This window comes from Ovis canadensis, chromosome 9 (genome assembly GCF_042477335.2).
Source record: "Ovis canadensis isolate MfBH-ARS-UI-01 breed Bighorn chromosome 9, ARS-UI_OviCan_v2, whole genome shotgun sequence".
Taxonomy (NCBI): domain Eukaryota; kingdom Metazoa; phylum Chordata; class Mammalia; order Artiodactyla; family Bovidae; genus Ovis; species Ovis canadensis.
The window spans coordinates 31,067,014-31,187,492 of record NC_091253.1 but is presented as its reverse complement, the minus strand read 5'-3'; the positions used below and the strand labels follow the sequence as shown (position 1 = coordinate 31,187,492).

Below are 120,479 nucleotides of genomic sequence, written 5' to 3'. Positions count from 1 at the left end.
AAGCATAATGAACGCCTGGAGCAGAGACAGGACTCAGAAAATGTGGGGCTGCCCTCTTGCCTTTCTGTAGACTTTGTCTTTTGGTACCCATTCTACAGATTGAGAAGCTGAGGTTCTAAGAAATCAGGTTTATCCTATAAGTTACAAGGCTAATGAGTCACAGAAAGGGTGGGAGTCTTAAGCTAGCAAAATCTGAGGTCCAGAGGTCCAGCAGGCCATGGGGAGAGCTAAGCTGTGTGACAATGTGATATCATTTAAAGCTTTTTAGCCAGTCCACACTTGCTGGGGTTTTGACCTTTTCCGACTGCGTCCAGCCTTTTCCTCTTGACCCAATTCTCTTGGCCAAGTGACAGAGATCTCAATGTCCTTATCTGGAGGGTGTGGACTTGATAATTCTCAATGCCAAGTCTTTTTTTTCCAGGCAAAGCTATATTGGGGCCACTACCGAAGCAGGGAGGGAAGCAAGAACAATCAACAGTTTCCCTTGCTTGCTGGCTCACTCCCTGAGGAGGGTTGAGCTGGTTCCTAAGATGGGGTGAGGGTAGGGGTGTGTCCTGGGGTCAGGCTGGAGAGGTGGTTTGCCCACCCCTTAGGAGGTGGTGTGTATGTGGTGGCAGGGGGCGGCGAGAGGTGGGTGGCGGGGAGTGGGGTGGTGGCATGCATAGCCACTTGCTTTTGCTTCTGTCTCTTCAAAAGTGGTAATTGTTTTTTTTTTTTTTTTTAGTGTCTTTGTATCTTTTGTCCAGAATTTGTCCCAACTAATCAATGCCAAGTCATTTTAAATCCTGACCTGGGTGTGTGTTTTCTCATACCATTTTCAGACACTCTGTGTTGACGATCTGGCCGAAGGCGATTCCACTGCGCCCTCTGGTGGCCAGTGTCTCTCAGTGTTCGGGTCCAGCTCTTGACCAAGGTCACCGTGGAATGTGGGCAGCTCCCAGGTCAGGGCAAACCAGGCTGTTGGGGGGTCCATCTCCAAATTACTTCATTTTGAAGCAGAGCAGACAGTTCCCTGTCCACACACTCTGGTGGGGATCTCAGCACCTTGCTTTTGGAGTCGTGGCTCTCCCCGCTCCTTCACTGGCAGGCGACTTCATCTCCTGGAATCTGTTTCCTTGTTAAATTCTCTTCTTCCAGAAACAGTGCCTCTTGGCAGGATTGCTGGCGGATTAAATGAGACTAACGTAGGCAAAGCCCTTAACCCACGTTGACAGCATGTGAAAGGGAGTTATAATCATCATTAAGAAGCTCCCATGTTTTCTGGCGTTGCTGTCTCCCTGGCATAAGACTGTGACCTTCCGATGTCAGGGAAACTGTCTTGCCCATCCCCAGCCCCCAGTGGCTCTTGGTACATATTTATCAAATGACATGTATATATAGATATATATATATATATATAATATTGGGCTTCCCAGGTGATGCTGTTGATAAAGAATCTGCCCACCAATGCAGGAGACATCAGATGTGGGTCTGATTCCTGAGTCGGGAAGAGCCCCTGGAGGAGAGCATGGCAACCCACTCCAGTATTCTTGCCTGGAGAATCCCATGGACAGAGGAACCTAGAGGGCTATGGTCCATATGGCTGCAGAGTCCTCCACAACTGCGTGACTAACACACACATACCTAACATCAGGAATCACGGTTCCCACTTTGCAGAAAAGTCCCTGTCTGAATCCAGGTCTTTGACAGCAAGGACCTGTGGACATCATGGTGGGGCGGAAGGCACCCTCAGGGCTCTCAAGTTTCTGCAGTAACAGGTTATACGTAGGCACCAGTACATCATGAGAAATGCTGGACTGGAAGAAACACAAGCTGGAATCAAGATTGCCGGGAGAAATATCAATAACCTCAGATATGTAGATGATACCACCCTTATGGCACAAAGTGAAGAGGAACTAAAAAGCCTCTTGATGAATGTGAAAGAGGAGAGTGAAAAAGTTGGCTTAAAGCTCAACATTCAGAAAACTAAGATCATGGCATCCGGTCCCATCACTCCATGGGAAATAGATGGGGAAACAGTGGAAACAGTGTCAGACTTTATTTTTTTGGGCTCCAAAATCACTGCAGATGGTGATTGCAGCCATGAAATTAAAAGACGCTTACTCCTTGGAAGAAAAGTTATGACCAACCTAGATAGTATATTCAAAAGCAGAGACATTACTTTGCCGACTAAGGTCCATCTAGTCAAGGCTATGGTTTTTCCTGTGGTCACGTATGGATGTGAGAGTTGGACTGTGAAGAAGGCTGAGAGCCTAAAAATTGATGCTTTTGAACTGTGGTGTTGGAGAAGACTCTTGAGAGTCCCTTGGACTGCAAGGAGATCCAACCAGTCCATTCTGAAGGAGATCAGCCCTGGGATTTCTTTGGAAGGAATGATGCTAAAGCTGAAACTCCAGTACTTTGGCCACCTCATGCGAAGAGTTGACTCATTGGAAAAGACTGTGATGCTGGGAGGGGTTGAGGGCAGGAGGAGAAGGGGACGACAGAGGATGAGATAGCTGGATGACATCACTGACTCAATGGATGTGAGTCTGAGTGAACTCCGGGAGTTGGTGATGGACAGGGAGGCCTGGTGTGCTGCAATTCATGGGGTCGCAAAGAGTTGGACATGACTGAGCGACTGAACTGAACTGAAGCACCGCTTCTCCAGGACTGGAGAAAGGATGCTCTGAATTGATGGTTATCAGGACCCCCTGCTGTGGTCTTCCACTTGCTAGGTGTGTGGCACCCAGGTGGACCGCCAGCCCTGCAAAGAAGCTGGCTTGTTCCCTGACTTGCGGGAAGTGCCTGGGGGCTCCTGAGGACCCCGCCATCCCCCCAGCCTGTGGCCGCTCCCGCCCAGCTCCCAGCAGCAGCTTCCAGGGTGAGGGCAACGTCTCTGTTGGCTTCGTAGATGGTTCTGGACTTCACGCACCCCCGCTCCCCCAACTCTCCTTTGCTGCGGGTGCCACCTGGGCCGTGGGTGCCAGATGGCGCCTTCCCCTTTTCCTGTCACTGGTACCCACCGTCCTGCTGCGGATGCTCCCCCATTCACGGCAGACAGCAAATCGATGATGTGTGTCTCTTAGCAACCTGCTCCCTTGGCTTGCAGGCTTCTGCCCTCCACGGTCCAGAGCCTGACAAGGCCCAGGTCTCTGATTCCAAGTGGCTGAGATCTTAGTGCTTCAGGCCCACCTTTCAGTCCTGGCCTCTGTGTTCATGGAGAGATTGCTTAAGGAGCCAGTAACAATCCTTTGCTCACTGTACTATGAGTCAAGCTGAACTGGAGCGTGTGGCTTTGAGTTGGAGCAAAACATGCAATTCCCTTATTTGTTTCATCCAGTCGAACTGACTTTTCCACCCCTGACTGCAGCATCCCGCCTGCAGCAGCCGTGAGAGCCGGTGAGGTGAGCCCTGCGGAGGTCTGGAGATGGGGGCAGGACTGAGGGAGGGACAAGCTTCCCCCGGATGCAGCGCGGATGTGGTTTTGCTGGGCTGCCTTCTCCCTCTGTCTCTTCTTTGTTGTTGTTGCTGTTATTCAGTCGCTAAGTCATGTTCGACTCTGCAACCCCATGGACTATAGCCTGCCAGGCTTTTCTGTTCATGAAATTTTCCAGGCAAGAGTACTGGAGTGGGTTGCCATTTCTTTATCCAGAGTATCTTCCAGATCCATGGATCGAACCCACATGTCCTGCATTGGCAGGCAGATTCTTTACCACTGAGACACCTTTGAAGGCATGTTTCTTCTTATAAAGGCACTAACCCCACTATGTGGCCCCACCCTCATGACCTCATATGAACCAAATCATCTCCCAGAGGCTTTGTTTCTGAATACCATCACATTGGGGTGAAGGCTTCAACATGTGGATTTGGGGCAAAGACAATTCAGGTCATACCAGGGGGACTGGAATTGAGCATAGCCAATCTCTGAATTCTCCCCTGTGCCCACAAATAAAAGTGTGGCAAGGTGCCCAGAGTCTCCGAGAAACAGGTTACCTGGAATTTGCCAATTCCAACGAGGACCTGGTGTTTCAGTTGAAGATGACCAAAGGGCCGTGACTCTGACACGCGGAAGGAACATCATTGTGTCCTCCGGGGCTCCAGAGTTTGGAGAGGCCCAGTGGTGCGTGTTAAAGGGAGAGGGTGAGAGGGGAAAACGCACCATCATCCTTGTCCCATGGACGGATGCTGTTGAGGGAGGGCTGCCAGTGCCTGAGCTCCAGCCGTGTTTGGTGGGTGCTGAGTCAGAACAAAGCAGAAGGAGAGGCCAGCCCTTCCCCAGTGGACTCAGAAGGACCCACGGACCAGTGCTCGGCTTTCTTCTCAAGCCCCTAGAGCACAGCTTCCTGTACCTCACACAATGTCCTGACTTAGGAAGGGACAGACTTTGGGGACTTGACTTTAGTGAGTGCTGGTGTGAACAAAACATCTTCCAAAGGCAATTGGAGGATGGGGCACCAGAGGGCCAGGGACACCTCCGCTTGGTGAGTGACACGGCAGACAGATGTGACAGGCACGTTCCAAGAAACCCACTCGCTCATGCACAAGGCCAGAGCAACGCCTGAGGCGAATTCCTAATCACGGGGGGCCATGAACAGTGACAATGAATAAGGAAGAGAAAGAAACAACGAGGGGGGGCGGTATGTAGGAAGCACTGATGCTCATACACTCTCTGCTGTTAATCCTTGTGTATATGGGCAGATCCTTACGATATAAAGTAAAAAGAAATTAGAAGCCCACCTTCTTTTTTGGTTGGCTTGTTTTTTTCCTACTTTCAAAATTTTTCACTGTTTTTTAAATGTTAAGATAACTTTTATGCAATTTTTAGAGGTACTTTCCATTTACAGTTATTACAAGATAGTATCACTCCAGTACTCTTGCCTGGAAAATCCCATGGATGGAGGAGCCTGGTGGACTGCAGTCCATGGGGTCATGAAGAGTCGGACATGACTGAGCGACTTCACTTTCATTTTTCACTTTTATTCATTGGAGAAGGAAATGGCAACCCACTCCAGCGTTCTTTCCTGGAGAATCCCAGGGATGGGGGAGCCTGGTGGGCTGCTGTCTATGATGTCGCACAGAGTTGGACACGGCTGAAGTGACTTAGCAGCAGCAGCAGCATCTATATTCCTCATGGTGAGCAATACATCCCTGAGCCTGTCTTCTTCACCCCGCATTTGCACCTCCCATTTTTCCACTTCTATATTGCACCCCCCCCCCCACCTGACTCCCCTGCACGTAGCCACTGGTTTCTTTTTTGTTATATTCCCTCGCTGACTGTATTTTTTAGGCTCCACTGTGAGGCCATACAGTATTTGTCTTTTTCTGTCTGACTTATTTTGCATAGCATCATGCCTTCCAAGTCCATCCATGTTGCTGAAAATGAGAAATTTTTGTCTTCTTTTCTTATTCCGTTAACCCTTTGTGAAACAGTCAAGCATGTGCTTGGAGCAGCCTGCGGGATGCTGCTGGGTGTATTTCGTCAGTGGGCCCACAGCCAAATCCTGGGGGACCGGCTTCTGTGGGAAGGGTCAGTGGTGCAGAGCAAGCTGGCTTTGGCTTGTACCCAGCGGGTGCCTGAAGGGTCCCAAAGAAATGCCTTTGCATCCTCGGGACCACCTATGGAGGATCCTGGCTGATTCTGTCCCCTGCTGGCAGCTCCCGCCTAGGACAAGGGAAGGTGAGTTCCCACCTGGCTGAGCTCATCCGGTGGGGCCTGACTTCGTGTGTCGCCACCTTGTGGCCGCGTGCCCACATTACAGCTCTATTGTGATAGAATGGTTGTGGGCGTGTTAGTAGCTCAGTCTTGTCCGCCTCTTTGCAACCCCATGAACCCCACCAGGGTCCTCTGTCCTTGCAATTCTCCAGGCAAGAATACGGGAGTGGGTAGGCATTCCCTCTGCAGAGCTCTAATGTGACACCAACCAGGAACAAACCTAGGGGAACATAGGTCTCTGATGGAAGGTCAGTAATTTTTTCAGTCAACAAATGATAAGATCAGGGCCCAGATATGATTTAATTCATTTAACTCTCAATGCATGTTTACAGCTTCCTGGGTGGCTCAGATGGTAAAGAATCTGTCTGCCATGCGGGAGACCTGGGTTCCATCCCTGGGTCTGGAAGATCCCTTGAAGAAGGGCATGGCAACCCACTCCAGTATTCTTGCCTGGAGAATCCCATGGACAGAGGACCCTGGTGGGCCACAGTCTGTAGGGTTGTAAACAGTCGGACACGCCTGAGTGACTATCACTTTCACTCACATGTTTACATGGATGGTACTTCAACACTCCCACTTTGTTTGGTCTCTAAGTCTTGTCCGACCCTTTGGTGACCCCCTGGTCACATGGAGCCTGAAGCCCGCCAGGTTCCTCTGTCCATGGAATTTCCCAGGCAAGAATACTGGAGTGGGTGACCATTTCCTCCACTGGGGGATCCTCCCAATCTAGGGATCAAACCCGAGTTTCCTGCATCTCTGGAACTGGCAGATTCTTTACAAGTAGCACCACCTGGGAAGCCCTGTCCCAACTTTATTCATAAGGAAATACACACAGAGAGGTTAAGCGACGTGCTCAAGTTCACATAGCTGATACGCAGTACCCTGAGCAGCCTGACTCCGGAGCGCCTGTGCTAATCTCTGCACCGTCCCGCCTCCTGAGCTGCCTTCAGGTCACCACAAACTTGTCAAGAGACTGGGGAGGTGTCACTGAAGAGAACAGGGAGCCCCAGATCTGGAGAGGGAAGGAAGTCTTGGCTTAAACATCACCTCTGCCCGCGACTGCCTGCTGCCATTCGCCAGCCCTGCAGGGTTGTTGAGAAAGTTCAAGATCGCCCCTAGGGAGGGAGTGTGCAAAGTGCTGTACCAACTGGGAGGTAGTATTATTGACACCTACTTTCCATTCTGTAGTCCCGTGATTGGATTGCTGGAATTATTCTAAAACCTGGGAGATTTGTGCCGACTCTGGATCGCACTTGTACTCATACATGGATGTGCCCATCTCTTCGGGAAGGAGGGACACGAACTCTGCCCACATCAGGCTACTTCATTCAGCAAATGCTCAGTGCACTGAGCGGGCATGTATCTCCTCCAGCCTCCTAGGATGCGTTTATTCTAGACCTCACACCCCGTCTGACAGCTCCTGCGGTGGTGCGCATTGGATAGATGAGACAGCTGAGGTTCAGAGGGCTTGGGTGACTGGCATTAGTCACACAGCAGGGAGAAGGCACAGTTGCATCTGAGCAGAGGCTAGCTCTTCATGTCCTGAGCCTCTGGGTACCTGGTCAGGATGAACACTAACCCCGGAGGTGTCTTTTAAGACTCAAAGCATCTCTTGCATGGAGACGTTGAGAGGCCGCAGCAAGACACGGCCCTTACAGAAAAACGACGGACACACCTGAACGATAAAATAGCTCTCTTTTATTCATTTTGATTTGGATCATTGGAAATATTCAACAATAAATTAAAAATAAAAAATAGAGCAGAGGCTGTGGAAAGCAGACTCTTGCCAACTTCATTCAAAAAAGCATCCAGATGAACACTCAGCTGCAAAGCACGGGAGCCAGGCAAGGAGGGGCGGACGAAGAAAGCAGACTTTAAAACACCACCAACCAACCCACCAACAGGACTGCAAAGAGGGGAAAAGTGCTCGGGGAACTTTGGCTTTGACACGAACTGGGTTAAGTGCTAGCGCGACGGTGCACCACGTCCATGCTACCGGGGCCCAGTGGGGGCTCCTGACACAGACCCGGGTTAAAGCTAGTGTCTGGACCAGGATATTGGGCGGGTGGGCAACGACGGCAGATCAGAAGCTGAGCAACAGGGTCAAGTTCAACATAAGTACAGATCTCTGATGGGCTGGGAGGGAAACAGGAGGCTGGAGGCAGGCTTGGAGGAAACGCGTTGCTTTGGGTAAGGACAGACTGTGTGATTCCACCTTGCCTGGTAGCTGTCCGTCACCCTCTTCTGTGCACAGGTGTCATGTACCCACCCACGGCCCCCCAGGGGGGCTCAAAACACAGTAGCCCAGACCCCACAAGAGGATGACCAGCCGATGGCCTGTGGCCAACCCTGCCACAAACCAGATGTCCCTGATGGATGCGGTGACAGCCCCCAGCTTTTTGGAGGGGTGAGAACAGTTGCAGGTCCTAATGGCGTGTGGCCGGAGCCCCAGCCATCTCTGGCTTCCCTGGAGAAAGCACTTCCGACCACAACCATGTGAGGGAGGGCGAGCTGTTCTCAGTCTTCCACTTTTTCTCTGGGTTCAGGCTGCCTTGAAGGCAACAGCTGAAGCAAACATCACAGTGCTCAGCGTTCTGTGACTCCATTCCACCCTGGACCCAGAGGCCCAGTTTGCATCGAGGTAGGTTTGCCCTCTCCCTGGCCCTTCTGGCCACAGCCGAGCCTTGGGGGGGCGGTCTCCTGTGAACCTGCCCCCAACTGCCACCCACCATAGCAATCACCTGCCCACCCCTCGTTGCCTGGCTTCTCCCTTTTATGTCCTATTTCCTTAGATCTGGCTTTTCCCACTAATCCCAGCTTAGGTGATTTTCTGGACAATACCTGATGAAGCTGGGGTTTCCAAATGCATCCATTCAAGAACTTTCGTCTCTGCCCCAGATCACTACCCTCTCGGCCTCCTTTCTTCTCCTTCCCGTGGGTGAGGCCGGGGGCTCCAGGAGATGTGGCTACAGGCGTAGATTTTGCTCCAGCACCAGAGAGCAGCTTCCTGGTTCCCTGGGGGAGCTAGAAGGCTAGGGTGTTTGTTGACATCTTTCTCTCTCATTAGCCTGGCTTCTTTAGCTTCAGGCTCAGCACTGATTGCTGCAGCAGGAATGCCTCTAATGCTTGCCCGGGGCTAGTCTCCAAGGAGCTCTGTCTGCGGAATGGGCAGAGCCCTGGGCTGGTATGCTGGGCCCCAAGGAGAGCCTCCCTTTGTGGGTGCTTCTCACTCTCTGGCTGGGGGCCAACCCCCCGTGGAAACATTCTTGTCCAGGTCTCAGCCACTCTTACCCCAGGTATGGGCCCCGCTGGTTTAAGGCAATGGTGTGTTAATCCTGGCCACAGTGGCTGGCTGGATTCACTTAGGTGGCCGTTGGTAAGCCCAGGAGACAGACACAAAGCCGTGTCTGCCCCAGCTGTGGGAAAAACGCGAAGCTATCTCCTCCACTGGAAGAAGGGAGTGAGAAGGCAGAGGTCACAGCTTGCCTCAGGCCCCCGTGGCGGCCTGAGAACGAAGCCGGGTGGTGAGAGGCTTGTAGTCAGAAGCTTACACTGACTACGGTTCTCAGAGGGGCTGGGGAAGCCCACCTCTAGGTGGCCTAATAGGGACCCAATAACAGCCTCTTTTAGCTCGAGATCTATTTCACAGTTGGTTCACTTGTGCAGTCCCTTCCCTTCTCTGGCCTTGCTTTGCTCATCTGCAAAAGGGGACCCGAGGACTGAAAGGCATGTCACAATGAACAGCCTGGTGGTGGGGAGAGACGGGGTGGAGGCCAGGCGGCAGCGATTCAGCCAACCCACACACCCAGCAGAGTTCCTCACGTCAAGGACTGCCATGACCTCTAGCCTCAGGATTTATGCTGGGAATCGTGACCTCACAGCAATTGACAAGCATTTGTCAGTCAAAAGGATCTTCGGTTTTGGAGGATTTTAACGCTGGAACATTTTTGTTTGTTTGCTTGCTTGCTTTTTTTTTTCTTTTTTTTGAAAAAAGACTTTCTGGATTCTGAATCTTTGAGAATCAAAGAAAAACTGGACCCTGTCCCCAGGCAAACCTTTAGGGGAAGAACCAGCAGGGTGTGTGACTTCTAGGGACACTTGTAAATGACCGATATCCGCTGTGGACCCTCCCTGTTGGCAGAGGGAGACGAGGAGGCGGAGAGCAGGGCTTGCAGAGGGCTGCGTGGCGTGGTGGGGCGGGACCCCTGGCCTCTGAGAGTGGCATCCTTCATCCTCCTCCAGCCCACGGTCACACCTTCTCAAGGCACCCATGGCCCTTCAGGGAATGCCCTCGACAGCAAGAAATTTCTCTTTTTTTGATCAAATGTCAGTGCGTGCATGCTAAGTCGCTTCAGTCACGTCCGACTCTTTGCAACCCTATGGACTGTAGCCTGCCAGGCCTCTCTGTCCATGGGGATTCTCTAGGCAAGAAGACTGGAGTGGGTTGCCATTTCCTCCTCCAGGGGAACCTTCCCAACCCAGGGATCAAACCCACATCTCTTACGTCTCCTTCATTTGCAGGCGGGTTCTTTACCACAAGCGCCACCTGGGTCTGAGTCTATTCCTACCTAGCCCCAAGGAGATTCTTAGCCTGAGACTGAATCTAAGCCCACAGTGAGGAAGACGAAAGTGGGGCTGGAAGAGAAGGAGATACATAGCATCCGGCAAACCTACCAACCCGACACCCCAGGGTCTGCCCACCAGCAAGCCCTCAAGCCCTAAACACCCCAGTACCCCACGTCTGAAGATTTCTACAAAACTGGCTCTGAGCGCCCACACCTCAGTTGCCTGCCGAAGCGAGCATAACCGAGTTACAAAGTGCAGACGATGTCAGTTGAATTTAAAAGACAAAACAATAAATAATTAGAAAGGCTGACGAGGAAGAAAGAGCAGCTGGGACATGAAGGATGAGGTATGACTTCTCGCCTCTGACGGTCACGTTTCTAGGATGTCCTCACACAGGTGGCCAGGGGGGATCTGACCCAGGGGGCAACTGCTGGCTGATGCCCCCTCTCCGCCACAAAGCTCTGGAAGGTTATGGGCACCAAATCCAATAGTCTATGAAAACAAGAATGTATGATCCATGGCTGACGGGCCTCTGGATGGAGCCTAGCTCCAACTGAGCATTCTTGCAGCTCAGACACTGGCTCCGGAAACTAGAACGCTCTCCCCAGCTACAGACCAAGGGGAGTGCGCTGCTGGGGTCTCTCCTTCCCCAAGTTGGGGCTTTTGCCACATTTCAGTCAATGCATGCGTTTCTCCCCCCAGTACCAAGGCACATGGAAGCACGCAGACCCGTGCTCAGCCGTCATGATAACCACAGAGATCAGTTACTCAAGGAAACGTCAGCTTGGGAAAAAGACATCTCCTGGGCATTTAGAGTCTCTGAAGACCTTCAGGGCAGGGACCCCTCCTGGCCACGGTTCAATGATCTTTGGGCAGAAAAGGGAGGTGGGGTGGCTCTCCTGGAGGTCATCTTCACCCAGAAACCTCCCAGCAAGAATCAGAGTGTTGGCCCCGGACCCCTCGGCAGCGTAGTCTCTGTGCTTCCCCCCGGGAGACCATCCTCTCCTCTAGAACATGGGACTCCTTGGATGGGGCCTCTCCAGAGTCTTCCCGCCTCCCCCAGCCCAGAAGAGCACTGGGGTGGCGGGGGGGAGCGGTTTCTCCCCTCCCGAGACTGGTTCTGAGACTTGCTCTGCAGCCCTGGCAGGGGTCGGCGACCTTGCTGAGTAGATGCTGCCAAATGTTGGGGTGCAAGAGGCTGTGAGGGGCACCCGGGCACACCCCTGAGGCTGGCCCTCGAAGTTCCTGGAGAAGAACAGCGCCAGTGAGAAGCTGGGGCCGGATGTGAAGTCGCACGTGGCACGCCTGTCCTCAGCCCTTCGCAGCGTCATCTGCCCTTGAAGATCCGGATTTTGTTGATGGACGCCAAGGTGGCCGTCACGTTGGACTCGAAGTCCCCATCATGCACCCCAGTCTTCCGGAAAGCCCCCGCCGACGGGTTGTTTTCCCAGTAGTGGTGCCAGTTCCCTTTGCTGTCCGCCCCGAAGCCGTACAAGTCCACCTGCCGGAGGCAAAGCAAAGGCGAGAGCCGGTCAATGGGGGAAACAGCCTCCAGGAGCCTCCAGGAGCCTCCAGGAGCCTCCAGGAGCCTCCAGGAGCCGGGAACTCCCGGGAGCTCGAGGTAGCAAAGGCAAATTGAGTCAAAGCCAAGTCCAAGGCCAGAAGGCATAATAATGGAAGCCTATTGCTTGTCTGTGCCTGCTGGGTCCACCTCCAGGGAGGTACAACCTCTTCTCCAAGGACTGAAGAGCAGAACTTCAAAGTCCAGCAGTCCGCCCCAGGCCCCAGTTCTGCCTCCGGCTGGTATAACCTGTGAATGCCAAACCACTTCTTTGAGCCTCACTTTCCTCATCTGGGAAACGGGGCCAAGAGTGACAACCGTGGAGAGGTGGGTATGATCCACCAAGAAAAGGTACCTATCCTTTTCTTCCCCTGGGCTGATATTCACCTGGTCCAGAGGTCCTCACTGTCTGGTGTGTGGGTAGGGGGTAGGCTTCTTACATGCGACAAGCATTTACTGAGCCTTTATTTTCTGTCAAGTGTGCATTAAACCCATCAGAGTTCAGGGGGATGCTGGAGAAATTAGGGATGAGGGAGTTAGGTCTCAGTCCTCGGAGCTGCTGCTGCTTCTTTTTTTTAATCAATATATAATCATATCTTTATCAACATGCCCTTGCCAGGATGAGTACTGTTTTAGAGGAAAAAAAAATTGTCTACTTAGACAAAAATATGTATTTTTGGTTATATGATTCCAGGATGTTTTCTCTTTCTCTAGCTTCTATGATCATATCACCATTTAATAAATTTAAACTAGGGTAAAAGACAAAATATATGAGAAAATTTTACTTATACATTATGCAATGTAAATCCTAACTTTTCTTCCCTCAAAACTCTCCATAAAAGTATTTTTAATTAATGTGCTTCTTGGAGAAACAAGTGTTAACACAAAATAATATATTTCATGATCAAATAAGGTAGGAAGTTTAATAAATGGTTATTTTTTTGCTTTTGTTCTGTTCGAAAATCAGCAGACTTATCCTGTAAAGGGTCAAATATTAAGTACTTTTTCATACCCTATCTTTTAGAAACAAATCACAGTCCTGCCCATATTCGAGAGGAGGTGATGACAAAAAGGTGTAACAGTCCCCTTGAGCTGCTAACTTATGACAGCCACCAACTGAGCCCTCAAGAGGGGCTGACGCCAGGGCTTCCCCACCGCCCCCTCCCCTGCCTCCCTGCACCGAGGAGGGCGCGGCGACTGGAGCAGGCAGAGAGCTTGTCCGACAAGGTGACCTTCTAACTGGGTCTTGGAAGATGAGTAGAAGATGACCAGGAAGGGTCTGGCATGCTAATTCGCTTTAGTCATGTCCGACTCTGATCCTACGGCTCCTAGCCCACCAGGCTTCTTTGTCAATAGGACTGTCCAGGCAAGAATCCTGGAGTGGGTTGCCATGCCCTCCTCCAGGGGTCCCAACCCAGGGATCGAACCCGTGTCTCTTACCTCTCCTTCACTGGCAGGTGGGTTCTTTAGCATTAGCATCACCTGGGAAGCCCAAGGGACTGGGGAAGAGGCTTTCAGGGGGAGGAATAGCCATGTGGGATGCAGCGTGGCAGACAGATTCCAGGGGTGGGGACCCGCCAGACCAGGAGACAGCTCTGTGCTGACTGCAGACTTTTCAGGAAATGCCAGCACGGCCCTGGCCACCCCAGGGCAGGAGGGAAGGGCACTCCTGAGGCAGAAGCCCATGTGCTCTGCGACCAGCAGACAGGAGGTGGGGGCTGCAGGGGGAGTCGAGAGGCAGATATGGTTTCTGGCAGGGACCCCAGGTTTCTGTGAAGGATGGGGGAGATGGTGACAGCGCACAGCTCCTACCTGCGATTTCCAGCTCTGAGCCATGCAGGGGCAAGGATGGACCGTAGGTGACAAGAAGGGACACTGGGGGGCCTGCCTAAACCCGGGCCAGGGAGGAAGTTGGGGGGACTGTGGTCCCCTCCTGTTTCACTGCCCACAGGCAGTGAGCACCCCAGATCGCCAATGGAAACATGGGCACAGCCTGGCAGACAGCTAGGCGAGTCCATGATGGGGAAAGGCTGCTGCTGCTGCTGCTGCTGCTGCTAAGTCACGTCAGTCGTGTCCGACTCTGCGCGACCCCATAGATGGCAGCCCACCAGTCTCCCCTGTCCCTGGGATTCTCCAGGCAAGAACACTGGAGTGGGGTGCCACTGCCTTCTCCGGATGGGGAAAGGCATACTTGGCAGAATCACTGGTTCTCAATCTTGGTGAGCAGAGGGACTCCTGGGTGCTGGGGGATCCCTTGGGTCCCTGGTCCCCAGCCAGCAGTTCCAGTGGAAGTGGGCTGTGGCCTGGGGGCTAGAATCTAGCTGCACAGATGATTCTAATGAGCAAACGAGATGGAAACCGAAGCCCCAGACAGCTCCCCCATTACAATCTGCTGCCTTATTCGGCCCCCAGGTCTGAGCTACCTGATGGGCCTGGCCCTGCCCAGGGAAGCTCCCACACCAGGAGAACATGGCTCCTTCCTGGAAGGTCCTATGGAGGAGACTGCAAGCCCCACCATGGGGACAGGACCTGAGCACCCAGAAAAGGCCTGGGGGTGGGGATGGAGGTCCTGACCGCAGGCGCTCTCGCGGCCCCCTGGGGAACACGAGGCAGCGGGGGATGGGGTGCGTCCTACCTCATCACAGACGTGCAGTGAGAAGATAACCGACAGGATGCCGGTGGACGGGTACCGCCCGTGGCCCTGCAGCCAGCTGTCGAAGACGTACTTGATGAAGGCCGGGTGGTAAATCAGGATCTGCGGAGGGAAGGATGCGGCCCAGGGTGAGGGGCTGGGGGAGGACCCCAGGCACGCGTCAGGTGGCGCACGCTGCTGCGTCCACGGGGGACAGCAGTGCCCAGAGCTCATATCCCTACACGGGGGGTTGGGAGGGGTATGATCTAGTGGACAATATGGACCCTAACCTAAATCATGAAAGGCTGGGCTGGAGGAAGCACAAGCCTGAATCAAGATTGCAGGGGAAAATATCAATAACCTCAGATATGAAGAAGACACCACCCTTATGGTAGAAAGTGAAGAAGAACTAAAAAGCCTCTTGATGGAGGTGAAAGAGGAGAGTGAAAAAGCTGCCTTAAAACTCAACATTCAAAAAACCAAGATCACGGCATCCGGTCCCATCACTTCATGGCAAAAAGATAGGGAAACAATGGAAACAATTACAGGCTTTATTTTTGAGGGGTTCCAAAGTCACTGTAGATGGTGACTGCAGGCATGAAATTAAAAGATACTTGCTCCTTGGAATAAAAGCTATGACAAACCTAGACCACATTTTATAAAACAGAGACATTACTTTGCCAACAAAGGTCCGTATAGTCAAAGCTATGTTTTTTCCATTAGTCACGTATGGATGTAAGAGTTGGACCATAAAGAAAGCTAAGCACCGAAGAATTGATGCTTTTGAACTCGAACTGTGTTGGAAAAGACTCTTGAGAGTCCCTTGGACTGCAGAAAGATCAAACCAGTCCATCCTAGAGGAAATCAGTCCTGAATATTCATTGGAAGGAATGCTACTGAAGCTGAAGCTCTAATACTTTGGCCACCTGATGCAAAGCACTGACTCATTGGAAAAGACCTTGATGCTGGGAAAGACTGAAGGCAGGAGGAGAAGGGGATGACGGAAGATGAGATGGTTGGATGGCATCACCAACTCAACAGACATGAGTTTGAGCAAGCTTGGGGAGTTGGTGATGGACAGGGAAGCCTGGAGTGCTACAGTCCATGGGGGTCGCAGAGTCAGACACGACTGAGTGACTGAGCTGAACTGAACCTAAATCACAGATGCACAGAGGATGCTGGAATAGAGGATGAGACCACAGAGAGAAAGAAAGCAGAGAAAGGTGAGGAAGGAATGGGTGAGAAGGCGGCATCTGAACAACAGTCAAGGAGGCCAGGAGCAGGACATGAGGCTGCAGGAGAAGGTTCCAAGGGAGCAGCATGGGCCGGGGACAAGGACACTGCTGGCACCCTGCAGGAAGACACCAAGCCACCTGTCTGGCCTGGCATGGGCCTGAATGACCTTCAGCCCCTAGAATGACCTCACATGCCAGCTGTCCCTCTCCTGTGTCACAGGTGGGGAAATCGAGGCTCAGAGACACTAAGTAACATGCTCAACGTCACACAGCCACCCCCGGGAGGACATCGGCACACAGCATCAGTGAACAAGCTGTGTGTCTCTGGGCAAGTTGCCTGGCCTCTCTGAACCTATCTCTTCATCTCCACACAACACTTCACTTCCACCATCCCTCTGCCCTTTGCCCACGTCTTACCCAACCCCACACCAGGGCCTACTGGGGAACACAGCGATACAGAGAGACAGGAGGTGAGGACTGGCTTTGAGATGCTCACACCATAGGGGCAGTGGCTCTCAAACAGCGTCAGCATCCTTGGGGGGCTTGTAAAAACCCAGAGCTTCTGATTCAGCGGATCTGGGGCAGCCCAAGGATCTGCACTGGTGACAAGGGCTGGTCCAGGGTCCAGGTTTAAGGGAAACTTTCCAGGGCTCCTCTCTCCGCTCTCTAAGTGGGGGCCCACCCACTGCCGCCAACCCTGGGGGCCCAGGGGCTCTCTGCAGCCAGATGTGGGCAGAGTGGGGAGATGGCTCTCTCTGTCATCAGGCGGAGCCTTGAAAGCGAGGCTGAGCTAGAGGGCAAGGCACCTGTGCTTTGACTCACCTTATTCTTTTTCACTTTGATCTTGGCGGGGACAGGAACGTAGGTACTGCAGGAGGAAAAGGCAGGTGGTTAGCATGGGGAGAGGGTCAGCTGCCTGGGCATCGGCTGGGGAGGAGAGGGCTGGAGATGCAGGTGGACCACGGGGAGAGGCGGGCGGACCACGGGGAGAGGCGGGCGGGCGGGCCACCGGGAGAGGCAGGGGGGCCACGGGGAGAAGCACTCTTCCACCAAGGGGCTCCACCTCCTGCAGTAGCCCATTATGGACACCAGAGGGCGATCGTGGCTAACTTGAGACGCTTCTGCGGAGGCCAAGCTGAGCCCTAGCTGATACAGCCCCTCCTCTGGCCAAGCCAGCTTCCCTCACTGCCCTGCACCCCGAATCCCTCGGGTTTCCTAACCAGGCCTCAGACAGGGAGGCTCTCAGCCATCTCGGCACTAAGCCCCTTTTCTTTCAGGCAGGAATGGGACCAAGTGCGAGCCTGGCCAAGCCTCCAGGTCTCCCTGGAGGACAGAGGTCATGAGGACTAGTGTGAGCTCAGCGAGACGCGTGCCAAGCGGCCGGAACAAATCAGATGTGAACTAACTCGCCGATGGTCCAGGCAGGACCGGTGACTCACACCAGAGCCTACATGCTCCTCACCCAGTCTGCCTAGCAGCCGCTTTGACAGTGTGAGAGGCGGGGGGAGGGGGTGCTGTCATAATAGGGGAGCAGCACAGAGATGAGAAAGCTCAGCAGGGTCCACCTCCTGGGGGACTCACAGGGCGATTGGGGAAGCAAGGGCAACCCACTCCAGTCTTCTTGCCTGGAGAATCCCCTGGACAGAGGAGCCTGGCGGGTTACAGACCACGGGGTCGCCGAGAGTAGGACACGACTGAGCAACTAACACTTTCACTTTTCACTTTGGGGAAGCAAACCCGAGAGGTCTATTGTGTTGTGGCTGGGGAGTCATGAGCAGGAGGAAGGCCAGAGCTCGGGGCATCGGGGTGATGGGAGGAGGGGTACAGGAAGAGCGGGAGGCAGCCTGGGAGCGGGGCTCTGCTGTCTAGGAGAGCCTGTCTCGGGAGGCGAGGTGCGCCAGCAGGACAGCACGAGTGTGGCTGTAGCGGGTGGAGCCCCCACCACGGCAGGGGGCTCAGAGGCCCTCACTCAGCAAGGAGGAGCAGTGACCCCCCCCCGCCGTGCAGACGCCTCAAGGGGACTTACTGGGAGATGGTGCCCGTGGTGGTGGCACTGATTACCCACTCCAGATCGACAGTCTTGAAGGGGACCAGGACCATGCTGACGTTCTCTGCCAGCTCCCTGAAGCTCTCCGGGTACACGAGGTGGTGGGTGGTCTTCCTCCCGACGTCGGCCTCAAACCCTGCAGTGGGGGCCTTGTTCATCCTGGGGGGAGGGGGGAGAGATGACAGGTATCATGTCACCATCAAAGGTGACTTAGAGGGTCAGCTTTAGCTCAGAGAGGCTGTGCTGTGTCTCAACTTCCTCATCTGTAGAATGGGCACAGGGAGGGCATAGGTCAGATGCTTTAGCTACTTTTTTCTCATGGATGATCTCAGGTGAGCCTAACCATCCCCACCACCAACAGCTGACTCTGTCCCGGTGCAGTGATGTACCTCATTGACCTTTAACGATAACTGGTATATGTATTTTATGGTCCTACTTTTATGGCCAAACTAATCTGAGCATAAAGAATTTATCCCAGAACATAAGAGCTACCCAGTGGCGGCCTTGAACTCAGGGCCTGTCAACCCTAAATCTGACTCTCTCCCCCTCACCATAGACATTCCCACTGGACACCAGTACACTGAGGCTCCCCGAGGCCAGGTGAGTGGTCTAAAGACATAAAGTCAGAGTCCACAGACATGGGGCACAGTTCTAGAAGGGATCTGAGGATGGCTGCCTGAGTTTCTCATGCTGGGCACTGGTGCCCCGGGTCTGGCACCTGGTGTTGGGGTGACGAGAAACCCAGGAGAGAGGTTGGCATCTTCCTGGAACATTCATTTTACTTGGAGACAGGGAAACCTATGTTTGCATTAGAAGCATAGGTTACATTACGGCCTGGATGGCCAAGCAGGGATGGACTGCAAAGATGAAACAAGAATCTCGTTAGTCTAGGCCTCCAGCCAGGCCGCTCCAGGCCGAGTTCCTGCCCACTGGGTGCTTCTCTCTGGGTTCAGAGAGGCCTTGCTGATTCATCCCCATCCTGCAATGCACATGGGGAAACTGAGGCCCTGGGGAAGTCTGGACTCCCCGACTGGAGTCCTGACCTCCTGACCCTGAGCCATGACGCCTGCTGCAGCTCCAGGGGCCCAGGTGGGGGCGGCGGGGTGGGCCAGGGGGTGAGGGGCCACGCTCACCTGAGCACAAAGTCGTGACTGTCTATCTGAGGCCCGTACCAGGACTCCCTCAGGTTGCCCGAGTTGCCCACGACGGCGCAGCGCCGGCAGCCCACGGAGCCCTTCTCCAGCAGGGGGTCCACATCCCTGGGCACCACCTGGAACAGCTCCCTGATGGTGTCGTTCAGGTTATTAGGCTGCTTCTCCCGCTGGAGCTTCTGTGGGCAGAGGACGCGGGACGCAAGTCAGCCAGGCTGGACTCCGAGCTCCTCGGGGCTGGTGACCTGGCTCCTCCCGAGGCTCCTGGAGACAGAGCTCCACCTCCCCCACAGGAGCCACTCAGGGAGACGGGAAGGCCAGAGATCACTCATTCAGTCTACAAATGCTTCCTGAGCACCTGCTATGCTTGGTGGATAAAGAATGTGCCTGAATGCAGGAGACCCAGGTTCAATCCCTGGAAGATCCCCTGGAGAAGGGCATGGCAACCCACTCCAGCAGTCTTGCCTGGAGAATCCCAAGGACAGAGGCTACAGTACATAGAGTCACAAAGAGCGGACACAACTGAGCGAATGACACTTTCACTGTCATGAATGTGGTGCAGCTCCGGCCTCTTGAGACCGGGTGGTATGAGTGAGGCACATGGAAGAAAGGTCAGGTGACCCTTCGCGCCTGCCTCCCCTGCCTCGGCTCTGCTCCCCATCCTACCACTCGGCAGCCTCAGCCCAGGACCACTGGGGTCTGTCCAGACCTAAGAATCAGCGCTTCGCGGGATGCATCAAGGAGCTATTGTCTGCTTAACAAATTATTTTCATGTCCACACCCAAGGTCAACTACCCTGGGAACTCCCTGACCCCCAGGCGTGGGCAAACATTGGGTTTATCCTCAGGGCGACCAGCCACCTGGTTGGCCCAGGGTTAAGGAGTTTCCCTGACTTTTAATAATCTGCCTGCCAATGCAGGATACATGGATTAGATCCCTGACCCAGGAAGATCCCCTGCAGGAGGAAATGGCAACCCACTCCAGCCTTCTTGCCGGGAGAATCCCACAGACAGAGGAGCCTGGCGGGCTACAGCCCACGGGGTCGGACACAGCTGAGCACTAGCACTGGGGGCTGGGCTCTCAGGGATGAACGTGGGGCGAGTGGGTACCTGTCTTGAGGCCCCCTCTGCCCACCCACGTCCGCCCACCACCTCTTGGGGAGCCTGGCCACACTGCACGGTGACCACACGCTGACACAGACCACTCCCCCATCAGAGTGAAACCTGGAGCGGTCTCCTAAGAAGCATCGCATCTCCCGCATCACCAGGTCACAGTGCTGTCAATTCAGCACAAGGAAGGAGGGTCTGAGTCCGCTGAGCACGTGTCCCGAATCCAAAGGGGAATCTGAAGCCAGGCTTTTATAAGCCCACCTTAATGTCTCTCCCCCAACACCACCCCTGTCTCAGAGCCCTGGAACCTCGACCTATGGAAAGCCCAGTCCCTGGGGCTGGGTTGGGGGAGGTGGCTGTGGGGTGAGTCCCACCTGTCTCACCAGCCTCAAAGACAGGGGAGGGGTTGCTGGAGAGAAAGGTGAGGTTAGCTGTTGCTCTGGCCACTGTCTAGGAAATCAGGGACCGGGGGATGGTGTGGGGAGGTCCCCGGGCACCTGGTCACCACCTGGGACGGGAGGAGCCAGCATCCACAACAGGAGGCACAGCGGGAGACCCGGAGGGTGCTGTGGGTAAGGCCACCTGGCATCTCCTCTAGCCTAAGACACGGCACATGCGTGCGGAGCCGTGCGCAATGACGTCAGGACCACGGGCACTGGCCTACTGTGAACATCACACAGGATGGTAATCATGAAAAGAAAAAGGGAAACTAGCAAATGCTGGTGAGGACCTGGAGGATCCGGAGCCCTCGGGCTTGCTGGGGGGAGCGTAAAATAGTGTAGCCGCAGTGGCAAACCGCTTGGCAGTTTCTCCGCGATTCCCTCGCCAAGTATTAAAAAGAGCTGATCAGGGGCCTCCCTGGTGATTCAGTGGTACGGACTCGGCGCTTGCACTGCTGAGGGTCCAGGTGCAATCCCTGGTCAGGGAATTTAAGGTCCCACAAGCCGCGACCAAGAAAAGGAGAAAGAAACCTGAAATCGGGGTCCTGAACGAGGTCACTTGTGTTCAGAGCGGCATTGCTCACAATAGACAGAAGGTGGAGACAACCCCAGGGTCCACTGACAACGAATGAATAAATGAAATGTGGAGCATCCATGCAATGGGACATCACTCAGTCATTAAAGAGAAAAAAGAAAGAAAAAGGACATTTCAATATCCAGTACCAAGGGGTGAATTTTCAAGCACACATGCTAAGTGTTATTTCACTGATTTACTTGCCAGACACAGAAGGACATATTTGTATGATTCCACTTACAGGAGATGAAGTCACCAGATTCATCAAGACAGAAAGTAGAATGGCGGTTGCCTGGGGGATGAGAGGGGCGGTATGGGGTTTCGCTGGGGTGATGAAAGTGCCAGGTGTGGGTAGTGGTGATGGTCACCCAACATCATGGATGCATTTACTGTCACTGAATTGCACACTTATAAAGAGTTAGGATGATAAACACGGTGTGTACGTGGTGATGGTTTAGTCACTCAGTTGTGTCCGACTCTTTGTGATCCCACGGACAGCAGCCCACCAGGCACCTCTGTCCATGGGATTCTCCAGGCAAGAATACTGGAGTGGGTTGCCATGCCCTCTTCCAGGGGATCTTCCCGACCCAGGGATCAAAGCCAAGTCTCTTGAGTCTCCTCCATTGGCAGGTGGATTCTTTACCACTGCCCATCTGGAGAGCCCATGTGATGTCTATTCTATCACAAGAAGACAAAAAGCACATCCAGATCAAACACTTGCTCCTATAGGACCTCCTGGGGCAGCTCCAGGCTCCTGAATACACGGTCACCTGGGGATCTCGCTAACATGCAAGATCTGGGCACCAGATTCGGCACTTCTTACAGGCTCTCAGGCGATGCTGCTGCTTGTGAAGTGGGGACCACACTCTGACAACCCCTGGGATTGAAGACCACAGCCAAGCTCCCCATCAGGAAGGGCCCGGACATCATGAGGATGCACCCAAGACCAGAGAGAGTCCTTGGGGAGCATGACGCTGCATGCTGGGTTAAGGAGCCATGTGGCATTCTTTAATCCAGCGCTCAGTAGTTAGTTACTGAGCGCCTCCTACGTGACACACATGCCTGCTTTGTCTCAAGGGACCCAGAGTTTGAAGGCTCAGAGCTGGCACCCGTGTTGGGAGGACAGCCTTTCGTTGTCCCATTCACCTATTAGTGACTCACTCCTTGATTCATTTTAAAAAGCTGTTGTTCAGTCACTCAGTCATGTGACCCCAAGGACTGCAGCATGCCAGGCTTCCCTGTCCTTCACCATCTCCCAGAGCCTGCTCAAACTCATGTCTATGCAGTCAGTGATGCCATCCAACCATCTTGTCCTCTATTGCTCCCTTCTCCTCCTCCTGCCCTCAATCTTTCCCAGCATCAGGGTCTTTTTCAATGAGTTGGCTCTTCTCATCAGATGGCCAAAGTATTGGAGTTTCAGCATCGGTCCTTCTAAGGAATGATCAGGGTTGATTTCCTTTAGGATTGACTGCTTTTAAAGAGTAAGTTTATTTTAAAAGGCAATCTCATATCTCTGCCACACGTGAAAGCCAAGAGTTACTTGGCAGAAGTAAAAAAGTAATTATCCAATATGATGAAAACAAAATCACCTTATTCACTTCCAGCTCCATCCTGTTGCTTGCCCAGGCAAGCCGCCCTGTCTTCACTATTAATAGAACTGAGACGGGCAGGTGTTAAAAGGCTGCATCACGAAACAAGGAGGCACATGTAACCCTTGCAACTTCAAAGATGGAAAGAGAATTAAAGCAGGGATGACTTCCTCCAACCCATGCCTGATGCGATGCTCTTAAAGGCCCTGCCCCTGTATCACCAGGAATCACACCCCCGGGCCCCAGCTCACACTCCAGGAATCTTGGCTCTGTTCCCGACCTTCATTGGCAGGAGAGAAAACTGAGGTCCAGAGATGGAAAGATTCAGGCCAGTGGGGGAGGGCAGAGCGGGTAGAACTGGGGGCAGCGGGGGATCTAGCTGTGTTTCTGGGGATGAGCACCCTAAAGCGTCCCCTCACTGGCCTGGGGAGCTGAGGCCAGTCACACCCTGCTGCATCCGTCCTCCCTGGGAAAGGACCTCCTGATTTCTCTGTCTTCTGGAAATGACAATGCAAAGTCCCAGAGGGCTGCTGACAAGCACACAGGAGAGAGTGGGGCAGAGGTTCAAAGTCGCCTCCTCCCCTTCTCCTGACTAGTTTCCAAGGACTGTAGTGTATTTCCCCGTCTGCAGTCAGGGCTCAACCAGGGCCTGCCAGCTGCTGGTAGGGCTCGTGTCCTAGGGCAGAGCCTGGAGGCAGAAACTGAGACAGCCAGCGTGACCTTGATATGAAGGACGTGGGGGATTTTGTGATCCCCAAGGCACCTGGGCTGTCAGCTTCCAGCCCCTAAAGCCTCCATCCCTGGTCCAGCCTCCCTGCCCTCGCTCCCATGTGGGTCTGGAGAGGCTGCAGTGGGCAAGAAGGCAGAAAACAACGGTGCCTGGGGGCAGACGGCACAGCCCCAGGCCTGGCTTTGTACTGACTGCCCGGTGACCTCAGTCAAGTCCTTCACCTCGACCTGGAGACAGGAGAAGAGGCAGCAGACCAGAGGGGAGGAGCAGTCTAGGCCCAGCCCCTCTGACTGACGCGTCCAGCACCTTCCGTGGGTGGCCCCCTGCCAGACCCCAGCCTGCAGGGCATTTTCTGCCAGGCCGGGCTCTGTGTTCAGCATCCTAGATCTGGATTAGTCCTGGATGCCTGGGGGCATTTAGGCAGTGCTATGGTGCCTCCCGGGAGCTCTCAGGATGGTTTTGATTCCAGTATTCTGTGTCTCTGCCTGGAGGGACAGAAGTGCTTGTCAGATGTGGTGTCCAGACTCTATTCAAAACATGTGGTCTGTGTGTTGTCAAGGAGCCCAGAAGCTCGAAAGGCCTGCTCCTTTCTGTTGATTTCTATTGGTGAGGCCTCTTCTCGCTTCTCCTCCTCCCCTGCAAAGTCCCTACCAAGTGGCTACCAGAGGCTAAACTCCAGCAAAGAAGGACTGCAGACAAGCACTGGGGTAGGGATTAAAATAAAATGGATAAGATGTTAAACAGCCATGTGAGAAAATATTCAGCCTTCGTACATGCTGAAAAAAATGCGAAGTCATTACCCCTTGCCCATTAAAGCAGCGCAAATAACTAAAAATGTTAAAACCTAATGTTTGCAGTGTTATAGCGAAACATAGTGAGGAGACTATTACGACTTCAATCTGAAACTCAGCAAGATGAAGTTCCTCAGAATCATTCTTGATATAATATAGGAAATTAAGAGCAAAAGTCAGGGACCCTGGGTGCCTACCACCCATCACTCAGTCTTGTGACTGTCCATTTTCCCTTCTCTCCCACCATCCCTAGAAAGGGAAAGCTCTTTTTTCCATCTAAATATATTGGCATCTACTAGATGCTCAATACATCTTGAATGACTGGGTACTTTTCACTCTCCTTCAATCCATTTTGCATTTGACAACCAGAGTGACTTTTCAAACAACTAGGTCAGACCATGGACCTCTCCTGATTAAAACTCTTGAAGTTTTCTGCTGCACTTAGACACAAATGCCACCCTCTTCGCTTTGGGTCTTGCCTGCTCCCAGACCTCCTCTAGAGGCAGCACCCCCCCGCTCACGGCCACACATAGCTCCTCTACTCACCTCCCCCACCCCCCAAGACACCAAGCTGATGCGGCCCCAGGGCTCTTGCACCTGCTGTCCCTGTGACCTACCGCACTTTCTCCTGATCCTTCCACAGCCTGTTTCCTCTCTGCCTTTAGTCTCCACTCAAGTCCTGGCTCCTCAGAGACCTTCCCATTGACCCCATTTGTAGAGGCTTCTGCCCCAAGCTCCTCCCTATCACAAACCCCTTTGTTCCTCCTCCGAGCACTTCTATCTGAGCCTATCTTGTTTGTTTGTTATCATCTCTCTCTGCCAGAATATAACTGCATGAGAGGAGGATTCTGTCTTTTTTGCTTCTCAGTAATAGTTAAATAGTGGCCTCTAAACAGATATGTCCAAGTCCTGACCCCTGGAACCTGTAAATGGGACTTTATTTGGAAAAACAATCTTTGCAGATGTAGTTTGGAATTCGAGATGAGGTCCTCTTGAATACAGAGTAGGCCCTAAGCTCAGTGACAGGTGTTCTTACAGAAGAAGGAAGACAGGTGCTTAAGACACAGAGAAGGGGTCTGTGTGAAGACGGAGGCAGAGACCGGAGGGATGTGTGTACAAGCCAAGGAATTTGCAGCGACCAGCGACCCTCAGAAGCAGGGAGAGAGGTGTGAGATGGAGTGTCTGAGAGCCTCTAGAAGAACCAACCCTGCTGATCTCAACCTTGATCTCAGACTCTGCCTCCAGAAACAAGATGGAACGCACGTCTATAGCTTCAAGCCACCTTCTACGTCACCGGTTTCCGGCAGACACCGGAAACGCATACAGAACCCTCGGCTCTGATTTACATAGAGTGGATTCTCAATGCATAGATGCTGAATGAATGAATGACTAATATTCCGAATCTCACCAAGCGCTTGGCAGGGCCCCAAGTGCACGCCAGGGACTGAGCGTATGGCCGTCAGGAGCCTCCACCCCGCCTCCCACGAGACCCACCCACAGCCCCGGTTCTCACCAGCCACCAGTTGTAGGTGTCTTCCTCCAGGAGCGCGTTCTTGGCCGTCAGCAGGGGCTGCATGGACCGGTTGAACCGCTCGTCGAACCAGGAGGAGACCCTGCGTTGCCCGATGCAGCGAGCACAGGTACAGGGCCTGTTGGAATACATGAGCTTCTTGAAGTTCTCCGAGAGCTCGTGGACCATCTGCTTGGGGAACCAGGTGGTGGCCAGCATGGTGTGAGAATAGCTCAGGAAGAAGGAGGTGAGGAAGATGAACAGGAGGAGGAGCGTGAGCACCTTGAGAGTTCTTTTCCTCATGGTCGCCTTTTCTGCCTTCCTGAGGGGGCGGGGCAGGGATGGGCTGGAGGAGACCAGGCCTAACTGGGGAAGAACTCCCAAGAAAGAGCCCAGAGATGGAGGCTCAGTCGCAGGGCAGGACAAGACAGGGACGGCCAGGGAGATTTAGAGCCTCCCGACGGCCACGTCTGCAGGCTGAGGGCCACCAGGCTGTGCCGGACATCACCCGCAATACTCAGAGGCTAAGTGGACCACTCGTGGTGGGTTGGCTCTGCTGGCGTGCAATTTGTTTTTTCAAGAAATAAAGTGGCCTGTTTCATCAGCAATCTTCAAACAGCCGATAACGTCTCTTGATGAAGCTTTAATCAAAACTTAATAACCGTGATTTCCTTTCCCATCCAAGGGGGTGGCGGGATAATTAATCCTTGTGACAGTCCAGGGTCCCTCGGAGGTGAAGACGTCGCAGGAAAGGCCGCGGGGTGGGACAGAGGGAAGCTGTTTCTGCCACCGCCCTCTGGAAAGGATGGTGCGTGACAATCCTTAATTAGAACTGGGTCTTGCCCATGCTGTCACCAGAGATGTGGTGGGGAAGCAGCTGGCTTGATGAAGGCACTGGGGGCTGTCTGTCATCTACACAGAGAAAGAGGAAGAAAACAGGATGAATGCCTAGTCCCTTCTTTTCTCTCTCCACTTCCTCCATTTCTGCTCTGTTGCGACACCACCGATATGGCAGGTGACAATTTTTTAACCTTTTGAGCTTCAGTGCGTCCATGTGTACAGTGGGATGTTAATGCCTATTGTGCAAGGTTGCCAAGAGACACGGAAGGTGTCCCCCCACATCTTCCCTGCAGCCAGAACCCAGTACATTGAAGCACTCAACCAAAGTTTGTGAAATGAGTTAATAATGCATGTACGGTGCTGGGCACACAGAGCTTGCTGGGCACACAGAGCTTGCTGAGCACAAGCTACTTTCTCTCTCCTTCACTCCCTCTTGGATTCTGAAGTTCAACAACAACCAAAATGCTACTCTTAGAGGGTAGCCCAGACTTCTACCTGGCCCAGGTTCAAGTACTGGTTTACCAGCTGAATGGTTTGGGACAATTTATTCAACCTTCCTGACCCTCAGTTTTCCCTTCTGTAAAATGGGACAATAATACCTCCACTTATGGGATGGGCCATGAAGATAAGACACAAGAGATTCAGGCTCGATCCCTGGGTCGGGAAGATCCTCTGGAGAAGGAAATGGCAACCGACTCCAGTATTCTTGCCTGGAAAATTCCATGGACAAGAGCAGCCTGGCAGGCTACAGTCCACAGGGTCACAAAGAGTCAGACATGACTGCACACACACACACACACACACACACTTTCCTTTGCCATTTTCTGTGTATGAATGGATATTCTTGGATGAGCCACTAAGAGCCAGAGAGGATGGTGCATTTATGCATATCTAATTCCTCAACTAACAAAGTATGTTGTCACCCAGATAGGGGTCTCCCAAGTTATCCAAAGAAGAAACTGAGATTCAAAGAGATTAAGTGGCTTTGCCCAAGGTCATGGGGAGAGGAAGAAGTGAGATCCGAGTCTGGATCCCAGACCTTCTGAGTCCATGCACCTGGAGGGGCTGGGGTACCAAGAACAGGGCAGGAGTGTGCCTTGGATGGACACCCTGTCCGTTAATTGGGCCCCAGATGACCATACTTGGAGGGATACAGAGAAAGCTGGGAGCCATTTATTCAGAGAAAGCACACCGGGACGCCTTAGAGACTCATAACACAAGTCCCCACACCTCCCTGGCTTTTGGGCTCCTGCACAGCACAGCTGTGGTCACACCTCTGCACTTGAACCTGACTCCCCTTGGTCCTTGCTGAGCATATGCCCCTGTCTCTATCCATCTGATCAATTACCTTCGCCATCCCAACGTGTAGGCTGTCAACCAGCTGGATTTCCGCCCCCCACCCCCGACCCCACACCCCCAGGGAAGTGACAGTGAAAGGAAGATTGATTACTTTCTGGTAGAAAGAATCTGGGGCAGTTCAAAAATCAGATTAAATCCACAGCGCTGTCCTGGAGATAGCGAGGGGACAAGACGTGTTGTTTCTACTGCTTCCTCGAGCCCTCAGCCCAGGGGGCAAGGTCTCCCCATTTGCCTTCTGCTCCACTTTGTACCTGTCATCACAGCGTGACTTGTATGGAGAACCTAGTGGTGTGCAAAGCCGTCCCTTCCAGCCATCCCCTGCTCCTCCGTCCAGCAACCAGCTCTGTCATCTGAGTCAGATTAACCTGCTTATCCTCAAGGGCGGGCTCTGATTTAACTTGGCAGGCAGAGGGTTCCCACCCCTCCTATTGCAGTAATTGGTCTAGGGATGGGCACTCAGCCTAATTCATCTGGAGCGAAATTCCTGACTTTTGCAGAGGAGGGGGGAAAGAGACGTTCTTCGGCTTTGGCCAGTTTGCTGCTTGGATGTGAGGTCTGGAGTTGTACCAGACACTTAGCTCCCTCACTGGAAAAGGCGATCGGTGTTAAGTCCCTACTTGATCATGGCTGCCACCCTCCCTGGGCCTTGACTTTTCAGTGACATCGGAGAATAAATCCCCTTTATTGTGTAAAGCAGACTGCTTGTAACTTGAAGCAACATGACTGATCCACAGGTCACAGTTGTTCTGGCCTCGGCACCCAGCCTGGCTGTCCCCACCATCCAGAAAATCCACCCCACCCTGCTCGGCTCCCTTGACTCTGGGAGGGAGGTCTGCCCACGCCTGGCCCGAGCGGGGGCCTCTCCTGTGCTGCATCCCGGCTCCTCTCTGCCTGTGCTGTGTGCTTGTCTGTCTCCTCCCTGAGCTGGGCGATCGTGAGGATGGACACTCAGTCCCACTCATTGTCCTGGCCCCGACATCGGGAACCCACAGGGTGTAAAGGGACGCAGACGTAGATGAAGGGAAAGAGCCACTGAGTCAGAGGAGAGAGCTGGCCCAAAAAGCACAGGCTGAGTCGGAAGACTGCGATTCTCACCAGGCTGCTCAACCCCATTCGCTGTGTGACCGTGAACAAGCGCCCGACCCTCTCTCAACCACCCCTTCAACTGGAAAACGGAGCTGACAACACAGATTCTGCCCACTTCTTGAGGCTATCAACCAAGGTGCGATCTATCCAACTGATTCACTCAATGCGTATTTGCCAGGGCACTGTGCTGTGCCAGGCTTTGGGCTGGGTGGCAGGGATCCATCATGAAAGATTCTAAAGTGGGAACTTCCCAGGTACCTGCAAGGCCCCAGCACCTTTGAGAGAGAGGATGCTGGTGTCCTGGGATCCAAGAGGGGCATGCATGTGGGTGGGGAAGAGGGTGAGCGAGATTCAGAAGCCAGGATCAAGACTGAGTGTCTCTGAGCAACATGGAGACTCACTGGAGGGTCTGACTCACAAGGTCTCATTACATTTGTCCTTGTAATGAGCAGAGCCCATGATGCTCTTATGAACTCTGTATCCTTATGCCAAGGGCATCAGTTCACTGAAACAGATAATTACTGAACCATGTTGATCAAATACAACTGTGAATGAGAAGCTAGGTCCCTTACAATGTCCCAGCTCCACGAGAGGTATTAACATTCTACCCTGATGCTGGAGGGAGGGGGCAGTGAGCGTTGGGACAGAGGGCAAGGCCCAGCTGCAGAGGCAGGGGGGACCGTGACACCCTCCTCCCATCCATTCATCTGGTACATCCTGGTAGCTGCATCTCCGAGGCCAGGGTGCTGGTTCTAAACCCACCTACCAGCAGACCCTTCCAGGCTGGTACCCTCAAAAGCCCTGGAACAAAACTGCCGTGGAAAAGTAGGAACAGCCCTCCCCCCGCCCTCCTCCCCTCCACCTTCTCCCCTGCCCCAGGGAAGAAACAAAGAATGCGTGACTGTCTGTTCTCTATTAAGTGAGGCAGCCTGCAACACACGGGGAACGCCAGCCAGAGCCCCTGAGATGGGACCGAGGCCAAGGCGCCAAGGGCCAAAGATCTCCCAGAGCCAAGTGCACAGCAAGGAAGGCTGGCTACGCCTCCCCTAACAAGGACAAGGAGAAGGAAGGGGAGGCGGACCCAGCTCCCAGTGCTGTCTGCAGAGACGCAGTCATGTCTCAGCCACGGACAGGAGTTCTAGGGGACGCACGGAGGAGGTGCACAGAAAAAGATGGATAATTTGGAACGGTGGCTCAGAGGGTAAAGTGTCTGCCTGCCATGCGGGAGGCCCAGAGTTGATCCCCGGGTTGGGAAAATCCCCTGGAGAAGGAAATGCAACCCTCTCCAGTATTCTTGGCTAGAGAATCCCAAGGACAGAGGAGCCTGGTGGGCTACAGTCTATAAGGTCGCGAAGAGTTGGACATGACTGATGAACTTCACTGGGGGATGCACAGAGGAGGTGTGTGTCACGGTCCTACAGGGTCACCCCTCAAAGTTGACACAAGTCAGTGCCCCTTCAAGAACTCAGAAAGGATTCCCTGAAGGAGGGTCCCTAATGAAGCTACCCTCCCCTCCTTTACCCCCAACAATAGGGAGATAGTGGTGATTACCAGCCACTAAGAGAAGAACTGCTTCCATTACTTGGCAAACCAAATGAATGGATAGATTGGGTTTGTGAATGTTTGGTTAATGCCTGCTAAACTTCCCGCTTGGGAAGATCCCCTGGAGGAGGGCATGGCAACCCACTCCAGTATTCTTGTCTGGAGAATCCCATGAGCCAAGGAGTCTGGTGGGCTTCAGTCCATGGGGTCACAAAGAGTCAGACTCAAGTGAGTGACTAAGTACAAACTACACGGCAGCTCTCACAAGGCTGCGATGTCATACTAGCTCTCTGCATAGCCTCCTGCCCTATGTTGGCTGGTGAAGTGACCAAGTGAACACTAGGTTTCTGGTAATATTCACACTTCTGATAAGGAGTGTCCTCCATGGGATTCTCAAGTCAACTGGGTGAAATAAGCCAAAGGAGCCACAGGATCCCGAAGTCAGACACAACTTAGACACAACATCAGACATGTTTCCCTGAAATGAGAAACCGAGGTTCAGAGAAGGCATGTGACTCGTCCAAGGTCATACAGCGAGATGCCAGCAAAGCCGGCACTTTGCTCCAGGCTCCTACCTCCTGCTGGGCTGTCCTCCTAAACACAGCTAACTGTTCTACTTCATCGGGACCTGCCCTCATGGCCCTCATTTCTTTTCTTGTCATTTCTGTGGGTTTCAAATCTGTCGTGTTTCTGACTTCCTGAGATGGATACTACCTTGTCCATCCTCTCTTCCGCTGTGTCCACTCCGTTTAAATTATATACTACATTTATTTCAGTTACTGTAGTTTTTTCAGTTTTAGAATTGCCACCTGAGCAATATTTTAAATAAGTTCCAGTCTTCAGGTGAAAATCTGCACCTTGTCGCCTGTCTGCCTGCAATGATCCATCACGGTTATTTTAAAACCATGCCTTGCCCTGGTGACATCTGGAGGAGATGAGGGGCTTTTTCTGTTGTCTGTTTTCTCTCCTTCTCTCTCTTTGGTCATTTGGTTCTGTCTCCCAGCATGCCTGGTTAACAGTGGACAGAGCGCAGGCCGGAAGTGTAGCAGCTGAGGACAAGGCGGGCCTTAGACAGGAAGGAGTCTGTTTGCCCCTGGAGGCGGGCAGAGCACAGACACACGCCCCCTGTCCCAGCTGGTGACCAGACAACCAGGCCGCACAGTCTTCATGACGACTAGTTTTTTGGCTTGCCCTTACTTATAAGGAATAGCCTTTCTTCTTTAAAGAAAAGTATCTTATTCCTTTATTTTTGGCTATGCTAGGTCTATGCTTTGTTTTGATAGGCTCTTCTCTAGCTGTGGGCTCCCCTGGCGGCTCAGACGGTGAGTCTGCCTGCAGTTCGGGAGACCTGGGTTTGATCCCTGGGTCAGGAAGATCCCCTGGAGAAGGCAATGGCAACCCACTCCAGTACTCTTGCCTGGAAAATCCCATGGACGGAGGAGCCTGGTGGGCTACAGTCCATGAGGTCGCAAAGAGAGACACGACTGAGCGACTTCACTCTCTCTCTTTCTCTAGCTGTGGCGAGCGGGTGCTACTCTCTGTCTGTGCTGCACGGCCTTCTCACTGCAGCGGCCACTCCTGCTGTGGGCTTCAGTGTTGCAGCTCCCAGGCTCCAGGGCACAGGCTCAGTAGCTGTGGCACGGGGGCTTCTCCCACGGAGAAGGAAACGGCAACCCACATCAGTATTCTCGCCTGGGAAATCCCTAAGGACAGAGGAGCCTAGTGGGCTACAGTCCACAGGGTCCCAAAGTCAGACACAACTTAGCTACTGACTACCATGCGTGGATATTTGAATTGCTTCCACCTTTAGTGGACTATTGAGCCACTTTATTGGTGGCTTAGTGGTAAAGAATCCGTCTGCCAGTGCAGGAGACCCAGGTTCAACCCCTGGGTTGGGAAGATCCCCTGGTGTAGGAAATGGAAACCTACTCCAGGATCCATGCCTGAAAAATTCCATGGACAGAGGAGTCTGGTGGGCTAAGTCTACGGGATCATGAAGAGTCAGACATGGCTGAGTGACTGAACACAGGGGCTTAGTTGCTCTACAGCCTGTGGGATCTTCCAGGACCAGGGATGCAACCAGAGTCTCCTGCACTGAGCCACAAGGAAGCCCAGGGCATAGTCCTTCTTAAAGGAAAGCTGGGAGGGCTATGAGTTTGGAGGCATGCCTCCTCCATGCACTCTCTCATTTCCAGTTTCTGTCTCCCCTATACTGTGAGACTGTCAAAAGCTCAGTCTAGCTTTTCAATCTCTCAGCTGCTGTGTTCAGCTTGTTTCCTTAGGCTCTGGTCCCATGCAACTTAAATTCTGCCAAATGCCTCAAAAGGAATAAAAAAGGTCCAGAATAATGGCACTCTTCCTGAGGTTTCTGTTGCTTTGCTTCTTGGCCTCTTCATTTCAGCTGACCTGGGAGTCCTGTACCCCATTTTCATTTCGTTTCATTATTACTATTTGTCACTCCTCACCTCTTGAGACTGCTCAACACTGAGCTGCTTCTCTCTGCTTGTCTTCTGGAGCCACTGGTCACTGGACACTTGGAATCCATCTGTTCTGGTTCTGTGCCAGTGGATCACAGCCAGTGGGTTGTTGGAATAAAAAAATGGCCCAGACATACTTGGGTTCAAATCCTAACTCTTCCTATTCCCAGTTAATTCTGTTCTCAGGGGTAAGGCACTGCAGCTCTCTGACACTTGGTTTCTGAATCCACAAAGTGGGACTGTGTACGTGCTCACTGATTTCAGTTATGTCTGACTCTTTGTGACCCCATGGGCTGTAGCCCGCCAGGCTCCTCAGTCCATGGAATTCTCTAGGCAAGAATACTGGAGTGGGCTGCCATGTCCTCCTCCAGGGCAATTTCCTCACACAGGGATCGAACCCGCATCTCCTGCACTGCAGGCAGATTCTTTACCCCTGAGCTACCGGGGAAGCCCACAGCGAGACTTGTAACGCCCGAAGACAGGGCTGCTGTGGGATAAAAGGATTTGCACAGAAGCGAGCAGCTTGGTTTGAGGGCACAGAGCAGTTCTCTTCCCTCCCTGAGTTTCAGGTTCCTCATTTGTAAAAAGTCCAACAGATTCCCTGGCTTGCCTTACTGGCAGGGTTATTGAAAAGACTGAGTGAAATCAGGCATGAAAGGACAAACTAGGGGAATGAGGAAAATGATGATTCCGACTCGCTTCATTAGCTGCTTCCATGCGTTGAGGGATGGGACAACCAGCCCTTCACTTCTTCCTGCTCTGCTGGCCAGGACCTCTGAGGATCTGCAGGGAGGAGGGTCCCAGAGCGATGCATGGGCGAGAGTGTAATGGGCATCTGTGGTCATTCACGGGGCCCTTCTCTCTTCAAAGGGTCAACTGTTGGAGCGTTAACCTGTGTGCAACGCGAGGGCTTTTAGGGTATCCTGATTCTTCCTGCTTGCACGGTCCCTGCCGGCTAGCATCTTCTGGGCTGGGGATTCTGTCTCTGCTCTCTCCTCTGCATCGTAGGGCTGGAAGGTTAGAGATGACACTTCCCAGCTTCCCCTGACCAGGGGGCTCTGCAATAATGGATAATCAGCATGGAGGTAGGCTTGTCCTCCTTCCTGTGGGGGCGGAAGCTGCTCTGTGGACCAACCTCTCTGTCTCCCTCCACCTTCCAGTTTGCAGGGCATCTCCACACTCTGAGCTGGCATCTTTTTTTTTTTTTTTTGAGAGTTACTTTTAAAATTTTATCTGATTTTTGGCCATGCTGGGTCTTCATTGCTGTGCTCCGGCTTTCTCTAGTTGTGGCGAGCAGGGGTTACGTTTTGTCATGGTGCACACATTTCCCCTTGTGTGGCTTCTCTTGTTGCAGAGCAGGGGCTCTAGGGAGCGGGCTCAGGAGTTCTGGTGCGTGGGCTTAGCTGCCCCTCGATATGTGGGATCCTCCTGGAGCAGGGACCGAACCCGTATTCCCTTCACTGGCAGGTGGATTCTTAACCACAGGACCACCAGGGAATCCCTGTGATGGCTTCTTGTGGCTTCCTGGCCTCTGGGCTCCAGCCTTCAGCATCAGGACTGATATACCTGAGGGCACGGCTCCCATCACCTTTCCAACGACTGTCTAAGCCCCAGATCCTCTGAACCAAATCCTTCTGAAGCTTCTGCCTCAGTGAAGTTTCATCATCACCTGGGATAAGGCGGTGCCCACCTCATGGGCTTCCCTTGTGGCTCAGCTGGTAGAGTCCGCCTGCAATGTGGGAGACCTGGGTTGGATCCCTGGGTTAAGAAGATCCCTTGGAAAAGGGAAAGGCTATCCACTCCAGTATTCTGGCCTGGGGAATCCCATGGACAGAGGAGCCTGGCGGGTTACAGGGTCCATGTGACCACGGGGTCACAGTCGGATGCGACTGAGCAACTTTCATTTCGCTTTACACTTCACACACGCCTCATGGGGCTGGGCTGAGAAAGGCTCCAATCAGTGCAGGCAGAGCTCAGGGGTCTGCGCCCAGCACACAGTGAGCACTCCTTGAATGCTGGGCTTGACTTCTGACATACTCCAGTGGCTTCTGGTTTCCCGCAAGGAGTGCCATCTAACACTCGCACCCGGCCCTCTCCTTTCTGCCCACTTCACTGAACAGACGTGGAGACTGAGCTTAGAAAGGGGAAGCGACGCATCCGACGACACACGGCAAAGTCCAGAGCCGAGAGGGGAGCAGGCGCCTGACTCTAAGACTGCCTGGGTCCTTAGAAGGAACCCGCTCTGTTCACGCAGCTGCCCTGGCGTGGCTGTTTCCACACCTGCCGGGGGCAGGAGGGTGGAGGGCGTCATGGGCTGGGATGGACAGGGAAAGGAGCCAGTAGGGGCTGAGGGGGCCGCATTAGGCACTGATTAATCCATCATCAGGGGACAGATGCTTATGGAGGCTGTCCCTTTGCAGACCCTGTTTACCCACAGTACTGGACAGTCACGGCTCTAGGGCTGGGTGCCAGCTCCATCTGTCAGAGGTGGGAACAGAGGCCCGCAGCTGTCAAGAGACAGAATCCTAAGGAGCTGGGGTACTGGGAGAGGGGGAGTGCAGCAGGTGGGGGCCCCGCCCTGAGTCCCCTGTGACGTCGGAGTTGAGGGAGACCGACAGTGACCACGCCACAGCGGTGACATGAGGATCTGCGTGCAGCCAGTTCGGGGCCTGGCAGAGGGCAGATGTGACCTCGCCTCTCCCAGCTTTTGCTTCCTCCCTGGTCAGCATCTCCCGGCCAGCCCCACCCTCTGAGTCACACACAAAGTTGGCAGCCAGGCTTGTGTGGCCCAGCCTGGACCTGGACTAGCTCTGTGTATGCCTCTCTCTCCCCTGGCTCAAGAAGGACCAGCATTTGGCTGCAGCCAGACCCAGATCGCTCCAGAACACATCATCAAGAGCCGCCCAGCTTGAGTGAGGTGAGGCCTGAGAGATGGCCTCAGGGAGAGGCAAACAGGCTGTGACGATAAGTAACACAGAAATCCTGCCTGACTTGCCCGCCTGCCAGCTGGCCATATAGAGTTCACACTTACGGCTGCAACATTGACCACAACTACATCATCAACTCCTGCCTGAGTCTCCAGGCTGTAGGTCTGCCACCAGATTTTGAATCTGCCAGCCCCGCGTTGCGTGTTGTTGTTGTTTTCCAGTCGCTAAGTCACGTCTGACTCTTTGCGACCCCACGGATTATAACCTGCCAGGCACCACTGTCCATGGGATTTCCCAGCAAGAATACTGGAGTGGGTTGCTACTTCCCTCTCCAGTGGATCTTCCCAACCCATGGATCAAACCCGCATCTCCTGCTTTGGCAGGCAGGTTCTTTACCACTGAGCCACCAGGGAACCCCATGCCCCCCGCCACTGCCCACTCACATGGCATGAGCCAATTCCTAAAATTTAATCTCTCAATATACACACACATCTATTGTATTGGATTTTTTCCTCTGGAGAACCATCTGTTACCCTTTGCTTCGTGTGATCGAAGAGAGAGCTGGGGATGAGTCGGGGGTCCCCTAAGAAAGTGGTAACGGCCAGAGGACCACAGGATGGGCCAGTAACTGGGCAGAGAGGACAGGGGCCTCCGGGCAAAGGAAGCTGCAGGTGCAAAGGCCTGTCAGGAAAGCAGGTGGGTTGGCAGGAACTGAGAGAGACAGTCAAGCTGAGCAGAAACCCAGAGAGGAAGATGCAAGATGGGGTAGGGGTGGGGGTGGGTCAGGCAAGGGCTGGAGCCACATACCAGGGGCCAGGGGAAGTCTCAGCAGGCTTTGCAGCAGAGGGGAGGTCAGGCTCTGGAGGGTCCCGACTTGCCAAAGTCTTCTGGGTTGGGGCGCCGCAGGGCACCTCCCACGTGCAGCACCGCCCCTGCCCGGCCGGCCCTAGGTTTCTGGAAGGGTCGAAGCTGTGTGGCCCGGCCTCCCGGGGGCTCGGGTGGTGAGCTGGGCACCTTGGCTTTCCTTTCCTCCACTCCTGGCACTCTGCTCTGTGCCCAGGGCTGCCCTGGGGCCTCCCCCGTGAGTTCCCATGCTGGTTGGCTCTGGGCCGTGCGGGCACAGACAGGAGACTGAAAGGAGGATGGGGGCTGAGGCCAGACGCTTACGGCTCTGGCCCCTCCCGACCCCCGTGGGGTAGCCAAGACCTGGCGGCCTCTGGCTCCTGTCAATGGCCCTCTTCATGCGATGGCTCTGTTTGTGGGTCTCAGTCCTCTTCAGCCCCAGGATGAGAAACACCCCATGGGTTTTCATCCCCAGGGGCCACACCACGCCCTTGAGAATCACGCTGGCATTCACCTGCCCTGGATGGCCCACTCTGAATGGACCCTGTACGTCCTGCAAAGATCATCCCCTGGAGGTGTGGTCCGCAGGAAGCCCCGCCCCCCTGGAGCCCCGCCCCTACCCTGTCTCTCCCCAGAGAAACAGCTGCTTCAAGAACAGCCGTGGCAGCTCGGAGGGCTTTTCAGGAAGTTGGCTCAGGCTCTTTCTGGAATCCTCCCAACGCTGCTCCCAACGTTGCCCGGGACTCACCCATCAAGAAGCCTCCCTGTCCTCCGGCCAATGAGACAGCCTTGGGCAGGGACAGCACTGGGGTGGGCGTCCCTGTGGGTGCCATGCAGGCTCCAGGCTCACCAGATTCCAGGTTCCACCAGGGGGCACCCTAACAAGCCCTGCCTCCAGGCTCCCGGGGTAACACCCACCAGCTTCTTCCCAACGCTGCCTCCTGCTGGATAACAGGTGAGTCACAGGCCCAGGCCCCTTTAACCCTTGACTGCTCTGGGTGGTGCCTGGGATTTGACCCCACCCACTCCCGAGGCCCTGTCTGTGAACGATTCACCGGCTGTCTCCCACTCGTCAACTCTCTGACTTCTGCTGGACTTAAATATCCAGGTATCAGACAGAATCCTCATTGTTTTTCTTGCGAACCAAGGCTTTTGAGCTGTGGTGTTAGAGAAGACTCAGTCCCTTAGACTGAAGGAAATCAAACCAGTCCATCCTAAAGGAAATCAACCCTGAATACTCATTGGAAGGACTGGTGCTGAAGCTGACGGTCCAGTACTTTTGCCACCTGATGCAAAAAAGCGGACTCATTGGAAGAGACCCCATGCTGGCAAAGATTGAAGGCAGGAGGAGAAGGGGTGACAGAGGATGAGATGGCTGGATGGCGTCACTGACTCAATGGGCAGGAGTTTGGGCAAGCTCTGGAGATGGGGAAGGACAGGGAAGCCTGGTGTGCTGCAGTCCATGGGGTCACAAAGAGTCGGACACGACTGAGCGACTGAACAACAACAAGGCTCATAGAACATCCCTAACCAGATCTGGTGGCCACGGGGAGTGACCTTCATCCTATCTCCCCGTCTATTCACGCAACCCACCCACCCAGCTGTGTCAATATCTGACGCTTTCTTTGCTGGACACCTGGCAAGGCACCTAGAGGCTCTCCAGGGTGGATACCCTTCAAAGACATGTGGCTTCTTAGGGACCAGCCTGGGTGTGAGCGAGACAGTCACAAGTTGTCTGCGGAAGGTAGTATTATCATCACCTCCTTGGTACAGGGCAGACCTACGGTCACATGACCATGGAGGAGCTCTTCAATGCCACCCTCCTGGCTTCTCACCTGGGCACGTGAGGACACCTGTAACACCTCACTGAGCACCACCACCTCTCTTCACTGGTAGATAGTGAAACCCGCCTGGGCAGCAGCCCATGAGGGGCCAGCATCACGAAGGAGGGAATCCCAAGGTCCCCAGGGATTTGGAAGTGGCAGGTTGGTAACAACCGAAGGGAGGAGGGACACAGCTTCTGTGGATGAGGTGGGCATGGAGCTGGACCTTGAACACAGCAGGGGCCCTGGGGCTGATGGAGGTGATCGGAGAAGTGGCGGAAACCAAGTGGCTTCCAAACAGTGAGTTGGTGGTGATGGGGGGCACAGTTCTGGAAAACGGGGTACCCTTAGGAGTGGCTGTGGTAGGCGGGGGCCCAGTGATGGAAGTCTTTAGGAATGCAGACTTTGGGATGAAGGCAATGGGGAGCCAGCGATGGTCTGTGAGCAGCAGAAGGCATCCACACAACCAGCACGTGGAGCCCGGACTGGACGGTGTGCACACCACGCCCCCTGGAGTCTGGAGAGCAGCCCTGCCTCCATCTTGGTGCGTTGGGAAGCCCGTTCTGGGGGGCTTCACTTTTCTCCATTCCTTCCTGCAATGACTTTGCCCATTTCCTGCACACCCAAGAAGTGCGGCAGGTCGAAGGAATCCTCTCTAGGACTTGTGAATTCTCCTCACCCTAGTACCTCTTGCTTGCTCCTGTGTTGGGGAGCTGGAGGACAAAGCAGAGGTTCCTGGACGCACCAGCTGGACTTCAGAGCAGGCAGTTTGGAGAAGCACCCGTGAGAAACACGATTAACCAGGATTAGGGTCATATGAGAAGGAGCTAGATCAATTTTCATGCTTTGAGCTGCACAAAAGGGAATTTAAATCCACAAATCTCCTTATGTGTGTAGACTGAGGGATGCTCAAATCGGAGTCCAAAGACATGCACACAATATCCAAAGTGTGTAACGTGGTCAGGAATCTCAGGAGTTGCCCTGTGTAAGCACCTCCAGGCAGACACCAGGTCCCAGAAGAAAGAGGGGTTTCCCTGATTTGGGTGGCGGAGAAGTCACGACAAAGGAAAGGCGATTCAGAAGGGTGAAGCCCCCACCACACCCTCATCTCGGGGGTCTGCCCTTGGTTCTAAAGAGCTGGGGGTTCCCTGACTTCCTCCCAGGCCCCCTGACTTCAAGGGGAGATCTGAATTCTAATGATTAACAAGGGGCATCCAATCAGCTCCTGAAGGGGGTTGAGGGGGTTGATCTCTGGTGACGCCCAGAATGGGGGTTCAGATTGCAGGATAAACCCAGCAGCCAAAGAGGCAAGGAGCCCAGCACCCACCTGTGTTCTGGGGTGGGCAGGAGCCCCAGAAAAGCACGTGTCTGGCACAAACCATCCCTGGAAGTCAAGGGTCGGAGGACTGTCATGGTGTCCAGTGGGGTGACTGGGATAGAACTGGCCCAGCTCCCCACCCCTGGCCAAGCCCCGTTTGGGAAGAGAGGAGGGGCTGCTCTGTGTATTCAACCCCGCAGCGCTTTGGGCCCAAGTCACCCATGTGGGGCCCCCTCCCAAGCCCTGAACTTGGGAAGGAGGGACACCTTGCCCCCTTGATGTAGGGCTGTGCAGCTGTCCACCGGGAGGACTGAGAGCAAAGTTGTCTGTGCAGATACGCAAGGATGGTGTCAGGGGCTGCAGCGAGCTCCTGGGGTGGCTGAGATCAGGCAGCTTGTGGGCAGCAGAGGCCCAGCGAGCCGGGCAAGAGCAGAGAGACCAGGAATGACCTGCGCACGTAGAGGGCGTGGCAGGCGTCCTCAGAGCCGGGAGCAGCAGGGAGGCTTGGAGCCACGGGAGAGGGGGACCCCCAAGTGAGTATTCCCCATTTGCTCCCACAGCTGGTGAGTCCCAGAGAAACCAGTGCTGGTGGGTGTGTCAGGGAAGGGGCAGGGGACCTGTCTCTAACATCCACAGCTGTGCGTCAGGCACCAAGCTGGGCGCCTCTCCCAGGCCGTGAGGGGGTGATGCTGCCTCTGTCAAGGTCAAGGCTGAGGGCTCTTGTTCAAGGGCACCTGGCCAGGGATGAGCCTGAGATGCAACCGAGGGTAAGAGCCTTCCTGAGGCTGCCGTGCCTGTGGGAGGCCCTGCCCTGCATCTTAATCCCCCTTGGGAGATGTGAGGGATGCCCACAGCCAGGTGGCCCTCTCCCGCCGCTGGAGTTTTGGCCCCTTGGCCTTGTATCTCACTCTCTGTAATTAATGAATGCCATCTACTAATAATAAGTGCTCATTGTCCAAGGCCTTATTTGACCAAAGGGGCTCAAGCAGTTAAAGCACACGATCATGGTCAGCCAGCGGGCAAGCAGGGGATGGAGACAGAGAACTCAGGCCAACTTCTGTTTCCTGTGAGAGAAGTAGAAAGAGGACAGAGGGCTGAAGTTCCAAAGCATGATTAGCTATGTGACGAGCCACCCTGACTACACTGATCCTTCGTGTGCAGAATCGGAACCGTAAAAACCCAAGCCTTGGAAATGAGACAGAGACGAGCTGTGACCTCCACAGGGGCCAGTAGCCTATCTGACTCCTCCTCTGTATAGAGCCTGTTAAGAGCAGACATTCCTTGTGCCCTGACTGTGTGCTGAGTGTACCTCTCAGGATTGGTCTAAGAGCTAGCTTTCTTCCTGTGAACTTACTGAACCTATTAATATGCCCATTTTACAGATAAGGAAAATGGAGGCTCAGGGAGGTTAAGCCATTTGGCCCAAGGCTGTACATGTGGAAAGAGGGACGCGAAAAGGTGATCTAGGATTCAAGAGCCTGAGCTCTGCACCTAAGCGTCTACCCCCCAGCCTGAGCTGCTCTCACAACTGGAGTGCTGGCTGGAGCCCAACACCCCTACCGTGGGTGCATTCATGCCGCCTGGAAGGTCACACACCCACTCAGCCCTACTCCCATTCCCACTCCTCCCTACAAAATGCTCACAGCTACTACCCGTCCTCTATGCAGTGGGGGAGGCAAGTCAAGCAGAAAGGCAGGAAAGAGTGAGCTACGCTGACCACCCCCTCCCGGATGGTGAATACTCCCCTTGTGGCCACAGGTGCTTGGGGACAAAGCCGTTCTGCTCCAGCTCCCCAGGCTGAGGGCGGGAGACTGGAGGGTCTGTCCTCGGTTGCCCATCAAAGAGCTTCCCACTTGGGGAGCGTGGCACTTTGAAACCCTCTCGTTCTGCCTAATTTGCTTTAAAGCACAGACTTCCTTTCATCTTTTCCTGAAATGCCATGGTGAGAAGCAGGCTTTAAAGAGGCTGGCTGCTGCCCTGGGGTCTCAGAGGCTGGCTGGGGTGGCGGGTCCAGGCCTGTCTTGGGGTCTGGTGGAGCGTACCTGACACCAGGCAGGGTCTCCATCCGAGAGTCCTAGCGCTTCTGTTCTGCCAGCTGGGAGACCTCACCCAGCCATGGGGCAATGCACATCCTTGTGTTTGAGTATCCTGAGCTGACACAGGGACCAGTGGAGTTTGTGGGAGGGACACTGGGGTAACTACAGCCCTCCCCAGATATACAGTACAGGGTAAGAGTGATGGATAACGAAATCAAGCCTGTTTTACGGCAAGACAAGAAAATTTTCCTCTGGAGAAAAATTTAAACACAAAGGTTATCTTTGTCCATGTGGGCCTGCTCCTTCCGTTATAGTGTGGATTGTGCGTCCCTATTAACCAGACCATCTTCCTAACCCGGGGATCGAATCCAGGTCTCCCGCATTGCAGGCAGATTCTTCACCATCTGAGCCACCAGGGAAGCCTGACTAACACTCATTTTAGTGTGTGTGTTCACATCTGTATTGACCAGATCTGCTTAAAAGATGGGAGGTCCTGATGGCTCAGGGGTGAAGAATCTGCCTGCCGTGCAGGAGACCTGAGTTCAACCCCTGGGGCGGGAAGATCCTCTGGAGAAGCAAACGGCAACCCACTCCAGGATTCTTGCCTGGAGAATCCCATGGATAGAGTCTGGCAGGCTACAGTCCATGGGGTTGAAAAGAGTCACACACGACTGAGCGACAACACTTTCACCTTCTTTCACTTCCTTAGAAGATTCCTCCTTCATCTCATCAAGGGCCACCACATTCCTCAGGAGATAACCTTTCTTCTTAATCTTGTGAGGGTTCATGAAGACCCATAACCCATTGCTTGCTTTGGATGTGTAGATCTGGATTGTGTAAACTGTCCATAACATGTCATCTGACGTAGAACTTTTTGTCTCTAAAACGTGTATAACTGTGCTCTGACTTCTAACATGAGGAATAGTCCTCCGAGCTTTCTGAAAGACTGTCTCCTGGGTTATGATCCTCCTGCCGTGCTAAGTCGCTTCAGTTGTGTTGAAGAAGAGTCAGTTCTTCACATCAGGTGGCCAAAGTATTGAAGTTTCAGCTTCAGCATCAGTCCTTCCAAAGAACACCCAGGACTGATCTCCTTTAGGACAGATTGGATGGATCTCCTTGCAGTCCAAGGGACTCTCAAGAGTCTTCTCCAACATCACAGTTCAAAAGCTTCAATTCTTCAGCTCTCAGCTTTCTTTATGGTCCAACTCACATCCATACATGACTACTGGAAAAACCATAGTTTTGACTAGATGGACCTTTGTCGGCAAAGTAATATCTCTGCTTTTCAATATGTTGTCTAGGTTGGTCCTAGCTTTTCTTCCAAGGAGCAAGCATCTTTTAATTTCATGGCTGCAGTTACCATCTGCAGTAATTTTGGAGCCCCCCAAAATAAAGTCTCTCACTATTTCCATTGTTTCCTATCTATTTGCCATGAAGTGATGGGACCAGATGCCATGATCTTAGTTTTTTGAATGTTGAGTTTTAAGCCAACATGTGATCCTCAGGTTGGCCCAAGTAAAATTTTCCATTTCTTTCTTAGATGGACTATTGATGATGCTTTTTTTTTTTTTTCCATCCACTGGGGCAAGATCTGAAGAGGCACTGCCTCAGCTGTTTTCTCTCTCGCTCTGTTCTTTTGCTCTCTGGGAACCTGACCCTTTTTACCTTCACGTCCTCCCTTCTCCCAGTGAATGAACAGCATCTTTATCAGGGAAGATCCTGGCAGATGAATTCTACATAAGTGTCTGCATGTGTGCTGTGAACTAGAGCTGAAACTCAAACAATTTCAATTTCAGTTAAGAAAGAAATAACCTAGAAGGCTGAATCATCAGGGTGAGTTTGCTTCCTCACATTAATGCAAATAATAAGCACATGGTCTTCTGATTCAACGTATATGCCTAGGTGCTTATTTCCTTCCTATTTTACAGGTAGATAACAGGTGTAGAGAATAAGTGCCTACTGATAAGCCATGACCTAGGAAATGGTACCAAGAACCTTCACTCCCTTTTGTTTCCTGAACTCAACCTCTGAAATTATTGACTAAGTTATGTTGCTGTTATTGTTCAGTCGCTAAGTTGTGTCCCACTCTCTTTGACCTCATGGACTGCAACATGCCAGACTCCTCTGTCCTTCATCATCTCCCAGACTTTGTTCAAATTCATGTCCATTGAGTTGGTGATGCCATCCAACCATCTCGTCCTCTGTCGTCTCCTCCTCCTGCCTTCAATCTTTCCCAACATCGGGGTCTTTTCCAAGGAGTCAGTTCTTCGCGTCAGGTGGCAGCCGAAGTACTGGAGTTTCAGCTTCAGCATCAGTCCTTCCAACGAATATTCAGGACTGATTTCCTATAGGACTGACTGGTTGGATCTCCTTGCAGTCCAAGGGACTCTCCAGAGTCTTCTCCAACACCACAATTTGAAAGCACCAATTCTTTGGTGCTCAATCTTCTTTATGATCCAACTCTCACATCCATACATGACTACTGGAAAAACCACAGCTTTGACTGTACAGAAGAACCCATCCTGAGATGAGGCTCCAGGCATGAAAGGAGTAGGGTCTCCCCCACTTCACAAGTCTCTTATCTCTGACCTAGGACTCCTTTGTGTTCTGCCAGTATCCCCAAAACACTAACAAGTTAGCTATTAGCTCATAAGTGGAATAAATCAAACCCCAGACCATACACCCATTAGCTTGTAAGTGGAATAAATCAAACCCCAGAGCTTACTTTCCATATCTTAAAGTATTTTACTATCGGCCCAAATCCCTTGTTGATGGAGTGGCTGTTTCCTGTCCCCTCCCGGCTGGTGAATTCCATGTCTCCAGTGCCACTTTCCCAGGAACTTCCCTGGTGCCCTCGCCCCTCCTTTTCCCCAGAATTCACATGAGGCTAGGATGCACTGGATGGAATGGAATGGACCAGAAGAAAATTTGCACTGATTAAAGGGGAGGCAGACATTAGCTTTAGTTAGTAAACAAAGGATGTGTTGCACCAGTGAATTTGGAGTAAACATTGTGGAAAACATAGAAAAGTGAAAGTTTCTGAATGTTCACATTTTTGTGACCTTGCGAGTGAACTCAGTCACAGACTCTCTAGAGTTCGACCAGATGTAGAAAACTGTCAGACTGAGCCTTAAGTGCTCTGAGTGCACAGGCTGTGTCTCTGGTGCCCTGGGCCCTGGCCCCTCACGGGGGCCTGTTATGGGCAGATGGACAGGTCATTAGCCCAGTGACGTGGATGGGCTTGCTGGTCGACCACCAGGCTGCCTGCTCCCTGCGGAGGAAGCAGGGAAGGCTGAGCCTCATGGTACAGGAACTTCTTGACCCTTTCTTATGAGAAACGTTCAACTAACCAGGCGGAACTGCTCTCTGATTATTCTTTTTCCAGCTGAATGAAATTCAGTTCATGGAAGACTTAATAAGTCCTTTTGGGCCCTGAAGAAACAGACATACTCCTCTGCTCCGGTAAATGAGTTTCTGGCTCTGCAGCCCCGGGTCTCAGATCAGGGGGAGGTGAGGACTATCTGAAGCTCCAATCTGAATGCCTGAGGCAGGACAGCCAAGGTCGTGCCCTCTTCACTGGGCACCTCTCCGCTGAGAGCTCCAGGTCTACAGAATCAAAGGGGCGCTGCTAGAAGGCTCTGTCCCTGGGCTGGGCTGCTGCCTGCCTTGGAGGCAAAGGCTTGTGGCATTTCAAGATCGCAGAGGATCACAGGGAGGATCAGGCCTCTCCACTTTTTCTTCCCCCCAGGTGCAGACACGAAGGCTCTAGGAGAGGATGTGACCTGTCCAAGGTGGTAAATGTGGTAGCAGCAGGGAGATTAGAAGCTGGTGTCCCTCACTCCCAAAGCATGTCCCTTCCGGCACACCCGGGCTGTGAGCTGCTCCGGAAGGAGCTAGACAAGCATCAGCACCAACAAGGACGCACAGGAAGCAAACGGAGCCCGGAGGGGACAGGGTCTGCTCAAGATCACAGCCCGCTAATGGCCAGGCCCCCGCCCCCACCCCCACCCCAGGCCTTGCTCCGTGCGCTGGAACCTCCTCTCCTACGCTCAGCTTGAGGTCAGCAGTGCAGCCCCAGCCTACTTTCTTGCTCTGTTCCTGTGATTTTGGGGTCCAGGTTCCTGCCCTGCTTGGAAAGATGAGCTTGAACTAGTGCACCACAGCATGCTGAAAACGCAGTCTTGGTTCAAACATGCATTATGAGAATAAATGCAAAGCAAGAAGGTGAAACTATTTCAAGTGTCACCCAAGAGCATTGTGCACTGTGCTTCGTAGCTCAGCGGTGTCGGACTCAGGGACTGCAGCCCACCAGGCTCCTCTGTCCATGGGGAGTCTCCAGGCAAGCATACTGGAGTGGCTTGCCAAGCCCTCCTCCAGGGGATCTTCCCCACCCAGGGGTTGAACTCCTGTCCCTGCATGGCAGGCGGATTCTTTACTGACTGAGGCACTAGAGAAGCCACCCAGGAGTGAACTGTGCAAAGAAGATGAAGGGATGAGACCAGCAATTTCTTGTTATAGTCACACCTTCCCTCGGCTCCAGTCAGTTCTGTCTGGTTTTTCTTACCATGCAACAGCTACTCCCTGCCACAGCCCTAGACACGTGGAGGTGACGGATGGAGGGAATAATGGTGATGATCAGGAGCTGTGTTGCTGGGAAGGTGGGAAGGCAAACACCCAGACCATCAGATGCCAAGGGTGCGAGGTACAGTAAGCACATGCCCTGCCCCAGGGCCTTTGCACATGCTCTTCCCTCCACCTAGACTATCTTAGGGTGGAGCCCGCAGGGCTCGCTCCCTCACTGCAAGCATGCTTCTGCCCAGCCGCTCTCCTTGGAGAGGCCTTTTCCGATCACCCTAAGACAGGATCGCTCTAGGGATCACTCCTGTCACTAGCCCTTTTGTTCAGCTGCATTTTCCCTCACAGCCTTAATCGCAGAAGGACACCCCATTGCATCCGAGTTCCTTCTTTGTCTATCTGTCTCCCCACCAACCAGGGGGGCAGAACTTCACCAGCGTCCCTCACTGCTGCGTCGATCTCGCTGAGAACCACACTGGGGCCTCAACCTGTCCGTGTGGACTGACAGCAGGGTGAGAGGTGGTCCAAGCTCAGGGAGCAGAGGTGCATTCTGGTGTGTGCACAGTGTGAGTGAGGGGTCTCGGTCACTTCCCAGCCTCGGTGTCCTCACACGGCGAATGGGACGATTCCAATGACAACTCAGTCGGCCTGACCCATGAAGGGGTGGGAGCAGGTGCCCTCTGATCCCTAGACCTTGTGTCTGGAGGTTTCCGGTCCTCGTTAAGCTCTGCTGGTCCCCGCCCAAGCAGATCGGCCATCCTCAGGGAGAGGAAGTCAGAGCCCAGCCTACACTTCCTTTGGTTTTTGCAAAAGCAGCAAACCCCAAAATACTACAAAACCGCACTGTGTATTTGTACGGCACTCAGCGGTGTGGTCTGCAGGTGTGAGAGCTGCCTGCTGAGTCCCTCTGTGGCTGGAATACGATGTAGGTACACTGCCTGTGCGGAGGCCCCTGGCCCACTGTGGGGCCCACGGCTCTGGTCTGAGCCTCTGACTGACCTCCCTGGAGTGGGGAGATGGCCTCTGTCGGTTACGGGAGGCTCATCCCTGAACCCATGTGTGCATCTGGCTCTGGGGCTGTCTTGATCAGGGTACAGCGTTGTTTTGATCATACGCCACATCTCCCTCAGTCCTCTGTCCCCATGGCTCTTCCTTGTCAACCCAGGAATCTGCAAGAGCATCATCAAAGGCTCACCAATGCCGCAGCTGAGAAACCACAGCCGGGGGTCAGTCTTAGCTGTACTTGGTCCATAACCCACTGTACAGATGGACAAACTGAGGCCCCCATGAAGAGGAGGGACTTAGTAAAGTCCACACTGGGTGATGTGGCAGAACCAGGCTTAGAACCAGCTTTCCAGACTTCCGGACAAGCACATCAATTGTGGTTTTCATGTTTTCTTTAAACAGAATCTCACCCAGGCAGAAACGAGCTACTGAAACGCAGCTTTTCTGGGTCACATGGCTCGGGGTGGGGGACCCCTGGCCCAGCTGCTGGGCCTCCTCATTACCACTAAGGGGGTTCAAAAACCAAAACCGTTAGTAGACCACACCCAAGGTCCACACTGGTGGCCTATGAACATCACACCCACTTCCTCTCCAACTCCAGGGTTTTTCTTTGAGGAGTTTGGAGACCAAATCAGGTAGTTTGCATAAGGCCATGCTACTAAATGGGGCTTGTTCATATTCAAAGGGTTCTCAAAGATGAGTTCCAGGAAATCTTCTGAAAAGGCAGAGACTGGTTTCAAGGATGAGAAAGAGGAGATGGAAGAGAAGAGAAGTGAGAAGCAGGAGGACCGACGCAAAGTGGGTGTAGTCAGAGCCAAGGTGAGGCTGCAGGGGGACGGCTGGGGGACAGCATCAGTACCCTGTGGGAGCCCATTCAGATGCGGGGGGAGGAACAGGGGGCTCCAGCCTGCACTCACCGCCCTGCCCTCCGTCCCACCATGGAATCCTACTTTTGGAATCACACAAAAAAGGACCCACTCATCTTCAAAACAGTCTATGGATACAGTCCGCACATAGGGTATCTGATCTTTACAATAAGGGGGTATAACACATTTCTTATTTGTATCTGTTGGAAATGTTGATGAACTTGTGTGTCTTAGACACTCAGTCCTGTCTGACCCTTTGTGACCCCATGGAAACTGTAGCTGCCTAGGTTCCTCTGTCCATGGGATTCTCCAGGCAAGAATACTGGAGATACTGATGTATTTGAACGTGGCAAAAAGTGGAAGTAGTTAACCAGGACAGTTCAGTGATTAGACACACACCCCACTACCTGAACACTGTACAACCAAGTAGGGTCAGAAAGGCTTGCCTTCTCAACGCCCTGTAGGCATGGAGAGCCTACTCTGTTCTGGATGCTGCAGGAAGCACAGGAAGAAATGAAAGTCACCAAGGCACAGATCTCCCACACTCAGGTGGAAGAGGACGATCCAACAGCACAAGGCACAGAAAACAAGGCAATTAAGAGCACAGATTCTGGCGTCAGAGAGCTGGGTTCAAAGTCCAACTCTGCCACTTACCGGCTGTGTGATCTCGGGGGAGTCCCTTAACCTCTCTGAGCCTCTGTTTCTTCATCTGAAAAATGGCCAAAAGAGAGAGAGAGAGAGAAAAAAAAAAAACGAAACTCAGTCTTACAGAGAGGGCGTGAAGATCTAAGGAGAGAGCCTGCCTCGTGCTCAGCTCAGACACAGAGTGAACGCTGAGCGCTGAGAAGTGATAGAGACGTGGAGGGCAGAGGGGACAGCAGTCACCTTCAGAGTCCCGGGGGTGGGGGGAGTCGGGGGACCTGAGGGTGCAGGCTTCCTGTTCCACACCGAACATGAAAGCTCCACGCTGCCTGATTGCTAAGCTGGCTTCCTGCTCTAGAGCGAAGACAGGAGGGTAAGCTCGGACCCAGCGACCACTGTGCGCCCTGCACTGAGTTTAACACACTTCACACATGGGTTAACCTACAGCTTCCTGTGGGACAGAGGAGGAGACGAGGATCGTCAGGCAAAGCCTGTGGGGTCGAAGCCCTTCTCTACCCAGAGGACAGACAGGTGGCACTTGTGGGTGAACTGGTGGCAAGTCCCAGATCACGTGTGGAGGCGGGGGACGGGGTCTGATTCCAGAATATTCTAACTGGCAACAGACTGCTGGGTGTTTTGGGAAGAGAGAGAGAGCTTGAATCTGAGAAATCAGGAGGCATCATTGCTATTTAGCTGCTTTTCCTAAACATGGGGGAGCAGGGAGGGCCCTCCCTAAATAACAACGACAACACCCTATGGTGTTATTATTATTACACATAAGCCTGCGGGCTTGTAGCAGCTCCAGCCTCATGCTCCACCAGCTCCCGTCACCTGTGAGGTGTGCAAAGTGCTGTCCCTCCTGGGGGTGGGGGTGAAAACTCAAACCCCCGGGGCCACTTTCTCTCCCCCTGGCCTGAGCTCGCTGACCTCTGCCCATCAATAATGGATGACCTGTGCACGTTAGTGTCTGCACGGCAGTCGCCCCGGCCGGCATGAGGGAGTCACCGCCTAGGGTGGGGCCAGCCTACCTCCTACTCTCCATGGAAACCATATGAAATAAGAACTTTTTTTCATTGAAGCCCTAATGGTAAAGAATCCTCCTGCCAACGCAGGAAGCATAAGAGATGCGGTTTCGAACCCTGGGTCAGGAAGACCCCCTGGAGAAAGAAACGGCAACCCACTCCAGTATTCTTGCCTGGAGAATCCCATGGACTAGAGGAGCCTGGTGCGTTACAGTCCATGGGGCTGCAAAGGCCTGGACATGACTGAAGCGACTTAGTACACGCACATAGTTGATTTACAGGGTTGATACCTGTGCTGTAAGCCCCACCTCTCGGGGTTGGTAGGAGAGGTAGATTTTGAGATCATACCCTTAAAGCTTCCAGAACCATTTGTGGAATGTAGTAGGGACGTTAAGAAAGGAGAAACCAGTACCTCTTTCCTCCCTGGGGCTGTCCTGGAGGACAGGCAGGAAACCTGAGTGCCTGCAGGGGCAAGCGTTGGTAACTAGAAGCTACTGGCCCTTCCGCAGGTAGCAAACGACTCCCAGTGATCCTTGGAGTCACTTCACCCGGTGGGGCAGGTCTCGGGTTTGAATTTCCTCAGGAGGGTCAGGCAGGGGGATGGGGCTGGGTCCCCGGAGAGTGGCTCCTCTTGGCACCCAGCCCAGAGAGCCTTTCCTGGGTGGCTGCTGTGTCTATTGGCTGCTGGCAGCTGCCTCTTTCTCCAAAGGGCTTTCCTGGCCAGACAGGAGCTGCCCAGCCAGGGAGGAGACCATGCCTGGCCCCCAGTCTATGACAGAGGGAATCAGAGCTGCTCAACGGTGACCCCCCTTTGCCTCCACTTGGAACTAGCCCTTGGTGGGTGCCCTGTGCCCCTGGGGTCAGGCTGAAGTTTGATTCCATCCCAAGACACCTCCCTGCCCAGCCTCTGTCTTCCCCCTGCCCTGTCCGTCTCCCCTCACTGCCTCCTCAGTAACCCACATGCCCCAAATCCCAGCCTCAGGCTCTGCTGGGAGAGACCTGGGCCTCCCTGGGTGAGGCAAGTCAGACGTCAGGAAGAGAAAGCCTCAACGTGAAGTGCTCTGAAGTTCTGAGAACTTTTTTTGCAGAGCGGGGAGGCTCCCAGGGCCACCGTCTGGTCCAAACTCCTGGCTTTATAGAGAGCAATAGAATGGTGCTGGTGACCCCACGGTGAACGAGGAAACAGCTTTCTCCTCTGGCAGCTCGGTCATCACACAGAGCGGAGCACAGCAAACACTTGGGTAGCCAAGTCAGGGGGATGGCGTGACAGTGGGGGACAGGGAAGTGGGCCCTGGGGTGAACTCCAAGCTGAGCTCCTGAATGAGCCGGCCGTGAAAAGGCAGGGGCGAGGAGAGCAGAGAGCAGGTGGAGGGGAGAGTCTGTGCAAGGTTGTAAGGCAGGAACGAGCCGGGTGTACTCTACCCGAAGCCCAGCACTTTGAGCCAAGGGGTGATTTTACAGGACGAGGAAGTAGGGCCTGATCATGCGACTCACCTCCCCCGGGGCAGGGGGAGTAGAGGCTTGTCACCCAGCAAATTAGCAAAGACGAGCAACTCTTCATGACCCCAACCTAGTCACCTTCTCTAGTTGAGCTCTGTCCTTGGAAAACCAGTGCATGCCTGTCCCACTGGGGTTTCCCAGGCCAAGTCCATCTTTCACATCGAATATTTCAAAGCCAGTGATTAAGGCTCGTGAGTCAACCAATTAGTGGTCCTCGGAACATCAGCTCCACTTTCCAAAGAGTTTCTTGGGCTTTCGTGTGAAGGCACCCGGCAGACATGAGGCTGATAAGCATTTCCACAAGGCCCATAAATCTGCCCCCCTTCGTGTCATCCCACATCAGATGGATGGGGCACAGGAAGCGTGGGGAGCTCCTGCTGGGGAGGAGTCAGGGCGGAGTGCAGGCTTTGGGCGGGGTGCTCGTGGCCACTCAAAGGAAGAGGCAGGTCCTGCTGCTCGCTGGCCAGGCAACCCGAAGCCAGAGCTGAAAGCGTCTGGAGCCTCAGTCCCCTCCTCTGGAAAATGGGGACAGCAGGAACCACGAGAGAGTGGACCGAAGGCTGCAGGAAAGCTGGGGACAGGCGACTGGCCTCCATCACTGACAGCACCACGAGCCTGGTCCTCCTCTGCCCGGGGCGCCTACCCCAGCTGGGAGCAGCATGGGGACACGGGGCAACATCCATCATGGGTTATGGACAGAGGCTGGAGTAGAAATCTGAGGGCGCCCACCTCCTATTCTTCCTTTCTGAGTCCTCACGTACTTCACACAAATAACCTCTGACCTTTTCAAACAGGATTTCAAGTGATAAACCAAAGTGTTTGTTGCCACAAGCACACAAAGGGCAAAGAAAGGAAATCCTTGTCATTTCCCTCTTTAAATCTGCAGCCTTAATATCCAGCACCCTGAATTAAATCTTTTTGATATACTTGCACATTTGGGCAGTAAATACTCATCTTGGGTTTTAAAAGATCGACAAACACAATTTGAAAATTCTCATCAAGGCAAAGCTTGCTAAGGGACAGAAAAGCAAGGTTATCTGGGCTTGGAACTTTCATTAATGGTGTATGGGAAGGTAGATATGCAGGAAATCTGCAGTCCTTGTGAGAGTGGCAAAGATTAACAGAATGGAATTGTTCCGGAGCATCTAATAACAGAGAAGAGTGACTGTCTTCAACGAGCACCTACTATGTGTTCGGCAATTTTTACAATAGAACGTTTTAGTGGATGTTTTACTGTGTGAAACACTTTATGTGGATAAAGCTATTCAATCTTCCGAACAGCCTAGTATCAGGTACCTTTTCATCACCCCATATTTGGGCGAGCACAGAGAGGTGAAGTCACCTGTCCAAGGCCACACAGCGAGTCACGGCAGAGTCAATATCAGAAGCCAGATTGAGCTGACGGCAACAGTGACAAACAGTCCTAAGTTCTCTCCCCTCCTCTTTCTACAGACCTTGATGGTGCTCTATCATCGTTTCCATACTTAGGAAAGCCCATTGAGCTGCAGAAGGTGAAGGGCTTTTCCCAGGTCACAGGCCAGCTATGAATCAACTCAGGGACAGTCCAGGTCCCAAGCCTCATTTCTGCCATGTGTCCCGAGGCTAACCAAACCGGAAGTGGGTCAGAAGTGAGCTGGGAGGAAAGAACAAAACCATTCAGCCTGTTCAAATTCAGAGAACCAAATGGACCCTTTGCCAAACCAGTTTGGGTTTTCACATGAACAATTAAAATTCTTTAACAGAAAATTTGTATCTTAGGCACAGCACAGGGTATAAGGAGATCTTTGAAACTAACACTTTCACTTTTCACTAATTAGAATGATTCAAACAGCAAAGTGACATCATTTCAAACCTATCAGAATCTCAAGGATGACAACATCTGACCTACCCCTGACCTCTAGTTCCTCCCGCCCCGCAAAGCACACACCCAGGGAAACCAACTGCGATTTGGGACTTGCAGACTCTCCCAGAGTGGACCAGAGTCTTCGCACTGGCTCAGCATCTCCCGGGAGCGTGGTGCTCAGAGTGGCCGTGCCCTCCTCGTTGTGGGAGGGGAGTCAGTGGGTGAGACCAGGAGGAGTGAGCCCCGGCTTGTCCCCTTTCTCCCTTCTAACAGATGCCCAGGCTCCTTCAGGTGGCCCCCTCCCCTCCTCCAAGTGCCCTCTATGGGGTGGTGAATACCCAAGCCGCCTGCCTACAACATGAGCACAAATGGTCCCTGGAGACTTGTCAGACGTCTGTGTTCCTTGGGCAGTGAGATGCCCTCCTGGGGCCCTGACCTCTGAGCACATGTGCGAGGCTGGAAGGAATGAGGTTGTGGGGGGTGCAAGAGCCTGCATTCCAGGTCCAGACATCACTTGGGTCTGCCCTCTGAGACCCTGCCTTCCTAGTCCAGGGCTCAGGGCTGTCTCTGGCATCTTGTGGCTCAGCCAATTTCATAAAAAGGGAGGCCACACTGCTAGCGTCCTCACTGGCCTCCGCCCATCCTGTCGGCAAAATCCAAGTCCCTCTCACTGCCCACCTTCCTCACACCTCACCGTCTGGATCACTCAGCCTCCCTTCCTTGATGTCTTCTGGGGTGATCCAGCCTCCTCCCCTCACCCCTCTGTCTTCATTTCCTGGACCTCTTGTTGCCCCACCCACAGTCTTGGCCTTGCGAGAAGGGCCTGTCTCGGGGGTGAGATCTTTACTATTTTCTCGGGGGACAGCACCTCCCATGAAATCCCAGGCAGCTGGCCCCCCTCCAGGAACCACACTCCTAGAGCCCCCAGCCACCTCCGTCTGCCTTGCCCTCACACGTGCTCCCCTGCCCTCTCTGTTCTCTTCTGGCTAACTCCACAACTGCACTTGAACCCACCAAGTTCAACCTGCCTCAGGGCCTTTGAACTTGCTGACTGGGCTGACTCTTACTCATCCTTCCTTCCCCAGCTCAGATGTCACCTTTTGGTGAGAAGAAATAGAAGGGCAAAGAGTTTACATTTCTCCAGCTGTTTCTTTGTCAGTTTACACCCATCCACTTGATTATATTGGCAATAACTCCGCGACAGCAGCAGAGCAACAGTGATGAACACGGGCAGCCCAGGGTCACAGCCACGACATAGGGAACTGGAACCGATCATGATCAACTCCAAGCTCAGGTTCACTTCTCAAAGCCATGTGGCTGACCACAAAGGAAAGGAAACATTCCCCTAGACCGCCTGAGATTTCACAGGCAGACTCTAAAGACACCAGTTCAAGGGCAATCAGACTACCCAGGCATTCGGCTGGAGGGACCCTTCAGAATGAGGCCAGAGCTGGTCTCTGCACCCTCGGAGCTAAAAGCATTAGTTCAGCAAGTACACAAAAAGCTCCCCTGGGGGCAGAAGTGCCCCGGCCACCCTGCCCACTGCACACCAGCTGTTTCCTGCTGATTGGTGATGGGTCAGAATTTGCTGTCTGCTGCATTCTTTTTCAAGCTTTTATAGAAACCATTCCAGGGTCGTTTACGACAGCCCAGTAGCTGAACAGTCCCAGGGAGGAGGCCTAGAAGCCCTGGTCTTACCCCCAGACTCTGCCATTACCAGCTATGTGACTTAGAGCTGGTGCCTTTCCTTCTCTGGGCTTCAGGTCCTGCCTCGGAACAAGGTGAAGTTAGGAGCCCGTTGGGATGGGCTCAGTCATGTCGCTCAGCATGTCTGACTCTTTGTGAGCCCGCCAGGCTCCTCTGTCCATGGGATTCTCCAGGGAAGAACACTGGTGTGGGTTGCCATTCCCTTCTCCAGATGATCTTCCTGACCCAGGGACTGAACCCAGGTCTCCTGTATTGCAGGCAGATTCTTTACCACTTAGGCACTGGGAAAGCCCACTGGGATGTCGGACCATGATTTATCTACGCAGGAACTTTGGTTCTGAGCCTGTTTCCCAATCTGTCAAATGTGCTAAATCAGAGGATGTGGAAACTTCTGCCTCACAAAGGTATTTTGTCTGTGCTATACGTGTGTGTAAACACGCTCAGTCGCTCAGTTGTGTCCAGCTTTTTTGTGACACCATGGACTGCAGCCCGTCAGGCTCTGTCCATGGGATTTTCTAGGCAAGAATACTGGAGTGGGTTCCCAGTTCTTCCCACAGAGGATCTTCCCAATCCAGGGACTGAACCCAAGTCTCCAGTGTCTTTGCACCGTAGGCAGATTCTTTATCGCCGAGCCACCAGGGAAGGCCCCTGTGGCGTACAGCCATTGACAAAACTCTGAATTAGCTATAACTTAAAAAAACCAGAAAGTTTATCATAAAAATCTGGCTCTCTAGCTTCTTTCAACAAAGGAGGAGAAAATTATGGAAGTCTGAGCTCCCATTCCCAAGAGCAACAATCCCCTGCAGTGAGCAGCAGCCACGACCTTTGGTCAGAACTTGGTTTCCCAGTTTGCCGCAGGGCTTACTCATCCCTATTGTTTTTGTACCACCCACAAGGTCACTGTGAACAGAGGGGACTAGGACTCCTGGATGAAAGGTCCTGCAGGTCCCCTTTGCTCCTGCTTTTGATGACTTTCCTGATATTTTTTATCCTCATTAGTGCTCCCTTGCCATCCCCTGGGGTAGACAGTGGAGGGCCACCAGCTTGAGGCTGTCACCTGTGCTACAGAAGAGGGAGGCCCTGCCTCTGCCAGGATTCCGATCCCCTGGTCAGTGGAAAGATGATCGCCTCCAGAACACACCAACCAGCCATCAGGCCAGAGGGAGCTCCCTGCTGCCACTGCAGCCTCCTATAATTACCTGCAGTGTAATAAAGCCCAGCTGAGAAACCTTAGAAAGGACCCCACAAGGAGAAGTGTTTCCTGGGTAATTTCCTGATCATAGAATTTCAGGGTTAGAAGAGACTTTATAAAAGCTTCTAGACCAACCCACCATCTGAAGCTTCAATCTCCTCCAGAGCGGCTGACACAATACCTTCCATCAAATCCTGATGATTTGCCCATCAGGAGCTGAAAATATAAAAAAGGCAGCAAAGGCGGCCCTGCCCGCAAGTCCTCCCAGGCTGGGGAGGCCAGTCTGGCAAACAGACAGTGAGGAGGCAGGATGTGCTCAGTGGTGTCTGACTCTTTGGGACCCCATGCGCTGTAGCCCACCAGGCCCCTCTGTCCATGGGGATTCTCCAGGGGAGAATACTGGAATGGGTTGCCATTTCCTTCTCCAGGACACAGGATGGCGTGGGCTCTGATTCTCAACAGCCACCACAAACTCAGCCCATACTATACGCCAAATGCTCTGCATAAATCATCTCAGCAAATTCTCAAGAAAACTCTTCCTTGTTTGCAAGTGAGGACTCTGAAGCTCAGAGAGGTTAAGGCCCTTGGTCAAGGTTACACAATTTATAGGTGTTGGAGCAGGCTTTGAACACAGCAATATGAGACTCCAGAACTGGGTCTGTAAACACAACCTTAGCCTGCAATTCTGGAAGGGTGGCTGGGGAGCAGAGAGGGGAGGCTGGGACCCAGAGCCTGCCAAAGGGACAGATGTCTGTCCTGAGTCCAGAAACACACACAGAGGAGAGAGTGAGCCCAGAGTGGGAGAGGAGCCAGGCTGAGGGCAAGACAGGCCCAGGGGTCTGGGGCCTTGGTAGCAATCAGGGAAATGCCAGTAAAAGCAGAATGAGACATCACTTGACACCTCTTAGCCTGGCAAAAAATTAGCAGGCACTGTGATGCCAAGTGTTGGTGGGTGGATGGGAAGGCGGACTCGGCAGGGGCCCTCAGACACGACCTGGCGGTGCTGTGCCAAAAGTTACACATAGGCATCCTCTATGCCCCAGCAGTTCCGCTTCCAGCTATGCAAAGTGTTCGGGAGTCTATCTGGAATGCTCTCATGCATGGAAGAAAAATTCTGATTCACAAAGAATTTTTTAAAACATGCAGAAGTGTTTCTGTTGTAATGCCAACGGGGCAGGAGGCAGAAAATACATGGGATGAAAACAGAGCCACCTCGTAGGGTAACCCAAGAAGGGCCCAGGATTACATGCTAGGCACGTTTAACTCAATAAATCAATGTGATCAAGTCTTGTTACTATAAATAATCATGTTTTAGGGACCTTTGATCTGAAATTTCCAATTTCCCCTGTTCATTCAATACATATTTACTGAACACTTGTATGCAGGTAATGGATCAGGAGGTAGGGCAATGTGGGTGTTCAGTTGCTCAGTCAAGTTCAATTCTTTGCAAATCGGACAAAGAATTTTCAAAGTCTATCCCATTGACTGTACGCAGCCAAGCTACTCTGTCCATGAGATTTCCCAGGCAAAAATACTAGAGTGGGTAGCCATTTCCTTCTCCAGGGAACCTCAATCCAGGGATTGAACCCACTTTGAACCCACATCCTGCATTGGCAGGCAGATTCTTTACCACTGAGTCACCTGGAAAGCCTTACAGCAAGGAGTAAAATGGGTGAAGAGAGCTTAAGTTCCAGGTGAAAGAGAGAATCGTCAGAGAAATAAATGAGTAACAGGTCAGATGTCCAGAGACCATCCATAGGGAATTACGGAGGATGGGCGGAGAAGGCAGGGAGTGGGTGTGTGCTCACACAGCTGCACTGCTTTGTGAATGAAAGTGTTAGTTGCTCAGGGTATCTGACTCTTTGCAACTTCATCGATGGTAGCCCGCCAGGATCCTCTGTCCATGGAATTCTTTAGGCAAGAATATGGGATTGGGTTGCCATTCCCTTCTCCAGGGGATCTTCCCAACCCAAGGATTGAACTCGGGTCTTCTGCACACTGCAGGCAGATTCTTTACCATCTGAGTCACCAAGGAAGCGATATTCGACAGTGAATCCCATCTTGCTGGAGGCAGCCCCTTATGCCAGCAGCACAAAAGCTTCAGTGTCCTGCCTCATCTGCCTTCCGGGGGGTTCTAGTCTTTCTCGCTTCAAGTGAAACTTAAGTGAGCTCATCAGGACGCCTAGAGCTGCTTCGCATTCATCAGAAAGAGAAGCTGAGTCTCATCCAGCTGGTGCCTTTCCTTTGAGTCGGGTACAGGTGGTTTCAGATTCTTTCAGCAGCAGCTCGAGCCCCGCGCAGCAGAAGCACGGTTCCTGCCAGCTCTGCTCACCAGTCTCCAACAAGAGGACCTACACGTGCAGCATCCAAAGCCTCAACAAGCGCTCAGCTTCTGCCCCTGGGGTCACCGGCCAGGAATCTTCTCTCAGAAACGACTCGACGTGTGGACAGAGTTTTGTACCCGGAGAGGCTTACCATCATGTTATTTTTTTTTTTTCTTTCAGTCTCATTGAGATGTAACTGACAAAAAGCACTGTATAAATTTAAGGTGTACGACATCATGGTTTGACTTACATACATCAGGAAATGATAAGTTTAATGAATATCCATCTTCTCATATAGATACAAAATTAAAAGATAACAGAATAAAACTTTGTGATGAGAACGTTTAGGATTGACCCTCTTAACATTTTTTATATCAGTATATAATACATGGGCTTCCCAGGTGGTGCTAGTGGTAAAGAACCCGCCTGCCAAGGCAGGAGACATAATGAGAGGCGGGTTCGATACCTGGGTCGGGAAGATTCCCTGGAGGAGGGCATGGCAACCCACTCCAATATTTTGTCTGAGAAAATCCCATGGACAGAGAAGCCTGGTGGGTTACAGTCTATAAGGGTCACAAAGAGTCGGATACGACTGAAGTGACTTAGCATGCTTACATATAATACACAGCAGTGTTAATTAAGGCTTCCCCACTGGCTCAGCAGTGAAGAATCTGCCTGCAATGCAGGAGCTTCAGAGGAGGGTTTGATCCCTGGGTCGGGAAGATGCCCTGGAGGAGGAACTGGCAACCTGCTCCAGGATGCTTTCCTGAACTCCCATGGACAGAGGAGCCTGGTGGGCTACAGCCTGTAGGGTTGCAGAGTCAGACACGACTGACCAGGAACACAATGAGTGTTAGTTATATTTATCATGTTGCACATTACATCCCTAGGACTAATTTATCTTACAACTGGAAGTTTTTACCTTTTTCTTTCATTCAAGTCTCTCTCCCTTACCTTCCCATCTCTGGTAACCACAAATCTGATCTCTTGTTTGAAGTGCAATTTTTTTTTTTTAATTTTTGAAATGTAATTGACCTACAGTGCCATGTTAGTTTCTGATGCATAACATGGAGGCATTTTTCTTTATATTTCAAAATGGTCACCATGATAAGTCTAGTTTTAATATGTCACAATACAAAGATATTATATAGTTAGTGCCTATATTCCCCACACTGAATATTTCATACCTGTGACATTTACTTTGCAACTGGAAGTGTGAACCTCTTAATCTCCTTCACCTATTTCTTTTCTCCCTTCCCTCTTTCTCCTTGGCAACTGCTAGTTTGTTCTCTGTTTTAATTTCTCTGCTTCTGTTTCATTATGTTCATCTGTTTAACGTTTTTAGATTCCACCTAGGTGAAATCATACAGTATTTATCTTTCTGTCTGACTTATTTCACTTAGCATAATACCCTCTAAGTCCGCCCACTTTAGGTGGCAATATTTCATTTTTTATGGCTGAGCAATATTCCACTGTGTGTGTGTATACACCACATATAATATGTATATATATATCACATCTTCTTTATCTATCATCATGTTATTTTTAACAGTAAAATGCCACAGAGCTCCAACATGCTCCACCTTAAGGAAATTACTAAGTGCACCATAGTCTGTGCAAATATCTGTTATACTGTGCAAAATTCTGCATCTTTAATAATGCTCATGAAGAATTTAAAGCAAGAGGAAACATTTGCTATACTCTTAAATTGTTAAAAGACAATGGAAGCAGTATTAGAATCAGATGACAGGTTTAACACTAGAGGAACTGAAACGTATACAGTGAGAGAGAATTCTCTGAAATGCTAAAATAGGTACTTTCCTGGAGGAGTGGTTCTGTGGGATTTCCCACCCCCCCCCCCCCACATTTTCTTCTCTTTTCAGGATTCTCTTCACTGATCATGGCTACTTTTATGATCATGAATGAGAACTACCAATGCTCCCCAACCCTAAAAACGGCTGGTACCTTCAAAACTTTCTCCAGCCACCCAGTGCTTGGCCCCGGGACCCTGACCTAGCGATCTCCCGAGGCTGTATTTACTGAGAAGATCTCCCAGGATTTGGGATTTCATTCCCAGCAGCTTAGACCCAAAGAAGAGAAGGAAAGATAGCATGCGATATGCGGTGTCAGCAAAGGTCTACGAGAATGCAGGCCCAGCCAGGATGGACCTGGCTTCCAGGAAGGAGGACTTGGACACACCATCCCTGGATTCTGAGGCTCCCGAGAGCCCACCCAGCCCCCAGAACCTCTCTCCAATCCCAACTGAAAGCCCGGGACAGCGTCACTTTCACCCAGGAGCACAGAAAAGTCCTTCCTCATCTTTCACAGCTTCATCAGGGCTCCACACGGGTGAAGCTCCTTGCACTGTCCTTGTGGGGACACATTACAGTGTCATGTATCGTATGCCCCAGCAGAAGTTCCGAGGCTCAGAGAGGTCTATCTACTTGCCTGAGGCCACACAGCTGGTAAGAGACAAGACCTGGGATTCAGGCTTCTGCTCTGACCCCTGGAGGACTTCACCCCACGCCATAGCTGGCCCAGGAGCCCAGCGCTGGCATCCAGGAGCCTGGGTTCCACTCCCAGCAGAGTCACTCAGCAGCTGTGGAGGTTGTGCTAGTTAACCCCAGGGAGACCAGGTTCCATCTGTAAGCTGGAGGCAAATCTGATGCTGACCCTAGGGCTTAACTGCTAAGCCGCTGGTACATTGTAAGCACATGATCAATGCTGTTGCTCTTGTTGTCACTTTCATCCTCCCTGGAGTAAGGTCACTCTCTAGCCTCATGGTGTTCGCCAGTACACTGCCTCCTGCCCTTCTAAGACCCCCACCCCAGGCCAAGGAAAGAGCATGCCTGGATCTGTCCCCAGTCCTGTTGGCTCATCTTGTAAAGAATCCGCCTGCAATGCAGGAGACACAGGTTCAGTCCCTGGGTGTGGGAAGATCCCTTGGAGAAGGAAATGGCCACTCACTCCAGCATTCTTGTCTGGGAGCGCTGCAGTAAAGAGACCGGGACAGAATCACAAGAGGAGAGTAAACTCTGAGACATGAGCAGAGTGTTTCCAAACTGTTTCTTGGCTCAGTGTGGCTGCCTTCTGGCCAACTGTGCTCCGTTCCCGTCTAACTCCAAACAGATGGGCCGGGGCCCCACCCCCACCCTGCTCAGTCATACCCCCTCTAGGGGCCTCCAGCCTTTGGACCAGAACCGAAGAGAGCCGCCCAGCTTCCTGGGGAGGGTGTAGTGCAGCGCTTCCTGGGGGTTTGCGCTGTCCTTCATGTGCCCCGGGCGTGCCTTTGCACCCAGCACATGGTGACAACCAAGCAGGTGCACGGCTGTTGCTCCCTTCATGCTGAGAGGCAGGGAAGCCTAGCGGTTAAGCAAATGAACTCCTGGGCCAACTTCCCCAAGTCTGAATCTGGTGCTGCCAAATCTTTGCTGGGCACCCCCGGGAAAGTCTCTCAACCTCTCTGTGCCTTTTTCCCTCTCTGTGTAAAGAAGGGGTGGTGATGCTAAAACTAGCACCTACCTCAAAGGGGGCCCTGCAAGGATGGAACGCCTGGCCGGAAAGTGGTAGAAGCAGGACACAACCCAGCAGTATGCCCAGGACAGCGCTTTAACCACCAGACAGCACTGCCGCCTCCAGCTGACATCACCGTTCCGCAGGCAAGTTGACCCCCCAGCTTCCTTTAGTCCTTCCAAAGGTAGCCTTACCTTGCTTGGAAGGCAGGTCAGAGCTGTGAGCAACATGCTTTCTGACAAGTCCCTAAGCTGAAGATTCTACCACCTTTGCAGACACAACAACTTCCCAGCCCTGGGCACCAGAGACCCTCACCCTCCTGTTCCCTCTTCATCACTCATTGCCTAGCAAGCACCCAGGGTCTGGGCTCCCGCAGATCGTCCAAGATCAAGGGGAAGGAAGCTGGAAAGAGTGGATGATGACTTGAAGGCTCACCAGGCATCCGGAGCCAGCAAATCCATGCAGAGGCTTTATGAAAGGCTTGGTCTAATCACAGAGTTCGCTTCAACAAGCTAACGTCTTCCTTTCCATCCAGACATCTGTCTCCACACAAAGAGGGCTTCCACCCAGGGGCTGGGGGCCTAATTGCTGTGGGTTCCTGAGATACAATTACTTGTCAAAGAGAAACAGGGCGAATCCTGGGACTTGCAGGCAACAGAGAAACCACTGTAAAACCCTGCAATTAAAGGGCAGGAACAAAAAAGGGAGCTGTCACAGCCCCTGGGGTGGAAATAGCTCAGCGTGGTTTCCTGGGTTTGCAGTACTGCCCAAGCCGAGGTCAGATTCCGGGAGGAATCATGGGAGAGGTTCTGCAGCAGAGCAAAGTGGGAGGGGTGCTCGCAGCTCCCTGGTGCAGAGGTGATGAGGGAGGGAAGAGCAGGGAGCAGATGAGGACGGGGGACCAGAGGGCACACCTGCTGAGGACCAAGGACTCCGGGACGGCATGATATTCATACACGTCATTGCACTTAGTTCTCAGAACAACTCAGCCACCTGGAGCCTTGTAGCACCAGTTGCCAGATGAGAAACCAGAGAGTCAGAGACGTGCTCCAGCCTATCAGAGTACAGGAGCAGTATCAATAACCTCGGATATGCAGGTGACACCACCCTTACGGCAGAAAGTGAAGAGGAGCTAAAGAGCCTCTTGATGAAGGTGAAAGGCAAGAGCGAAAAAGCTGGCTTAAAGCTCAATATTCAGAAAACTAAGATATGTCACCCAGTCCTATCACTTTATGGCAAATAGATGGGGAAACAGTGGAAACACTGACAGACTTTATTTTCTTGGGCTCCAAAATCACCGCAGATGGTGACTGCAGCCATGAAATTAAAAGACGCTTGCTCCTAGGAAGAAAAGTTAAGACAAACCTAGACAGCATATTATAAAGCAGAGATATTACTTTCCCCACAAAGGTCCATCTAGTCAAAGCTATAGTTTTTCCAGTAGTCATGTGTGGATGTCAAAGTTGGACCATAAAGAAGGCTGAGTGGAGAAGAATTGATGCTTTTGAACTGTGGTGTTGAAGAAGACTCTTGAGAGTCCCTTGGACTGCAAGGAGATCCAACCAGTCCATCCTAAAGGAAATCAACCCTGAATATTCATTGGAAGGACCGATGCTGAAGCTGAAGCTCCAATACTTTGGCCACTTTATTCGAAGAGCCAACTCATTAGAAAAGACCCTGATGCTGGAAACGGTTGAAGGCAGGAGGAGAAGGGGATGATAGAGAATGAGATGGTTGGATGGCATCACTAACTTGATGGACATGAGTTTGAGCAAGCTCCGGGAGATAGTGAAGGACAGGAGCCTGGCTTGCTGCAGTCCATGCAGGGTCACAAAGAGTCGGACATGACTAAGTAACTGAACAACAACAATCAGATACTGATTCTTGAGCCCAGATCTGGCTGGATCCAGGCCCAGATACCCATCCATGTTAACTAAGGTGCACAGCCATATTGCCACTGCCTAGAGAAGGGGTTGCTTCTTAATAAAGGCTAAGATGAGAGTTGGTAGTAGTCTGGGTTGTATTTTTCTACAAGTTCCAAGCCAAAGGAGAGGTTTGGGTTTGGTGGATAAAGTACTGGACTGGAAATCAAACCTCAGATTCAAATATTGCCTCTGTCACCAATGCTGTGTCATCTCGGCCAAGTTACTTCAGTTTTCTGTGCAACCATGTTCCAGCTCGAGAAAGGGGGCTGGGGTGGAGGGTGAATTCAATCCACTCTGCTTCCCTCCAGCTCTGTATGCTTTCTCTTGCATTTCAGTTTGCCCTGGGGGTTATGAGCCAGAGCTCGGTGTCAGAACACTGGGTGCAAATTTGAGCTCTGCTCCTGTGTGGTTCAACCTCTATGATGCAGAAGGCCTTGTGTAACGTCAGGAAAATAATATCCACAGCACAGGCAGTTATGACAATAATGTGTGTGAATAGTAAACAGTGTGTGAATCGAACTTGGAACATACAAGGTGTTGTGTGTGCTCCTGCCTAAGTATATGTCGGGACTCAAGCCACTCAGACCCCAGAACATTCTAATGCAGGACGCGATCCGCTTACCTCCTGGGGGGTCTCACACCTCAATGCCTCCTTTCAGGGACTAACAGCAGACAGGAAGTTCCAGGTGCCCCCAGCCCCCATCACAGCTCTGCGGTTAAGGCTGGGTGTCTCAGAAGTCTGTGGGCTGCGGCCAGTGGGGAGGCATTCCTAGGCTGTCAGGGGTCGGGAGGGCTGAGCTGAATCCTCCCAGGGCCACCTCGAGGGGATGGAATGATCTGCACCCGCTTAAAACCAGTGCAGCAAAGATGTACCTGGAGGAGGGGATTTAGTGACTCGCCCAGGGGTCCCAGAGCCCTTGACCGGCCCCTCCCCAGCATTTGGTGCTGGGAAGGAAGGGGCAGGGTCCAGCCTGGCTTGCTAGGCTCAGGACCTGCAGGAATGTCATTGCCTCGCTTGCTGACCCGTCCTGTGTCCTGGCAGCTGGCCCTGTGTCAGGCACATGCCAGTCACGGAGGGTGCAACGCTGGGTGCAAACACTGTGCTCAGGAAGAGCTCCTGCCCAGCGACGGGGGGCCCATGGCAACAGCAAACAGGATGCGCGTGTGCCGGTCAAGCTGTTTCCCTCTGCAGCCAAGACTGAGTTAAGGCCAGGATTCCGTGAATGGCCACCCGTGGGCCCAATCTGGCCGGCCGCCTGTTTTGGTAAATGACGTTTTACTGGAACACAACTATGCCTGTTCATCTCTGTACTGCCTGTGGCCACTTCTGCGTGGCCATGGCATATCTGAGAAGTCACAACACAGACGATCTAGTCCACAAAAACGAAAATGTTTACTATCTCCGGCCATTTACAGAAAGAACTCTCTGCCCCTGCTCCAGACCTCCAAGGGCTCCAAGGGCAGGGCTGCATGAATCCTTCTGACACATCAAAGCTTCCTCTCCTCCATGGGAGGTGAAAACAGCCACCAAGAGGGGAAGGGCCGGCGCTAAAGGGGAGTGAGCATTGAGGACTGAGGACCGTTTCCCCAGGAGGTGGCCGTTCTGTTGAGTTAGTAAGGGCTCGTAAGGGACCTGCTGGGTGAAGAAATAGGAGAAAGGACTTCCCTGGTGGTCCAGTGGCTAAGACTCTGGGCTCCTAGTGCAGGGGTCCTGAGTTCGATCCTTGGTCGGGGAACTGGATCTCACATGCCTCAATTAGGTGTTTGCACGCTGCAACTAAAGAGCCTGCAACTAGGGTGCAGCACAGCCAAATATTAATAAGTAAGTAAATAAATATTAAAAAAATAAATAAAAGAAATAGGGGAAGGGCACTCCAGGCAGAGGGTTGGCCAGGCAAGGACGCATGGGTGCTGCAAATACTGAGCTGGGAGATGGGTGCACGCGAGGGGCACAGAAGCACCGCACAGTCAGGCGTTAAAGGCTCTGGGGGCAAACCTTGCAGTGGTGGGCCCACCTCTCCAGCTGTCTCCAGCCACAGTGAAGATGACACACACAGAGTTCAGGCTGCCATTCCCTGCCTCATGGAATTTAGCATCTTGGGGGGGAATGTGACAGGCAAATGCCAGGCAGAACGTGCTGAGTGCCTGGGAGGGGCACAAGAGCATCTGAGTGGGTTCTGAGGAAGGGGAGAGGTCAAGGTCCATTTGGGGACAGGATGAAAAGGGTCCTAGAGGACAGATGAAATCTGAGAAAGTCCCTAGGGGCTTAGAGGTTGGGGGTGGTGCTCCTGAAAAAGGGTAGGAGGTCATGAAACCCAGGACCAGCTGCCGCCCACTTGGTGGACAGAAAACTGAAACACCCAGCTAATGGGCCTTAATCTGGTAGGCGGATTAATTTCCATCTGAGCTGGAGGATGCAAGGCTAGGGGCCAACGTGGACGACCTCGGATGTCCAGAGGAGGGGCTCCAAGCCCAGTCAAGGGCTCAGGGCTGGTTTCCCAGAGGAGGGGAGGCTGGCTAATTACAGGAGGAGGGAATTAACCTCAGGAAGTCATTGAAGTCCATCAAGACAAGGGTCACCCCTGGAGAGAAGTGTCACCCAAAGTCCAAGGTGAGACCCCTATAATCTGCCCTCCCCTTCCTCCCTGGTCATCCGGCCGCGCACTCACTCTGCAGGGCCCCTTGAGTCCACTGCTGGTCGGACCACCAGTCACACTCCTCCTGACCTAGGGCATGGCCACGGTGGCCCCCGGTGCCCAGCTGGCTCAGATCCTCAGGGCCTCCAGGTCTCTGCTGACCTGTCTGCTCTCCGTACGGCCGCCCCGTCACCTCTACCGGCGGTCCCCTCAAGCCCTCGCCTCCCCTTGCTTCTCTCTCTCACAGCACTTCCCATCTTCCTACAAATCTTTGGATCCTTTACCTTTGTCTTTTATCAGAAGTCATATATTATTACATTTCCCAAGGGATTGACTGAAGCAGCCCTGGCTTTCTGAACCCTGCCTGGTACAAGGAGGCATCCAGTCAATATTTGTTAGTAGAATTAATGAAAAAAGCAAGAGCAAAAGCAGCAACCAGCACTTTATTAAAAGACCCTCCGCCCAAATACCTTCTTCCTGTGCTTGAAAGCTGTGGCTGGATAATTCATGCTGACCTATATTTTTTTCCCTCTTTGAACCGATGTGTATTTTCAAAGGCTAAGGGAATGCATATGCCTTGGCAAAGCTCACACTGAGAGCTTCTAGACAAAAAGCATTTCAGGAAAACACTCCCCCCTGTGAGCCGTGCTGCTGATAGAGCAGCCTGTGAGCCCCCAGGAGCTGCCTGGGGTTTCTGGGGACTCTCTGGGGCCAGGCACCTGGGACCCCCACTTTGATATCTGCCCCAGCGGCCAGCTGTTCTCAGTCAGGCGGCTAAATGAAGACAGTCACTTCACCAGCAAAGGGAGGAAGAGAAAATGAGAAGGACGGTCTGGAGTTGTCACCAAGCCCTTGATCGGGGCTCCAGAGAGCACGAGGGGGACAGACACGTGGCCCCACAGCTGAGCTAGCGTCTGGCCATGCTCCACGAGACAGACCCTGAGCACAGTGCGACGGTCCCTGCAGTGCCCCTACCCGGGTGCGGGGTCAGAAATGCTGCCTTAGGATGGGGTGCTGGGCTGGGGGATGAATTGGGAGATGGGGAGAGAGATATACGCTGCTATGTACAAAGAAGGTAACTAATGAGAGCCTGTTGTACAGCTCAGGGAACTCTCCTCAGTGGTCTATGGGGACCAAAAGGGGAAGGATGTATGTACTCATATAGCTGATTCACCTTGCTGGACAGCAGAAACCAACACAACCTTATAAAGCCACTACACTCGAATAAAATGGCTCTGTTTAAGATTCAAATTCTTAGAATTGAAGTGAAATGGGCGATTCTTGCTGTGGTGACTTAAAATTGTTTTTTGTTCAGTATATACATGTATACACATACATAGTATATGCATGTTGTATGATATGTATACATACATGCACCTGGTATGACATGTATACAAATACATTTAGACGCATATAGTGTTCATATAAAGTATGATATGTATACACATATGCATATACATATAGCGTGTATGCACACCTGTATATGTGGATACATGCATTTAATAAGTACCTAGCTCTGTTCTTTGACTGTTATACATATTCGATCATTTAATTCTCATAATGATCCTGAGAAGTAGGTCCTACTATACCATTTGATAGAGGCTGGAAGCAAGGCACAGGAGTTACCTATCCTGCCTAAGGTTGCCCAGCTGGATGCAGGCGACCCTGGGAGGTGGCCTCCCCTCCCCTCTCAGCAGTCTGCTTGAAAAGCCAAGCTCTTAACCACGTACTTGTGCTCCGTCAATCATGTCCCAGGGCCGCCAGGGTGTCAATGAGCCCCTTCCAGGGTGTCCATGAGGGCAAAGCCATTTTCACGGCAAGACACCACTCGCTTTTTCATTCTCACTCTCTCAGGAACTGACTGTTGCCTCTGTTCCCCAGAGACAGGCAGCGTGGGATTCTAGCACGGACCGAGGCGACAGCAGACTGAGAGCCCAGCTGCTTTTCTCTGAGCCAGACATGGAGATTAGTAAGACGATGCTACTTTTCTCACTAAATTTGTTTCATTTGGGAAAGCAGCTGTTTTTCATTACACTTATATTATCAGGCGATAGACCTATTATTGCCAATTTTAAATAAAGCGATAAATATGTAAAGAATGTCTCCTTAAAAGACAGAAGACACAAAAGCTATTTGAGACCATCAGTAACATTTAAGACCCTGTAAAGAGGCCTTCAAAACCAACGCTTTAAGAACAGCTGCTATGCTACCAACTGCCCCTCGGGGTTTTTGAAGAGCATATCTTGGCATTTCCTGCCCAGCTCAGGACTGGCCATGTAGCAGGATGCACAGAATCCCGGGGCCCTACTTATAGAACATCAGAAGACCCTCCCCTCCAGCTGCTGTGACAGCAACATGCCTCTTCCTATGTGTAGGAGTGTGTGCTGCTACTGCTGCTAAGTCGCTTCAGTCGTGTCCGACTCTGTGCGACCCCATAGACGGCAGCCCACCAGGCTCCCCCATCCCTGGGATTCTCCAGGAAAGAACACTGGAGTGGGTTGCCATTTCCTTCTCCAATGCATGAAAGTGAAAAGTGAAAGTGAAGTCGCTCAGTCGTGTCTGACTCTTAGCTACCCCATGGACTGCGGCCCACCAGGCTCCTCCGTCCATGGGATTTTCCAGGCAAGAGTACTAGAGTGGGGTGCCATTGCCTTCTCCGAGGAGTGTGTGACAGTGTCTATTTGTGCGTGTGCATGGGGGGAGGGACACTGGACCCGGTTGAGAGCAGCAGGCCCACTCGCCCTCACAAGCTCTTAACTGTTGCCGCCGCCAGCCTTTGCATGGGTCCCGCTCCCAGTTCAGTGGGAATTGTTTTCCAGCTCCCGTCCCCTGGTCTATCTTCCTCCCTTTCTTCCACGACAAAGTCACAACTGATAATACGTGACAGGAGCAAACATTCTCAGGATCTCTGTCCTGGGAACTTAGCCCAAGGACACAGTCCAAAAGAAATAAAATGCTAAAGCCACTAGATGTTCCGTGCAGCGTTGTCTACAGTGATGATGGTGATGGCGACATACACTAACATACTTCATACAGAAATATGCTGCCATGGAGATGACTGAGTCAGTGGTACTGCCACCTGGCGGGTCATTACACAGCTGTACAGGGTGACAGCCGTCCAGGACAACTCCAGAAACACTCATCGAGTAACCCCTCCTTGACCTGGATACTGGGGGCTCAACGGGGAAGGAGATGGCCCCTGCCCTCAAGGAGGTTTCAGTTAAGTGACTGTCTACCTGCTGAGATTTCAAAGTACAGGGAACCAATTCCAAACATCTACCCACCTCCCTGTCCCAGAGACCTTCCCTTCAGTCCTTGTCCTTTTCTGACAGCCAATCCCCTGGCACTGGGGATATTTTTAGTGCCTGTGACAAAGTGTTTGTGAGAAGGCCATTGAGCCACAAGGCGGTGTGCCTCTTCCCTGCACAGTGCATGGGATATTTTGGCCAAGTGCATTTCAGACAGGCTGGCTCTGGGTCCCTCCCATGTCCTTCTTCCTCTTTCTCATGATCTAAATCTGAAAGGGCTGTGGTGTGCTGTGGTATCCTGGCAAGGCGTGCTTGCTTAATTTAGGCTGAGCATGTACATCTATAAATAGCAGGTGTTCTGAAGGCAGGCAGGCTGTGAACAACAGAGATGGTGGACAGTCCCAACATTAAACAGCCAGAGCCTCTAGACGTGGGATTCCCCCATCTCCAGTTCTCCAAAAGCAGGAGGTGGAGCAAGTGTGGCAGGCTGAGTGAGCCCCAGAGGGTGTCCAAGGAGAAAGAAATGATCCCCAGGGGGGAGCAGGCCTGTGTCCAGCTCAGCAGAGAGGTCAGTGAGCTGGACATCATGTTGATCAAACCAACAGCCAGGGCTGACTCTGTGTGGCTGAGACAAGTGGACAAACCATGCCCGCTTTCAGCTGCTCATGCTTGGCCCTGGAGATGCAGAGCTGCATTTGGCCCAGCTGACTTCGCAAGAAGTCCCCGCGAAGGATGAATCACACATTCCTGTTCCTCATTGAGCTCCTGGGCCAACAGGGAAAACAGACGCACACACAGGCCAGGCACCATAAGGAGTGGAGTCAGCAGGGTGAAAGTCAGACACACACACACACACACACACACACTGGTCCACACACACACGGGTCCACACACACACGGGATGTTTGGGGGAATGTACAGGACGCAGGGAGGAGAGATTCCCAGAAGTGGTGCTTGAATTGAGTTTTGAAGGGAAGATGATTGAAGCAGGAAGATAAAAAAAGGGCATTCTAGGTGGAGGGCAGAGCAGATAAACATCACATATTCCAAGTCCTGGAGACAACAAAGCTACTTCATTTAGTATGAATGCTATTTAGGGTAATGAGAACATAGGAAGCATCTGTATCTCTATCTGTATCTATAGCCGTGGTACTGTGTACTGTGTTTAGTCGCCCAGTCGTGTCCCACTCTTTACGACCCCACAGACTGTAGCCCTCCAGTCTCTTCCGTCTTTGGGATTTTCCAGGCACGAATACTGGAGTGGGTTGCCATTCCATTCTCCAGGGGACTCTCCCGACCTAGGGACTGAACCTGCATCTCCTGCATCTTCCGCATTGGCAGGCGGGTTCTTTATTTTATCCGGGTAGTTGTCAATGCCTGACAATTAGCTCTTTTGATAGCAATGTAAGTGACTGACATTACGCTTTTAATTGTTTAGACATCTATGTCGTAAACACACTGCCACAGATACACAACTAGAGTCACGTGGCCCCACCCATGAAGTTCCTCTTTCTAGAAAGTCTGGGTGATCTAGATAACTGACCTTTCTGAGTGCCCTTGCTTTCCCAACCTACGCTTGCTTTAATTCCCTCTCTTTTGTTTCAGATTTGCCAATGAGGAGTGACCTTGCAAAACACTAGCCCCCACCCCTCACCACCAACCCTGGCCCCAGTAAAGGCAGAACCCCCGGTCTGTGCATGCCCCCACCTCCCTGTGTGGCCCTGGGCATGCCATTTACCTCCAGAACTCATCAGCCAAAAACCTTGTTGGTTTTTGTTTTCCCTAAGTTCCCTGATGGCCATTGCTGAGGTGCATCTTGTAATCATAATAAGAACTACAAGGCCAGAGGGTATTGATAAGGCTGAGGATGTTGGCAAAACACCAGGTCATGGTGGCCTTGTCTGTCCTCTGGTGGAATTTGGACTTGGTCCCTAGACCATAAGGGAAATGGTCAGAGACAGAAGGAAAGGCATAACTCAATGCCCTTCTGGAACAAAGGTTATTGGGGAACACCCAAATGCTTATCAGCCGGGCGGGTCTGCATAGAATAGAAATTGTTTTTGGAGAATAACTCAGTCTGTGGGCTTGGCGTCTAAAAGGACGTTATTTTGCTGACAAAGCTATGTTTTTTTCCAGGAGTCATGTATGGATGTGAGAGTTGGACTATAAAGAGGGCTGAATGTTCAAGAATTGATGCTTTTGAACTGTGGTGTTGGAGAAGACTCTTGAGTCCCTTGGACTGCTAGGAGATCCAACCAGTCCATCCTAAAGGAAATCAACCCTGAACATTCATTGGAAGGACTGATGCTGAAACTCCAATACTTTGGCCACCTGATGTGAAGAGCAGATTCATTGGAAAGATTGAAGGCAGGAAGAGAAGGGGACGGCAGAGGATGAGATGGTTGGATGGCATCACCAGCTTGACAGACAAGCTCCGGGAGATGGTGAAGGACAAGGAAGCCTGGCATGTTGCAGTCTATGGGGTCACAAAGAGTCAGACACAACTGAGCGACTGAACAATAACAACAAGAACAACAACAAACGTCCGTGCTTTGGGTGGATGCCCTCCTGTGGCATTAGTGTTGTTAAGGCCTCTGGGCCTGACAGCAGCAGCTACCCCGGGGGTCTGTGCTATAACCAGACACCTTCCCCTGCTACCCTCACAGCTCACCCACATCCCACCAGCACAGCTATAAGTAATAACATTTATAACAGGGCTGTAACTTATCCAGCATTGCCTATGGCCAGGCACTGAGCCCAGCTTTCTGCATCATCGTCTCATTTAATTCTCACAACCCCTTGTAGGTGGGTACTGTGACCATCCCATTTCTTACAAATCAGGGATCTGATCTGTAAAAAGTCTGATCTGATCCCCAAAAGCTGGAGAGGGACAGACGTGGGTGCTGCCAGGCAGGTGCCACTCCAGGCCTTGAACCTGCCACAGCCTGCCTGATGCCAGGGGGGTCTATCTCCCCTGGTGGGTGGGACTGGCCCCATCAATGGAGAGAACAAAGCTCATCAGGTTAAGGACACATGGCTGGCAATCAGAGAGCTATCCTGAAGCTTTTTCTTTGGAATCCAGGGACCCTGCTTCCTCCCTTCCATCCTGACTGTATATGGGGGCTGGATGTTTGAACATTCAGGGAGGAGGGCACTCCCTGCAGCTGTCAGGAGCTTGACCTTTTCTAGAAGATGGTAATGGCGTGAGGTGTGGCTGCTGACGACTGTGAAGAGCCTAAGCTCTGAAGTGCAGTTCTGTGGGTCCTTGGTCCATTTTAGAAATGAGGCAACAGGTGCAGAGGGGGGCTGCATCTGAGGGCTGGGGGTCAATCAGAGTCCCAGGAAAATACGTCCGGGTCACATGGAGGGAGAAAGCCCAAGCAGACCTTGCAGTCAGAAGCCGGACGATATTTCTGCTTTGCAAATAGGGTCACCTGTACCATTTTCCCAGATTCCACACATACGTGTTAATATACAATAGAGAGAACAAACGTATGGACTCCAAGGGGAGAAAGTGGGTCGGGATAAACTGAAAGATTTGGATCGACACGTATACGCTGTGTGCGCGTATGTTCAGTTGCTTCAGTTGTATCTGACTCTGCGACCCCATGGACTGTAGCCCGCCGGGCTCCTCTGTCCAGGGGATTCTCTAAACAAGAATTCTGGAGCAGGTTGCCATTTCCTCCTCCAGGGGATCTTCCTGACCCAGGGATTGAACCTGGGTCTCCTGCATTGCAGATGGATTCTTTACCACTGAGCCACCAGGGAAGCCCCCTATATACACTACTATGCATAAAACCGGCTTCCCAGGTGGTGTTAGTGATAAAGAACCCACCCGCCAGTACAGGAGGTGGAAGACACATGGGCTTATCTATGAAAAAATCAGTGAACTGAGAACCTGTTGTATGGCACAGGGAACTCTATTCAGTGCTTTGTGGTGACCTAAATGGGAAGGGGATATATGCACATGTGTAGCTGATTCACTTTGCTGTACAGAAGAGACGAACACAACACTGGTAAGCGACTATACTCCAATACAAATTAGTTTAAAAAGAAGCTGGACATAAATGAGCAGCAGGAGAGCAGAGTCCATGGTTGAGTTCGTCATCATCACATGCCCAGCACCAGGCACATGATGGACTAGGGTAAGGCCTGTTGGATGGACGTGTGAACCAATGAGCCATTATGACTATCCAGGAGAGGGTACAGAGGCTGAGAGGGGGTTCAGGCCCTGGAACACTGTCGACAGTGCCATTTCTCACGTGTTCCATGGTTGCACCTCATCAAAACGTTTCAACGTGCTGGTAAGAATTCCCTGTATGACCTAGACAGGTGGGATGAGGTGGAAGGTAAGAGGGGGGTTCCAGAGGGAGGGGACACGTGTATACCTATGGCTGGTTCATGCTGATGTGTGACAGAAACCAACACAACATTGTACAGCAATTATCTTCCAGTTAACAATAAATAAATTATTTTTTTAAAAAGAACTCTCTGTAAGGATCAATCAAGTATGTGATATCCCATTCTATGGATGTCCTTTAGCTACTCGCCAGTGTTGGACACTCGGGATGTTTCCATAATGTTGCTATAAAAGAGTTAGGCAGTGAGGATCAAGGAGAGGCAATGGAGCAAGCCCTGCCTCCGGGGCCCTGGACGCAGACTAGATACCTTGAAAGCCCAACTCGTCCACTCATTAACTGTGCATCTGTGAGCAAGTTACTTAGCCACCCTGGGCCTTGGTTCCATCATCAACAGAACAGGAAGAATGTGGGCAGCTGGCTTTCAAGGTGGCTGTGGGGGTAAAGTTGTCACTACTCGGGGCAGTCAGGAGAGCCTGGTCAGCCCTCTGTAAGTGCCCACACTCACCCCACCAGCGCTTATACCCCTAAGTCCAGACGATTCCACAGAACATCGTCCTGGAAGTGGGATCACATGGTCAGCCTGCAGAATTCTAAGGAGAGCACCTGTGAAAATCCCGGCAGCGTTGAGAAAAGTCTTTAGCCCAAGCACAGAGGCTCAAGGGACCCAGAAGACGAGGCTGCCCTACTGTACAGCAAGTTCCCTACATACGAACAAGTTCCATTTTAAGAGCACATTTGTAAAGTAATTAGCCTCTAATTAAAATAAATTAATTAATTTAAATTAATTTTTAAAAATAAATAAAAACACACATTTCAAATTAAAATAAAAGGGGGAAAAAAAAAGCATTATTTGTAAGTCGAAAGTCCAACTAAGTTAGCTTAGGCACCCAGATAACACAGTCTGCTATCTAAGACTGCACTGTAGCAGGCTTATAGAACTTTTCACACAAATAAGACATATAAACAAACACAAAAAATAAAGAACAGTTTTTTTTTTTTTTTTAATCTTACAATACCTTGAAAACTACAGTACGGCTACATTGCCGCAGCTTCTATGCTTGCTTCTGGACATCCCAAGCTTGAGATAAAAGGCACCGCACTACTGTTCTCTATACGGTGCTGCACAGTAAGGTGCACAGAAGACAACCGCTTGTAAAAGATGCACCTAGGTGACAATGACAATGCAGTCAGACACATGGACTAATTTTCATGATTTACTAACTTGCATTCACATGTCTGCATCTTTGCAAGTTCCCAACTTGAAGGTTCGTATGGGGGGCCTTACCGCATGGACACCAGAATTCCTGCTGCAGGCCTTTCTGCCAAGTGTTCATCCAGCCTCCTGCAGGAAACAAACCCTCGTGCCCTTTCACCTCCCCCACTGGAGGCCTGGGCCAGGCCAACGAAGCCTAAGGATCAGGGACCCTCAGAGGATCCCCATTAAGCTAGGGCTTGTCTTTTAAATTCCTAACCTCATATTCTTTTCTTAAAGAGAACGCCTAAATTCTGTTAGCTTCCAGCCTCACCGAACTCATAATTGCATGTCTACGTATCACTAATTTGTTCATCTGTTTCTCCCATTAAATTATTTTTTTTTAAGTTTGTATTTTATATTGGAGTATAGATGACTAGCGGGGCTTTCCTGGTGGCTCAGCGGTAAAGAATCCACCCGCCAATGTAGGAGACATGGATTCCATCCCTGGGTCAGGAAGATGCCCTGAAGAAGGAAATGTTAACCCACTCCAGTTACTCTTGCTTGGGAAATAGCATAGACAGAGGAGCCTGGCGGGCTACGATCCACGGTGTTGCAAAAGAGTCAGATGTGACTTAGCGACTAAACAAGAACAATAGCTGATTAACAATGCTGTGATAATTTCATGTGGACAGCAGAGGGGCTCAGCCTTACACGCACAGGTATCCATTCTGCCCTAAACTCCCCTCTCATCCAGGCTGCCACCTAACATTGAGCAGAGTTCCTTGTGCCCTACAGTGGAAACCCACTAAATTATTAACATGTTGAAGATATAGCCCTTGTCTTACTCTGTTATCCCTCCAGTGCTTAGCCCAGTGCCAGGCACCCAGTTGTGCTCGCTGAATGAATGAATGAATGAGGGAGTGAGAAGGAAAAATCTTCTGTGAACAGAAACTTGTGCATTTCACTTTTTCCACTTGGTTCTCTCCTCAGACTCGCCCAGGACAAGCTAATCCTTTTCCACCTGACAACATCTCAGACCCTCAGAGAGGGCTCCTGCCTTCCTGGGACACAGCCCTGGCTTCTGTAACGAGCGCTCCTTTCTTAAACGTTATCAGCAACAGAAATTCCACCAGCCTTTCCCTGCTGTCCATTTCCATCCCCCTAACAACTGCCAGGCTACGTTCTTATCTAGCAGAGTGCCTTGGCCTGCAGTTTGCCTGTGGGCTGGTTGATGAAATTTGTTTTGGGAGAGGAAATGCTTGAATTCTGAGGGAGAGAATGCACACGTGACTCTTTAGGCCTGAAAGGACTCATGGCAGGAAATAGGCCTGGCTCTGGGGGTGGCGGGAGGCCACAGCCCCCGGGGGAGAGCAACTGAGTCCCCTCACCTGTCCTTAGATCAGCAGCCCCTGCTCACTGCCCCCTTCACTGTTTTATCTGCAGTGGGACTCAGTTCCTTAAACATCTCAGAGTCACCTTCCTGGGCCACCATGTCTACCCTGGGATCCTCCCAGGGCCCCCTCTGCCTGCCCCCAGCCCTGCCACTCACAGATCCATTTCTTCCTGCTCAAGGCCAGTCTCCTGCCTTCTCCCCCCACCCCACAACCCCCTCCCCCCCGCCCCTGTTTGCCAGCACATGGACTCTCTGGGTCTCTGTCTGACTAGAACAGGGCCTGGTGCATCAAGAGATCGGAGAGCTCTCTGACTCAGCTCTGATTTGCCTGAAGCACAGGTAAAACCAGCACGGATCCACTGCACATGCTGCATATATTCTGCTGAGAGCTGGGAACACAAATGTATTTACCTTAAGGCCTCTGTGCTTAAGCAGCTCCCTCCCAGGAAACCCCAGTGTGAGAGGAAATGCCCGCTCCCCAGAGAGGCCCAGTTCTGTAATCACACCTTCAACCAGATCAAGGTCTCTGCAGGCCCAGGACAGCAGCCACACCCCACCCCCCAGGAAGCACACAGGCACACCGCAATCACACACGGATGCACATTTCCACCACGTGCATCGTCGCACGTCCTGTTACACGCGACATGGCTCTATCAGTGACGTGGTCATAAGCACAGCTCCAGGGGTGTGAAGCGAAGGAGACAGTGTCCACCAGCATCGTTTGGCTTTCTTGCTGCTGTGAGGGCCTGAGATCCCCTGATCCACGGGGACAAACGCTCCCCCACCTTCTGCTCTGTTTCTTCCTTCTGAGACTGTTCTGTCTCCCAGGGCCATCTGATCAAATGTCAGCCTGCAGACAGGCACTCTCAGCAAGCATGCCACATTCGCTGGCTGCGCCACGTGCACAAGCTAAGGAAATTTTCAGAATCTTGCTTCCTCCTCTGAACTTGGGCCACTGGGATTTTGCGAGCAGTAATGGCCAGGCAGAGGTCTGGACAGGATCTGATCCATAGTTTAGTAAATGTGGTGAGTGGTGTTGCTGACAGCAGGGGCGGGGTGACTCTAGCAGTTAGATGTGCATCAAGAACATTCTGGCATCATCAGTGTGCACGTAAGGTGGTTTTAACACAGAGATAGGTTGAGTTAGAAATGGGCTTCTCAGGTGGTGCAGCAGTAAATAATCCATCTGCCAAAGCAGGATACACAGGTTTGATCCCTGGGTTGGGAAGATCCCCTGCAGGAGGGCAAGGCAACCCACTCCAGTATTCTTACCTGGAAAATCCCATGGACAGAGGAGTCTGGCAGGCTGCAGTCCATAGAGTCATAGAGTTGGACATGACCAAGCGACTGAGCACACACCCACACGTGTGAGTTAGAAATAATCTAGATGGTGTGTATATGTACATATAGAAACACGTGTATATGATGTGAGTGGATGTATATGTGAGGATGTATGCATATGTCTAAGAACATGGATGTGTGTATAGCCATGCACACACACACACACACACACACACACCCCACACACATTTCACATTGCCCAGCTCCATCTGCCCAGAGGGCCTGGGAGCAATGCTACCCTAGGAATAAAGGACACGCCTTGTCACCAGATGGCACTTCTAAATAACATCCTGCACTGAAAAGCACCAGGATTCCTTGAAAAATGCTAACTCTCAGGCTGGGCAGAGGAAGCACAAAATGAGGCTAGAATATTGTGTCTCACCAACAAGTAAGAAAGTGTTCAGAAACCAACAGAGAGATGTTAAAAAGATGCTGCAGCCATCCCTCACTGGATACATTTGGGACAACTTTAAAATATCAAAAGAATGATATTTATAATGATGATGATAACAAAGGATTAAAATTTATTAAGTACAGTTAAAATCTGCCAGTTCATAACCTGCATAAAGAAGGAAAGGAAGGAGGAATGTTCTTTTCTATGCTGGAAAACCAACTAACAAATGAAAAATAAACAATGAGATGAGAAAAATCGCTATTTGGTAACCATGCTGATAATAAACTGACGCAGGCAAGAACCATCAATAGATGCTAAAGCTCACGTGGCAGGTTAAGGAGTAAAAGGATATTTACAGAGTCTTATAGACGCTCCCGGGAAGATACTTGATAATTACAAAAATGAAATGGTAACTTCACATGGAGACACCTCACAGAGGCCACCTCAACCAGGTGACAAATCAACGTCACCAGCTCTGAGATAGACCAACATCATCCTCCTAACAGGAGGCACTGAGGACCCAGCATCAGTTCCGTGAGATTCCTGGCAAGAGCCCACGGTCTCAATCGAATCACAAGGACACATCAGACAAACACAAACTGAGGGATATTCTGGAAAATAATTGGCTTGGATGTGTCAAAAAAGGTCAGTGTTGTGAAATACAAATCAATGTTAGCAGCAAATCAATGCTAAGCTTCTGACTCAGCTGTACGATGTTTATAATAACGCTGTGATTTCAGGAATATATAAAATGCTAACACTGGAGAAATCTGGGTAAAGGGTACCCATGATTTTCTGACTATTCTTGCAGCTTACCTGTAAATTTGCAATTATATAAAAATGAACTAACTGAAAAAAAAACCATTTTTAATTGAAAAGAATGCTCTGGGTTTAACTTTAATTTTCATTTATTAAAATTTCAATAGCCACAGATGGAGTGGATGTATGTGGACAGCTCAGTTCTAGACCAGGGACCAACACATTTTTTTTTTTTTTTTGTCTTAAGGACCGGTCTGTAAATATTTCAGCCTTTGGGGCCACACTTTCTCTGTCGCAATGGTTGCTGTGGTGTGACATACCACAGATAGCCCTGATGAATGAGCATGGCTGAGTGCCAATAAAACTTTATTTGTAAAACATGACCAGGAGGGACTTGTCCTGTGGGTCACAGGGTTTGCTGGCTGAGTGCTCACCCCAGGACACACCAGAGACTGTCACTGCAGCGCTTCTTTGGGATGACAGGCACTTATCATAGAAGGATCTCCCAGTTTTCAGGAAAGCACAAAGACCTCTAAAAAACAGAGAGGTTGCTTGATACTCTAAGAGGCTCACGTTTCTCCTTGAGGGAGAAAGCCCTCCCTCTTTATGGAATATCCAAGTTGCAAAGAGATCAAGAAACAGGCGCAATCTCCCCCACCTCCACCTTCTCCCCACAACCTGATGTAATCCACAGAAGAAACAGGAAAGAGTTTCTCACTGGTGTTAGTCAGTTATTACCTCAGTGGGCTGAGGGAGAGTCCATCTCTGCTCTTCAGACGACTGTCCTGGACACAAAGCTCAGAGTGTCTGCTCACCACAGCCACTGGAGATGCTAATCACTTCTACTGGCATTTCCACATCAGAAAGGTTGAATCTGAAACCAGTACCAGCTGGAAGTGAAGACGATAAAAGTTTGTCAGCTTTGACATTTCACTCACTGCCTTTTGGAGATGACTCAACATAATTAAAAGGCATTCACCCACTTCCCCATTCACCCAGCCAATGATTTATACATCAAATATTTTGTAGATAAACCCCTATTCTGCTCCATGCTCAGAGTCAAGTCCCAGAGACAGAAAGGTGAGTATAGTTCATACCCCTCCAGGAGCTCAGCCTGGCAGAGGAAACAAATAGACAGTCCTGGGCAGTATGATATGAGGGTGTGGATGGTATCTGGGGAAGAAACAGCCAACTCAGTCTGAAAGACAAATCTGAAGAGGAGATGGTATTTTTAGGTGTCCCTTGATCAGGGTACAAGCAAGATGCTGTTTGGCAAAAGAAAAGCCTTGGGGGAAAATGTCTTTCAGGACAAAGATAAAGAAATAGGTAGGATGTGAAGGCGAAAATTGTGAGATCAAAATTAGGATAAACCAGGCTGAGGCTGGACAGGAAAGGGCTGTCGAAGACCTCGTCTGAGAACAGGAACAGAGACCCTCAGTTGAGTCCTTTCTGTGTGCCGAGCACTGCAATGTGCAGACCATGGGTTTTCTTAGCTGACACTCTCTTGAAATCCAAGGTGCCCAGACTGATTATTCCCACAACACGGATGGGCAGCTGAAGCTTGGAGAGCTGCCATGAGTGGAGCTGCCCGGCATGACGAAAGCAGTCAGCGGCAGAGAGGAGAGTGTGACCGGACACACCCATCCTGTCTGCTTCCAAAGCCTTCATCTCAGCCACTGCGAGAGAGAGGATTTCGGTGAAGGTCCCCTATTACTCACATCACCTTGCAGCATCCCCTCTGTGGTGGGGCTTTGCACCTCTCTCACCGCAAAGTGAAAACCGTTTCTCCACTCTTGGAGTCTGAACTTGGCCATGTGGCTTGCTTTTGAACAATAAGCCAATGATAACAAACTTGACACAAAGAAAGGCTTAAGAATGGTTAAGTGGAGGACTTCCTCTCGCTTGCCGCTGGGAATCATTCTGCAGTCACAAGAGCACACCTGAGCTAGCCCCTGGAGGATGAAAACCAACCAACATGGGGAAAAGCTTCAGCCCTCCCAGCTGAGCCCCTAGGCTTGCAAGTGAGACTATTACAGGCAGTTGAGCACCAGCCAAGTCGACCAGTCCAAAAGAAACACCTAGTCTACATACCCACAGCATCAGGAAAAATAAGAAATGTTTATTGTTGAAGGTGCTAAGGTTCGAGACTGTTTGTTATGCAGAGAAACCTAGCTGATACAACCACCAAGTTATCCTCACACTGCTGGCAGTGAGACCACATGATTTTTATGTCAGAAAGAAAAGTCAGCCTGTGCTGTCCAGTTCAGCCTGACTGTCAAGAGACGATGAGGGCCAGGGATAAGGCTGGGCTGTGGGCAAGACGAGGAGAAGATTCAGGAACTATTTTACACAAGAAATCAACAGGATTTAGAGATCAACTGACTCCAGATTTGTCTACAGGCATCTGGTGTTGATGATAAACAGACTCTATTTGGAGGTCCCGATGTAGGCGGGATGTTTATACAGAAGAAACACAAAGTGGCCAGAGCAGCTAGGGGAAGTTCTGGGAATGAAACTTTTTTTCCAGCCCCAGTTTTCTGGAAGAATGAAGGCGGAGGCTCACTGCCCCCAGCCACCAGATGGTGTCTGCCACCTCCTCCAATGCCAGAGGGGTCCTTGTACACTGCAGCTCACACCTTCCTCCCTCCCATTAATGACTCACACCATCCCCACCCACACTCTGCTCACCCTTCGGGTCTCAGTGTCAGCGCACTTCGCAGGGACATCTCTTTCAACAGGACAGACAAAGCCAGGCACTGCCATGACACATTCCCAGATTTCCCTGCGCTCCTGCAGAGCATCGGTCACAGCCCAGTAATTCCACGAGGCAAGAGTGAGGCAACTGTCCTAGACGCCACTCTACAAGCCACCACCCAGCTCCCCCCCGCCGGGAGAAACTCAATTACTATCTCCTGAGTCAGAGAATGAGCAAAGCAATTCATGCACCACACTTCCAAGATGTTTGCTTTGACACCATGCTGTCCTTAATCTGAAATGGGCTAGGGAACCTTACAGGGACTCCATGGTTTCCTGTGCTGAGCTTCCCTGGTTCATTCTATTGTTTAACAAGAATTTACTAAGAGCAAGCCATCACCACAATTCTATCGCCCATTGTTCTCATGGGACTGAAGCCCTTAGGGGTGGTGGAAAGGACAGCACTTTACTGACTTTACCTATCACTAGATTTCCCCACGCCCACTGGACACTGTATGGGTAAAATGGGCACTTGCAGGGAGGGGGCACTCAGTAATGGCTATAGAATAAATGAGTGAGTGAGTATCACTATCCACAACAGCCAAGACATGGAAGCAACCTAACCATCCATCAACAGATGAATGGACAAAGAAGATGTTTTATATATATATAAAACAGAATATGTAGCTGTATATATATATATATATATATATATATATATATATATATATATATATATAAAACAGAATACTGCTCAGCCCTAAAGAAAAGAATGAAATAAAGCCATATCAACATAGCTGGACCTAGAGATTCTCATACCAAGTGAAAGTAAGTCAGACAGAGATAAATATCACATATTAGTTATATGTGGAATCTTAAAAAAAATGAACTTATTTACAAAACAGAAATAGACTAACAAACATAGAAAACAAATTTACGTTTACCAAAGGGGAAAGGGGGGACAGACAAATTAGGAGTTTGATATTAAAATATACACACTTCTGCATGTAAAATAGATAACCAACAAGGAGCTATTGTATAGCACAGGGAATGATACGCAATATCTCGGCAACTGCATTGGATTTCCAACCCCAACCAGCAAGCCTGCAACCATGAGGCCTTTAAAAACTGGATCTGTGCCCCCCAAGCATCACCCACCTTCCAGAGCCTGGGGTTCTCAGCTGCTCTACCAGGACCCAAGGCACTGATCACACAGAGAAGGAGAGGACCCCACTTCCTAACCTGCTGGCCCAGGAGCAGCAGCCTCATCAGCTACTTCGACTCTCCCTGATTTCTGATTTTAACTGATCTTTAACACCTCCTCTTGTTTTGAATAACTGTATGTATGCTTATTTTTGGCTTTGCTGAGTCTTCGTGGGTGCGCAGGGTTTTCTCTAGTCCTGGTGGGCGGGGGCTACTCCCGAGTTGCAGCGCACAAGCTTTTTGCGGCAGCGGCTTCTCCTGTTGCAGAGCGCGGGCTCTGGGGCTCACAGGCTTTAACTGCTGGGGCTCACGGGCTTAGCTGCTCTGTGGCATGTGGGATCTTCCCAGATCAGGGATTGAACCCGTGTCTCCTGCATTGGCAGGCGGATTCTTTACCACTGGGCTGCCAGGGAAGCCCTAAAAATCTCTTCTAAAATGCCACATCACAACTTTCTTCCCTATGCCCTCCTGCCCTGCATCTTCTTATATTCCTCCTGCTTTCCCAAGGCTTCCACTAACTCGATTCTTGAAAATGGTGAAATGTGTTCATACACAGGGACTACACAGGAAGACGGATCAGATGTAATCCTCATTTTTGGAAAGGGTGCAGAAACGCTCATGTGACTCTCCCAGGCACAAATGAAGAAACTGAGGCCTGGAGAGGTGGGCCCATGGATCACACGGCTGAGAACAGGGCTATGGGAACATGGGCCAAAGGCTTCTGATTCCAGGCTCAGGGTTTGCCCCCTCATTTCTCTCCATCCAACTGGCAGCAACCAGCTACCAACCGGGTCCTTAATGGTAAACTGCTGGACTTAAACCAGGAGACCTGAGGCAAGAAAAATGCCCACAAATTCCAGCTGGTGCACAGATTAGGACAAATTCCAGTCAAACGAATCAGCGAGTTCTCACTTCTCCTAATCTGGATTCATAAATCATACCTTCTTTGCCCCTGTTAGTGCATCTACCACCTGAAATTCCTTTCTTCTGTGCAATAGAATGCAATAAATCTTATAAGAGAGCGTGTTCTCCAATTCTGTTTCTTCTTAGGATAGAGCAGGGAACAGGATATGAAACTCTCCATCACACCTGGAGTATAGCAGTTTGCTTAATAAAGCATAGCCTTTCTCCTCGAAGTAAAAAAAAAAAAAAGATCATCTGAATAATTATTAACACTGGGCCTAGGTGAAAAAAATACTGCTGTGCTTTTAAATTACAGGAATCTTTTCTCAGAGGCCCATGGTCATATCATGTTCCAAAACAGTGTGGCTGGCTGCTAGGTATGCCAAGCAGAGGAGGCCAGCCACACAAAGTCTAGCTGTGTGAGTTTAGAAAAACAGCCTTTCTCTGAGTCACAGTTTACTTACTAGTAAAATGGAAACTGAACCTCCCTCAATGCTTCACAGGGCTGTGCTGCAAAGCAAGAGAATAAGAAACAATATGAATTTGCTTTAATAAAAATTATAAGGTAAGACTAGCAGTAGTGATAGTAGCAGGTACCATTTTTAACTGTTTGTGAAGATTTTGCCAAACTAAGCCCTTTGAACTCAAAAGTTCGGTGGCTCCTCATAATGGTCCTGTGATGTGTGCAGTATTATTATCTGCAGTCACTGTGTAGGTAAGTGGAGGCTTGCAGAGATGAAGTAACTTGCTCATGGTCATAGCAAAGAGTGGAGCCTGAATGATAAACTGATTTCTAGGTGGACTCCATTTAAGACCAGGACTAACACAGCTCCCTTCAATCAGCGCTTACTGAGCTTCTTCTATGCTGTGCAAGCACTCTGCTCTGCCCTGATGGGGACGGCAGTACACTTGGGGGCTCTCCCACTGTGGGGAAGAGGACTCGGGCAGACAGTAAGAACCACCTCACTCTGTACCCAGTGAGAGAGGGCACGGGTTAACTGCATGGTTTCTTAATCTGAATTCCTGACCAGCATTCAATGGTCATGGAGGACGAGAAAAAGAACTGAGACTGGCTAGATCAGCTTGCAATGGGAACAGATGACGCAGAAGAGCAAGGGTAAATGGTGAGATGCCCTAGAAAAGCCTGGTGTAAGTGCTAGAATGTCCAGAGCAAGACTGAAAGTGGGGTATGAAGGCAGAAATTCTGAGTGTGCAAACCAGAGATGACGGAGCTAACTAATACTGAGAGCGAAAGGAAGCTGAGTTCAGCAGCTTGGCCCTCTCCAGGGTTTCACTGCACCTCCCCCGTCTTGGTGTGTGGGCTGAAGAAGCCAGTCAGAACTCGGGCAAGAAGCAGGTATGTTCACCAGGCTGGGAAAGCTAGCATGCACCCTCCCTCTCTGAAAGGGTTCCACATGCTGGAGTCCTGAGAAGGAGTGGATTTCTGAAGCCGGTGCCTGACTGCTGAGTTCTGGCTGCTCTGCCAAGGGAGATGTTATTATAACAACAGCTACCACGGGATGCATCTGGACAGCAAGGCCAGAACCACAGTCACATTCCACGTGTGTGATTTCATTCAACCTGTGCGGCCAGCCTCTTGAGGGTGGTAGTCTTATCCCCCACTTCACGGATGTGGAAACTGAGGCTCTGAGAGAGTTAGGTATCTGCCCACAGCCATACAGTTAGAAATCAGCAGAGATGTGATTCAGAGCCAGGGCTGTCTTGAGCCCTAGGTTTCCTCTTCACCCTCCAGCCTGGCTGGGCTCCAGAAGGGTGTCCTCCTGCACCTCAAATCCCACAGGTCTGGGATGGGAGGGACAGCATGGTCCCTTGGTTTGTCCAGTTGCCATGCTCTCTGTGGTCATCCATGGCCCTCCAGTTATGGCTTTCGCTTTCTAATTTCTCAGCATCTGAGTACAATCAGCTCTTGAACCTCAAAGAGATAAAGTCACCACTTTTCACACTGGAGCAACGCAAACACTCCCACGTGGACTACCCAGGAGCTGCTCAGGCCTCTGCCTCCCACCCACTGCAAACCTCAGTCTGCTGGTTCACCTAAAATGTGGGTCTGCCTAAATCTCTTTCTGCTCACAGGAAAAGACACCTTGATCACGGCTGGAAGAGGGCAGAGCGGTTAGGAGCACCAAGCGGGTGCCTTCAAGTTTTCCTCTCTTTCTCCTTCTACTGATCACATGGCTGGGGAGATGTCCTTGGCTCCAAGTGTGGGTCCCACTCCAGGGCCCCCCATGCCCTGGCTCTCCCATCTTCCAGCCTGAAGACCGTCTGTTCTCTGGGCCTTTCCCACACTGCCTGATTTATCTCAACTCCCAGCCAGAAAGATGGGTAGTAGTGTCCCCAGAGTACCGGTGGGGAGACTGAGGCTCAGGCATGGTAGGCACTTGCCCCACACTCCACAGCTAACAAACAGTGGACCTGTTCTCTCCCCCAACCCCAACCCCAGCCTTCACTGACCTCTCTGCCCCCGATGGTTTCCAGGGCAGGAGATGCCCTTGTGGACTTTCTTGTTGGGTACCCTGATTTTGCCTCAAGAGGAAGGAGACGGGAGGCTGGGCAGCCCCCCCGGGGCCTGGTGGGCACTGCTTTGTGTCTGTCAGAACTGGGAGAAGTCGTGACATAGGCACGTGTTTGTTTTCTCGGCAACCACGGCCAAATGAAGGAGGCTGAACTATGTACTTTGGGGCAAGACAGTGGATGAGGGGAAAGAAAGAAGGAAGAAAAAGAAAGGAGAGTGAGAGAGAGGCAGGGAAAAAAAAAACAATGCTGACCGTGAAAACCTTGGGCTGGAGGACATGCTGGCATCACTCAGCGTCTGTCCTGTCCATGGCGAATGTGACCGAGTGCCACCACTGGGTGTCCTATTTATAGTCCTCTGAAGTATCATTTGGTGAAGGGGGGGGCTTCATTCTTTTCGGCCTCTTATCTGATTCCTGGATTTCCCTGGTAGCTCAGCTGGTAAAAAATCTGCCTGCAATACTGGAGACCCCAGTTCAATTCCTGGGTCAGGCAGATCTGCTGGAGAAGGGATAGGCTACCCACTCCAGTATTCTTGGGCTTCCCTGGTGGCTCAGCTGGTAAAGAATCTGCCCGCAATGCGGGAGACCTGGGTTCGATCCCAGGGTTGGGAAGATCCCCTGGAGAAGGGAACGGCTACCCACTCCAGTATTCTAGCCTGGAGAATTTCATGGACTGTGTAGTCCATGGGGTTGCAAAGAGTCAGACATGACTGAGCGACTTTCACTCACTATCTGATTCTCAGAACAACTGAAGGGAAGTGGAAGGAAGCTGCTGTCACATGGGGGTGGATGGGACACGTGGAGCTGTGCTGGCAGGGGACCAGTCCCCACCTAGAGGGCCTGAGGTCAAGCGGCCCACTTCCACGAGCCTCGGTGTTCTCAACTGTCAAAATACTGATAACAAGAAGGACCGAAAAGCCCTGTTTAGAATGTTAAATGAGTGCAGAGTGTCCAGAAGTGGTATTTCCTGGGAACGGGACTTAGGGAGGAGAGAAGGGCAGAATTCACAAAAACCGACACGGCCTTGCTCAGAGGGAGGTCTCAGGGAGACTGGGGGTCAGGAGGGAGGTCTAGGAGACTGGGGAGAAAACACGATGGGGATCACTAGAGGAGAAGGCCTGCCCAGTGGGGTTACCTAGGAGCCCTTGGCACCCGGGTCAGTGCCTGCTGCCGCGTCCCATGCTCTGCACATTGGAAGCTCGCCTCCAGGACACCTCGAGGTGCCCAAGTCAGCTGTGACAGCCTTGAACTCAGGGCTGGTTTCTCACTCTGGCTCCGCCTGCTAATGAGGAATCATATGGGTCAGGCCTCCACCTGAAATCTCAGTGGTGAAATACAGGGCAGGGAGCATCTAAAATGTCATGTCTGAAGCTTCAGGAGGACCCTCTCTACTACTAGTGTCCAGGAGCCACACCATAGCTTCTTAAGCCCAGAGAACTTTCCCAGCCTTAATTTCAGACAGCTCCAGAGACGCCCCACCCCCACCTTACCACCTCCTTCAGGAAGTCCTCCGTGGATGGAAGCCCTGTGTGAGGAGGAGCTCTCTAATCCACAGAGGTGTCCAGAAATCAGAGGGCCATCACTGGCAACATTCAAGCAGAGGACCGTTAACCTCTTGGTAGAGACGAAGTGAGGAAACAATTCAGGGGAAGCTGAGCAAGGCATTGCTTAACTCGAAAGCTGATGATGAGCACGGCGTGCACTCTGCAAGCACTTATAAAGCAGGCACTTGGCAGGGTCCTGTTCTAAACACCTTCCAAGTATTAACTCATCTAGTACCTACCAGGTGCTAGGTGCTATTATTATCCACAGTTTTAGAGATGAGGTGATGGAAGCACAGAGAGGTTATGAAACACACTGAAGGTCACACAGCAAGCCAGTGGCACAGCCGGTACTTCCACTGAATGAATCAATGAGTGACTCAGTCAATGAGTAATTGAAGTCTGGGAGTAGAGGAAGGTTGAACAAGGGCACGGCTAAGGATCTTTGCAAATGCTCAGATTTGACAGTTCTTCCTGACTTCATGCTCTTTAAAGGTACCACCTTTGTAACTTGTTATCATTCAATCAACTCACGCACAACACAACTTATGTTCTGAGAAAAAAAGAAGCCCCTTCACTCCATTCCAGAGGCAGGTTTCCAAGGACACAGGGGCATTTCGATACTCCAAACTGCCTCCAGGTCCATCACATCTTTTCTCCTTGTTTGGATGTTTGGCATTATAGAGATATTAGGGGAAACACACTGACTGAAGCCCCTCACCCTGGCCAGGCGTCATAGTAACCGTTCACGTGAGTTATTTTACCACTGGAGGTCGTGGTAAGGAACATGGAACTAATAAGCCACCACCAACAGGAAGAATTCGGGAAAGATCAAAAGGAGACTCCACGTGTCCTTCCATCTCCCAGAAGCCTTCTTGCCAGCATCCATGTTTGCTGAGCTATGCGTGCACCACCAGGAAGGACTCTGAGTCAGAGTGATTGGCCGAAGACAACCCGGAAACTAACCGCATGACTATAAAACCCCGGACTGTGAGCCTCGTGTCAGAGCAGTTCTCCTGGGTCCCCTTACCCTGCTGCTCTCCACGCAGGTACCCCTTTCCAATAAAGTTTCTTGCTCTGCGTGTCTCCTTGGCACCTGTGTCTCCTCAGACAATTCATTTCCAAGCGTTAGACAAGAGCCCACTCTCGGGCCCTGAAAGGGCCCCCGCCCCCACTTTCTGCAGCGAGGACATCAGTTTAATTTCTATAATCCTATAGTTCACGATGGATTTTTGCGTAGCTCGGTTTGTTTCCTGTCATAGATTACAGACAGAAAATAGAAGCGGCCCTTATGCTGGAACCGATTTTTCAAACCATTCTGAGAGGTGTGTTTTCCATTTGAAATTACCCTTAGGCGGTGGTGCACAGCCTCACTATCTTCTAACCTCTCCTTTTCATTTTAATTTCCTTTCTTCACCAAGAATATGCTTCAGAAACAATGAGGAATACCCCCCACTAAGACATTCTTGTTGGTGGCAGCTAACGTTTCAAAGCAACAGTTTTGATCCATCAAACTCTCCACCAGGTGGTAGGATTAACGGTGTTTTCAAGGAAGAAGAACAGCACACACTTTCTCCATTGTGAAGGTGTTATTAGTGTGAAGTAAGGCAGGAAGAGACAAACAAACACCGTATGTGAATGCATCTATATGGAATCTAGGAAAATGGTGCTGATGAACCTATTCGCAGGGCAGGAATGGAGACGCAGACGTGGAGAACACACTTGTGGACACAGCAAGGGGACGCAGACAGTGGGACAAGTGGAGAAAGTAGCATCAGCATAGACACACTGTCATGTGTAAAGTGGACAGCTGGGGAGAGCCCAGCCTGGCCCCCTGTGATGACCTAGAGGGGCGGGGTGCAGGCAGGGGAGGGAGGCTCCAGAGGGAGGGGCTATATGTATGATTATGGTTGATTTGTGTTGTTGTGCGGCAGAAACCAACACAACATTGTAAAAATTAAAAAAATAAATATATAAAAAGGGGACACTTCTAGCGTCACAACAACAACATTTACGGTTCATTTTTCTTGCAGCAGACTGCCCGAGAGACACCTGTCTAGGAACCTGGTTAGGTCTACATGCCTGGTGACAAACTTTATACCAAGCTTTCCTGCCCAGTCCTTCTTCAACCCCTGGGCACTGTGTGGGCTCTCTGAATTCAGTTTGTGTGGACGAGCCAAAGGATGAGAGCTTGCAGTCAGCAATGCTGGGATCCACGGGGAAGATCAGAGACTCCAACCAGACTGCGGGTGTGCTAAGTGACTTCGGTCGTGTCCGACTCTTCCCACCAGGCTCCGAAGTCCATGGGATTCTCCAGGGGATCTTCCTGACCCAGGGATCAAACCCACATCTCTTGTGTGTCCTGCATTGGCAGGCGGTTCTTTACCACTAGCACCACCTGGGAAGCCCACTCATGCCATGTCGCGTTCAGCCGCCAAGTCGTGTCTGACTCTTTGCGACCCCATGGACTGCAGCACGCCAGGCTTCCCTGTCCTTCACTGTCTCCCGGAGTTTGCTCAAATTCATGCCCATCAAGTCAGTGATGCCATCCAACCATCTTATCCTCTGTTGTCCCCGTCTGCTCCTGCCTTCAATCTTTCCCAGCATCGGGGTCTTTTCCAAAGAGTTGGTTCTTCACATCAGGAGGCCAAAGTATCAGGAGGCCATTTAGGAGGCCACCCTCTAAAACGTGCAGGCAAGCTTCCCTGTTCCCAGACCGTCTGCAGGCATCTTCTCCCCTTATCGCCTTTCTTCTAAACTCTGTTCACGTTACTGTTCAATGACTTTGACGCTATGCACTCGCTAGCTGACTCTCTCTCCTGGGAGAAAAGTATTTATGGGCAAAATAACTAAACAGTAGGGAAATTATCTAGCCACATGCCTGAGTGGGTGGTTGAGAGCTCCTTTCTGGAGGTTCCACTGTCATCTACCTACCTGAGTCTCACCAGCAGACCCTGCTTGGACAACCCCTCCCTTAAGGCTTCCCTTGGGATGGCGCTCTCTGGCTTCCTGCTAACACTAAAGCTGGTTCTCGGCCTAGTCTGTTTCTGCTCCAGTGGATTCATACACTCTTTGCATGATCTGTGAACGGCAGTTGTGGTTGTTATGTGGTGTTGTGTTACAAAGTGCTGTGTCATATTGTGTTGTCACGAAGTTTTGTTCCTTAAGTTGACTGTAAGATCTAATAAGGATGCTGAGATCCAACTTAGGGGATTTTCTGCCATTGTTCTCAGACTTAGCCGAGCGGAGAGAGGGAGCAGGCGTTGAGGTGGAGACAGCAAAGGCCGGGATGCAGGGAGGTGACACCACCAAGGCTGGAGGTCATTTCCACGAGCCTGGTCACCCGTCTGACCTTCAGCTTCCTCATCTGTACAGCTCAAGGTGGAAAGAGTGAAGGTGGGGGTTCCAGAGGGTGAGCAGAGGAAAATATGTGATGGGGATTCAAGGTGGCTGGATGCGTGGGCTTATTATTCCTTGGCCCACCTATAGGAGTCACCTATTTTCCCATGAGGGTAGTCCAGGCACACGGAAGATCTGGGCGAGAGCAAGACTGTGTGACCTTGAGTAAGTCACTACATCCATAAAATGGGGAGGACCCGTGTCACAGTGAAGCACACAGAGGGGACGGACTGAGGTCCATGCAAGGTAGGAGCTGCAGATGTTGGTGTGCAGAGGTGGGCATTTCAGAGAGCGTTTGCTTTCAGAACACTGGGAGCTCTCTGAGCTAGACCAGGGTCGGGAGAGAGAATGCAGCTCTTCATGATTTGGCCAAATTCAGGGGATTTATTTTGGGCTCCAGTCTGGTCTTCCAAGGAAAAAGGTTTTTTGAAGGGTTGTTTTTTTTTCCATTTTCTTTTCTTTCTACTGAGCCTTTTATTTCTGAAAAGGTAAATGCCCAATTAGAAGGATTTTCATCTTTCATGCAGAGTTGTCTTAGGCTTTTTGAACATGAAACGATCTTTTGGAGTCATTCCACCCTCTCAGAGAAGTAGCCAGGTTTGCTTTGGTTGTGTTTTTCAGTTGGGTTTTTCTCAAGAGCTTTCTGCTAAGTAAATATGCATGAAGGGAATTTTTAGCCACTCCGGTCTGTTGGTTCTATGTGGATTCAAATGGATGAATATTTAATGTAGCACAATCTATTACAATGATATCGATATTGGTTTGATTTTTTTTAAGGTATCTAGCGAAATTCAGAGAATGTATTTTCTTTGTACACCCAAACAGGGACTTTCCAAAAGTCATTTGCAACTTCTTCTTTTTTTTTTTTTTTTCCTGCCACATAATTTGGAACTAATGTTTTCTTCTTAACTCTGAATGACTATAAATAATTTTTAGTTTGTACTTTATAATCTTGTATGGGTTCCAGAATCAGGCCTAGTTAGATAGCTTTTATGTATCTTAGAGGAGAAAAAATATATATGTATACATACACATAGAAGCAGATGAAATGGTCCAAACATCCTCAGGTGTTTTTGGAAGGGAAAGAATCTTTAAGAATATTTAAATAGTATTCCTTGAATATTGAATAGGTTAAAAGGACACGATGGCACACAACCCACTTCTATACCAACAGGTCTGGGTCTAGACCTTTTCAGGAAAAAAAGCCAGGGTTTGTTGAGAGACTCTCATTTATCTTTCACATCAACTATCCAGAGTATCAGGGCTTCCCAGGTGGCACAGCGGTAAGGAATCTATCTGCCAAGTAGGAGACACGGCAGACTCAGGTTCAGTCCCTGGGCTGGAAAGATCCCCTGGAGGAGGAAATGGCAACCCACTCCAGTATTCTTGCCTGGGGAATCCTATGGACAGAGGAGCCTGGCGGGCTACAGTCCATGCGTCTGCAGAGTCGGACATGACTGAGCGACTGAACAACAGTAACTACGCATTCAAGAAAATACCTTTGCTCTCCAGCAGTCTGACTTGTGCCTAAAGGAATTCCCCAAGGTGCTCCTGGGTTGTCTCCTCAATGAATCTTTCTGTGGGTCCCCCAAAGCAGAAGAATCCTTTCTTCTCTGTCAAAACCCTGCCTCAGCCCATGCACATTTCCACTCCAGTGCAAACCCCACCGGAGGGTAACCCTGCACGTCCGCATGTAGGGGACAAGGATCAACCACGTGTCCAGCACGTTGCATGGTGTCGGGGACACAATAAGTTCCTAATAAATGTTGGTTCAACCGAAATCAAAATAATCCAACAACAAAACTTAAAGAAATAAGAAAACCCTGTTTCTGATACCCAGCAGGACCCTGTGGGGCTCTTGGGCATAAAAGATGGACTTTGCCATGAGAGTCTGCTCCTCAAGGATCCAGGAGAAAGAGCAGGAGGCACACAGTAGGCATGAGGTGGGCGAGCCTTGTCTGTGATGCCAGGGAGGCCTAGAGGGTACTGAGGATGAAGCTGGAGGCAAAAGCTAATGATGGGGTGGGGGCTGCCTTCACAAGGAAAAGGCTCAAAGGGCCCCAAGGTGATGTCAGCAGAGCTCCGAGCCTCTCATTTCCCACAGTGAAACTGAGACCCTGAGCCTGAAACTGTCTGGGTGCCAAATGGTCAAGCCATTGCTCACTGGCCCTGAGGCCAGAACACAGGCTCTCGCTGGGGTCCGAGGCTGGGCTCCTGGAACCAAATTAGGGCGGGGCAGGGACACCTAGATCCTCTGCTCGGCCAAGGCGGGGGTGAGGTGGGGGCCAGTGCGGCAGGATCCAGAGGGTTCCAGAACCGGAAAAAGTGCATAGAAGCCTTACCCTAGAATAATTCTTAGTAACCAGGCCAGCTCTTTCACCCGCCCGTGATGGGTGTGCGCAGACATGCACGGAGGACTGGCTGGGAAGCTGTGCAAGGTTTTAAGTGGATTTTATTTTTTGCTTTCTTGGCTGTTTTTCGTGATGTGGGAGGGGACTTCAGGGGGAGGGTTAAGGTTTAGATACTATAAGGCAAAGCCTGTTCAGATACAAATCCTCTGAGTCAGCAACACACTCAGGCAAGGTTAACTGACCAGAAGATTAAGAGGCCCCTATGGGGCCTCTATGGGGCTCCCACGGGGCTGCAGACAGCTGGCCTCCAGCTGATGCTCCTGGGGTTGGCAGTGGAGAGAGGAGACAGACACCCACCTGCACAAAACCCTCCCCGCTAGGCCCACAGATGACCCAGCCCACCAACACTGGCACACGGAGAGCTCCAGACGGCCGGTGCTAGGACTTCAGGACCTTAGGTCTGGTGAGCCCAGCCCGTGCCTCCAAGTGGAAACAGTCCTGAGGTGAGCAGGAGGCCACTGCTGATAAGAGCCTGGAGGAGCAGAATGTGCACCCCCTAGAAAGAAATTCCTCTGCCCAACACTTTCTGTTTTTTTCTCTTTTTTTTATTCTAAGCCCAGTGTTCCAGGGGAGTGCTGGTCCTGCCACCAACGGAGGAGGGAAGTCAAGGCAAGACTCTGCTGGGGCCCAGGCCCTAGCCTTGCCGGGGAGGCAGACCTGGGGAGGCAGACCTGGAGAGCAAATGCAGGCCTTGCAAAACACAGGACGGCATATTCCCACCCACGTGGGATTCTTCAAAGCAGGGGACGGCTCCCCCCCTACTTATTCTGTTATTTATTCCACAAAATAAATTTTTCATAGGATGAAATTCCTTTCATGTCCAGACTTGAGGTCAAGGCATATGAATATATATACACAAAAATAGTGTGTAAACATATGTATGTATATATACTTATACACACACATTCACATAATTCATATAATATTTAGTCTAACATATTTGGAAGGTAATAGCCATGACCTCATTTTACCCCCCACTTGGCACAAGATCGGGACATGTTAAAGTGGGGGATTCGAGTTAGTCTCTTCAGCTACCCGCAGGATTGCAGAAAAAGGCCAGGCCATGTTTGGGGGCAGTAAGGAAGGTGCTAGAAGGTGCAGGCAGCAACACCTGGCACCGAGTCTCCAGCGCCCCTTCCCATCCCCGTAGCCAAGCGGCAGTTTCCATAGTGGTCGGCAGGGGGCAGTGCACTTTGCCTTTTCTGAACCTGAGGAACGCAGTCGCTCAGCTCCCCAGGGACACACACGGACACACACACACACACACACACACACGGACACACACACACACACACGGACACACACACACACACACACACAAACTGATGGCTGCGCCTGCATCTTCTAAGAATAGCGCATCTTTGAGCCCAGCGCACAGTAGGTGCGCAAAATACGTCTAGAAGTCAAAAGCTCTGGACAGGGCAGATGGATGCGAATTCAATAATAGTAAACGTGGGGAGAAAGAGGGAAGAGACACCGTGGCCTCCGCCAGCGCCTTCCCAGAAAGGGACCTTTTCACACCTTTCGCACCTACTGTGTGCCGGACGCGACAGCTGGACCACCCAGTCCCCAGCGGACCTCATTTTCCGAGCTGGCGAATACCGCTCGCCCAACACACACAGCCGCAGAGCGGGAGTGGGTGCTCACTGTCTCCCCGGGGAACCATCTCGGCGCAAATCCACGTGGCGTGGGATCCAGGAAGGGGATGGGCCGGGAGAGGCGAGGGGTTCCCGGAGGTGGGCACGTGAAAGCCAGGCGGATGCCCCATGCGGGGCCGCAGCCAGGAGGTCACTGCCCTCAGGGTCAAGGCTGTCTCCCTCTGCGGGACACGCAGAGCCCGCGAGACGCAGTGACCCGCCCAGCCCCCAGCCACGCGCACACTTCCGAGCGGACTCTCGTCCCCTCGTCCAGCGCCCCCACCGAGCTCCACGCTCTGTAGGCTCTGTCCGCGATCCTCGCGTACGAGGGAGGTGGGACTTGGGTCTCTGGCGGACAAGCAGAGCCCAAAAGATCCCAACACCCTTCCCGGGAGACCAGGCCACGGGATAGAGCTTAGGCGCCCTGGGGCATAACTGTGCCCCGCTAGGGAGCAGCCTCAGTACCCATCTCAAGTTCAGCCGCGCTGCCTCCCGCAAGGTCAAGCTCAAACACACTCTCGCTTAGTGAAAGAAGGAGCTCAAAGTTGCGCCACCGTCCCGATTTCGAACAAGGCTGTGCCCCCATCTGGGCACTCTGCCCCAATGGCACTGCTGCCCGCTCCCGCGCCCCCCGGCGGAGCTGCTCCTGCCCCGCCGCGCAGGTCACACACCCCAGACGCAGACAAGTTGCTAACTTTCGTCAGATTATTTCGCGGCAGCTGCGGCGCCTAACGGGATCCCGGGCAGACTCCGTTTCGAGTTGCCGCGGGCACCACCCCCGTCAAGCTCCCCTTCGCCCACCTCAGTCCCTCCCTGTTCAACACGCCACGTCCAGCTGGCCTGCCCCGGTTGCCAACCTCTCCACCGTATCCGGAGCAACGCGGGCCTGCGGTGTCCCCGGGGGCGAAGGCCACCTCCCGGATCCGCGCCTGCTCGCAGCGGATTTGGACGCTCGACTGGGATCACTGGGCTGCCTCCGCGCGCCCCCGCACCCCGGATTCCGCTCTAAAGGGTCGCACGGCTCCGTCTCCTCGTGGGGTCTTAGCCCACAGGCGACCCCGCGGGGCATTTCGCTTTTGGCGGCCCCAATCGGCGGGATGCCAGCTCCGCGCGCCGAGTGCAATGTCACTGGGGCCACCCCGGGGACCGCTGCCCCAGACCCGGCGTAGGCTCCCTAGAGCTCCCGGCAGCTCTTTTTGAAACGGCTGTATACCCTTGAGCCCGACCCTCCGCTCCGACCTCCTTGCTCTCCCAAAGACCCCGACGACGCCGCTGCTAAGGAGGGGGGCTCCCTGCGTGTGCCCTCCTCCCTCCCGGCGCCGGGGTCCTCAGTCCACTTCCACGCCCCTGTCACACACTCCCAGATCCTTCCCCATCGCCTCTGTCCCCGGGTCCGGACCATCACCCCCTCCACTCGGAGAACACGCACGAGACTGCCCGAGCCCCAACTCGGGTGGATGGAGCCCCCCGCGCACCCTCGGCTCCGCGCGCTCACTCACCGCGGCCGGAGACACGCGGAAGTTTCCGGGGCTCTGGGGCTAGGGGTGGGTACGGGACGAGCAGATCCGGAGGAGAATAAAAACGGGGGTGTCCCGAACACTCGGCCCGTTCCCTGCTCACATCGCCCCTGCCTGCTCTCTCTCCGCCTGCTCTTCCTCCCGGTCCTCCTCTTCCTCCTCGCTCTGGTCTTTGTCTTTGCAAAGTGTCGAAACTGTCTGGCATAGTGGAGCTCCGCCGGCGGAGGCTGGAGCCGGGGGAGCGGGGAGGCGGGGTGAGCAGGGGGGCGGTCTCGGGAACACCTTCCCCCGGGTGGAATGGGAGGGGGAGGCAGGCGGGCCGGCCGGGGAGGGGCCGGGGCCGGGAGCCGGGAGCCGGGGCGCGCCGGAGCCGAGCGGGTGCCTCTCGCGCGCGCCGCCCTCCCCTTCCTCCGCCCAGAGCCCGCCCCTCGCGGCCCCGCGCTCCCCCGGCGGCCGCCCCACCTCCCACCCGGCCTCGGCTCAGCTTTCCCCGGGCTCCGGGCTGCCGGCGAGCCGAACCGAGAGCGCCGAGCCACGTGGACTGCAGCCGGGTCGGCGGAGGCCCGGCGGGGGAGACGCTGGAGGCGCGGGGAACGGATCGCCGCCCAGAGCGGGGCTCTGCGGGGACGGCCGCCGCCGGCGGGCTGGCAAGGCTGGGGAGGCGCGGCCTGGGGGGGGTGGCCCGCGGGCTAAAACCCGCGGAGGAGGCGGCGGTGCTCCGAAGAGCCCGCGTGGGTGCGCGGTAGCGGGAAGGGGCCGATCCCCCTGCCGGCGGTGGGGCCAAGCCACCTACTTCCTCTAAGGGCGCGCGAGTCGCGGGGGGACTGAGAGCGGGGGTGGAGGGAGCGGGGCTGGGCGGCTGGTGAGGCCCCGGGGCGGGCGCCCAGATGAGAGCCCGGAGGGGCCACCGCGGCCCGGCTTCCCGCCCTGGCCCTGCTGCCGGCTGCGGCTTCTTCCCTCCCACCCGCCGGGGCTGCGACGTGATCCAGAGCAGGGCGCGCCAGCCCGACTGCCAGGACAGGCCCCCTTTCGGGGTCAGCTTTGCGGATTTGGGCCCTTCCTCCCCGGGATTTTCCAGGCAAGAGTACTGGAGTGGGGTGCCATCGCCTTCTCCGTCCTTTATAGGAAAGTGGGGCGGTGCTGGCGTCTTGCTCTGTAGCAGAATGCCAGTCCTACAGGCTAAGTGCTGGACACAGGATTTAAGAGGCATTACCACAAAAAAAAAAAAAAAAAAAAAAAATCTAGTTTTACAGCTCTTAACTCCTTATTGGGGCTTTTCCTCTTTCACAACTTTTTGGAGAAATGCTACGAGGAAAACGGCCCAGCTTGGCCTAAGGGGTCAGTCAATTCTTGCAGTGCCCCCGGCCCCAGTCGGAGAGGCCAGCCTTCTGCAATGGAAGGCGAAAGAACAGTCTTAGCTCTTCATCAGAAAGAGATGTAGTGGATGCTCCAGAGTAGGGCCCGTAGGACCAGACTTCTTGGTTCCAATCTGCAGTGCCACTCCTTGGATGTGTGAAATTAGGCTAGTTTCAGAATCCCTAAGCTTGCTACCTCTGTGCCTCAGTTTCTCCATCTGTGAAAATGGGCATAATGCGATCAGTCCCACAAAGTCACTGTGATGACTAAGGGAATGCATATATGCCCAATACTAAAAACTCTATACAGCATATTGATAAGTGCCCAGTAAGCGTGTGTTGTGCCAGTGGTGGGCTTCCCCAGCCCCAGGTCCCTGCCCACAGCTGGGGAAGGGCTGGCCTAGGGAATGCGGTGCTGGCATAGGACAAGTCCTTCTGGGACATGAAGGAGAAAAGGAGAGAGATTTTGAGCTGCAGAAAAGATAATGATTAAACAGGGCAGGGGAGAAACTGAGAAGATTCTCTGCTAGAAAGGGAAGGAAAAGAGGAATAAAGATGTACAAAGGGCAAGAGAGGCACTGGAGGTAGAGGATCCGAAACAGAAAGCATACATACGAATCTGCAGGAGTTCTTCAAGGAGTCCTGCCAAACTGCACCAGGGCACTGCCATCTGGCTATGTTTCCTGGCCTCCAGGGTTTGCAAGAAAAGTTTGGGGTATTTTATCACCTGAGGCCTCTTGCTTGAACCTATTGGCTTTTGGTTCAGTTCTGGGTGGGGTGTGGCGGGGGTGGAGGTGAACCTTCTGGCCTGCAAGGAAGCATCTTGTGGGCTTAGCTCTTCCTGAGATGAGTGCTCTTGGCATTCCCCAAAATGCTTTTGCGTACGGGATGAGGGGAGCAGAGGTGTTGCCTAGAACAGCAACATCAGCTGCTGTTCTCGGCAGTGGCAGCATCTTTGGGCCACAGGAACCTTCTCACATGGACCTCTGGGACTTAGCAACTGGGAGCATGGCTTGGAGCTTCATCCACATCCAAGTCATCGGAAATACAAGAGCGGCGAGGATCATCTTGCTACAGGGACAACTGCCTGCAGTGCCCTGTTGGTTTTCCTGATTATATAGTTGGTGACTTTGGCCTTCTGATTTGATTCAGCTTGCTGGGGGCAGGGAATACTATGTGTACTGCTCCCGGCTGACTGCCACGCCCATCTCTGTGCCCAATAAAGAGTTTCTAGCTGAATTAATAAAGGAATGTTTACTGCAAGGATCAAAGAGTATAATGTACAGAAAAGCACTTTACAGAATGGAAAATGCTTCAGTCATTAAGACTATCCTGTTATCTCCTAGCAGGGAAGAGGATCAGATTGGGCAAGTAAGTGCCCAAGATCATCCAGCTGTTCTGCCCTGCAGCCAAGAATCAAATTTGGCTCTCAGTCGCAGCCCTGGGCTTTTGGCAGTTCATTTAGATGACTCCACAGTGAGATGGAAATTTCTTATTAAGTGATTCTGATGAAACATGCATATATCGTCAGCTTACTGCTATAAAAAGATGCTCCTCAGACGCATCTATTGCCAGCCTCTGATGGGTTAACCTGCCAAGGCTTTTTCTGACCCTATTTCCTTTATTTTTACAAGGGTTTTCTTTTTCTTTTTTTTTTTAACCAGGTAGCTGAGAAGGGCTCTCTCCTTCTCCCTTTTTTCCTACAGTCGTGACATTTGATGAAAAGCACTTCTGACGCCCTGGCCAGTTTCCAGGAGCCCAGATCTGGGGCTGTGTGTCAGGAATGTGTGTCTGTAAGCATTCCAGGTTCTCAGCCTGTGTGTTTCCCAACACGGCCTGCCGGTAACAGTCATGACTAGAGTGTCTGCACAACGAGCTCCCGGGAGAGACCCGTCATTGATTGAAGCTCGCCATCACCCCATCCACCCCCGCAATGGCTTCAGAGCAACAGCAAAGCTCTCAGTAATAATGGTTAAGAAAATTGATTCCATCCTCTCCCGGTCCCCTTTCTTGGCACATCAGAGTGGAAAGATCCTATTGGGCTCTGATGCCATCCGGGTGATTGTGCAGAAAAGGAAAGAGCTGCCTTGCTTGTCAGAGGTGAGTTCAGAGCTGCTGGGAACTTGGTGTTTGGTTTTGGGCAGCGTTTTGCTTTGGGTTCTTGGGGGCTGTGAGGACCTAGCCCAACTTTTCCTTAGGTATTAAAAAAAAAAGTTAGGGAGGTACACACTGATGCTGAAAGTGAGGCACTAGAAGGGGGAAGGTAGCCTGTGCTTCTGCTCTGGCTTTCTCTGTCTCTCTCCTTCTCTCCTTCTGTTTCTCTCTGCTCTCTCCCCTGCCCATAGACTTTCTCTGTTAAGTCCTGGGTTCACCCCCAAAAAAGCTTTATGTTTGTGACCCCAGCCCATCCACATTGTGGCAACTATTCGACCACTCCAAGTTTTAGTTTTTCCAGGAGAGAAATCTGTTGGCAGGTCTCACTCTGTTATAGGTCAACTAGTCAACTGAATAGGCTGCTAACGCAGCATTGATTCGGGAGTCAATGTGTGGACGGAGACCTGTATAGGAGATTGCAGGGCAGGTAGGACCCGTGACTCTTAAGTCCCATCCCAACCCTGAAAGTCTCAAGGCATTTGAGTCAACGAGAGTAAATAGCCATACCCTAAACCACTCATATGCATTAGAACCAACAGCTAAGGCAGCTGATTAGTCTTGTCCAGTCATGACTCCCCTAATCTCTTTGCAGAATTTGGCTCAGGAATAAGTAGATTTAACCCCTATTTGGATCAATAAGGTAGAAACATACTTGGGTCTTACAGGGAAGAATTTCTTAAAAGTATGTCCTAGGAAGATTCTCTTTATTCCAACTGGACTGAACAAGAAAGTGGTTTTTTTCTTAATGATTTACTTATTTGGCTGTGCCAGATCTTAGTTGCAGTGTGCGAGATATTTAATTGCCGCATGTGAACACTTCATTGTGGCGTGTGGGATCTAGTTCCCTGACCACAGATTGAACCCAGGCCCTCCGCATTGAGAGCACAGAGGCCTAGCCACTGGACCACCAGCGAAGTCCCAAGAAAGTATTTTTAACTCAGTTTCTCTAGAAGACATCTTCGGCCCCTGCGTGCATGTATGTGTGCTAAGTCACTTCAGTCGTGTCTGACTCTTTGCAACGCTTTGAACTATAGCCCACCAGGCTCCTTTGTCCATGGGATCCTCCAGGCAAGTATACTGGAGTGGGTTGCCATGCCCTCCTCCAGGGCTTGTGCCCCTGAGGAAAACGAAACTGAAGCTAGATAGATCCATAGACCAGATCACACTGTACCTGAAGTCTACATTCTAGCTTTTCTTTTGTATGAGTAAATACAGCTATTTCGTTTAAGTCACTTTAGGCCATGCTCCTGTTACTTGCAGCCAACCACTTGATAACCTATATACAGCTACAGCCAGAGTGATTTTTCTGAAGTCCCCCTTCAAGGTAGTCACCCTCCCCAAGTCAGTCCCAAGCTTACAACCCTTAAAACTTCAATTGCTCCCATTGCCTTGGAAAGTAAATCCAAACATCTGAGCCTAGCAACTAAGGTCCTCCTTGATACGGTCCTAGTGTGTGTTTCTTACTTGTCTTCCATTCTTCCTTTTTATGAACCCCTATATAGCAAACACGAGTCAGCCCAGAAGTCCTGCCATGTTTTGGACCCTTGAAATCAACATAGATCTCTGCGTTGCTGGGCTGGTAAAGAGTTCCCTATTAGCTGTCATAGGGCTCTTCAACTCTGGAGGTATTTAAAGGTCCAGAGTTCTAACCAGGGCCTGGTGTGATGAGGGAGCTCAGCTTTTGAGCTGCACTTGCTGCATCGGCCCAGCCTCCTGCTCTTCTAAGCTGCCTGACCCGTCAGGGACCAAGGCTCCTAAACAACCCCCGTCCTGCGGTCCAGCCTTCCTGGATGTGTTGGTTTCCTAGGGCTGCCAGTACACATGACCACAAACTGGGTGGCCAAAAACAGCAGAAATTTATTTTCTCACAGTTCAGGAGGCCAGAAGTCTGAAATCAAGGTGTCAGCAGGACCAATTCCTTTTGGAAACCCTGAGAGAATCTGTCTCCTGCCTCTTGGCTCTGGTGGCTTCTGGCAGTCCTTGGCCTTCCTTGGCTTGTGGAAGCTTCTGTCTTCATATGGCTGTGTGTGGGGAGTCGGTATGAGTCTCTCTCTCTTTCTCTGTGTGTGAGTCTATGTGTGTCTCTGTGTGTGTCTGTATGAGTCTGTAGGTATGTTTTGTGTGTGTCGCTTTAAGTCTGCGTGTGAATGTCTGTATGTATCTTCTCCTCTTGTAGGGACACCAGGATTTAGGGGCCCCACCTTAACCCACTATGGGCTTCCCAGGTGGCTCAGTGGTAAAGATTCACCTGCCAATGCAGGAGATACAAGAGATGTGGGTTCAGTCCATGGGTTGGGAAGATTCCCTGGAGAAGGAAATGTCAACCCACTCCAGTATTCTTGCCTGGGAAAATTCCATGAGCAGAGGAGCCTGGTGGACTATAGTCCATGGCGTCACAGAGTCAGACACAACTGAAGCAACAGAGCACACACATCTGACTAATCCAGTATGCCCTTCTCTTAATTTGTTTAATGCTTACTCCTGGGAAGAAAAGTTATGGCCAACCTAAAAAGCATATTCAAAAGCAGAGACATTACTTTGCCACCAAAGGTCCATCTAGGCAAGGCTATGGTTTTTCCAGTGGTCATGTATGGATGTGAGAGTTGGACTGTGAAGAAAGCTGAGTGCCGAAGAACTGATGCTTTTTGAACTGTGGTGTTGGAGAAGACTCTTGAGAGTCCTTTGGACTGCAAAGAGATCCAATCAGTCCATTCTAAAAGAGATCAGTCCTGGGTGTTCTTTGGAAGGAATGACGCTAGAGCTGAAACTCCAGTACTTTGGCCGCCTGATGCGAAGAGTTGACTCATTGGAAAAGACTCTGATGCTGGGAGGGATTGGGGGCGGAAGGAAAAGCGGACGGCGGAGGATGGGATGGCTGGATGGCATCACCGACTCGATGGACATGGGTTTGAGTGAACTCCGGGAGATGGTGATGGACAGGGAGGCTGGCGTGCTACAATTCACGGGGTCGCAAAGAGTTGGACGCGACTGAGAGACTGAACTGAACTGAACTGAACTGAATTTATTTAACTAATTACCTATGCAATGGACATGAGTTTGAGCAAAGTCTGAGAGATAGTGAAGGACAGGGAAGCATGGTGTTCAGCAGTCTGTAGGGTTGCAAAGAGTCAGACATGACTGAACAACAACAACATGTGCAAAGACCTTATTTCCAAATCAGATCACATTCAGAAGTTCCCAGGGGAACATGAATTTGGGAGACGCTATTCAAGCCATTATACCAGGGATGCTCAACCTTCCTGCTCACCCCTCTTCAAGGCCCTGCCCTTGAGTGCTGGTTCCCCTCTGCACACCTCCAGCTGACCTCCAGCCTTAGAGATCCTTTTTGTCATTTTTTTCTCCTAGTGCTCTCAGAAGCACACCACTGTCTCCTTTTTCCTATGCAAATGGATTGAAACAAGATTTCAAACAATTCCTACTTCTGATTTCCCCTTTGGCAAAAGTCTTTGAGTCAAAAACTGTCAAGGCCTGGTATGAAAAGGGAACACATAGAGGACAAAAACCACAAGTAGTATATAATAGAGGGTCTCACTTGCCTGTCATACCTGTGTTCTCACGCAATGCCAGTCCTTCTAGAAAACCCACCACCAGGCTCTGCATATGGACTATCGGTGCCCTTGAAAGCTCTCCATCAGCCTGACCCCTGCGGTCTCACTGACCCCCTCCATGAAGCTGGGGGGATTGTTACTTCCTCTGTAGCTTTAGTCCCTTCCCTTCGTGATATCCTGCTGTGTCTTTCTTAGACTCTGCCATTCCTTTGTGCCTTTGTAGTTTATTTGCATATTAAGCTACATTTCCAGTGAGATGGAAAAGTCCCCAGAGAAAAGGAGCACAGTTCATCCAATGCAAATTTACTGGGCACCTGCTAAGCGTCAGATGCAAAGTGCTGGGGATGAAGAGGTGGACACGACACAGTTCCCGTCCTCCAGGAGCCCACACTGTTCAGGGGACTGACTGTGGCTGGTTATTTCGCCATGTTTGGGCAGTGCCATGATAGGCTGATAAGTGGGTATACTGAGATCACGAACAGGTTGTTGGTTTGCCGCTTTAGGAGTTTTGGGGGTGAAATCTGAAACCACCCCTGTACATGGAGCCAAAGAGAGACCAAAGAGAGAAGAAGGCACTCCAGATTGGTAGTTGGCAGGTTTAACAAAGAAGGACACTTACTCAGGACTTACTTCAGGCAGTGAGAAAGTAGATCTCTGCCCCCACGCACCAGAATCTTAGGAGTTCATCATCAATTAGTTGCTCAGTTGTGTCCGACTCAATTCTCCAGGCAAGAATACTGGAGTGGGTTACAGGTTCCTTCTCCATAGGAGTTCATAGCCTTAAAGGAGCTCGGTGACGTACACCATTCCGAGGGTCTCAACCACACGTGCTCTCTCAAGCCTGCATCCTTGAAAACAGATGCCATGGTGGAGATGATGGGCAGAGTGTACATCCTTAGGACAAGCGATGCCGAAAATTCAGCTTCTCTGTACACTGATGCAGAATCAAATCTCAGAGACGGAGTTTTGGATGAAGTAGAAAAAGACAGTTTTATTGCTTTGCCAGGCAAAGGAGAATATAGCAGGTTCATGCCCTGCAAACCACGTATCCCCACTTGGAGAAGATAGTGAGAAGTTTAATATTAATTGTCCTAAGAAGGCATAATCAGCTCTTGGACATCCTTTTGCTGGGCTGGTGGTGAGGTAAGCAGGAGTCCACATCATCAACCTTAAGGTCCAACTGATCTGGAGTCTACATGCGTGTGGGCTCCTGGAAGGGGCTTCAGTATCTGCAAAATAGCTCTAAGACGTTATCATGTGCATCCTTTGATGGGGAACCAGGCCCTTGCCCCACTCTCCCACTCTCTCCCTTCCCTAATTAACAACTGCTTGAATCTGCCCACTGGAACTCGGGGAAGGTCCTGGAGGCTGAATGAAGGCAGTTTCCTATAATTGAAGAAACGGGGGACACAGAAAGGCCTTGTGCCCAGGACCCCCACAGTATCACAGGGGAGGGGTGAGGAGAATCAGATGGCCTGGGTCCGGCCTTCCGGTCCACTGGAGGTCATGTCCTGGCCATGGCCTCTGCTGACATTTTCTTTTTTGTGTGCCTGATTTTTGCATTTTTATACGTTTCCCCCCCCCCCACCTCCGCCTTTTTTTAAATGTGGCCTTCCCTGGTGGCTCAGATGTTAAAGCGTCTGCCTGGAATGCAGGAGACCCGGATTCAATTCCTGCATCGGGAAGATCCCCTGGAGAAGGAAAGGCAACCCGCTCCAGTACTTTTGCCTGGAGAATCCCATGGAGCGAGGAGCCTGGTGGGCTACAGTCCATGGGGTCGCAAAGAGTCCGACATGACTGAGCGACTTCACTTTCACTTTCACTTTGAGTGATCAGCAATGAGATTTCCTAGCATGAAAGTGACCTGTTTGGTGGCTCCCTGACTATACTGGAGGCAGGTACATGTAAGACACAGTACAGATTAAGATAATGATTTTTTTTTTTTTTACCCATGCCATGTGGCATATGGGATTTTGGTTCCCAAGCCAAGAATTGAACCCATACCCCTGCAGCTGATGTTCAAAGTCTTAACCACTGGATCGCCAGGGAAGTCCCAATAATGATTTTTAAAATAAATAACAGTTTGTTTTTTTTTAATGGAATGTCCCATGATCTGAACCATTTTTTTTAGGCTGCAGAGTGAATCACTGAGGGCCTGTATTTGTGTTTTTATGTAATTTAATAAAGATGATGCATTAGTAGACTTGGGACTTCCTAGGTGGGTCAGTGCTAAAAAGAATCTGCTCATGATACAGGAGACAAGAGTTCAAAATCTCCTGGAGAAGGAAATGGCAACCCACTCCAGTTTTCTTGCCTGAAGAATCCCATGGACTACAGGAGCCTGGCGGGCTACAGTCCATGGGGTCACAAAGAGTCGGACATGACTTAGCAACAACATCCCATTAGTAAACTTATCAGATATGAACATATAATATTTTGTTTGGATAATGCATAGGTAACTCTTTGTGCGGCAATAATAATGTTTAAGGCCATTTTATTTGGGAGTGCTGCTTTTTCTTATTAGAGATGTTTTCAGTTCAGTTCAGTCTCTCAGTCGTGTCTGACTCTTTGCAACCCCATGGACTACAGCATGCCAGACCTTCCTGTCCATCACCAACTCCCAGAGTTTACGCAAATTCATGTCCATTAAGTTGGTGATGCCATCCAACCATCTCATCCTCTGTTGTCCCCTTCTCCTCCTGCCTTCAATCTTTCCCAGCTTCAGGGTCTTTTCCAATGAGTTAGTTCTGCGCATCAGGTGGCCAAAGTATTGGGGTTTCAGCTTCAACATCAGTCCCTCCGATGAACACTCAGGACTGATTTCCTTTAGGATGGACTGGTTGGCTCTCCTTGCAGTCCAAGGGACTCTCAAGAGTCTTCTCCAACACCACAGTTCAAAAGCGTCAGTTCTTCAGTGTTTGGTAAGTGCAGGCTTTGTTGACTATCACTTCAGGGTTTTTCGTGAATTTAGTGAAAGGTTTCATATGTATGAGAATCTTTCCCATACCAATGGAGGGAATAAAAAAGGTGGCCAGGCCAACTGACTGCATGAGTGAAAAATAAAATCTGTCCACCTGGCCTTAAGGAGAGGGAGGTTGGCTGCTTTAGGAAATTGAGCTGGTTTCGAATATCATACATGTTGGCACTAGTAGGAATTAAAACAATTATTTTTTAGGATGTAGAGGCCACCGTAGGAATACAGGTAGAGCATCTGGAGGGTCTACGTATTTTGTAGGGCGTAGCAGCACTCACAGTTTAAGAGCTAGCAGGACTGGTGGGCAGGGTGTTCCTTTGCTGAAAATAGGCATGCTGCTTCATCAAGTGAGAGTCTGAGCCGTGGCAGAAGTGGATCAATGGAACATATTTTCAACCCACTCCTTGATAAGAAGGTTTTATGGCATATTGTTTATTTCTGTGAGGTTTTCTCTGGAGGAGTGTTGTGTATATTGTTAGGAGCTGTTGCTCTAAGCGGGTATATCCAATTTCTGTTCCCTTTTAGCATTTAAGATGTATTTTGGGGTATTTTTGCTTTCTCTTTTGTTGTCTTTTGCCACAGTGCCCCATTTTTAGCCCCTGGGTTCTGAAAATGAGCATCCCAGGAGAGACAGGTAGAAGCCGCATGCCTTTTATGACCTAACTTCTGAAATAGCATAGCATCATTCATCCTGCACTGTTTCAGAGTAGTCACATGCCTATCCAGACACTAGGGAGGGGCTCTAGACCTGCCCCTTGATGGGAGAAGTGTCAGAGTTTGCAGCCTGCTTTAGAAGGGCACACAGCCTCAGGCAGCTGCATTTTCAGGACTGATTTGCACAACCCAGGTGATGCCAGATTCACAGGCAGCAGGGGGTGATGGAGACCAGGCGTGGATGAGATCCCCTGGGGACATTGTGGAAAATGAAAAGAGGGATGAGGACAGAGCCCTGAGTTCATGGCTATTGTCAGTAAATGATTCTGGCATGAATAATTTATTCAAGAACACGACTCTCTACAGGTAACCCCCCTGGTTGGTGACTCTACTGTCTGTCCCCAAGCAGGAGAAGGACCCCAGTTATCTGAGTCTCCAGTGATCTCCTGGAACCAAACAAAAGATAACTAGGGTCCTAATTAGAGTCTGCTTCCCAAGCTTCAGTGTGCACAAGGCTAACTTCAGGAGGCTTCTACTAAGCATAGCCTCCTGTAATCCATTCCCAGAGGTTTGGAATTCAGCAAGCCTGCAGTAGGGTCCAGGAACCTGCCTTTAAACTTCCGTCTCTAATATGGCTGCAGGGCCTGGGCAGGCATTACAGTACTTAGCCACTCAGCCACAAATCCTGAAGGGGTCATGGACAGTCTTTTTGATAAGATGTCCTGGTTCCAAATTCTGGCTTGGCTACTTTGTAGCCATCTGACTGCTGCCAATTTCCTTCTTCTGATTCCAGTTTTCTCATCTGTACAATCAGGAGGCTGAGTTAACCAATGCTCTCCTACTGTGCTGTAGGGGACCCAAGGGTTCCAGATTGGGTCTGCCATCTGCATTAATCCATTTAGTGAACGTTTGCTGTCCACTGGGCCCTGGGCTGGATACTGGGGATATGGCCGAATCAATGGCTGATTATCACTATGAAAGATACTTCAAAAGAGAAACCCCAGGGGTCTTCCCAGCGGGTCCAGTAGTTAAGATTCCATGCTTCCACTGCAAGAGGCACAGGTTCGATCCCTGGATGGAGAAATAAGACCCCATATGCCCCTTGGCACTGCCAAAAGAATAAAAACAAGAGAGAGAAACACAAGAAGAGAGGGAGCTGGCCAAAGGAGTTTAAATTGCTATGCTTGTGCTTCCCATTGGATTGCCTTTTGGGCAAACCTTCCCCAGGACTGAAAGCACTGGCTTTGAAAGCACTTAGGTGATCTCTAAGGGTCCATGCAAGAAGAAATCTTTTGTTCTATGATGTTTTTCCATGATTTTACTTCTGAGTAAAGTCAAAACAGGCAGAATGCAATTACTGGATTTGAAAGCTGTCTTAAGACCCCAAGGTTATCACCTTTATTCTTGAAAAGAAATTGTGGGGCTCTTTAGGGATCAAAAATGTTCTGTATTGTGGTTTTATGGCATGTAAAAGTCAGCCTTGACCCTGGGAAAATGAGTGAAAGAACAGACAGAGAAGGGTGACATGTAGGCCTGCCTTTTGGAGGAAGCAGCCAGCACAGAGGGGCAGGGGGCGGGGCTCTAGACTCCGCTGAAGCCCTTGTCAGATGAGCCACACTTCCTCAGTCTGCTAGTTTCCATCTGCAGAATAGGTATATTGTTCCTGCCTCTCAGTGCTCTTTGAAGGAGAAAGATCATATGTAAAAAATTACCGTTTCACTGCCGGATACTTAGTAAGCACTCAATAAATGATGGCCATTGTTAATTTAAGTGTCTTTCTAATCCATATGGTCCTGTTAACATTTCTGCAGATGTTTTATAAGTGAGAATAGAATAGAAAGTCATGCAGGGTAAGAGTTGCCCAGTATCTGGGTTTTGCTAGGCCAGCAGCGTCTCTCTGGGGGAAGAAAGCCTTGTAATTCTTCCTTTTTAAAAATAAATGTATAAAACAGATAACTAATAAGAACATACTGCAGAGCACAGGGAACTCTGTTTAACGGAGGGCAGTGACCTGAATGGGAAGGAAGTCCAGCAAGAGGGGTGTATGTATATATGCACGGCCGACTCACTTTGCTGTACAGTAGAAACTAACACAACCTTGTAAAGCAACTATGCTCCAATGAAATTAATTGAAAAAATAAAATACATGTCCATGGTGGTGGCCTTCAAACTTTGAGTTGGCCTATCTTCCCCCTCAAAGAAGAGCAAGTTATTTTTCCCAGTTGAAACCTAGAATATTCAATTTAGGATGTAAGCGGTCCATGTTTAAAAAGAATGAAGATGGCATCCATATGTATTATTAAGAAATAAAAAAGAGGCCCTGAAATTATTTCTTTGTATTTTTTATAGTTTAATTGGTTAACTTTTCTGGAGACTAAATCCACAAACATCTTTTCCCCCCCTCTTTTGATAGTTGGAACAATACAGAGGGTGCATAGAGCTGGAACCCCATGAATGGTATGAAAAGCAAAAGGGGATGACACCTCTATAGCTCAGTGGCTTATAGAGTGGAACTGCATGTATAAACTTGTGCAAAACGTTTAGCTTCAGCTTGCTTGTGCCTAAATAAGGATAATGATAGGGGCAACCTGAATATGCCATGCACACAGTAGGTGTACAGTAAGTTAGCTATTGTTACCTCTGTGTGTATTGATGTCCTAAATAGTTTAGTGTTGACATATTTTGAACTGCAAACTCATAAAATATAAATTAATGTTAGCTTCCTGCACTTAATGATCTGCATTTAATGATTCTGGAGGCAGATATATCTACCTTGAGATTGTCCTGGGCACCATGGCATCAGTTTTAAGAGATGTGACATCTGCTGCTAATTCCAGGTGTCAATCTGGTAAAATCATTTAAGTCATTAGGGTGCTTTCGGATTGTGGTCTACAGCCAGATAATTCCATTCAGCAGTAAAATGACTGACTGGTGAGGAACTCTACTCATGAAGGAAAGATTCAGAATTTCATCTATACAAATCAGATGATAGTATCTATAGCAGTTAGGATTACGCTTGGCTGCAGAAAACCCAGTATAACAATGGCTTAATCATGTGAAATGCTGGGCTGAATGAAGCACAAGCTGGAATCAAGATTGCCAGGAGAAATATCAATAAGCTCAGATATGCATATTACACCATCCTTATGTCAGAAAGTGAAAAACTAAAGAGCCTCTTGATGAAAGTAAAAGAGGGAGTGAAAAAGTTGGCTTAAAACTCAACATTCAGAAAACTAAGATCATGGCATCCAGTCCCATCTCCTCATGGCAAATAAATGGGGAAACAATGGAAACAGTGAAAGACTTTATTTTCTTGGACTCCAAAATCACTGCAGATGGTGACTGCAGCCATGAAATTAAAAGATGCTTGTTCCTTGGAAGAAAAGTTATGACCAACATAGACAGCATATTAAAAAGCAGAGACATTACTTAGCCAACAAAGGTCCATCTAGTCAAAGCTATGTTATTTCCAATAGTTATGTTTGGATGTAAGAATTGGGCCATAAAGAAAGCTGAGCACCAAAGAATTGATGTTTTTGAACTGTAGTGCTGGAGAAGACTCTTGTGAGTCCCTTGCACTGCAGGGAGATCAAACCAGTCAATCTTAAAGGAAATCAATCCTGAATATTCGGTGGAAGGACTGATACTGAAGATAAAGCTCCAATACTTTGGCCACCTGATCTGAAGATCTGACTCATTAGAAAAGACCCTTATGCTTAGAAAGACTGAAGACAAGAGGAGAAGGGGACAACAGAGGATAAGATGGTTGGATGGCATCACTGACTCAATGGACATGAGTTTGAGTAATGTCCAGCAGTTGGTGATGGGCAAGGAAGTCTGGCTTGCTGCAGTCCATGGAGTCTCAATGAGTAGGACATGACTGAGCAACTGAACTGAATCAGGCAGAAGTTAATTTCTCTCTTCTACAAGTCCTGGTAGAAAGGCTGATATGGCATTCTATTGCCTCAGGGGCCCAGGCTTCATCTTCCTTGCTGTTCCATGAGAATGTACACCATCCATCCTTACGTTTACTTCCTAGTCCAAGTTGGCTGCTATTGCTCCAGCCATCAGATCTTTATTACAATTATTAATTATTCTAGGCATTTAAAAAGAGATAAGAGCATGTTCTTTACTTTTCAAGACACCTCCAACAGTTTGCCCACACTAATATTTTCTTACATCTCATCGGCCAGGTCACTTTCAGCTGCCTAGCTACAAGGGATGCTGGTAATATGGTCTTTATCCTGGGAATGTATGCTGAGAGAAGTGTGTATTTAGGGACAATTAACAGTGTGTGCTGCAGGGTTAAAAGGAGACAGATCACTCAATTTTGACCAAGGGCAAAAGTGCAGAAGCTAATCCCTTATGCAAAGTATGGATTCAGAGTTGCTTGTGGCCATAGTAACCATGAAAAGACTGAATATGCCAAACACCATGAAGAAAAAAATTGTCCTTGCATCTCAGATCCTGTATTCTAGCCAGAAATCTCTGGTTGATAAATTCCTGAGTTTAGGATGGTACTTGCTTGTGATGTTTATTCTCCTAGTGCTAAACATTTTTTCACCCTGGGAAAGTTTAGAAATATAGAGTGATGGGAAAGTAAATCACAAAGATAATACTTGTGGGCAAATCAGCAGATGTTTGGTATCTGAAATATGTGATATAATAAGAGAGTATTTTTCTCATATTAAAGACAGATTAGCCTGATAATGCCACTTTAAAATGTGAGTAGCAGTTTAATTTAGATATGTAAATTTTTATTGGAAAATTTTAAAAAAAAATTGCTACATTTGATTGTTTAGAAGAATCTGCATGTGTGTGTGTGTTAGTCACTCAGTCATGTCCTACCCTTTTCAACCCCATGGACTGTAGCCTGCCAGGCTCCTCTGTCTGTGGAATTTTAGAAGAATCTAAGTCTTTAACTTTGATTTTATCAATTCACTAGATGTTTTGAATACTTGGAAGGCTTTTGCTTATCAAACCAGTATAAATATCGGAAGAGATTTAATGTATTGAGGTTTGTTATCTGGGCCCATTGTTTAAAGCTATTTTGGTTTCTTTAAACATTGACTAAGAGACTATGTGTCTCCCTGTTAAAATATAGTCTATGTTTAAAGAGACTTGTAAGTTGAATTCAAAGGCCTAAGGAAAAAATGGATTTCTAAATTATTTTCACATTAACACATTTAAAAAATCAGTCTTAAATATTTTTCTACATGCAAAAGCAGCCTAGTAATAATAAACACTGACAGCTTCAACCTTTATTTTGAATTTTTTATTTTGTACAGCTGCTGCTGCTGCTGCTGCATCGCTTCAGTCGTGTCCGACTCTGTGCGACCCCATAGACGGCAGCCCACCAGGCTCCCCCGTCCCTGGGATTCTCCAGGCAAGAACACTGGAGTGGGTTGCCATTTCCCTCTCCAATGCATGAAAGTGAAAAGTGAAAGTGAAGTCCCTCAGTTGTGTCCGACTCTTCACAACCCCATGGACTGCAGCCCACCAGGCTCCTCCATCTGTGGGATTTTCCAGGCAAGAGTACTGGAGTGGGGTGCCATCACCTTCTCCAATTTTGTATGGAAGTATAGACAATCAACGATGTGATAGTGTTGGGTGAACAGCAAAGCAACTTAGCCACACACATACATGTATCCATTCTCCTCCAAACACCCCTCCCATCCAGGCTGTCACATAACAGTGAGCAGAGCTCCCTGTTCTCTCCAGTAGGACCTGGTTGGTTGTCCATTTGAAATATAGCAGTGTGGACAGGACCATCCCAAACTATCCCTTTCCCCATCGTTCCCCCCTGGCAACTATAAGTTCATTCTCAAAGTCTGTGAGTCTGTTTCTGACAGCCTCAACTTTTTTAAAAACTATTTATTTATCCATGTACAAATAAGAGGGTTCTGGTAATAGTTGTTTTTTCTTTTAGTAATAGAGCTCTTTTTCATTTGTGTCTTTATTTGTTGCTTCATATTACAGCCTTATGTGGAATCCAGTGTTGGCTGTGTTTTGAGAAATGACTCCTTTCTTTCACATAATCCAGGAAGACTTTCAGTCCAGGGACCCTCCCCTTCCTCATTTACAAGATGGCAGGCATCCAAAGCTGGGCCGGTCACATGTGACACTTCTCTGAAGACATCAGTCCTTCTTTATTCCCTTCTGTTTTTACCTTCCTGAATCCTGTTTCTTAGTGTAGGAGTAAGAAGCACTGACTCAGAAACCAGATTTTGTGTGTTCAAATCATGGCTCTGGTGCTGCCTCACCCAGTGACTTTGAGTTCATTACTGAACCTCTCTGAATTTCAGTTTCCTTGCAGCCATGAAATTAAAAGATGCTTTCTCCTTGGAAGGAAAGTTACCAACCTAGACAGCATATTCAAAAGCAGAGACATTACTTTGCCAACAAAGGTCTGTCTAGTCAAGGCTATGGTTTTTCCAGTGGTCATGTATGGATGTGAGAGTTGGACTGTGAAGAATACTGAGAGCCGAAGAATTGATGCTTTTGAACTGTGGTGTTGGAGAAGACTCTTGAGAGTCCCTTGGACTGCAAGGAGATCCAACCAGTCTATCCTAAAGGAGACCAGTCCTGGGTGTTCATTGGAAGGACTGATGCTGAGGCTGAAACTCCAATACTTTGGCCACCTCATGTGAAGAGATGACTCAGTGGAAAAGACCATGATGCTGGGAGGGATTGGGGGCAGGAGGAGAAGGGGACGACGGAGGATGAGATGGCTGGATGGCATCACCAACTCAATGCACATGAGTTTGGATGAACTCCGGCAGTTGATGATGGACAGGGAGGCCTGGTGCGCTGCGATTCATGGGGTCACAAAGAGTCGGACACGACTGAGTGACTGAACTGAACTGAACTGAACTGAATGTATAAAATTAGCATTATACTAGTGTCCTGTTTAGTATTTAGCATTGTGGTTTTAAATTTATTTTTTTAACTGGAGGGAAATTACTTTACAATGTTGTGTTGGTTTCTGCCTACAGCAACGCAGATCAGCCATAATTACACATATACCTGCTCCTTCTTGAGCCTCACTCCCCTCCCCCCATCCCACCCATCACATCCCACCCTTCTGGGTCATCACAGAGTGCCAGGCTGGGCTCCTTGTGCTATATAGCAACTTCTCATCAGCTGTCTATTTTACACTATTTTTACATATTTATGTATGTCAATACTACCTTCTCCATTTGTCCCACTCTTTCCTTCCCCCACTGGGTCCATGAGTCCATTAGTATTTAGCATTGTTGTAAAGATTAAATGAATTAATAATACGTGCAAAGCTCTTGAATGGTGACTGGCATAAAATCTGTGCTCAATATATGTTTATTATTATCATTACTTAATATTACTGGGATTTCTTTGGAAGGAATGATGCTAAAGCTGAAACTCGAATACTTTGGCCACCTCATGCGAAGAGTTGACCCATTGGAAAAGACTGTGATGCTGGGAGGGATTGGGGGCAGGAGGAGAAGAGGATGACAGAGGATGAGATGGCTGGATGGCATCACTGACTCGATGGACGTGAGTCTGAGTGAACTCAGGGAGATGGTGATGGACAGGGAGGCCTGGCGTGCTGCGATTCATGGGGTCGCAGAGTCGGACATGACTGAGTGACTGAACCGAACTGAGTATTACTGAGCTTTCCTTTCAGTTATATGAATGAACCCACATTTTCCCATTGGATTCCTTTTTCCTCCTTATTTTTTAACTGTGAATTATTTCTATTCCTTGCAAGCAACATTTTCTGGCTGAAATAACCCCAGTGGGGGGAAAAATATCCGAGGTGGAGGTAGGCAGCCACCTGGGCCCTCTACCTGCCGCAGCTGTTTTAGGTCACCTGCATGCGACACAGCCAGTCGTGGACCCGCTGGACCCATTTGTGGTAAAGGCTCCTCCTGGTTTGTGTGCTCAGATCCCCTTCTCCAGACATACCTACCATCCTGGCCATAAGGATCATGTACTGAAGAGTGGCCTCAACTTCTGGGCAAATATCCAAGGAGGGTCTATGATTGCAAGAGTCTCTTCTTGTTAAGACAGAGGAACAGGGACCTCCCTGGCATCCAGTGGTTAAGACTCCATGCTTTCACTGCAGGGGCGAAGGTTTGAGCCCTGGTCAGGGAACTAGGATTGCACAGGCCAAGCAGTGTGGCCAAGAAAAAAAAAAAGATGGAGGAATAAATTCATAACTGTACAACATATTCAACAAAGGTCAATTTTAGAAGGAGAGGAGAAAGAGGAGGAGAAGAAGTGGGTGGAGAAGGGGAGGAAGAAAACCACCACCCCATCTCAGGACTGCCTGGGGGTTCCGCAGAATTCTTCCTTGTGTTCCTCTGTGAGCCCCTCATCTATGGGATAAAGGTGACAACTCCTCAGCACGGCGTGCAGACTTTCTGGGGGCTGCCTCTCCACCCCCCGTTCTGCTCCGTCTCTCCTCTTTTCATAGTATTTTATGTTTCATAAGTTTCAGACTCCCACTACGTCTTATTTAATCCATGCTCTCTCATACCTCCACTTCTTTGTGTATTTCCTTCCCTCTGTGCCATCTTGTCCAGCTGGCACTGACCCGCCGCCTTCAAGCCTCAGATCACACTTTGTCTTCCCTGAAACAGTCCCCAACTTCGCCAAGCATGTGGCTGAATCACTGCCCTATGCATCTTATTGTTGGTGCTGTTGTTCAGCCACTAAGTCATGTGACCCCATGGGCTGTAGCCCACCAGGCTCTTCTGTCCATGGGATTTCCCAGGCAAGAACTGGAGTAGGCTGCCATTTCCTTCACCAGGGGATCTTCCCGTCCTAAGGATCGAACTTGCATTTCTTGTATTGGCAGGCAGATTCTTTACCACTGAGCCACCTGAGAAGCCTCCTATGCATCTTAGACATCTCCCCATTTGTGCTGGTCAGATATGACCTCTTTGTGGGCAGGGTGTGTGCTTGTCTCCATTATTTTGTCCCCACTGCCCACCTAGACCCTGACCCAGAGCTGGTGTTCCTGAATATGAACTGAGTGTGGACTTCCCCAGACCACGCTGATCTTCTGAGATGTGCTTTCCTTCCCTGAGCCCAGCTCTTAGGGCACCATCCCTGTTGGAAATGTGATTCATTTTCTCAGTCTCCTCTTATATGATGAGAACAGAGACTATTACCCATTTTCCTGGCTGGTTCTCCAGTGCCTAATACAACAGGCTTTAAAAGGTTCTCAAATAGGGATTTCCTTTGTGGCGCAGTGGATAAGAGTCTGCTTGCCGATGCAGGAGACATGAGTTCAATGTGGCATGGTCTGGCCACATGCCACAACTACTGAGCCTGCGCTTCACAACGAGAGAAACCACTGCAGCGAGAAGTCTGTGCACCTCAATGCAGAGTAGCCCCCGCCCCCGCCCCCAGCTAGAGAAAGCCTAGCTGCCATGAAGACCCTGTGCAACCAAAAATTAAATAAAATAACAAATTTTAAAAGCACTCAAATAACCATGCACTAGATAGAATAATAAACCCATCCACCGATCATTCTAAACATCTGAGTCCAAGCCCACACTGCTCTTAAATAAAGTAATCTCTGCCAAACAGATGGCCTGTCATGTCCTACTCACCCCAACTCCAGGACCTGTCTGAGCTTCCCCGTGAAGCAGAAGTGTGTTTCCTGGAATCTGTAAATGCCAGGGTTTGGTGTCAAGATGAAATGTTTCTGATACCCATGAGCAATGAGTCTGGTCCTGAAACACCAAAGCGAAAAGAAAAGAAAGCCTGTCATTGCCACTCTCTGGGGACAGTGTGACAATGTCAAAATAGACTCACAGCAAATGCTATCAGCTTCGACTGAAGGGAAACACTGGGACTTCTGTAGTGATGAGACCCAGAGGACAGAGATGATGTGCTCCACTCTCTTCCTCATTCCCCCAACTCCTCCATCCTCCAGTGACTCTTCACCTTTGTCCCCCTTCATGCCCACAGAGAAAGTTTGGGGCTCTGAGTTTCTGCCATTGCTACTCTTCTAAGAAGGTGACAAAGGAACGCATATCTTATTTATTTTATGCAATCATTTCTTTAATAAAATATGAAGTGTTTTACAGTAACATAGAGAAAACATCCTGCAAAAGAAAAAAAACACACACACACACACTTTAAAACACCCAAACCAAGCATTCATCTATCCAAGTTTATTGGAAAAGCTGAAGTAGCCTGATGGACTCCTGTGCTGGGCGGCCACCCTGGCTTGATTCAATACTGTGTCTGGGAGACAGAGAGCAAGCAAGGCAAATCTAATCCAAATGGTATTTTCCCTCCAGAATCTGTGCTCCATTCCCTGGACCCTTGTATTCCAGCCCACAGATCAATCCATCTCCTCTCATAGTCACCCCCAGATTGCTGGGCAGTTGTCCCCCTTTTTCTTACAAGCCATCAGGTATGCAGAAGCACACAGTCAGTCATCTACAAATCGCCAAGATGCAACCAGCTCCCTCTTCATATCTTGAACAGTAGAGCTTAGATCTCTATAGTTGCAGTTGTTCAGCTCTAAAAAAGGACAATTATTACCTGGTAGGGCTTTAGATGGGGAAACAGTGGAAACAGTGGCAGACTTTATTTTGGGGGGCTTCAAAATCACTGCAGATGGTGATTACAGCCATGAAATTAAAAGACGCTTACTCCTTGGAAGAAAAGTTATGACAAACCTAGATAGCATATTCAAAAGCAGAGACATTACTTTGCAGACTAAGGTCCATCTAGGCAAGGCTATGGTTTTCCCAGTGGTCATGTATGGATGTGAGAGTTGGACTGTGAAGAAGGCTGAGCGCCGAAGAATTGCTGCTTTTGAACTATGGTGTTGGAGAAGACTCCAACTGTGGTGTTGGAGAAGTCCCTTGAACTGCAAGGAGATCCAACCAGTCCATTCTGAAGGAGATCAGCCCTGGGATTTCTTTGGAAGGAATGATGCTGAAGCTGAAACTCCAGTACTTTGGCCACCTCATGCGAAGAGTTGGCTCATTGGAAAAGACTCTGATGCTGGGAGGGAATGGGGGCAGGAGGAGAAGGGGACGACAAAGGATGAGATGGGTGGATGGCATCACTGACTCGATGAACATGAGTCTAAGTGAACTCCGGGAGTTGGTGATGGACAGGGAGGCCTTGGGTGCTGCGATTCATGGGGTCACAAAGAGTCGGACACAACTGAGTGACTGAAATGAACTGAACTGAGGGCTTTCAAGTCAACCAGATCCAGGTCTGCATTCTCCCTCTCAGCTCACTCTGCAATCACGCACAAGTTAAATTAACCTCTCTGAGGCTTCTCTTTCTCATCTACAAAATACAGGGAACTCACTGCAACCTCATAGACCTCTTGTGAGCATTGTGTTTGTGTGTGAGTGTGTTCAGATTAGGGAATCTCTGGGCTCTGGGATCCATGTGGCGATTCTCTATAGGTGGGAGCACATGGCCCAAGCATGTGGATTCTGGAGCTGCCCCACCTGGGTTCATATCCTGGCCCTGCCACTGTGATCCCCAGTATTCATATGGTGAAGTCCTAACCTCCAGGGTTTCACTGTGGGGCTGTATTTGAAGACAGGGTCTTTAAAGGGGTTGTTGTTCTTTAGTTGGTAAGTCATGTCCAACTCTTTGCAATGCCATGGACTGTAGCCCACCAGGCTCCTCTGTCCATGGGATTTCCCAGGCAAAAATAGTTGAGTGGGTTGCCATTTCCTTCTCCAAGGGATCTTCCCAACCCAGGGAATGAAACTGCATCTCCTGCATTAGCAGGCAGATTTTTTTTTTTTTTTAACCACTCTGCCACGTCGGAAGCCCCTTGTGAGGATTAATTATGGCATAATTTATATAAAACTCCAGACCATCTGCGCAAGATCATAAGACCATCCCTGCCCCACAGGAGCGCTGGATTTGCATGAGTATCTGGGTTATTTTTAAAATATACAAGGTCAGAACTGCTCAGACACTCGATTTTAGCTCAAGCCTTCTGTTTTACTGCTCAGGAAACTGTGGCCCAGAGAAACTCACAAATTGCCTTAGAGTCCCACATGCCAATTCAAGGGAGAAGCATTTGTTGATTTGTACATTTAATAAACACCGTGCTTATGCTGTATCAGACACTGTTCTAGGTGTTTTGCAAATATCAGAACATTGAATATTTACAGAAAGTCTATAATGTAGGAATTATGGTCATCTAGGCTTTATAGACGAGGGAAAGAGAAGGGTCAGTGACTTGCCCAACTACAGGCTTGTAATTAACGAAAGAGGGGTGTAACCCAGGCAGCTGGCTGCAGAGCCTGTGCACTGAACTTTGAAGTATGGTACTGATGGTTCAAGTTCTAAAGAGCTTCTAAAGAAGCTTTTCAGGCTTCTTTAATTTTCATCTGCAGCCAGTGCTGCCTCTTCTTTCCGTCCCCTCCCCTTCTTCTTCCCTCTCTTTCCCTCCCTCCTCTTTAGGCTTTTATCTTTCCTAATTAATAATAAAGAGAGTGAAATTACTTTTTCTGAGAATTCCCCCTGAGCAGGGGCTGAGCAAAAGCCTGTGCGTTACTACTTGACTGGAGAGAATTCCAGAGAAGATGGAGGGAGGAAGAAGTGGCGGGAGGATCGGAGGAGGGGAGATCC

General features: G+C 50.8%; 1 protein-coding gene and 1 long non-coding RNA gene across 17 annotated transcripts; one reads left to right on the top strand and one right to left on the bottom strand.

Moving 5' to 3' along the window:
* Positions 1-7,373: 7,373 nt before the first annotated feature.
* ST3GAL1 (ST3 beta-galactoside alpha-2,3-sialyltransferase 1) lies at positions 7,374-100,082 on the bottom strand. Of its 16 annotated transcripts, XM_069599822.1 has the most exons (10): positions 97,144-97,390; positions 80,061-80,212; positions 75,257-75,405; positions 48,982-49,036; positions 25,634-26,542; positions 18,870-19,066; positions 17,716-17,895; positions 16,512-16,557; positions 14,458-14,577; positions 7,374-11,762 (listed from the first exon to the last, which is right to left on the bottom strand). In XM_069599822.1, the coding sequence occupies exons 5-10, from the start codon at positions 25,931-25,933 to the stop codon at positions 11,589-11,591; spliced, it is 1,017 nt and encodes a 338-aa protein (XP_069455923.1). In that variant the 5' UTR covers positions 25,934-26,542; positions 48,982-49,036; positions 75,257-75,405; positions 80,061-80,212; positions 97,144-97,390; the 3' UTR covers positions 7,374-11,588. The 16 variants fall into 16 exon arrangements, 9 of the variants coding, with proteins under 9 accessions (XP_069455923.1, XP_069455924.1, XP_069455922.1 ...); XM_069599823.1 differs by lacking the exon at positions 48,982-49,036 and having other exon boundaries at positions 97,144-97,558; XM_069599821.1 differs by lacking the exon at positions 75,257-75,405.
* Positions 99,640-115,150, top strand: LOC138445688 (uncharacterized). The gene is made up of 3 exons (XR_011258964.1): positions 99,640-100,616; positions 113,156-113,396; positions 113,847-115,150. It is a non-coding gene; the product is annotated as an uncharacterized lncRNA (long non-coding RNA).
* The last annotated feature ends 5,329 nt before the right edge of the window (positions 115,151-120,479 follow it).

Bases quoted from the DNA above. Each gene is read 5' to 3' on its own strand.
- ST3GAL1 (XM_069599817.1), bottom strand. From the start codon at position 98,371: ATGCCTCTTAAATCCTGTGTCCAGCACTTAGCCTGTAGGACTGGCATT. The intron at 80,213-97,143 runs GTGAGTGAGCGC...CTTCACTTCCAG, and splicing joins TCCGCGTGTCTCCGGCCGCG to CTGGTACTGGTTTCAGATTC.